Below are 142,685 nucleotides of genomic sequence, written 5' to 3'. Positions count from 1 at the left end.
ACGTTAATGTATGAGAGGTACGTTTCGGTCTAAAAATTACGTCATTTTCGTCGATCGTGCTTTGTTATTGGCATTGACCTATTAAGAAGCTGCTGCCCTTTTTTGCACAAGGATCATTGTGTGCCTTCGTATATAACTATGCATAATGGGCTATAAGTAATTGTTATGTGATACAAACTGTTCCATTTTAGAAAATCATAAGAAGATTTTCATGAGTTAACTTATCTACTTTATCATTATATTTTTTCCTTCAATGTTATAAATTAGGCTTTTATATATGTAGCGTAGAGTATTATTATTTTCAGCGTCTATTGAAAAGAAGACCATTGACGTCAATTCCATGCATTTGATATATAATTTTGATCGTGTTACTAACAATAAGAGGAAGCAAAACGTTAACGCAAGATATATTGACGGTTCACGGTGATGATTTTGCAAATGTGAAACGAAGATAAGATATCTATTTGCGCTTGTGTGGGAAGGTGCTGTTATGTTCCGTGGAATACCGTACGGAAAGGAGGTTACTTCATACGCGAGAACCGTCCCACCCAGACCGCAGTAAAAGGATTCGTCGTTGCCAACCGTAGCATTAGCATTTTCGCACTACTGCTTTAGCGTATACTGTTACGAACTCTTCCGCCACGGGTGTTGCACCGCCTGTGGCAGCTACAGTGGCTCTGGAGTCGTAAATTAGACCGGCCAATACGTGCCGCGCATTTATGCGTCTCCACCGGGGGGTCAATATTAGGAACACCCCCTGCAAGGTACGCCTTTGGGAGCATTACCCGTTTACACGAACGGGATGCACGGGCTTTTCCTGCACCACCTTCGGACATAAGAGAAGGTGTATGTGTTTTCTTGCTCGTCTCGCACGCGCACGTGAGGTCACGAACTGTCTGTTTGAGATGCTTACGTCACTGTTGTTGGACCGGCTGGGCGAAGTCCTCGTTTGTGTTCAGTTTTGATATGACCACGAACGATCGATTTGTATTGCCAAGATTTGTTCTCAATTATGATCATCGCGATCGTTACTGGTTAGAGCATATGGTAGTGTTTCTTTAGCTAGTGAATCCGTTAAATCGCGGTGCAAGAAGCAAGAAAAAAAAATGCAAATAAATGAAAATGTTAGACATGCGGGTTTTCTTCCTGTCGCCACGATGTCTGAGTCAGACCGGCTGGTGTAGAAGACATTCGTAGACGTGAGAAACAAATCATGTGTCCAGTTGGAAATGCAAATCACGTGCAGTCGTTGAGCGGAATCGATTGTGGTTTGGCAGTGGGGGCCAAAATTAAATTATCGGAGCTCTTTTTGGTGTTGCTTTCGAGCCCTGCGCCAAGGGCTTTTGCCGATGGACCGCTATGGCACCGTGGAAGTATGCCATTATAACGAGGAGCGCGCGTGCCCCCACGGTGGAAGGACAGGCTTGTGATGAAGGATATCACGAAGGTGGAGGAACTGAGTGATTGCGAGCGGATGCGGCATTTGGGAAGCAATCGATGTGGTGAGACGCCTTGGCTTCTTGATCGGTATTTTCCGAAGCCTTACAGCTTGGTTGGGTGGAAGACTTGCCGTTCGACTTGGCATCGTAAGGGTATGTTCGTGATGAGCAATCGTGGCTGGTCGTTTGCTTTGTTTTAATTCTGCCACTTTTCGTGTTTGGGTGCGTGTGCACGTAATTGGACGTGCAGGTTGCTTCGCGGATACCGTTGTGGATATTACATCATTTCCACATCCATCACAACACTGTTGTATGCACCAGCTCAAGTCAAGGAAGTTGTGAAATCATGACAATCGCTCGTGGTATGTACCGTTCATGAAAGTTGTATAAAAATGGTAGTTTAATTCACTTTAATTTGTCCTTTCTTACTGGTACTATTGGTATTCGTTTACGAAATGTAAACTCAAAATACACTCAGCTTTATTAGACCAATGCAGATCGGTCCATTACCCGGTGTATGTTGCTCATAAAATTGAGAAAGTTTGCCATCAACGTACCGGTGCCAGATGTATGGAGTTTGCGCACGTGTTTTTTTTTTTCGTTTTACCCAGACTCAACACCGGCACATAGAGATACGTACAATCGAAGACTCCGGCACACGCGTGACACAGAAACCAACGCTGCTGTCAGTTGTTTGGTATTTCGTTTGAAGCTATGTTGCATGTTGTTAATTTTTTCCACGCTTTTTGGGAGTTGAGAGTGGACTAGGCTAACATTGAAAGGAGGAAATGGCCAAGGCGCGTACGATTCGCGAATGGGTCAAATTTCCTCCTCCCAGTCGGCACCGGTGCAGGAGTGCAGTATGGCTTACAGTCGGCTTTCCAATCCCCGCTGGTTTCTCTATGCAGCAGTTTCCTCGAGCTACCGCCCAATGTGCCAGCTTTCTCGCAATGTGTCTTATTGTACCTTCGTGCAATTCCACGCTTACGGAGCTCGTTTCTCGAATGCAGCGTTTCGTCGATTGAGAATAATCAGATGGCGTGTATTAAATGGGTGGCCGAATGGACTATGTTGATGATAATCATGTTCAATTTGATTGGGGAAATTTTTTTGTGAGGAAAAGGAACCAGCGATATTGACATGTTCCATAAACCGAAATTGGAAGTCAGAGGGAGAGCGTTGGATCTGTGAATATGAAAAAAAACTGTTTGAATTCGTTTTTTTATTGAAATTTGAAGCGTTTGCTGTTTGTATTCGATATTTATATTTTGTTTGGTATTTCTTCTTATGAAATTTTGATTTATTTTACTATTTGAACACCGTCGTTACAATTAAATTAACACCGGTGTGAATGATTCCGGGTGGGAATGTGACTAAAATGGTGGCAAATGTCTTTTACACTTTTTTTCATGCTCGACATTTTGGAAATGTTTCAGCTTCTTCTTCAAATGTACGCGGTGGAAAAGTTTTTCACGATATTCCAAGTTCCGCGGTTTTCTCATCACCATTGAGTCGGTCGACCGTTTGTTATTTTGGTTTGGTCGTTCTATTTTTCTTCGCACATAGACTTATCCTATTTGGTGTGCGGAAGATTACTCCAGCTACAAAAGAACTAAATGAAACATTTTACGTCTCGCATTCGTTCCATTCTCGCGAAGTATTCGGATGAGGAAAACACGAGTTAATGCGAACGATGCTGATGTAGTGGTGTGCGTAGGTGCGCAAATTTTCCGTTTTTTTGGCTCGTTTTTCTCTTGAGAGAAGCAATTTTTTGTAGCAAAATGCAAATTTAATTCTTCTATCACTTTGTACATCGGTATTCTTGCGGCTGGCTTACGCTGTCAATGAACTTTAGTAATCAGGTGCGAAGTTTCCCTCTTGTACGTTAATATTTTGTCGCAATGCCGGTGGCAGTTTTCGGAACCGAAATGTTGTGAAAATTGTTTTAAGTTGATTGGGAACAAGACATTGGGCAGGGGTGTTGGGATTAAGAGAAATTTGATATCTGAAATCATGTTTTTCGCTAATAAAAAGCGTCTGAAATCTGTTTTACTATTGTTTGTATAAAAGACTGATCCTAATTTATGTTGCATAATTTTTAAACTTTTTTTATTTGTATAACTTAAATTAAATAAATAATATAAAAAAACTCAGGATACGTTGACATCTTCTACAGTAGAATCAGTGTAGAGCAAACAGATTCTTTTGTATTGTAACACCTGGAAAATTGTAATCATTACACTACAGCTACTAAAGAGCGCTACTAAAGCCACGTATTATGGTCGTTTGAGACCGCGCTGGTAATCCGTTGGATCTGGCCGACGTTGCGAAGCACCAAACTAATAGCGGTGACGTCATTTTTTAGCAAGAAGATAGGCAATGCGTCTGCAACAGTACGTTGCAGTTTGTAGCGATGGCCCCGACTTTATATAATTTCCGCTCTGCCGGTGTGAGTTTGTGAACGGCATTATACACGAACACTCGTGTCCTTGGACATGTGTACCGGCATAACATGATTTCTTCCACATGTGGCGTGCTTCAACGAGGATTATGTTCGCCATAAAAATGCTCCCTAGACCTGAAAGGAAATTAACCCTGCGAATGTTGGTAGCTGAAGCTGTGAATTAGTTATCAGCCCGCAACGATCTGCATCTTATTGGCGGTTGGCTTTGTTTCTGTCGCATGGCATCATCGACTCTTCCATCGCGTCACCACTCTACTGTTTGGTTCGCTTTAGTGTGAGTAAAACGATCTGTTTAAAAATAAAACATTGAACTGGCAGACAGTCAGACAGACGGACTCTGCTGCCGTAAAAGCGATGCGCGAGAGGCCGCCGTACTGCGACGAAACATCGGAGGAAAATCTTCTTGCCCTCCTCCAGAGGAAGGAATGTACGGAAATCGTACCGAACCAGCTTGAGGCATTTCCGTTTTCCAAGCGGTTATTTTTCGATGTAACTTTCACTTCTTAGAGGTGCTGCGCAAGGAGTGTCGTGTGTGAATTTTCCGATCTTTGTTCCGTTAACGGTTGTCACGCGGGTGCAGCTACTGAGAGAAGATCGATGTTGTTGCAGTGTGTAGCTGTTCCACTTTTTCACTCGACCGTTTTATGCTGGGCGTGGAAATATTGGAACCAAGCTTCTGTTCACACGGCGTGGTTTCTTTCTCAGGGTATAATATTATTTTCGTACAGGCGTGTGCTCTTCGCGACTCGACTAATTGTGACAAAGAAAATCTAGAGAGTGGAGCCAGCAGCGTGGAGGTCTATGGTAGTCGATCTAAATATAGCGTTGGTTGTTGGGAACAGTAGTGGATGCAGCGCTGCATGTGCATGCCGGAATGTGCACCATGTGCTGCAGTTGGCAGCCGGGACGTTTGCGTGCATTCCGACAGACCTGCTTCTCTGACGACAACAGATAGCTGTTAGTGTGTTGGTTCGTTGCATTGGTCCAATAAATCGTCACAAACGTGTTCAAGAGCACTACTGCTGGCGTGGCAAACAACCTTATCGGTGCTGCATATGTTTCAAACTAAATTTTTATATGAAATTGTAATTTCTAAGATACCCAGCTATGCATTTAATTCGCACTGCTAGTGAGAAAAGGTTATCAGGGTGCAGCATATCCTGTAATAACAAAATGGTAATCGCATTCGCTTTGAGAATGTAATCCCTTTTCCAATGCCGATAACGAACGTTTGCGGGGACGGCTACGTCGATATACTACTAGATATACTGATTGGCACAAACGCACGTACACGTGACTGTATAAAAAGAGGTTAGCACTCGGGAGGGACCGTGATTTTCCACCGGTATTCGATAATGCTTTCGAGAACGTTCAGAGGCACGTTGCTTACGATTGCACGCTAATCACCCGAGGGCGGTAAACACGAAACGTCCTAGTGTGCTTGTGCCGCTACTGGTGGTATAGAAGCTTGTTTTTTTAATTATATTATAGTATTCTATGATTAATTATTTTCTTATTATTATTTTATTTATTAATTATATTATAGTATTCTATGATTAATTATTTTCCTGTTACAAAACAGCGCGTAATACATTTTCATAAGCAAGCATCATCGGCACGAGAGTGTATTGGCAATGGGAAATGAAATTCTTTCTAACGTAAAAAACAATGAATGTATGCACGCTGCTTCCTCATGTGGCACATGTTGAACGATCGGGATGGCGTTGATTCGGCCGAAGCATGACATCATAATCAGTACAAAAATTGCGCACCACCAGGCCAGCGTAGCGTCACGCGTATCCATCCATGCGCATCGCTCACCTTGTTCGCGTAAAAAAAACACCACGTACACAGACCGGCTTTATGTGTGTCCCGCCGTCGAGAAGCGTGATTGTGTGTGGATACCGATGATCCCATTTAGAGATTAGATGCTGACGTTTCGCTTGTCAGGCGATGCGGTACCATTGGCCATTGGTATCTGTGTGTCAGCTTTAGCCGTCTGCTATAGGCCACTGTGCGCTAAAATGAATGCCACCTTGGACCGTGTCGGGTTGACCGCGTCATGGGTTTTTTTTGCTCGTTCCACAAGAACCTCCTCCATTCCGGGTGACCGTGATGCCGTGCCATGTCAATAGGAAGAGATGAGAAGATCACAATAGCTTGGCTTGGGGTTAAAGCGGCGAAATAAGCACAATTAAACCGTTCCATCATGCGTGGGCAAAACGGTGTCACGTTATGTGTCGTTGTAGTGAGGAATCGCACAATGGGAGGGGACAAGTGTCTGAATTAGCTCATTATCAGACTGAAGCTTAGCGTTTCTCTCAAGCAAGTGTCGCCTTAAAGACAGGTGATACGTCCTGGTGTGTCAGTTGACCAATTGACGATACACGCGCACGAAACAATGAGCTAGCTCACTGTCCTATTCCCGCCGGTGTGCTTGTGTTTTCCTTGCAAAAATAAGACATAAAATGGCGTACGAGCACGAACAGTATGGCGATCAAAAGGATGTGTGGAATAGGAGGAAGGTGACCGAGGTTTTGACCGAGATTTCGATCTGAATGAACAAAGACACGCAGTGGGGCTGGTGCCGCACCCGTGGAAGGGCCGTACGGCAAGGTGTTCCCCCTTGGGCGTGGCGTGGTCATGGCCAACGCTAGCTGACGTTTATTAAGGCAGGCGGACAGCGCACCATGGCGCTTCTAACGTCAACAGCCAGAGTTTAAACCGTTGCCCGGGCACGATTTGGCGGTTCAACGCTTCCTAGTTGTTGGCGTATTTTTTTGGAGGTTGTGGCCTTTCACGTGGGTCTACGTTTGAAAATCATTCTATAGCAGACTGGCTAAATTCTGACGGCCCTCAACGTGTCCATCGTAGACATGAATGACGCGCCTCCTTTTGGCGCCATTGTGTTGGGGCGGATTGAAAATTGGCGCTTTCTGATGTCGTGGTGCAAACGGCCCAATAAAAAGACCACAATTTATTTGCCCTTCCTGAATGAATGATCGACTTGGGCGGCCGATGAGAATAGTGCAAAATAAAATGGAACAAGTAAAGCGGTCGGCCGCATTATCCGCACTGGACGTAACTAGCTATTATTGTAGCTCGCACGGTGTACGAAACTGAACAGCGGCGTCTGTTTACTATTGGACGTTCAGGTCAAGAGAAGAAGGTTTTCCTTCCTCGCAGGAACTGTCTGGATGTAGTCTCTGTAGAAGTGTTAGATGGATGTTGTCAGTACAGCTGATCTATGTCCGTCACTGTCAGGTCCGAGAATGCCGAGACTAACCCACGATTTCCACCAAACTAAGAAAGCTCCAGACGAATGCAAACCCTTTCTTTGCCATTTCATTTGCAGTGTGAATCGATAAATTTTCACTTCTTTCCATTCCCTCTTTTTCCACTGCAAAGGGGTTTGTCGAGTGTAGGGCAAAGCTTTCCTGTATCAGACATAATGCATTGTGAAAACTTAACATCTCCCTTGAACGTTGCGTAAGCTACGCTATACTTTTCGCAGGACTTTTACCAAGTCGGTCCAATCACACCTCTCGAAATAGGTCTGCTGGTGGTGCCACGGTGCATTATAATTTAATAGCTTCTAGCCTCACCCCCAGAGGCTAGAGTAGGGTTATTTATTAATAGCTCCGAACCGGAAGCAGGAAAACATAAAAATAGACTTTCCGCTTTCGTGTCTTCCACGTCAAACGTTGAGGCCGATGTGGAACCGCCAGCCCGTCTTTTAGACCGCGTTGTGGTAATAATTTGCGTATTTTGGGCTCCGGATTTGGGTGATGGGCGAAAGCGCCTGGTGTTGGTGGCCTGAAGTGTTTCAATTTTTTATCCAGCGAGAGGCCGAATCATACGATAGTGCCCTAATCCCAGCCCACCCGATGGGTGAACTTGCAAATTAAGTCGTCCATCTTTCGTGGCGCCTTGCGAGCCGTTTTGAGATAGTGTTCCGGAACGGTTTGTTGGCGTTGATTCAAGACCTTGCCGTGTGGCTGGTTGTTGGCCAAAGACTTACTGTTAAGGTGTGAAAAAGGTTAGCTGAATGGGCTTCTCTTTAACACATTGAGCTAGGATAAACGATGAGACTTTAAGTATATAAATATAATCTACTACAATGTGAAGTTTTTTAAATAAATAAATTTGATTTTTAATTCATCAATTATTTTATACTTATGAAGCTTTTTCTCTTTGTTTCATTTTAGGTAAGTGAATGAAAGATTTTTCTGGAAATAGAAGTATGATCAAACAATCCATAGCTGGTGTCAATGATTCCTTAAATCGACCGACAAGAAGAAAATGCCGTTGCAGATGAACTATGAAATAGCTCTGATACGAATTAGACAAATCAAAAACTAATAGAGAGGTTAACATTTTTAAGCACTCTGTATATTCGGTATATATATATTAAGTAACGCCTCAAGCGAAATCAAGATTATTTTTAATATTTTGATACTTATGTTTATGATAATTGTTACTTCGGTATATAATTAAAGTTAAAGGATGCTGTAAGAGAGCATAAGTTAAACAAGCGTTAAAAACATTTACATATTATATATATATTGGAAAAAAACTAATTTAAATGCACCAAAAGTTATGGGTAGAATGCAAGGAACATCTATAGAAACACAAATAATGTGTATGTGCTTTAAAAAATATCAATTGCTAGTAATGCTTTAAGGCGAATGCATATCCAATAGACCGATTGCTCCATAACGATATAAAATATAGGTTAAATTCTGATCATTGGTATAGTTTTTTTAATATTGTAACTTTAGGTATAATCGAAGAAAATGTAATTATATTAATCTAGAACGATTGGCTAAATATATAAATGTCATTGGCTAAATCTAAAACGATAAATTATGATTCCTCATAGTTTGAGCTCATAACATATCTACATTTCTATTCGTACACGCAGTAGCTTGTAATTGATTTTTGATCTTTTGACTACCAGTAGTATATAAATAATTACGAAAGCTATAATAACATGCATGCTGGTCCAGAAAATTATCATAACATCGCGTTACACCGTTCATGTTCAAGAAAAGCTCTATTTGTAGTTAAAATGACATAATTACGACAGTTCATGTACCTTAACTAATAGACAACTCATGGAAAATAGGATTAAAATGGACACGGTATTACCGTTAGATAGGCAGGGCATAGCAATGTGGAAACAGTTTGGATTTTACTTGCCTTAGGGTTTGAAAATTATCTGTACTTCTATTGATGTGTTTGGTTGATAAGTTCCGCTGATGTTCGCACTTTACGTAAGTTTTCCCCTCTACAAGGCACATTTCCAGGGTCCGATTGTTTCTATTATAGAGAGTGGCATGCGAAACAATTTTCATTTTTTTTTTGTTTCTCATCCACACTTCAGAGTTCAGATTAATTTCTCATACAATAGTTCTGCAAACTTGTAAAAATTTCACACTTGCGAGCAACTATCAGAAACGATTATCGCTCTCCGGTATTTTTCTACTTTATTTCATATCGCGTTGGCTTTCAACTCGCTGTAGGTGTTAATTTCATACAAGAGCGCAAAACTAAATGGCACGATTAAAGTATAATTTTCACAAGCTTCTAAAATACTAATGGACGAAAAATAGACCATAGGATGAAAACGTTTTGTTTGACTTAATACAAGCAGTAGAAATTACGCAGTACTAAGTAGATTCATTTGGAAAATATTGTACAACTTTCCTAATAGTTAGAAGCTATCCGCATTGCAAACAGTCAATTTTACTTCCCATTTTCAACGTGCTTAGTCTCTTCAGTATTTGCTTATGCTAACTTAGGCGAAGCATCTAATAGGATATAATAGCCGCAACGCCTTTGATATGCTGTTTGTAGTTTACCGTGGATTGATTTTCCAGCGTCTTATGAAACGCTGTTACACCATTTACACTTGAATGAAGGCAAATTAGATATGCACCTCAAAGTAGCTGTTTTGCCGCGTTGCTGTCATGATGATGGTGCATTTCTGGTTTGTCACGTGCTTTGGAACAGCTCCTCTAAACCATCCTCTTATTTAATCTTTAACTCGCTTGTTGCCGTGAGAATTGCATCCATACAGGTTGTCGAGCATGATGTGCTTCCTTAGTTAATCGAATACTGTTTGACATGAAGTTTTATATATTCTCTGGCGATACTTTAAAACATCTTGTACACTTTTGCTATCAGAAATGAAGTTGCTTCGACGAAGTAGCTGCACACAGGAAATCATAATCAAAACCATCATCATCATTAATCAAGTTCCTGTAGAGTTTTTAAGAGATTTTAGATTTAAGCATCCAGAAAAAGTATTACTGCTGTTCAAGTTTTATAGTGATATATATATATATATATATATATATATATATATATATATATATATATATATATATATATATATATATATACATATATATATATATATATATATATATATATATATATATATATATATATATATATATATATATATATATATATATTATAAGCATAAGTAGTATCATGGAAATTTTAATTGAGAAAGTGAAGTAACTCATCGCTACTGTAATTATTGTTATTTATACCAGGCTCTGACTGGAGCAATACGTTGATGCAAATTGACACGCTAGAAATGAAAACACTTCGGAGCAGGTTTTTCAACTTTCGATTAATGGAAATTAGTGCAGTATATCTTTGATAATTTTTGTATATTCAATAGCCAAAGGAACGATGATAATAAGCTTTCATAGGTTTTCTTAGTATTAGATCATTCGATTACTCAATTGCATGATCAGCAAAAAAATTAGAATCTGTGAGACTCACTCGTACGATTTATGTTAATAGTGGTATTTCTTTATATTGATATTGATAGTGCAAACGATAAGAAGCAGTTATGTAACTGATAATATCAATCCACAAATTAGCTCGAGCATTGCCAGATTCTCATACGATTAATTTATTTAAAAAAATATGATTAGTTTATCTTTTAGTTTCTTAAGGAGTTGAAGTTTAATGTTTTCATTCTCTTTTTGTTTCAGGCACATTCGAAGGTAAGTCCATCAACTATTAGTTGTTGAAGGTATACGTTTCTTCCATGATTTGAACTGGGGTTTGACAGAAAAAATATATTTTTTTTATCATAAATAGTCTGATATGCTTGCAGAAGTATGAAGTGCTTGATAAGGATGAAAGTAAATCATTAACCAACTGAATATCGTCGTCTAAGCACTCTTTTTCTTGCCTATGGCAGGTAGGGTCTGGGTTTCATATGAAAAATGAACGATTGCGTGTTTGCTATTCGAAGATCTGTCTTGATCAGTAATGTGTTTCCTTTTTATCGTCATCCGCTTGCGTAGTCTCGATCGTTTAATTTAGTAGAAATGAAAACAAAACAGAGAACTCCAGCGTTGATACAACGGTACTGTTGAGACAATCCTTTATTCAAAAGTGTTTGGATTCCTGTTATCTGACAGTCGCCGGATCTTTTGATTTGTAAAAAGCTAAAACTCTTACCGCCGTTTATGTTGCTTATTAAACCCCAAACACTTGTCACAGATTGGTTTCGCTAGTGGCGGCATGCTGGTATGAACGAACAAGCCATGGGATTGATGATGGCAGCGGAAAGTGTCTTAAGAGGAAATCTGAACGTGTTGACGCTTCCGTCTCTTTGCAGTGCGTTACGTGATATCCGCTTTAAGTGAAGATTAACAAGTCTACCATGCGAAAGCTTTTGCCGTGAGCTGGTATTAAGGTACATTTTGCATCTTGCGTCTGGTCGGGGTATGTTCAAAAGCATATGCTTCAGTTTATCATAACCCACTGATCTGAGCTCGCTCTATCGGCGACGTGATAAAACCATTGGTCTGATACCTAATGGATGCGGAATAGTATTTGCGAGCTTTCCTGGGCACGGAGCATCCTCGCATTCACCTCACGTTGCAGTCATAGCCGTTATGCTTCAGGTAGCATGGTTTGTGGTACGACTTATGAAAGCTGAGAGATCTCTCGTCGGTGCAAGTGCCTGTCAATTAAATTGCGTGCAGTTACGACGTTTAACGAGTCACGTTTTTAGTTCAGGAAAAAACTGTTTCTCATAATTTTTACTATTGCACATCATGCAGCATTTACACCGTTCGTAATTTGGTAATGTTGTCCTGGATTTCTTTCATTTCTTGTTGTTTTAATTAGAAAATTAGTTTATGCAAAACGAAACATAAAGCATCCCCTTATGCACTAAGCATAATCAATAGTAGGAAAGCTCGCGGTCAAAACAATTGAAAGTCCTTTATACTACAACTAAATTGTGAATCCACAAGTGATCGATGTTTATTCAGCGCCAACGTCATGGATATGAATCCACAAATGCTAAGCAGTAGTTCTTGTATAGTGCAAAAACTGGAACGCTGGCTGCAGAAATAGAGCGTATGAGCGTAATGACGAAGCGTTGCACGAAAAAAGTTGACAGAAATGACGATGTTCTGCATTTTTTCTCCCGCCTCTAAGACATCTGCAATTAAAAGTGAGTTAATCCACTTATTTTAGCCGCATTATGTTGGATACAGCAAGTGAGGTGCACTCTACCGTCTCGTTTTTGTTTGAGTACACTCAATTCAATCCACTCCGTGTGGTGAGGGCAATGAATTATGCACCCAGCGTCTAATACCATTAGTTTTTGCTCCCATTGCGGTGATTTGCTGTAGTTGGAAGCAGTGAGCCAGCGTGTGCCCTGTACGCATCGTGTTAATAACCGTCATAACGTGCTATGCGGGCTAGTGTTTTGACTCTGATTTTGGGCTTCGATTATAATTAACCAGCATGGGGGAGACCTCTGTTATTAGCGGTTGGATGGCGAACCGTTTTTGCGGAAGATTTACATGGCAGGCGTTTATCGGCGGAGTGCAGCGGTCCGTTTTGTTGGTATTTATGGTATTTGTGCTCGCTGCTTCCGTGAGGTCGTTCACATTAGTTTTTTTTTCATTTATTTAATAGATCTACATAAAACAGCAATTGTCGTGGGGATTTTGTTTTCACTCAAGCCACGACCATTGAGGCACCGATTCAAAGATGGTGATTTTATGTGAGCGCTACTACTTTTCCCAGTGGCTTGTTTCTGATTTCTTCTCCGACATCATTTCAATGTAATACGATTATCGACGGAAGCTCATTATGCAGAATGGTACCAACGAGGATTATGCAACAGTGACCGACAAAAATAAATTGGCACAAGCAAACCTTTTTGCTTGTCTGTTTTCGTCGACTTTTGCTGGTAGTCTGAGTGGTAAATAGGTGTAGCGAATCAACTCCTCGATCATTACCCGCCTCGGCAGGTGTAACGCTCATTTGTTTTAGTACATTTACTCACAATATTTTGGGCTTTGGTTTGGTGTTTCCTATAGCAGGAGCGAACTGTCCGCAGCGCAGTCCCATGACCAAGTTAGGCGACGTTACGCAATCCTGCGTGTTCATGAATTGCGAATTTGGCTATATGCAAAGTAAAGCGGCCGCCATAGAAGAAGATCGTTTGGTTCGTAGGTGAAATGTATGTTAAACATTTTTGGGAATACTTATCCATTGATTGCACACATAGCGCCTGCGAAATCAGGTACTAAAGCGGTGTACAAATCAGGAAGCAATTTCTTTCCCTCAAATCATTGGTGTGTGTTTTCCCATCGTCTGGAGCAAGGGTTGGCAGTGTGATAATTTTCCAAAACGGTCGTCGATGATGCAAGGGGGCAGTTTAGGAAAATTAAGCATAATCACTCAATCTCGTGCCTGAACTATTTGCAGCAGGTCTGCGTCAGCCAGTCACCCATAGATTGGATGAATATTTTTCGCCTATGTTATTTGACCGCGAGGGTGATAATTGTACCGACGTGGTGTGAAACGGATGCGAAGGTGTGGTAAACACGCTTGTTTTTTCGTACATTTTCTCTCGCTGCACAACATTTTAACTGCTAACGTAACAATAATTTAAATGGCTGTCTGTCTGCATGTGCGGAGGAGTTTTTCGCTGCTGATGAACATTTTATAATGTGTCTTTAATTTGTAAAGTAAATTACGGATTAAAACGACGGTTATGTGATGAGAAAGAGCGAATAAATTGAGCTCCCATCGTGGGCTAGATAATTCGTCTGTTCCATTCAGAAAGCGAGAGAGTTATTCTACGATCGCTTGTCGATTGGATTTTCTAAACATTTTTCGTCGGGCTAGTAGTGCCACTAACGTTTTAGTTTTTTTTTGCCCGTTTGCGAGCTGTTCGTTCGTTGTGTGAAATGGACATTTTCTATTCGCAACCGAAACGCACGCGAAACTATGTTTTCGCTTTGCCATCTCATGCTTCTTCCTTTTGTGATGGTGGGTCCTCTTTGCACATTATATGAGCCCCTGGGGCGATTTTCGTTGTTTTGCTAGCTGATGGCGTTGTTATCGCTTGGCCGTCAGACCACTGAAATGCTTTTATAATTTCAATCATCAAACCCAGCGAAATCAAAGCAAGAGAATTGAAAATGTTCAGCGGAGTTCCGATGATCGTGCCAATGATAATCTTCTAGGCTCTGGAGAGATTAATCAGCTGTTTGGGGCGTATGGCCGACGGCTATTGCGAGTCAGTTAACAAACTTTCTTTATTTTCCGCGCGAATGTCCGAACAATTTTTTTTTCTTTGCGAACCGCGTAGCCCTGCGGGCAGGAATGCCGAACTGCTGGTGACTGATAGTAACGGTCAAATCTTGATGTATTATTTATATGCTTATGTCGCGAGCTTTTGCTTAAAATCGTTCCGTCACACGCCATATGCCGGCAGGCCACAGATCAGCTTGACTAACGAAGACAGTTGTGTGTGTTTTTTTGTTTTTGTTTGATTGAAGCATGTTACGTAAGTCTACTGGGGGATGATGTGTATTGAGAATGTGGCCATGCGAATCCGTTAAAATCGTAATTTTCGCGTGCTTTTTACCAATTAGTTCAAGTCGATGCAATCTTGTCGTCGTCCTAGTGTTGATTTTTCTCCATCAGCTGTGTGCTTAACCGTGCACGACAGTTACTTCATATTTCCTTAGCTAAGTGCACCAGAGCGAACGGGTACTAAGTAAATATGCCATTCCGTGGTCGTAGTTAGGGGTGCTTTTCCACCCGCTTTTGCTAATCTGCGGTGTTATTTGTCCGCCGTCCGTAGTTCTCATTTGTGTCATTAATGCGGCAGTTTGTGACGCCCATTCCTTTTCTGCAGTGGCCGTGTTTGTCACAATGTCGGTGTGGCGTAAAGTACTTTACGAAACGGAACCGAGCGTTGAGGAGATGCTTTAAATTCGCGTTTCATCATCACCACCGTCCGATCATTCCGTATTGAAAGCCCTTCCCTGAGTAAATGCTCTTCTCGTACACCACGCAACGAACTGTCTACGTTCGACGGTTGTAGTATTGGTAGTGCATTTTTGTCAATCGTTTGCGCAATATCCGTCGAACAACAACCGATGCCGCATTCGGGTCAGATGCCTTGAGAGGTGCATCATGCATCAGAGGGTAGCTTTTAGGAGCTGGGAGCATGAATTTGTGAGCTGCATCGTGTGCCACCTTGGGCATGTGACGCGGAAGACATAACGAGCGTGAGGTGTGTGCTTGTTTTGTGTGTTTTGCTGCCTCTTAACTGAGCATAGCAGTGGTGGATTTCCGATATTAGAATCCCACTTGTTATTGTCCCGATCGATTGCACAATCGGTCTAAAAGGTTTTGATCAAAGTGCCAAAGTAGTGTAATACTTGGTTTGACATCATAGTAGGCTATAATTGAACAAGATGCTATCAAAAACCAGAAAGCTATCCATGAAAGCTATAAACAATTGTCTAGGATTATTTATTTGATTGTTCGTTTCCTTTATTAGTGCGTTTGGATTAGAGCACTGTGAAATTTTTATCAAAAACATGTTCAATTAATACGATTTCCTGCGCATTAGCTAATTGGCATAGCCTGTAAACTTGAGCTGAGCAAACGGTCGTATCGTATATGATGCTTATCGTGCCGTGGCGGCATATTTCACATAGACCTGACACCATCCTGTCGTTGTAAATGGAAGTTTATGTCTTTTTCAATGCTCGTAGGATGTGCGGTTGAAGTTTCCTTCCAAATCATCAAGGTTGCAGGTCGGAGTTTGGTTTCCATCTTTTTGCAAGGCTGTACCCACAACATTATCGTGAGTCGTCACAAACGTTATGGGGTTTCTGGGCTGGTATAAGGTGGAATTCACGCGTGCTACCGTCTTTGCGACTTTCGGTTTTTGCAACCACACATCGTTTGGTCAATGAAGACGTATACAACATCGATTCGAGCAGTTTTGCTTCTTTCGATTATTTTCGGCACATGGTGTGACCATGAGGATGGGCCAAACTCTGTGTGATTGTGAGTAGTTTGCTTTGAAGTGAGAGGTCGAAGAATCCGCGATCCGTATTCAGTGGCAGAGCGAAAGAAAGCGCGGTCGTCTTTGTGCAGTCAAGTGTGTTAGCACGGTACCCTTGAAATGATCAACATTCGCTGAAATGCCTGCGTATAAAATGCATCTATCTTTTAGATGAACATTGAATACCTTGAGGGTATACATGCTGCTAACAGTGGCTTCAAAGAGATGCTGGGAAATTCGTGATATCCCCGAGGCATCTCGTGTCAATCACGGAAATTTCATCATTTTGCTTTGGTATTTCGTGAGATAATAATAAAGCATGGGTTTCTCGAGGTAGCTAACTAAAATTTGCATAAACGCACGTTAACGATTCAAGGAAGGTCAAGGCTACGGAGATGTACGGAGTCATCAGGTTAGCTTTTGATCTTTTGACTGCTAGTAGAATGCGTCCCCAGTGCACGATACACTGCCAGATTACAATCAAATTTGAATGCGGCCATTTGTGTTTAAAAGATCCACTTTATGTTGAGAGGTCTGAAATCGATTCAGCATTCTAGTCCTTGTTTTGTGCTGCCAGGGTGTTGTTCCAACAAGCAGTAACAAGGATCATAAACCCGTAAATGCTCCATTTCATAACGATTTGGAATCACATTGGCTACATCGTCGCAAGCTTTAAAACTCACCAAGAATAAGGCGCTCGCGTGTGGGAGAAAACGGCGGAGATTGCGGCCGTAATTGTCAGCATAAAATTGGCAATTCAAGGTGTTATTAGCGAGCAGGGCTTAGATAACACTTCTCATTTCTTCTCCGGTCGATCCAAACCCGAAAACAACGCCAACGTGGTCGGTTCGTGGGGGAACCGCGCCGGAGAAGCATAAAAGTTTACTCTTATGCGCGCTCGAGCAACATTATTAGCACATCGTCTGTCGGTTGCACCGCTGGGCCGATCCATCGGGCGTCCGAGAGCAAATTGTCGAGTATAAATAATTCGTCGCAATTATGAATCCATTTTTTTTTCTCTCAACCTTCCAAAGAAAGGCAGTCTGCTTGCTTCCTCATGGCACAGGTCTATTCTCGGTGTACGCGCTTGCAGGGCTATACGTTACGTTTGTGCACGTTTCGATTGAATTTCCGTGCGACGAACGTGGCCCAAGGGAAGGGAACGAGCTAATGCTGTTCGATCTGTGCTGTTGGATGCTGCAAACGGCTCGGGCGTTGCGTGCAGCTCGGTGCAAGGAGCAGCGCATTCCGGCAATGGAAGGATAATATGTGAACCGTTAGCATAATGATCGCAGCATAAAATCACGTTCGTCAGCTTCCATGTGTGCATGGGCGCGTTCGCTGCCATGAGCTCCACCTCGACTTTGTCTCTATCGAGCGAGCAAGGTGTTGTTGGTGCTTTTGTTGCCGGCTCGAACCGATGTTGGCTAATTTGTCATGGCTTGTGTCTCTCGGCGGAGGAACGTCCTCGGTAGTGCATCTTGCCAGCGGTACGTGCGCCCCATCAGGGGCCAATCTTGACAAACAAGCTCAGCGAGGATAAAACGGTTAAATAAGTTCATTATAAGGATTGCACAACGTAAACGTAAGCACGAATGGCATTTCATGGCGGGGTCGATTAAGTTTGCACAATAATATTCCATGCCCATGTCCCGCGAGAAGGTTGATCGAGCAGATGATCTTTGCTGAGCAGAATGTGTATAGAGAAGCTCCAGCGAGACGAAAGCTGTTGTTTTGTGTGGCGATAACAGCGTAACTATTGGACAAAGCTCTATGCTTTTTTTTGCTTTTTCAGTTTCTGACAGATTGCACGCTTCATCAATTTTTGCACCAATTAACTGTCCAAAATCACCAACCAATTTGTATGTTGGTTGTACCGATCAACCTGACTGCACATGACGTGAAACAATTGCAAGTTTATACGAAATCATGTACACATTAACTCGCGCTACATTACTAGCCAGTTCGAGAGAAACCGAGATGAGGCGTTGAATGGTTAATGGTTTTTAAAATCAGCCACGGAAGTTCAGCCAAGTTGCACACGACCACGATAATGCTCAAGCCGTCAACAACGGCGTGCCGCACTGTGGCAATTATTTGGTTACCGTGTCCGCATGGCTTCGTGCTGCTGTGTTGTTGCGTTTATCAATTTTACTATTAAACTGGTAACATTTTTGTTCGAGAAACGACTATCTCTCAACAATAACCAATCTCTTGGTGATGAAACGATGCTAAATGATGTCTTTAAACCATTTCATCGTTACCTTATTTTGCCATAGACAATGTTTATAATAAAATATTCTATAAATATGTTTCCTTTACAGGTAAGGAGCTTTGATCGGAACTTTTGTTGCAATAATTCAGAAGCAAGTAAGTAACGAATACATACATGCAGCAAATTTTGTTTCCTTCCTGTTTTTCAAATAAGATGCATTGTTGGCGAGCACATACCTTGCTTTGTGGCAATGTGGCAGTTCGATGATGATGTCATGTTCATAGCGTTTGAATCATACACCATAAGTCGTTGGTAGCCCTGGTTTCAAGCGGCTACAAAAGATGACATAATGCACCGTATTCAGGGTGTATTATAATATTGCATGTGGAAATTGTACGTTTCAAAGTGCATAAATCGCAATGCTGGTATGGCGCACATTAAGCAACTTCTGGGATAAGAACGTAAGAATAAAATGGAATAAAACTGACTGATTTCATTTGGCAATATAGAGCTTTTGTGTTTGTGTTTCAAAACTTGCAATTCGTCATGGAGGAACTCATACACAATCCCACCTAGAGAGTCGGAAGTCGGAACTCGAGCATAGAAGCTTTCGCGAGCATTGCGAGTCTCCTTTTTCACCGTCATTGAGCGAATGATTCAATTGTTGTTGTTCGAAGCTCAAGCAAGAGCACAAAAGAAAGCACGGTTTTGCGGATGCGCATAACGCGGTACTCTCGCAGCACACGAAAACGTGTAGAAATGTTGCTACTCTGTCGGGGTGACGTGATGTGAGTTCACTCTCTTCGGAAAACTGGTGCGTCTTCAGCGGGATGGCGACTTTCTCCACGTAGCGCACAGCTGACTCTCGATCCAGCTGAAGTTTCTCTCGCGGGTGGAGCTCCATCAAAAGCTCCAGCTATAGCGGGTTGTGGTGATGATGGCGTCCGCGTACGCTCTCGCGGCACTCACGCGCCTATTTGGAGCTTCTTTGTGCGTTCCAACGATGCGTCTCCATCATTACCGTAGCGGCCACCGGCCGAAGCCGATATAGCGTGCGGGAGCGAGACTACGCCGTCATCATCTCCGTCACTCGATCGATGTGCCTCACGGGTGCGCCACCCGATCAACCGCGGCCTCTGTCGATCGATGTGATGCGGCATCTGTCGCCCGGTCGGAGTTTCGCTTTTGCTTCTCGCGTGTGTCTCTGGTGCTGGTTGGGCCCCTTCTCTCATGCGCGACTCGCCAATAGCGACGCGTTCGCGGTTCGTGGAACATTTCGCGGTTAGTTGTCGCTCAGCAGCAGTGATAAGCGTACGCGCGGTGTTTGGCGGCTCGTCTCGTTGTGTTGTGAGTAGCTCATTCGCGTTTGTTCACTCGCGCGGTTGTCTCAGTGCCTGTCAGTTAGTGTTTACCTTCTTTTTTCTAAAAATTTTCACTGGGAAGAGACACCAGCTAGGGAGATGGTGCTTCTTCCACCTGTTGTGTCAGTGCCAGTTATTCCCAACTGCAATCATCCCAGTGCTCTAGAATCGCACAGTCAGATCGCCGGCTTTTGTACAACTACTCTCGCGACCATATATTTTGATCCTCTTGAAGCAGGGAATGGTATGAAAACGAAATGCGAATGCTTGGTTGCGTAAATTAACATTAATTAAGCAGTTTATTTCGTTCGCTCGATGATGCAGTTTGGAATAATAACTCGAGGTTCGCGCTTTGCAGTCGCGTAGTGCATCGTATGATAATTTGCTGTAGGCTCCTTTGTGGAATTTGCATGTATGTGCTGTGTGGGTGTTTGGTTTACGAAAATAAGATAAAAACGGTAACAGGGTGACTCAGTGATTTAAATTATTATCGCATGCCGATGTGGATGCCGCCGCGTATGGGCGTGAATATTGTCGTTATTAGCGAAGCGAGTAGCTGTGTGCAGAAAGCGATTGTATGTGGTGAAGTAACCTGATAGCCCATGTTTCGTGGTTTTGTCAGCGTAGCAACGCTTGTTCAGTTTCTGATAGTCGTGTAGAGTTTTGTGTGAACAGGTGTTATCATATGCGACAAATTTTTGTCGAATCTGCGTTGGTATGACAATCGAGATGCATTCTAGCATCGTTTTGATGCTTAATATTGCTAATGAGATATTGTATTAAAATTGTGAAAATCGAGCCGAGTACTGATGTTTGCATTCCGATGAAACACAAGATCGATTCATGAAGTCAATGTGCGGCACCGTACCAGGCATAGCACAGCTCCTCTTAGTGCGTGTTGCACGTTCGCGATTTCGCGTGATTAAATTTGGTTCAACCACATGGATTCCACACGCCCTACCTACCGCCATTCACGACGCGGCCAGCCATCGATATTAATTTTTCATCGCCGCGTCCATCGAACGTTCGTTATCATGCCGGCAGGGTCGCAGATACGTTACTTGGCAAAGGCAACGTCACCGAGGGAGTGGAAGAAGATGAAAAAAAATGGTGTAAAATATATTGCACTGCTAACACTGCGCCGGCAGGAGGGTAGTGGCATGGATCGGATGTGAGGTGCAAACGCGTGTACGCGAACAGACCGACGTGTTTGCCGAGTGAAAACGGCTACTGTTAGGAAACCGGGCCAGCGAGGGAGTCGAAGGAGTGGGCACAGAAAGCTTTCACGTTGCAAAGAAGCGACAAAGAAGCTCCAGTGCATTGCGCACTTTGGGTGCTCTCTATTGGAGCACATTGTTGCGGTCGCTGGGTGGGTTCGTTAATTGATGTTTTTGGGATCATGCGCCGGTGTCGGTGTCGGAGTGTTGGGATACATTTTCTCCACCATTAAAAACGCCCAACACATGTGTTATAGAGGTCTAGGAGTATCTTCTATTGGTGTGCAAGAAACAGCTTTAAGGATGCAACAGTATGAAGGATGCACCACAGAATCTGATTGTTTACACTATTCATACTAAAATCTTGTGTCCATCTATGTTTAGAGGGCATTTGATTTATCAAGCGGTAATCATACCAATGTTCATCAATCGTGCGAATACACTGATAAGATTTTGATATTATTTCGCAAGTAGGCATATCATTATTTTTTGCTAATTAAATAAACGATAGCGGGAATGATGGGGAAGATGCAGACCAACAGGTTAACGCCAATATAACCTCTTATCTGGAGCACGAAACGTGCAATGTATTGTGTGGGTTTGGTAATCGACAATTCATTTCCTACGGACATAATAATGATTGTACGCGAGCTTTTTCGTTTAATTTTTTAGTCTGCACAGTCCTGCATTTACTGCTTGATATGAAATACGACACCCATGAAACAACAGGATTACGAGATTTGCCAACATTACATCCTCACACCGACATGTAAAACACACACATTATTAGCGATCGCAATAAATCAATCACTACGTAATCTGGTGTTATTGTCTGGATGATGGCAAGACTCTTTGCAATCATGTTTTCAGCATGTAGGGATTCGATTAAACAGACAGGCATTTTTGAGTTTCGTAATTATTTTACTATTCTTTTGCTTCCTACGATGCCAACGAGAGGATTGTTGGATGCGTGAGAGATAAATGTCAAGGTTGTCTCACCTTCGTTGTCTTCACCTCTTGCTGTTTATAGTGCCCCCTTAAGACGCTGACTGAGAACGTTAATAAGAACCTGTGAACCTGCTCCTTCATATAATTTTGGCGCAGAAGTTAAGGCGATTAATCTAAGTGAAAGGAGGCTTTACTTAACGTCCCTAATTCACGGATTTTGTGAAGCTCTATTAGAAGCTGTCCAAAGCGACTTTCTTAATACGTGTGATAGGAAAGCGAGTGTTTGACATGTTTATGCTGAAAAATAGGTCAACACGAATGTGTCATTTGGATCATTTTATTTCAGTTTCCTTTTTTATTATTCTACCCACACTAGAGCGCTCGTTAATATCTGACCCCAGCAAATTTTATTGGCTCTTTTTATGTAAGTAAGGCAGAATGTTCATTTGATGAATTCCGGGATTAACTATTTTGAAAGGTAGCGACAAAACGAACGCTAAGTATTCCTTATTTTATTAACGAGCCAATTTATCTAATGGCACGTACGTATGTCATCAACTCACGCAGGGTGTAGTGTCAATCGGGAATGTCCAAGAGCAGTTGGAAAAGGCATGAGATCTGCTTCCAAAAACATAGTCTGTGGAATATTATTCGGTTACAAAAACGATTTGATTCAGTTGAATTTTTTCTTAAATGCCATTACAAACAGCCAACTACGTGTTGCTAATTAATTACAGTTTTTTAATTATATTTAACCAAAATCAGGTTGCTATGGTCACGTTGAGTCGGTTTTATTACACGCTTCCGCAACTTAGCTACACCATGCAGCTATGATTCGTTTCAGTGGCTTGCTCCCTCCATCACCGAAAGCTTTTGTCAGCGAATTATTCGTCTTCGTCACCTTCAACACGTCCTAAGGGCGTAGTACGCCGGGTGTGAAATTATTCTGAAAATTAATGTGCTGAATGAATAATATACAAAAAACAGAAGAGAATGCGGAATAAAAATTGCGGGAAATATGATTTAACAACCGAACAAGCAAGTGAGTTGTTCGTTCATATATATAAGTGTTTATAAATTCATTGGATTGGAGTTGCCAAACGTATCCTGGAACCAAACGAAAAAGCACAAAGCCTGGCGCCATCTAGCGCTTTTCAGCTCGAAACTAAGAAGACGGAAATGAAAGCGTGGCTTTGTTGAACATCGCTGAAGTGCTGCCTCGATAGGGGCGGGGTGGTTTATAAATCTCCGATAGTAATTTATGCACGAAAAGTAGCAGTTCTTGTGACGGCTCGAAGGAGGAACATGCGCAGTAGTTAATTAAAAATAGGAGCCAGCTAAGCTCAGCCGGTTCCGCACACCCGGAAGAAAAGTCTGATCGGTACCGTCGCATGTGGCCCATGGCGGCGCATTCGGGTGAAACTAGGAACAGACTGTCTGGTAATAACTTAAGAGAATGGAACAAGGAAGACGCACGCATCGCGTTGTTTTCGCACTGCTTGAGTAGTTCTAGCGCAGGTATGGTTTCTCCTCTTACTGAGCTTTTCGGTTGGTTGATTGAGGATCACTATATCGTAGGTTGAATCAGTCCGTCGTAAACATACGGTCTCGTGTGAAGTAAATGTCGCGCGATAATCCATTACGTAGGTGCAAGCCGACTCATCGTACAAAGTTACTGGATGTAGTGGTTACAGGAAGAGTATCATCTGTGTTTTTATTTGAGGGGAAAATAATTTGCAGAGCGAATTAAACGTACTGGCTGGCAGCAGCCATGATGATGGCAGTACATTGTTCTTTTGTCATCGTCTGCTCGAGTCGGAGCGTGTTCCTCCACCCAAGACTGCCCTGCTTTGTGCCATATTCGTCAGTTTCATGTCAAAATCGACTTACCTAGATGGTCGAAAAATACATAACATGGCGCAGAAATTACAGCAGTTCGTCGCGTTGGATGGTGTGCGATCGCTTGATGGTTGACCGAGCGAAACAATAGTCCCAGCTGTGTGGATGTTAATCAACGTCGCTTGGACTTTCGTCCAAACCATCGTCCAGCGTCTGAAATAGAAGGGGAAGAAATGAGCGCTTTGCGTAAATAATTTTCCCGCATTGGTACTCGTTGCTCTTGGCGACAATTCCCAAGCAAAAAGCAGCAAGTGGAACAGGCCTCTCGAAAATTACAAACCGTGCGCTGGTGAGACCCATTGCCAAGTTAGCACTTGTGATATGAAGGTTTTTGGCTCAAAAAATCTCCGAGAGTCGCGCGAACCCGCCCGTCTCGAATCCTAGGGGCGGTGTTTAGTTTAAAATTTTAAATCTGAAATGGGTGGCACAGTTTTTCTGAACTTTTATGCTTCACTACGGTCGATGTGTGTTGTGCTCTGCTCAATAAAAATGAGCCAATTTCTAGATGACCGTGGAGTTTGCGCATTTATTGTCCTGCGGTCATTCATCGGATCATTGAGGTCAATGGTTTTTTTTCTTTTCGCCCTCATTGGGTCATAACCGATCTTTACCATGCTTCTTGAAGCACTGCAAACTCCTCGTGCCCGTTTATTTTCATCATTATTAAACTTCGTAATGATTACAAAAATAAAATCTCTCAAAGACGCTCCCAAGGTGTGATCGAGTTGTGTGTTGTATGGTAGATTTAATTGAACTTTTTACAACCTTGGTGCTTTCCAAAATCTACGAAACTCTCTGACCTTCTTCGGGCGTCGTAAAGCGACCTAACCGAGGAGAACAATTCAATTGTTGATAATCGAGTTCAGCCCATCGGAACACCCACCTCCGCCTGCTCGCTTTTAGAAACTGATGTTTGGTAGGTTTTATTTAACTGGGGGCTGGAATCCAACATCTTAAGATGGGAAAAAATGTGGATTTTGTAATTTGCTTCACCTGTAACTGGGTACTTCAATGAGATGTCTGTGTCAAGGACAGATAGCTTGGATAAAGATTTGATTGCTCTTGGAAACTGAACTTCCATCGACGGCTATTTTTTCTTAAAGCTCCGATGTTATTGTTCTCCAAAATTCCGTTGCTGACAGCTAGAATTTCAATGTCGTTGGTGTCACCGTTTTCACATAATGATTTCCATGATGGACTCCGTACCATATAAGCACGTTTGATGGTGTTAATCAGCTAGTTGTATGTATCATCGTTTCCTTCTTCGATTGCTGTGAGTTTGGCTTTATTTCTCATGGACAAACGCGTTGTGGTTGTAACATTTTGTAACGCAACACGCTGTCTTTCGTTTGTTTCGTCTAGCGAGGACTTGCATCGTTTTGAAGCGAACGTTTATTATTAGTTGCTCAATTACGAAAGTTGGTAGTAATTTTTATTTTTTCGGATGGTATTAACTGCTTTAATCCAATAAAAGTTCCATTCAGTTCCATTTTTGCTTGATTTAAAAATGCGCCAAATTGGGCGATAAATGTTACCGTAGAAAGTTGTCGAAAGTCAGCAAACTCTGGCGACGTCGGCTTTAGCGGATGGTCAATGGCAACCTGATTGTTTATTGTGGTAGGTGACTTTAAGTGAATCGGGAGATTTATTTTAAAAGTGGGTCCCTGGATTTGGAGCCAAAAAGCAAACGCACTCAGGGAGATGACTTGGCCTCATTTAAAGTAAGAAGGAATTCTTAGCCGACTGTAGAGTAAAATTGTCTCTATTTCTAATAGAACCGCAATCGTGGAACATTTTCAATGTGGAGAGGCATTGATATACAATTAATTCCATAAGAAGCCATTGAAATTACTGTGTCTTGAAAGTGGAACATTTATCATTGCATTTTGTTTGAGGTTATAGAAGTCTCTAATTATAGATACTGTCCTGTCTGTTTAGTAAACTTGAAAACAACCATTTTCTACTTTCGAACGATTGCCCAATTTATCCTTTCACACCAGACACCAATGAGCTGGGTCTAATTGCAGGAAGGAAGAGTTAGGTAGCTGCACACGCGTGCATCTAATGACCAAGAAATAATTAGCGTGATTGCGTGTGCAATGGAGCCTGAAGCAGGCCACCCATCGCTTGAAGGGTTTGTATTTTTAGAGCTTTTGCAGAGTATTCATTTTTTTCAATTCCATTCGACTCGTGTCTATATTTGGGTAGATTTTGAGCCATGTTTGACTGTACTTGGGATTATATCAAAACTTGCGACGGTCGCCCACAAAAAATATGAAAGGGCTAACTGGCTGCGAATTATATGTATAGTAAACGATCCAGTCTAACCAAGGCTCAATTTATGGCTATCTAGCATTTTTCTCTATTGACTCCATTTGGGGACATTCTGTTGTAATGTGGTCGGATCGGAAAAAAATCCTCGTTTGTGTTGCTATGTCGTCCGCTCAGTTCAGAACGAAAGTAGAATTTAGTCCAAGGCTTTCCGTGATGCCGTCGATAAAGTCGTGAAAGTATCACACGGCTAGAACAGTAGGAATGTACGTCGATGGTGATGCGTATTTCGTCCTGTTTGATATTAAGCTCTCAAATTAATATTAAGCTTGAGCTTTTTTGTTTTTGTAATAGTGCGCTTTTCCAAAATATTTGTGTACTTTTTGTCAAACTCATATCATGGTATTTTAATACATTTAGTAACAACTGTCGCTGGCTTCCGAATATCCGCTCGACGCTTTGTTTTCATGAAGCTCTCCCTCCTTTCGTTTCTGACCTCATACGGTGGTGGCTAACTTTTTCTTGTTTTTCGGATAAACAAAGTGTATCGCCCTTAGACCTCCTTTCATGCATTAGCATCAGAAGTGACTCTAATGGTGCGTTATAAATGCTCGGAGAGCTGCTTTCTTCGCTGGACCTTACCGAATCGATTACCTATTGTGTGTCTGTGTATGTGACGGTCTGTCTGTGTCTTTTTAGCGGTTCGTTGATAGGGATATTCGGAGGTTTTCCGTGTCGTTTAATGTAAGCTGCAATCGATTACCCACAATAGGGAGGGGGGTTGCGCGCGTGAAGATTGTGTGAACAACCGACTACACAGCGCGTTGCCTGGGCAACTGGAGAAAGGGGTCGACTCTAAACAGCAGACGATGGAACAGTAGGTGATGGTCGCATCACAATTGAACAAATTAAGCCGAATAATCAAATCGGTTACGATCGATTCTTCGACCGCCGAGGGGAGGGAACACAGCCCTACCAACACTCGGGTGGAGACCATTAAAAGTAATGGTTGTCGACGCGTCGCGCCCGGTTGGAATTCCGTCGTTTTACGGTCTGCAACGTCCACGGCACCACCGTCCCGGCATCGGAAACACAGCATTTCCTTCGCGCGTATACTGTGCGCCTGGGCGTCGGCAGCGAGGTCGATAAATCGTGTATCGCTCAACTCGACGTGCGTGTCGCCTGGCAGCTGAGTTGAGCTCCTTTCTTTCGATAGCGACCGCGTGCAGAGAGGCAAAAAAGGTCGCTCGATCGAGGGAGACGCCCCCATGCCGCATGATTTCCCTGGTGGGCCGAAGGAAAGTAGTAGGTCATTCGCATACCGACCTCGAGTGGTCTGGGCGGACGGCGCGACCTCCTATTCGTACATACGCCGGCGTATGCAAATGATTGACCGATAGCCTCTCGCAGGGCGTCGAAAGACGACAGGTTGCTGTGCGCTCGGAAGCACTGCGGTAAGCTTCGCCGTGTTGTTTTTAGTTACCAGAGCTGGGCCAGAAACGAAAAGCTACCGAATGGCTCTTGACGATCTAGATGACCCCAAATTTCTATCGTACTTTTATGAGCTTTGTGGTTTTGGTTTTGTACGTTCTCCGGTAATAGCGTCCGGTGGTTTTATTAAATCTATCCTTTGTGGCTCTATCACCGGGGGCGATTTTTCTTTAAAGATGGAATGCTAGAAGGTATTACAACGGTTTGATTTGAATATATTGTGTATTAAATTTCCTCCATTCACACTGTTGGAATAGATCTCGTAAATTACCGATCAATCATGTGCGAAAATGCGGTATCATTTTTCGTGGAAAGTATTTCCTGCTTTACACCATGTTGAATATGTAAACCGTGTAAAGTATATAAATAACACTTATCGAACACGTTCTCATGAATTAGTCACGCTATTAGCTGCTTTGGACCTATTTCTATTAGTGCTACCACCATCTATCATAATGTGTTGATAATAGGTTTTTTATGTCCTTGGGACGTCCTGCTTTGAGAGCGTTTGATTGTTTGACTAGTTTATGCTTACCGTCGTTATGTCGTTTGAACGAACGTTGCAGAACGTTTCTGGCTTCATTATGATCCGCAAGCACACGAAATTAATTTGTGTTTTGGAAGCGCGCCAGCCAACCCGTTTACATAACGGTTGAGCAGGGATGGCAAACAAACCACAAGTATCGTCCGTTTGAGCGTGAAACTGTGGCATTCAAATATTCCTTGGATTTTTTTTTTGAGATAGCTCGAAACTCGAGTGAGGAACACTTCTTGCGAAAGACTGATAGGGAAAGCAAACTGTCCAGCGTACGCTTCACGTCGGCTCTAACAACGTGCTTTCCATCACTGCCAGTTGGATTGCTTGGGCTGGGGAAGCTTTTTTGTCATTGTCGACCAGATAGCAAATGATATATGTAATTATCTATAATTATCCTTTTCCGGACTAATTCTCGGGCTGGTGAAGGGGTGGGACGAATTTGAAATGGGGACACATTTGTCAAATATGATTGCGTTTATTTCTTTTTTTTCGATATTCTCTCTCTTCCCCGTGCATATTGTATCTTTGGTATTCTCCGTCTATCGCATTTGCCTTCATTGCTGGTAATTTTGTTACTCCAGAAAATGAATTTGTGGAAGATATCGAAAAAAAATCTGGTGAAAAATTGAACATAGATAGGGTATCATTAGACCTCGCAAGTTTTGAATGATAATTGAAATTTGGTTATTCACATGAACATATGTGTTCCAAAGTTGTAAGTTTCAACGTATCTGTTATATATAACCTCAGGTACGAAGGTGCTCTAAAACTAGGTTCTCCATATTGTATCGTATAACGACTTCAAAAGGAGCGCGTTTGCATTGCTCATTGCTATTGGATTTGATAGTTGAATTCAGAAAAATGCAGAAAATTGGATTCATTGATTGAATTCTGATTGGAGCGCTGCTTTTCTGACATTCATTGTTGCGCTGATTGAGAGCAACTTGTTCTCTAACAACAGATGTGATGTCGCCATTCTCTAAGCAAAAAACATGATCGATCTATTCCTGGACTAGCAGTAATTCGCCAGGGTAGGAGTTGCTGGCTTTGGAAGACGTAGTACATACCACCTAGCTGGCGGCAATGTTAGGTAATCGTCCGGTCTGCACTCGGCAGAGCTAAACAGCTCTGTTCATAATGTAGTAGGAGTAGTGCCCCGATGGTGTCACACCGAGTTGCGACAAATGGTTCGTCATCTAATCTTCGACACCTACCTTGGCGCTCGCTAGGACGGTGCTGCTAGGAGCGTTAAACCGCTCCGCTCATTTGCCTCGACACTTGTGACTAAAGAACTATCACCCGAAGGTCGCAAGGTGCTCCGATGTGTTCCAGAACATAAAGCACCCTAAAACATGGCAAGGTGTAGTTCAGCAGGGTCAGCCAGGCACAAAAATGATCCACCTAGTTTATGTAAGGATTATCGGCTTTCGTTGGCAACACCCACCGGTCATTCGCTGAGACCTAGCTTATGGCATTCCGGGTGTCTCCAGAGACTTTGCCAATTCTGGGACGTGTAGTGGTTTTGTTTTGCGTTTGTTTGCTTGTAGTAGCGATAAGGTAATGCGAGTATAAGGTTAAGGTTCTTTTAGGGCTCCTAATTGGATAACGAAAGTCGAACGTGGGAAGAGCGCCCCCAGTCTCTTATGAATAAAATGTAAATGTGTCTTGTGGAAAATAAGCAAATATCGATACCAGAACAATATCCGGAGATACGGGTCGCGTATATTGGAGTGGAAAGAATCGGGTCAGCGCACTGATCGGAGAAATTGAAATCGATCCTAGAGTTTCGAACAACCCCAATAGGATTGCAGTTTGCATGGATTGTTTCAATCGGATTGGAAGTTGATGCCGCTTGATGTGCCTTAATCATGAAGGGACCACTTCTTTTATCGAATGTTCACCCCACCAAAGTCTCGCCTGCTTGGATGCAGGTCACTCTGGTGACGATAGATTTTCCACGGCTGGCTTGATGTTTCTCCTCCAGTTAACCGTTTTTAAACGATCCGTGATCGTCCGGCCGATTCCCGTAAAACGCGAGTGTCGGTGGCCTTTGATTTTATTACACGATCTTAAGTGATTCCATCATATCGCACCCAATATCGCACGCCGCAGCACAGCAAAAAAAAACCTCCCGTTTTTAACGGAGCATTAATTAAATGAACAGTTTGACGCGCTCCGCCTGCAGTGAAACTCTGTACAGATATTTTTTTATCACGAGAGTTTCATGGAAAAACGATCTCGCGCATCTCTGTGCCTCACACGCAGCGAGTTAAATGAACGCCATGCATCGAACCGGCAAAGGCAAACAGACGAGATTCGATCGAGTTGAGCACAACTGAAGGGACTTTACTGTGCTTTCTTTGCGGTTCGACGAAGTAAATGAAAACGGTGTGACGCTAGCTAGGGCGATGGCGACGGTGAAGATGACGACCGCGTCTAATTGTGACTGACTTGCTCTAGTTAAACCGTTTTATATTATCGTACCAGCGTATCGCTTCCCATCGTCGGGTGTCGGACGTTGTTTGTTTATACAAGCGCACGAGCTCCGGCTCCCGACGGGCGGGAACAAAAAGATGGAGCATTTTTGCTAGGCTTAAATCATTCCTGAGTTCCTCTTCGACGCTCGTAAAAACAAAACATCGCTTTATATTGCGCTTTGGATCGGTGTCTGCGCAGACAGACGCTGGCACTGTGTGTTGAATAGTATTATTTTTGGAAACTTGCGGGCGAGATACAGAAAAGCATTTCCCAATAACCGATTGGGGGTGTACCGAGAGAAATGGAATAATTTTTCTACCCCTTGCTCAACTGGTGGAGTATCATCACGTATATGGGGAGACCGTTTATTGGTCTCGTGAAAATGTCAGACGGCGTCACAAAATCAATGAAAACAGAACAGAAAATCCGGAAGACAGAAGAGACAGACGTCAAGATGTTATGTCGGAAGAAAAAGTAAAATGGAATTCAAATTTTTCAATACCGCCTTATTTTCCAATTTAAATTTTAATAGTTTTTGAATAAAAATCTACTTGTAGTGAAAAATTAGTTCCTTTTCTTTAAACAGCTAGCGTGTAGTGTATCAGATCAAAAATAAGAAAAAAAAGCATCGATGCCTCGAAAAGCAATAAATTACCAAATCGTGAGAAATGTATTACTATGGCGGATGCTGCAGCTCCGTGAGCGACATGATTGAGGGCGATCGAGAGTGTAAATTGGCGTTGGTGTAATCGTTTATCAGGCGGCCCAATGCGCACAGGGCTTCCGAAAAGACTTTGCTTCCTATTGTTGGCTCCATCGCACGAATGCAGCAAAATGGCTTCGCATGGGTGCTTGGAGGGAAATCGAAGATTCGAGTAGAAGGCGAAGACGAAGGAGCTGGCAAAGGCTCAGTGGGTGCTAAGTAGTGTAAATAAAGCACAGCTGCTGGGATGGTAGAAAAGGCAAATATAATAATAATTGTACTACGGCCGGGATCATGCAGAAGCCGTCGAAAGGCGTGCTTCGATTGTGCACCACGCACGCTACAGATCCGTGATTGGCTTTGATGCTGCATGGTCGTGTAGTATGGAAAACCAATCCAAAAGGAAAGACTGGTTCAGTAATCGCAATGGGGGTTTGCTGCTAGATTTATGGAGGGCAGTTTCGTTCGCTTCGGTTCCGATTGTCCGCTTTAGCCTCACATACAAGGGGCTTAGAAAAGTGAAAGTACCCCAGACTGCCATGTGGTGCACATCGATATATATCAATCAAAAGTGAAACACAAATGATACGCAAAGCAGCGGCAACCCGCAGTTAGATGATGCAGCCGCGGTCAATTTTGTGGTTATGAGGACGTGATGGAAGTGATTCATGTGGCAGTTGGGACTGACGCGACCTGGAGATGAGGTTATGACGTTGATTTCGATGGCGTCCGTTCATCGTATGCAAGATCCGGCCCATCTTGATTCGTAAAGATTGTGTGTTTGTTGAGGTGTTGATGTAGGCCCTGCTCTGCTCAGTGAAACCAAGTAAATCTAACAGTTGCTTCGGTGCCTCCAGAGCCTCACTGTTTCGATATGCGATGGTTTAACCAACGTACATAGGTCATTGAAAATAGGTCGATTGAGCGCTGCACTGCCTGACGTGAATGCGCCTTAGACGTAGATTTTCCATTCGACAATTGAGCTGTAATGGACCGTAATTATCGGCTTTTAAAACATTGCGCGGAAGCAACCCGATCCGTTATCTGGTCGAAAGAAACGTAAAGCGGCGGCGTTTCGTCCGTTTATCGGGATAGAGTGCACTCCGCCTGGCGAGAGGGAGGACTACTGGGAGATCAAGAGCACTGGCTATAATTCAGTGTGTGCTCGGAGGCAACCAAGCACTTTATTACGAGTTTTAAATCACCTGCAACATCTGTAGTTTTACTTAAGACCAGCGCTTGCCCAACGTTCGTCCAACCCTTGCACAAGCGCTCTCTCGCGTGCCGTTTTGTTGTTTGCTGAGATCCGACGGGTTTTTGTGTCTAGTGTCGTTGGTCAACCAAGCGCAACATCGTCGACGACGACAACAATTGTCGATGTGGCGTTTCTATCGAAACGAATCGATCCCCAGGGCACCGAAGTTTCCAATGCCACCGAAAGCCCATTCTTCTCGAGCTGTCTCCTGGTGCAGTAGCAGCATAAACGCGCCTCGAATCTACGTCTCGAGGAAGCTCGAGGAGCTGTGAGGGTGCAGATTAACACTACGACGTGCGGCTCTTTTATGAGCGATTTTTTTTGTCTTCCTGAACAACAATCGTGCGCCGCAATGTTGTGTGTCGAGTAAAGGCGAAGCCACTGAAGCAATGGGAAAGAATTGAAGAAGTAATCGTTTGCGGCGGTGTCACTAGAGCGCATGAGTTTCAGCAGCAAGTGCACGCAAGTCGTTGTAAATGGACGGAATGTAAAAAAAAATCGTTCGAAAAAGAAGTAACACACACTACCGCCGTGCCATTGTAACCCTCGGTACACCCTTTAGGAGGGAAAACTAATTTTCCACCGTTTCACTGACTGGCTGGCGCACTTTATGGCGTTCGTGACCCGCGACTTGTGACCGGCCCAGTCCCTGCGGTTTTGCCACCATAAAATATCATGCTAAACCTTCTGACCCGCGAAAATGATCGACCGCCACGGGTGTGGTCTTGGGTACCGCTTTCGCGTAGAAAGTGGTGCCTTTTTCCGCTTCTCTGTAGTAGCTCCCGAACATGGAAGTCAAGTGTCGGGTCGGGAAATTGATTACCTTTTTGTGTTGTTGGTTTTTTTCGGTCTCTCTCCCACTTTGTTCCACACCGTGAGGCACCGAAAAGTGAAAGTATACCGACGATGGCAGCCACGCGTTCTAGATGCAGGAAAACCGCGCACCAAAAACACGTAATCGGAAATGGTAGAGAAAAAGGCATTAGTACACTCGATCGGGCTTTCCCGGTGCGAATGGTAACTGTATCGCGAATGTATTGATCGCATTGGGTGGGTTTCTTTTGGGGCGCTTCCCCGAGACACGTGCAGAAGAAGCACCCGAAATTGGAACTAGATCAAGCTGAACCGCCGAAGCTTGTGGCGAAACAGTTTGTGCTACTTTTGAGTCTTCGACAGAGTGCTCAGACAGGTGGGAGCTTCCAGAATGTTCAACGGAAGTCGGACGATTCCCTCATGCGCTTCAGATGTGGATACCGTTTAGCTGTTTTCGCTTACGTATGATGAGGCTGCTCTTGTCGAACAGACAGTTGCCAAAAATCTCCTGCCTTACTGTGCTCCATTCTGGAGTGGTCTGATTTTGAACGGTACATCGATCCGATACTTACAGCTTCCGTTACCTCCAAGGGGCGTTTGGGATGAGCCCAATGTGGATTGATAGCCACCGCTTGGTTTACGCAGTTTTGTTTGCGTGATTTTCGCATTAGACGCAATGAGCTCCGTGATGCGATTTTCCTAATTTTCCCTAATGTGCTGGGACAACCGTACGCCCTCTTTACACCCGGTCTGGGTTGTTGGTCTGCTTTCTTATTGATTTCGACTGAAGCACTCTCACTCTTGCCGATGATCCGAAGTTTCTCGTATCTCGTTATTTATTCCGGCATCTCAATCCGTCGTGTGGCAATCGACGTCGATTGTTCAAAAGATTGGTCATCACCCGAAGCCTCGATCCGATCATCGAACTCGCGAAATGGCGTCGAAATGTTTTGACGTCAAGTAGCAGCAGTGAGAGGAAAAAAACACTCGAGTTGTGAAACTATACCACCTGCCCCTGTCACTTTTCTTACTTCGTTTTGCTTCTTGCTGTCATTTGTTAAAGGTAATCAGGAAGCTGAAATCGATCATAAATTGGCACTCGATTATTTACTGTGTTTATTCGTACGTATCGCTACTGCCACTGGTGAACTACCGGTAGAATGCCACATCTTCTGTGTACTGTTACTTATGTCTTAGCTTACAAAGATTTGGAAAGGAAGTGGGTCCGTCTTCGTTAATGTAAAACAACATTCCTATGTATTATGTTCCTGGTTTGAATCGATGGGAGAAAGATTATTTGATCAGAAAAAGGAAATACCTTGTTTCGAAAAGTAAACTTTTACGACTCATACTTTTACTTTTTCACGCTCCCGATCCGGTTCCCTACATACATGCCCTCTATGGGGCCTCTTCAAGCGCAACTTGTCGCCGGAATAGGGGGAAAAAAGTGAAAATTCGATTGATACCGAGGCAGAAACAAATAATGTTAAAACATACAACAGAAAAAGTAGAGCACGGTGTTGCTTCCACGCGCTACTGCCGGCTGTGATGGTTAAAATATGACATGAAATCGAAGTTACCGGCCACGGCTAGCTAACAAGCTAACAATGTCAGCGGCAGTTTCGGGTTGATTGTCGGGTTTCTTCAGTTTGTTTTAGACTGACGCTTGCTCGCGATCGCTGGAACAAGCTGCCTGGGTGGGGCAGTGGTGAATCTGACTCCGGCTGGGACCACAATTTTATCGCGTTTTGTTTCGGTGAGGACCCTCTGCTGGTTCATTAGCCATAAATTATCCCAAAACTCGGCACGCGGTGCCGTATTTGAGGTCGTACATGATGTGTTTTGACCACCCAAGACAGGTGCCGTGACACGCAACACGCCACGCTTGTACTGTAGTGATGTTGAAAGTCGAAGGGGATCTTTCTTCTATTTCCTTACCACGCCAGAAGCCGAGCACGTCCTATCGTTGCGTGCGTGTTGCCCAGTTCAAAGCTCAATTATTGCTGTCGAATAAAATTTGGAGCATTACACGGACATTCTCGAAGACACACTTTTGGAGGGCTACTGTTTCAATGGAGACAGCTTGAGTTTGTGGTTCGCATAGTAGGTGGAATGTTCGAAAAGGACCGTTTCGTGATGATAAACCTGCCATTGGAACTGCGGTTTTAAGGGAATTCTGCTTTATTATCGTTCATCGTAACCGTGTACTCGTCCTTAACGTCAATAACTAATGCTCTACTTGTTCAACCTGTGCGTAGTTGATGAAAATGATCGATAGCTGAAGAAAAGAAATAAGGAGAGAGTGAATCTGAAGCAGCTTTCCTAGCGATGAACCGCGCACTCCGTCGTGCGCTGCATAGTTTAGTGTCTGTGATAAGGGAAACGTTCGAGATTTCAGTCGGACAACTAGAACTCACTGCGTATGTGTGATGGTGTTATATTAGTACAACGACGTTCTCGTGCGCCGGCCAGATTGCAGCGTTAGTGTACGTCTTCCTCGTCGACGTAACGTCGATGTCTGCTGTACGCCCCTAGCGATAGAGGAGCAAGATCTACCGGGAAGTGAAAGCGTTCGTGCATGTTAGCAGGAGAAGTTAACCCCACGCGAAAGCGTATAGGAGGGTGCACGTTAGTGGCTAGTAGTGTCTGATTGGTCTTCGATAAGATAAAACGAACGAGGCGCCGCCCCCTGGACTGCCAGAGCTATGATATCAGTGAAACGTCCGAGTGTTCCAAGCCACCCTAGTGCTCATCATCACCATCATCACCACCATCACCACCATCATCATCATCAGCATCAGCATCACAAGCAGCATCATCAGCTGCACAGTCTCCAGAACGGAGCAACCAGTGCGAGCTCTGTCAGCCCGACGACAGTTCCGCTGGTATCCTCGACGTCAACCAACAACAATCGGCTCATTCGGAGTCGTAACCAGTTGTCCACAGTTGGGGAACAGCAGAATATCAGGAACCACTCGCAAAATCCCTGGAATCACAGTGGAAACATTGTTTCGAATGGTGTATCAGGAGCAAGTGGACCTCAGATAAACCGACCGACGGGAGCCGCTTCGTGGACTGGAACAGGAAGTGGTTGTTCAATCATCACGAACGGCGGCAGTCTGTACTATAGCAGCAGTAACGGGGGTTACGGTGTTAGCACGGCTAGTGTCAATCCCAAAATTCGGGACATATACGAGTTTGATAGTTTGTTCCTGGTACCAACTTGTGCCTTAACGTCGGACAAGGCACTGAATCTACGCAAGGATCTCGCAGCGTACGACTTCGACATCAAAATCCTGGAGGACAGCCCGCGCGCAAATCATAACGTGTGGCAATGTAAGTTGTTCGATGAGTTGTAGGATCGATCTCAGTGAACTGAGGCAAAATTCGTTTCTTACACTGGATCAGCTGTCGTGTCTTGCTCGTTCCACAAACTATAGCTCTCGTCATATACCAGACGGGAAAGGAAAGCGCGCTGAGGTCGGTCGTAAAATTATCGCGAAAGTCGTAAAGAACCAGATTTCTTCGCCAAGTCGTATCATGAAATCGTGTGCCCTTGTAAGACAATCATGAAGGAGGCTCTCATCAGCAGGCAACAATGGCTAAATCTTCTAGGGATTCTGTTCGGTGACGTGCTTCCATCTTACGAACGATAACAGGTTATAAAACGGTTTATTTAGAGCTGTTGATACCATATCAATTGTGGCCATCGTTTATGATCCCATCATATCGTAAAATCAGGCAGAAAACAGCTTTTTCGAATGCTTTGAATGCGTAAATTATTTGTTGCAATATGGTTAAAATCTTAAGGATTATGTTGCAATATATCTGCTAAAGCAATTTGGTTCGTCAGTTCTCACTTTTCTGCAGCAGTTGTAGTCGCGGAATCTGCTAAAGTTGGAATGGGAGTTTCATTAGCTTCCGGGTTTTGCTGTCGTTACACATGGGAAGTGGCACACGCCTTTAAGTTCCGCAGTTCTGCTGATTGATTTGTACGGAAGAAGAAGATGTTGAAAAGTAGATAAACTTGTTATCAATGAAAGTGGATTTGTACGTGCTTGAAACGGGAACAGGAACAAACGACGGCACGTCGAGCATTGGGTGTGCTTTTCTTTCATCACCAATAGTCGATCGATGGCCGCGCACGTCTCCAAATGTCCACTTTCGGTGCGGGATCTTGGCTGCCGGATACCTATGCGACTCATCTGGGTTCGCTCGGCATGTGCTTTGCACTTTTATGGTGGAAGCAATTCAAAGAGCGATCTGGCGGCAGATTGAAGAGAAACGCCCTTGTGAACTGGTTTTTTGTTTCACAAATAAACGTGTTCTGCCAATTGCTGACCGTGCGCGGTGAAGACGTCGATGTCTTACTCGTCCCGACGTCAATTGACATCACTTTCACGCCTTTCGGGCATGGCCTGATGGTTGCTTTCGCTATTGCCATTTCTGCCGTGCCTTGCAGGCACGAAGCAAACGGCGAATCATCGCCGTATAGAGAGTGTCTCAGAAATGGGATGTACATTCATTTATTTATTTTTTGAATCAGCAAATGTTTCCACTCATTTTTGCTCTGGGATTGAAGTATACTGTTGCTTCTTTACCAACAATGCCTCTCATCTTGATGTGCTGTCAGTTTTGTCTTTGAAACAAAGTGGCAGAGTTCTCGTTCAGATTCTACATAATTATTCATTCCAAGGATGCCTCAATGTTGCAGCTTAGTAATTTGGAGCAATTGGAGCAGTTTAATTGTGGCACTTAACTTTTTGCGAGTTTGTTATTGACGATTTGATATTGAATTTTAACATTAATACGTGGTTTTTGGAGGTTCCTCCAATACTGAGCTTCAGGAAATCAGCACGGTTATTAACGTAATGTATTTTTCTTTTTTTCTTGTTTTAGGTAAGTGATGAAACACGAAGACGGTTGAGAGAGCGTTATTTAATGTATACAAAGTCAAGGTAATGTTTGTCACACAACAAATGTAATACGCGATATCTTTAGTTTAAAAATATATATATATGAAGTTTGCTTCAAAATTTAGCTCTTTGACAAGCCGCTAACATAAAAGAAGTTTGCATAAAAATCGCATTCCATCGCAAACTACAACAGATGATAAATTATATCGATCGCGTCTTAAGATTTTGGGGCGATCATCGGCACACTTCATTAGACTTGTTGTATGATTGATTGAAATTTCCCATCAAAATCATAAAATGGGCACCGGCGCTCGCTGCAAATGGAAATGAAATGAGTTTTTTTTCGCACCATTCGCGCGCTTCACATGATCTGCTGTGGGCTATTTTTCTTTTTTTTGCAATAAAAAAATTAGCTACTCCTCTTGCCGGCAAAAATGGCTCGGAGTGCGGGCAAATGATGTTTTAATTATGACAAACTGCTCATTTTGGGGATGAATCCGTTCGCGAGAATGTTGCTCTAATTTAGCCGCGCGCTACGCTTCCTCTGTAACATGCCCTCATTAAATCATCGCTAAATCGGGCCATGTTACATATGTTATTCGGAACTGCTCTACAATGCATTAACATTCTTCGTTGCGATGTGTGTTTTTGCACGAAATTTTTCACCATATTTTGTCAGAAGGGCAAGACTAAGCAGTAGTATCATCATTTTCGTACCTCAAAAACCAATAACTTAACATTCACAGCTTCGTTTTTTTATAACGGAGAGTACAGCTACTAGTATTCAGTGTAATGCATTATAACCTATCATAATTTTGAAGAATTTGCTACATTAATCGAAAAGGTGAAAGAGATATGATGGAAAAATATAAACATACTACTGAATACTGTTGAACATGGATACTAAGGTTTAGAAAATATAAAGCCATGCTCATTACTTCGCACGTCCATCTGCAATGGAGATAATGGAAGCGAGAAAATATGTTTATAAATAATAAATTCCACATGGATGTTAAGGAATTTCGTTCCCCACGGTACGGTTTCGGTTGAGAGAGGTTGAAAAACGAATGCTCTCAGCCGTCCTATGGCTAGGGTGTGTTTCGGTGGCGTGGTAAAGCCAGGCAATGGAAACTCAAACAAATAAACTAACCAGACTGTGCCGGTACGTTTTGATGAACATGATCGTTCGATCGTAGAAAGGAGGTTACCATATACAGCACGAAGCTCTGGATGCCATAGCACTGGTTCCGAATGATGGTTTCTGAGCGCGGCACTCGAGACGGAAGTGCTGGCAGTGGACTTGATTGTTGGGTGCTATCAAAGTGATACTTATGTTCGCTTTTTTTCTCTCTCTCTCGAAACATACGTATCGCTGTTTGCTGCCACTCGTCGTCTACATCAACCACACATTGTCCCGCGATACGGTCGGCTTGGGAAACATTGGTTACATCGAGCAACAAAAGAACAACAATTAACGTCATTTAAAAGGGTGTTGTTACTTTGTTTTACCTCTCGTGATTCAAACGTTTTGGGAGAACGGTTTATAAGATAGACTTTCTACGGTCTGTCGAACGGCTAAGGAGGAAGGATGCGAATGAGGTGGTTTCGATTTCGGATCGACTTTTGCGACAAAGCACACTTCCTGATCGTCGTTCAGTAGCGGCACTACAATAGAGATTTTCCCCCCTAATGTATGTTTTATATTTTCGTGCACAGATGGTAGCTCTTCAAGAAAGTGTACAAGCATCAAAGCAGTTTCCAGTTACGATTCGAAGGTGATTTACAAAACTAACATGTCCACATCAAGCCTACCCCTGGTTGAGAGCATTTAACCGGCATCTAATGCTTATTGGCGGGTTCTGCGAATCATCGATGTGATCGCAATCGCATGGGAACAGCGAAACGACGAAACCATTGCTCTCTAAGTGAGCATTTCTAATAGCGCTAAATGCGAGCTAAACGAACGATTTCGAACGCGATCACGTGCACGCGGTACTGCGATCTGGGAATTTGCATCCCGCTAGCATGAGCGGGTATTCCGAGCACGGCACGTAGATTCGCACTCATTCTCGGCACCGTACATAAACATAATGAAGATAAAACCCAATCCCATGGGTATTTAATTAAACCCTGGTTCGTTTCATTTACGACCGTGTTGCGGTGGTTGCAAGGATGGGGAGATGTTTTGTCTTACACTTTCCTGCATTTTCTCTCGCACGCGTTGCTTCTTTTTCTTGCACTCAGCTTGATGCAAGGGTTTTTCGCGCAAAGGGTTTTTTTTTACCACACAGGGTAAAGAAATGGTTAAAAAAATAACCTCAATCATGGGAATATCACATGGGCACATCGCTTTAGGTTTATTTCCTTCGATCTCGGCCCACGAACCGTTGTTTGCAAGTTGCGTGTGCTTTTCCTTGCCGCAGTTTGCTTTCGGCGCGTAATGGTTTCGTGCGGAGGTTTGCATTCGAAATGAACCCTAAACCGTTCGTTAGCACTCGTATGAGTGGTTTCGACCGGTAGAGATGTGCTTTTGTTTTTTCTTCAGTTTGATTCCCTAAATGTCTGATGGTTATTTTGATTGCGCAACCGACGATACGCGCAGAATGCGATAGCGGGCTGGATAGCGGAAGCATCATCATCGTGGAATGGAAATCAATTCAATATGGAAGCCAAAACTAAAGGGCCTGATACTGTTCTATTCCACACCTCATTTATTTTTTTGCCCTATCGATGGTGAATCCGTTAACGAAAGCTTGCTTTTTATGACTTTGATGGCTAGTATTGATTCTTGGCAGTTCCAGTGCCTTCGGCAAACAAGCGGAAGAAACTACGTTTGTGAAAAAACCTTGCCCTCATTTTATCCAGAGAAGCATAACTGTTTCTCCTTGTAAGAGTTTTTTGTTGGGTGTTTTTTTTGTTCTTCACTGGTGCCTCGCTGGAACCGTCGAGTCAAGGTTCTTGGCCGTGTTTCAATCGCTAGTTAGGCCAGGTTAGTCGAACGTGTAAAAGATTCATAAACCAAGATTAACAACAACGCAACATTCATTTACTACGAGTAAACTTAAGCTTTATATGAAACGATGCAAATTTTGTAGCCGTTGAATATTTGTTCCCAGAAGAAGGGGAAAGCTTTCGATATTACTAAATGCCGGTCATCGAATGAGGGAGGCGAACAACGCCACCTACTAGTACTAGATGGCATTGTGCAGTCATCCTCCTTCTGTAAAACGGAACACTGATTCATGGGGACGGTTGCAATTGCGGCGGCAAGCTGAATTATACCTCAATTTAGTCACAGATTGATTTCCGCGTAGTTGTAGGTCATGATTCTCTTTTATTATTTACCGTTCGGTTGCGTTGCGGTTTGCTCAGCTTCTAATAATGCTCCCTTTCCTCTTCAGTTGATGTGCATTATTGGAGAACCACAGCGTTGAGATCGAACCCGGGCTAGATGACGCACAAACGCCGTTGATGGTGGTATTTGGCTCGAAGAAAGCTATGAACATTTCTCTGCGAGGCGGTGAAACTAACTCATGACATCCGAATCGTTCTCTGCCACACCATTGAAGATGGTTAGCGGGAGGTAGATAATAAAATTGGCAGACGGTAAAAACGCGGCAGACACACCCTCGTTGACCTAAAATGGGAATATTACTTTAACGGGAACTGAGCGTGGTTTTTTGGCGGAAGAGGAGGAGCAGATCTTGCGAACATACGTGCTGCTTCGTCTATCGTGGGCAGAAGTTGGAAAACGTCGAAGGTGCGTTTTTAAACGATGCCTTCCCCCTGGGCGTCCAATTAGTTGCTGAAACTTTTTATTTCTATACGCGTTGTTTTGTTTTCCTTGCATTGGACGATGAATAGGCACTGAGTGAGGTTTTTTTTGCAAGCTAAATTTCTTTTACTGAGTTGCATGCTGCCGTGGGGTTGTAAAAATACTGCTCTGTGAAATTTCGCACCTGTACAACAAGCTGCTTCTTCGCATCTCTGCATGGTACTCTGAAAAGGGCTAGGATTTTTCATCAGTCATGTTCGATTTTCGAACCGAGCTTTCGTGTAAGCTTTTTTGCTTTTGTACCGTCTGCTTAATTCTGTTGCTTTTGTTTCTCTGGCTGCAAATGGTGAAGTCGTGCCAACTATAGCAGTCTGTTGTGAAGCCTGCGTAGGAGGACCAAAGGAAGACACACTACCATGCCTAGCTGCACTTACTTAACCGCAAGAAGAGATGCGTTTTCGCGCAATCACGTCCCCACGTGCCGGTAGACCGGTAGGGATGGTGCGTAATTGCGCGCAGACTGACTGACTTTCCGGGGCAACTAACGGGACTTCCGGTCAGGTCAGAATGAAAGTGAAGTTTTTTTTCTTGTGGCGAAGCATGAGTGCGTTCAGACGAGCTGCTCCACAACGAGATTTGTTACATGCTTCTTGTTTTTTTTTTGCCTTTTTTCGAATTCGTCGATTTTGTGCTACGCGCTTAGGTGATTCTTAAGAAAAGAGTAACATATGGAACATCCCGAGCGCTCGTAGAGGCCATTAGAGTGTGTGTTTGCGTTGTGTGTGACGTTTAGTGCGAACTGGAGCAGCTAATTTCGGGACCGAAGTGTAGCGTAACATACCATAAATGTTCCTCTTTTCTCCATCTCATGGGAAATAGGGTTTCTCATTTCAACGATTCAATATTGTTCACGGTTTCGTGTGATTCTGCGTAGTGTAAAACCTAACTAATATTTCGTTGATTTGTTGGAAATCCTCCACAATTTTTTAAGATTCGCAGAAATCATCGTCCATGGCTTATTCTAGTTATTAGAATGGTTTTCGTCGCGTATGTTTTACAGTATAACATGAAACCATCATAAACCATACGATGTGACCATACACCACTTACTAATAAACCGAGATGACGATATCTGGTGATATCCCTATCATCCCAAGTGAAATACATTTGCATCCGATTATTGGGAGAGTCTTATGTAAGTTGAAAGTATTCATCTTTGACCCGTGTACACACGTCGACCATGATGGCGCAAAGTTGACAATTTGTTCTGCTTCACGCATAGGACGCTGGTGGTTGTTGATCGTCGACTCCGTCTGGGCGGATGTGCCAGCAACCGAAGAAGGTTGCCCGTTGCAGAAACCCCCCCCATGGCGTCAGCCGTTGAAGATGCCGAAGGTCATTGCGATCGAGCGGAAGATGCCTCGGGATTTCCATTGTTGTCTGGATTTGACTTCTGGGTTCATTAGGTTCCATTTAGTCAGCTGTTTTATTTGCCGTATAAAGTATAATGAACAAGAATTAACAAGGCCCCCAATGTTGGCTCCTTGCCGCGTCCGTTCGTATGAGTATGTGTGATAATTGAATCCTCAGCGAGTGCTTTCACTCGGTGTGTGTTGAGTAGATTTTGGGGCTGCGTTTGCGTACCTCGCACATACGTAGCAACAATGTTTCCCAAAATGTCAACGCTGTTTGAACTTAAGCCGTGGGAACGATCGACCCATCCCGATCAAGCATTCCCACAGATGCAGATACGTACTTCAATTTCACAGAAATGCGCGCAGAATGACACTTTCTCACCCGACGGCTGCTTCCTGAGGAACTACCCAGTCCACCCAGCTTCTCAAGATAGCATTTTCGCAACACCACCCAACATCAGCGTGTGTTTCTCCACTAAACGGTTGTTTGTCACTTTCTTCCAGCCTGACGTTCCGGGGCAGATTTGTCTGTTGTTTGAGCTGCTGATTGATGTGAAGTCATCACATTCAGCCGGGCGAAGAGCCGAACGGATGAAGTCTGTCCGTCGTTTGCGCCGGAAAACGCCAGACGTTGTGGGAGAAAGTGTGTACCGGAGGGGATGTCAAAGGTTGCCCCGGGGTGGAAAAGGAGGATACCTCGAGGAACGGTGATGCATGCCGCACCGGCTGCTGTTAACTACCTCGGGCAGCGTTGCATCGTAGTTACCAAAGTCTCACTCTCGCAGGAAGTCGCACACACGGACGGGAAGGCTTTTTCGCATAAATCACTCGCACGCTGCAGCAACCCACGGTGTCGGGATGGAGTTATGGCTTAATTAATTACCTTTCGTTCACGAACGTGTCGTTGGCTGTTAGACGAAAGGATGGGCACGACCAAACGACGCGGCCGGATCCTCTATTGACAAATTCATTCGAGGAACGGCACGTTACACTACGCCAACGCACAGTAGCATAGTGGAACCGGACGGACACGGGGTCATAGCTTGAAAAGCATGGCTCCAAATGGCAGCCCATTTCGATTTCCATCACGATCACGGCTTGCGTCGTCGTGTGCGCGTAGAAAAGTGCTTTCATGGTGGGAAGGAAAACTGTTCGAAACCGAGGCAAATCTTTCGCAAATCTCTTCGTCGGAGGGCTCGCGATCTTCTTCGTCGCTTCATTAAAAGTTCATTCCGATAAATTTGCAACGCTTTTACGTTTCACTTTCCCCATCCGCTCGGTAGTGATGCGTTGGTGCACCATTTGTGCAATTCCTCGTCAGGGATCTCTCTTTCCCGTTGCATCCGAGCCGTGATAGCAAAAAAGCAGAAGAAACACGACGTGACTTCGAGGTAACCAAGCCTACGGAACTTTATGTTGTGAAGGGGCGTATGCGTTAAATGAAGTATGAATAAAAAATGCATCCGCGATAGCAGGGAAAGAAGTTCCTCGAGTGTCCTCGCACTGCCGTACGAATCATCACCATAACTCATCGTGTGCGGATGTCATTGCGGATCTGCGCCGTTTCGAATTTGATACAGGAGGCGTCTCAGGACTGCAAGGTCTTGCGAGCATGGATGAGCTTTTTTCTTTTTTGGTGGCGAGCCTGCCAGGCGTCTGGCTGAGGGCGAACCATAATTATCCCCCACTGTAGGCACGACGCTGTTCACGTTCTTCGTATCCTTTTTGATAATATCCATACGTCAAGCCGCTGAAGTCGGGTTGAGTGGGTGGTCAGCTCTGCAAATTTTCTCCTACGCGCCAACAAAGCAAGCCATGCTCCGTTAAGCCCGTGTGTGCTAAATGGTGCTAGCGTTGGCTTTTGTGTTTTCGAAATTGTGCCCTCGAGAGGAGGAGCATGGTCGAAGGTGTTTCTCGTCAAAACCCACGCTTCGCCAACACCGAGGCACGAATGGCATCGAAGAAGAGCTGGGCATGACGTGTTTGAGCTTTGCGAAGTGCGTAATGTTTCGTTTCGATTTCGGAGCGGATTCTATACCATGCAAAACTCTGCGGATTGATCAGCGGATTCGATCGGTTGAAAACGGAAAAGCGTGTCGAAAGACAGGGCTAAAAGTGCTGTAAATAACTCGAAAGATCCTTGAAGGGGAAGCAACTCAAATAAGATGGATTTAATGGCGTTAAAAGGCTGCAGCAGCCTACTACCGGTTTAAGTTGACGCATGAAATCGAGCGCGGAATTATGAAGCGCCCCGTATCCGCCTTTTGTCAGTGAACCTTAATGGTGTTGGGTTTTTTTTTCGATCGCGTTGGAGCCACCCAGCCAGCTGTTCGGTTCCGTTTGTCGGAAAAGATTCGAAGCGCTTTCCATTTCGGATGCCGCTTCAATCGAATGACTCAACCTGAGGCGGAAGGTTTATCTAAATACCATCACCACTGACGTCCGGCCGACCGCCCGCCATCCACTGATCTTACCATTGGGCTCATGTTTCCCATGTTTTTAGTCGGCGAGATGTGCGATCATCAGCCATCCGCACCCTGTCCCCTGTGGTGGTGTCTTGGGGTCTCTGCAATCAGCGTATCACAGGCTCTATCATTTGCACCGACGCGTCCTGACGGAGTGCTATTACTCGCGGGTGAATAATATTCGATTCCATTGCTGGTGGTCATCGGAACAAGTGTTGAAATTACAGGCATTTTATCGCCATCTAGTTCAGACTCCGGCTGCACGTTGCAGTTTGATGAACACCGAGGTGCGGGTGGAGTGTGTGGCATCGATGTTTAATAACGTAGTGTGAATAACTGTTCCGTATGTGCAGTAGGCCACTGGTTGGGTCCCTACATAGTCCAAGCTCTTGTCTGATATTGACGCCTTTTTTCGCTACTGAGCTTTAGCGACTGGTTCGTAGGATAAACTGGATTTCAAACAGTCAATCGATAAAAGAACGCTAGATTACTGTGAGTATAGATGCTGCGAGAAGATACATTCATAGCTCAATTACATTTACTTTCAACCGATTCATATTACGCGATATGTCGCCATGGCAGATTGTAAGGATTACTAATAAAATCTTTCTGTAGTGCAACGTTGTATAAAATGATATTTTATCATATATCTTCCTTCCTTTTTCTCATTCGAATGCTCGAAAGTGCGACTTCGTTTGCATCTTAAAAGAAACGATAGTATGTGAAAGTAGCGTTAGTGTTATCGCCTTAAATTACACCATCACTTTCTGGCGCTTATACGCGCGTTTTTAATTTGTAATCATGAGTGAGAGAGAAAGAAAGAGAGAGAAAGAAATTTTCTCCCCTTTCCAGGACTTTGCTGTAAAACCGGGTGGAAACGAGAGTGAAAGATCGAGAAAAAGATGTAATGGGTTGAGCATGTCAGTGGGGAGCAATATTCCAATCGCCCGATTGATCTGGAAAGGGATCATAATTAATTAAGCATCGATTCCTTAATTATTATCCACACGAGCCACCGCAAGGTGCGATTGTCGAATGACGATGGGTGGTGTCTCTGTGGACAGTTAATTATGGGTTCGCGTGGATATATGGCGTGTTTTGCTATGCAAAAAGGATACGCATATGCTTATTATCGTGGCGTGGACGGAGTAAACGAAAGCGACCTTCTGATCAAATCATGGGCGTTAGAGTCTCTGAAATGGTTCAACAACGATTCATGGCTCAGGTGTCGAAAAGGAAAAAGGTTACTTTAGAGATAAATCTTTTGCGCAACTCTCGTTATGAAACACATGCATCGGGGCTTAGGCTGGGTCAGCTCAAAGTGAGATGAGGGAGTAAAATGTATTTCCCGTGGACATGGGGACCACCAAACCCATCATCAACTGGACAACCATTCCATCGTTCCCTTTGAAAACAGGTAGATTGAACGTTCTTTTCTCAGAGGAAACTAACCACCGATGGTGTCAAATGAAAATCCGCAATTCAAAAGAGAAGAAAAAATAGCTAAAGCTTAACTCCTCTGAGGAGGCACCACTTCGTATTTGTAGTTGAGCCGATTGTTGCCAGAGCGTATTTCTGGCGGGTTTCTTGTGGCGCACAGCGGCTTAATGGAACGATTTCTCCCGTCCAGACATATGCAATAAGGCGTGTTATGAAACTCGATATTACAGACGCAAAGAGCGCCGGGGTTGGCTGGGTTAATATGGTAATAATTCAAAACTAAAAATTAAATACACCCCACAGCCAGTGTCGGCACTTCGAGAGCAAGTGAAACTTACTCGCTTTAACTGTTAATTGTTGTCCGTCCGTGAGCATGGGGCAGGATAAATATGAGCTCTGTGAGGGCTGCTCGTCGAAGTGCATTTATAAATTGGAAGAAAGTGAAACCCTTATGTTCGCGGTGCGCTCTCGATGACCACCAGAAGGCCCGCATTATCCATCAACGAAAATAAAAAACGCTCAAAAAATAAACGGAGTAGGTTTTATGTTTCGCCTTGAGCATGAATATTTCATCCTTCTCTTCGTCATTGCGACGAGTACGGGAAGCGAGCTTGCTAATGAATGCCTGCATCTGTTGTGGGGTTTTTCACCGATGTCAATGGAAAGTTTGGTCACTCCTGACCAAATGAAACCACTATGAATGGGACAGACTCAATGCGGCTTTGCCTAGAGATTCCTTTCTATTTGATGCGGTATCGAGTAGGGGTTGCCTTGGTCTACGTTAGGACTACATTAGCCGCTCATATCTGTAATCCCATCGTATGAAAACTGAGAATGCTGAATGCTCTTGAATAACTAAGGTTCAAAGTTGCCGGGTTTAGGTATTCCATCGATACACGAGGATACAGTAATTTATTATGCAATGTCTTTATGATTTGATGATACGATCATTATGACTGCGAAGTGTTACATCCGCCTAGGAGCGATAGTGCTCTTTGGCCATCACAGGGTCATCATAGGTCGCGTGAGGTTTACATTTCACCCGATGGTCTTAAAGATGCAGCACGTCGCAGACGATCGTGGTTCGTGGAAGGCACGCCACAAAACGATCATTCAACAGCTGTATATGCGCTTGCAATAAAACTGCAACTTGCTTTATGAACAACACGTAAAAGTGAAAGTAGTTTTGGGTTGTAAGATGCAAGAAAGGAGCAACATTTAATTTCAACACATTACACAGACCTTTATTTTGATGATACGTAAAAATTAGCTTCATCAAACAAGTTTTCATACATTCAAAATGCTTCATTAGCTTCAAAATTTAGATCACCGGAGAGTGCAAAAACGTCTTTGTATCGCGACGGATGCTACGTTATAAAGTCGGAAAGTCTCGTTTGAAACGTTGACATTTACAGTTGATGACTGGCGTCAGATCACTTTAAATGGCACTTTCATCAACAGTACTTTACACATGATGACCCTAACCTGTGATCGCGATCGTTCGTCGATACTGGCTTAGACGTTAGCGAGCCAATATCGGCAACTGTTCTCGAGTTGAAGTATAAGCTAAAGTTTTAAGTGTCCCGTTACGATGACGCCAAGTGGATGTTAGACTAAGACCATCCCATCATGTCCGGTATCCTTTCCATCAGCAGCCCCACGGGTTAAAGCACAACCAGCCGGTTTGGCATGACATGAGCTTCGTCTGCTGGGACGTTTCATAGACAACGCGGTGCCGATCGTGTTAATCGGCTAAAGTGGGCTGGAATTCCTCCCGGCTATTCATCGTTGCCGTTGTGATGCCGTGGAGTTTGTCATTAGTATGTCACGTCACGAAATAGAGCTGAAGAGATGAGGTACCTGGTTAGCGGAGCGATGCCGATCATCTCCGTTCGGAGTGTACATTTTTAAGGAGGTTCCCAATGCCTGTTTATGGCTACATAGACTAAATTTCGTTTGTTGCTGGTTCCAAAACGAGAGGTTCAGTTTTTGGGAATTTTCTGCCCTCTACCAATAGATACGGGAGATTGATGATGACTTCATCGCATGCCACCAGCCGAGGTAGAGGAAATATGATCGTTAGTAACCGTACCAAAAAGTTTCCTGACCAAGTGTCCGTGATGCACACTCTGCTGCCTCGACCGTGATCATCACGGAGGAGTATCGGGTTGAATGAAGGCATTCAATTTCTACTTCGTTTCTTGCAAAGACAAATGCTTTCGATAGTAGCAAGCTCCTTCTGCAAATCAATGGCTGGATCGTCATCCATCATTCGACACATTTTTTAACGCCCGGATGCGCAACCTACGATGGCAGAGGTTAATTCGTTTTTAGTTGCCATTTTAACGGCTGTCAAACCAGGCGCTTCGTCATTCGATTTGAACTGTGAACCAATGCTGTGTTAAAGGAATATTAAGAAACCGGAATATAATAATCAAGCGTTTGGAGAAAACGTAGGAATCGATCAGCGATATATTTTTCACCGCACGAAGATGATGCGAAGCGCCGACAGCGTGCATGTTTGGCGTAGTCTACTGTTAGGCGTTATGTGAGGTACATGCACGAGAGCGAGCAAGTGCATGGGTTGTTGGATCGGTTGTAGGTTGTAGTCAACTCTGATGGCTCTAAATCTCGTTTAGAAATGTTTTACTATACGTCAAGAATAATTTATTGATTTCAAACATCATATTTACTATTTTTAAATTTAATTTATAGCATTTTGTAGAATGTGGAAAATATGTGCTATTCGACCATGGCATACCATGGCAAATTGGCATCACATCACGGGGTTGATGCGAAAAAGTCTCAATAGGATTGTTCGGTGTATTTTTGTTGAACATAAGCTTGAACGCATACCGATAACCTTATCGGTTTTTCGAATGTTCCGTTGGTAATGCAGCAAAACTTGCATTTCAAATGGGGGTGGGGTGCACCGGCATGCAACATTTGTGCATAAGAGCTCATAAAACAAAATTACTATTGCGTGAGCATGACATGAAAACATACAAATAAACATTTGTATTTTCTTTTCGATGTAGAAAGCATCCATAAATGATATTTGGAGTGTTACTCACTGTAGGCTTAGCCACCTCGCGGCGTGGTCGTTTCACAGTTTCTCTCTATTTCTCGCTGTACGCATTCAAAACAGAGGGTGGTTTGTGTCATCTCAAGTCGTTCATGAGAGCGCCTAAGCGGCGATGGTGGCTCGCAAGGGTCGCAAAGTAGCGCGAGCTGATATTTGTAGTGGTGAACGACGGAATAACGCGGCTCACGTCGCGACTGCACCACGAAATCAGCTCCAGCAGCCGTGGTCGTGGTGATCGTTCGAGCCAACCGCGCGACTCTGGACTGGGCGCCTTCGTTTAGTCACTGCCATTCTCCATCTCTCAGTGCTCGCGGTACGACGACGAAGTCCGAACATAAACGGTGCGTTCCGGTCGGTCCGCCCTTTCGCTGCTACGAAACGCCCTACAACAAAGCGGCCAAAGGTTGATCGCGACGGATCGCACGCGCGCGCGCGTGCTTCGTTCAGACAGTAGAAGGGATCGCGCGATCGAGCAGCTTGAGTAAGAACAACCTCCGAATGGCTGCAGTGCTGGGTGTTTTAAGTGTGGGCTTCAGCCGCAGGATTGGACAGGGGTTAAACTAGCTGTGCACGCGCGTGTATGAGAGAGGGTGTTATGTTTACTTTTTTGTTGTTGCTATTGCTCCGTCAGCACAATCAGCCGCTATCGATTCGGGTGGTATGAGCTCACGGAGCATGGAGAAATATAAAAAAAAACCAGCAACAATCAACGGATCCGAATAGTCGTGATGCGAGTCCGTGCCAGTGGCTGCCATGAAACGGGATGTGATTTGATGTGGCTTCGTGTTTGACAAGTTTACAATTGCCCAGAATACTGCGACTCTGTGAGTGTGTTCTTGCATACTGATCGTGATGACTACGTCGCCGTCGTGATGATGATGGTGATATTAATATTGGCGGCTTCGTACATTGAGCTAGCGGAGCCGAGCCGTAGCCCTGTTCAAACTGCGTACATCGTGGCGGATTCCGTTGGCGCGATAAGATAAAGAAAAGGTGGTTCTTGACCGGTGGGTCCAGATTTTAAGTGCTCGTGTGCTTTTTTTCGAGCAGCTGCCGAAAATGTGAAGTGATTACCGGTTTTCCATATCACCGGTTTCTAGCTACCACGGGGTGAAGAGGCTCAAAATTAATTCATGATATTTCTGAACGTGAAGGTGACTGTGTTCGATTCGCTATTCACGGTGACACGGTGAATATTTACACGGTGACAGTCATTTGTGTGGAATTCCTCGACCAAATCTTAAAAAAGATTCTACAGTTTACTTTATTGGTTGATTGCTCCATGCCGAACATCGTTTGTTTGAAGTTATCGTTTGCTTATCAGATTGTAAAAATGCACACTAAAGCTTCTAATAACCTAGGTCGTTGTTGACAATCCCATAAGAAGAAATATTTGTGGGAACTATGAGCATGCATTTGAAAGAGCACTACGTGACAGTAATAATAAATCTATGAAACTCGTTTACACCCTTGAACATTATTTTCCCATGCTTTGTGCAGTGCCTCGGGGCTCGCATACAATTTTTGTTGTTGAAGGATTTCTATCGATATCTCTCCTTCTCTCGGGCCTGCCTTGGCTGATCTGAGATCGTGTTGTTAAAATACGTTTCCGAACTAACCTTGTTAGCTCCATTCATGGTTTGCTAATACCCCAGAGCGGCAGCACACAGTTTGTTGGTGGTTTGCTCCTTTAATAAAGTAGAAATCACGGCATCGATCACGCCGCGACCTCAATGTAAACTTGTCCGCGAGAAGCGTATGGATAGGCGATCGATGGGAAAGCATCAGAACCGATTACCGATCGCGGACCCACAGTTCTTGACAGCTTCGAATTATCTATCATGCTCAATACTTGGGGTAGAAATGTTTAAACAAGAGGGTACAACTCCCTTTCGTCGTAAAGGGAGGTTAGAACAGCTCGCAGGGTAAAGTAAAACCTTTTATCTTGCAAAGGCCATGGTCGAACAAACAATTGAAGAAGAGATAATATTTACCCATTAGCAATCAAGCCATCAAGCGTTAGGGAGTAGAGGTATGTTTCATTCAAGCATAGTCTTCAAAAACACGATTGAAATTTTGGGAAGACCAACCAACGGACTCCGTTGCAGAAACTTTAGGGGATGGTTTCCAGTTCACTGAACGCTTTCTGGATGTCGCAGGTTGTAGAGTAATTTGAAGTCAACTTCCAAAACAAGGTTTTAAACACCTTCGGTGAATCAATACACTCCTTCTATCGCATTCGATCTCTCTCTATCTCTCTTTGTCGTTCTCTGGAAGATGACGTTACTGTCAGTGGAATGGAACACTTGACCGTCGTATGGTACACCTTCCGATTCCCTCAGGTGGGTGTCAATTGCATCACGTTCACGCACCGTCGATCGTCATCGCGCGCAGATTTCTGGTGGAACTTGGATGAGTTTCTGAATGAAGTGACTGGTCGTTGGGCACGGCTGCGGAATGTTGTTCGCTGACGGTGCTAAGCTCAACTTCTTCGCTCGTTCGACCTTGACGGAGGTGATCAGATTCTTGGTAGGCTAAACGTTGCTGCCATCTAGCGAATCCAACCACGGACGGTGGTGTTTGTTTGTGCGCTGGAGCGTGTTCGTGTGGGTAGACCTGGGAGTAGAAAAGATGCAAATTAAACTCGCCTCCGCGATCGGCTTGGTACATGATAATGGGTGAATGGAAACGCTCGCACAACAGGTCCACGCTGTCGTTCGACAGTAGTGTGACAGTCGATCACCGGAAAGTTCGTTCGAACCTCTGGGCTGCTACACACTATCTTGTCAACCGAATCGCGCTTTCTACTGGCGTGTGCACGCCACAACGATTGAATGACGTCGCACTTCAGCGAGCTTTCCTGCGTACGTGATGGGTTCTCGAAATGCAGCTACTTTTGCATGGGGTGCAATTGCAGTCATGCTATCGTTTTAGGTCGCTTCCGGTAAAAACCCAAGGCAAGCGATTGTGTTGCCGTACAAGGAAAGTGTAAGCCATGATGGCGATAAAGCAAGCATTCTATCGCTTCGTCATCGGCCACAGTTTGCTCGGGTGTACACACTCAAACGTAAGTCTGTTCGGTGCTGGCCGATTCCGGTAGTGGCAGGAAAACTTGCTAATTGCACCATCTAATGCGTTACGCGTCGCACTTTTCGCCCACGTGCGAACCCGCGGAATGCTAAATGGAACGCGGTACGTGTATTGACAACTGGCCCAACAACGTAGCACCTTCTCGATTAGGTGGTGGGGTTGAGTTAACTATGTTGCCAGTTGTTTGCTGAACCTTCTTTGTTTCATTAGTTTGCTCCAGAATTGCTCCAGCCGCTTGCTACCTTTACGTTTGCTACCTCTTCTTCTAATGATGAAGATGATACTGACGCCTGCTGGAGGTGGTCATATTGGTTATTGTTTTTTTCTTCGCAAATAATGTGAACGCCATTCCTTTGCTTTGTTTAAGGTGCTATTAAATATGTGGAAATTGAAAACCGCTTCTCTACTTTCGATTTACACCCACCCCTTTGGCCTTTTTGGAGTGAGGGTGGGATTCAGAGGGGCATCGTAATCATCATTAAAATGTAAAATCCAGCTAGTACCCGACGATATGCTTCCAGAGCTCACACGGTAGTCGTCTGCAGAGATGCTGACCTTTGGCTCAGAAGTCAACGATTACGTCAGTTCTGCTACCGAAGTTGAGGTTAATCATGGCAGCATTAAAATAAACCACAAAGAAATGTTGCAATTGTACCATCATAGTTCGCGATTTATGACGTTACGCGCTCTAGATGTAACTGTTTGCCAGGAGGTGAAGTTTCGGCTTGCATCGGTCGAGTTATTATGTTTCTCTTTGTTTATGAAGTGGCCGTTGCAAGAGGAACAGCACAGTATTCTATGTGTGTTTTTCTTGCTTTTTATTACACGTTTCGGAGTTTGAGTCGATGGATTGTGTCACAAATTTTCGGAGGATAGATGGCAAGCAAGGTTGATAAAATCTGCAAAGCGGGTTGCCTTGAGGTGGGCATAAATAACGTTTATGGCTTATGACCATGAAGTTATTTGTGATTCGTTTTTCTCCAGTTGGAAGTTTCTGGGGTGAACTTAAAGCATGTAAAATAGAGCAACGTAAAGAAATTGTACTAGAATGAGTTCATCGCGATGGAATTATCGGAGTGGATTGTTGAGTTGCAAAAAGCAAAATGTATCCAAAGGGTTATAGTGATAACCAAAGAAACTCGGTATAACATTTAGTTTGTTTAAATGATTGGATAGCAATTGTTCAATGCGATTGAGGGGTTTCACAAAATGTGCAAATGAATAAACAAATGCGTGATGATCCATTACGAATCGTGAGATGTATGTCACAATGTTCATTCATTTGTGATGGTGATTGAGTAAGAGGAATGGACGCCACGTATAGAGCGTTTCCTTGAAAGAAGCTTCGCTTCACTGAAGAATGTAAATGTGTGCAGAGTGAACCAGGGTAAGCGCTTCTATCTTATCGAATTACACCCTTAGCTATGTTTGTTACACGCTATCAAAGCTAAGATCATTCATCCGAGAATAATGATATACGAATTAGATCCTTTTGGATTTCCGCTAGATGATTTGTTTCAAAAAAGGTCTCCGGTGTTGTAAACATCCTTGACGATAAAGGTTTGTCGATCACTTTCCTTGAACTGTTGTTCGACAAATGAGCTTTTCCTCCATGCAACAGTGATCGACCAGATACATAGTTGCTAAGCCGAGACTCAACTCGAAGGGAATGACATTATCAACCACGGCACCAGTGAACTGTTACGATCAACCTCTACCGTGAATGGTCATACACAATCCTCAATGTCAGCGTCTTCCACGATCACTCCTCAATAGGTATTAGTGCCGTCAGCGATTTGAATTAAGCAGCTTGTTTAGCATACACTGCATTCCTTTGATCGCGGATACTATTGTAGTCTTTCGTTCGCTGAGTGAAATCATCTGTGCGAATATTTTATGAAGACGTTCGGTAAGTGTGTTGTGGATTGTTGTCATCCCAAGTGGCTCTTGCCAACTGTCACGGATGTTGATACTTTGCAGAAGGCGCATCGGCGGACAAGTGCATCAGCATTGCTCATCCTACACCGCGTTTGTTTCGTCACGATCCGGGATGTCTGGTGGATTTTTCGTTATACTATTCAAGTGTCATAAATACGGCTCGCTCAACTAGCTATCGAGAGCACACATTTTTGAATAGAATCTTTTGATTGTTCGTATTTAGTTTATAGTCCTTTTGTCTACATACCTAGTAGGTACTTGTGTGTAGATAATTTTTTTTTGACTAAAATTTGGGATAACAAATTGAAAAGAGTGACAGATATGAGGCTATTCGCAGGTTATTTTGGTAAATTTAGTGAGACTATTGCATTTGAAACAAATTAGCGTATTGACTGATAACGATTGTATTCGTAATGTGCCACCTAATAGCGACAATGCTGTTCCCTTGAAGAGTGCGTGATTTAAGTGTTTCTGAGTGATGATGACAGATTGTTCATGAATCAATGTTCTGGAAGCGCCATCATGTTGTCCGACGAAAGTGATCGTATTCCGAGCACGACTCTCGCCGTGCTGCGAGGTATACTAGTTAAATCATTGTCCCGCGAGAATCTTAGCCTCACCGATCAGCAGGAGCTGTTGGGGCCTCGGAAGGCTCGCCATGTCCAATTTAGTTTAGGTAAGAATTTTCATTTCAAAGGCGACGGTATATTGTGCTGGAAAACATTCTAGAAAGCGTGTGCGATGCGAATCCCGATGTGTTTTGGGTAGATATGTACCTCAGTTAAAGGTGATAAAATGTTAAATAAACACATTTGAAACCCAGTCAGGTTTGCAAATGTATATTCTCAACTCAAATCCACGCGAGGACTATGGCTTATAGATTTACCGCATTTAGGTGATTGCGTCAGTGAGTAGCATTTGGTTAATGTATGTCGCATCCTCACCGAACTCGTTTATGCTAGTTTTACCTTTAGTTTTTCTTACCAAAAAAGCGTTTTACATTTTGTATGGACAAACATTATCTTAAACATCTGCTGCCATGGCTTGATTTGCTGCGTAACGTTGTATTGAAAACGAACTTTTACGTAGTATGCTTCAAATTTCCATACTTGAGCCTTTGCAGTCTAACAACGCCAATGTTCTTATTGCAGCTGACGAATAATGATCCGTTGCTACGATTATGACCTTTTCTGTTTCTCTCTTTCTCGTTTTGCTTCGACGCATGGCGTTCACAGCTGGAAACAGAGATGCGTCCGTACAAAAACAGTCAAGGCCGTCCTCAGCCAATAGAGGTAAGTAACCTAATAAGGACACCGCTCCGGTTGGCATTAATTCGTGCAAAAATGTTCGACAATCGTGGCGCCACAAACAGGTGTGGTAAAAAAAAAACATGTTTCATCGTACTTTGAGGAATGTTTTTATATCGACATGTTGGAATGATGAGGTCATCTATACACCGGTACACCTGGTTGATGTGCTCTGTTTTGATGTCAACGTTCGTCTCCGTTTTTTCGATTTCACTGTGTGAATCGTTTCATCGTACTGATTATTACTTGCTAATGCTATTAGAGAATCAATCGGACGTGAGACAATTACGTTCTTTGTGAATTTAGTATCACTTTATAAATGCAGTCTCTCGTATAAATATATTATCTCACTCATTTTTCTATATTTTCGTTTCTCTATCGACACGCATTTATTGCACACGCCCGTGCGGGTCTCGACCGTCTAGATCGTCTGCATGAACATTCTGTTGCCCATACACTGCACTGGTTCGCTTGTGTCGGCGATGATAACGTCGATAGCGGTAGAAATTCGGAAGGTATAATATAATCGAACCGGTCCGCGCATGTCAGTAACAGTGGGTCGCGATTATAACGATCATCGTTACTTTATGTGCCTGCTGCATGCCACCCGTCGTTATGCTGCAGCGGCCGGTCGATTTTTATTTTCATGTGACGTGTGTCTGCCCATTCATGTGTGCATAATAATCATAATCCACTCCAGCTTGCTCTGTCGTTCCGCAGTGGTTCGATTGTTCTTGGAGTACTAGTGCATCTGTTGAAGTGTCAAGAATAACATACCTTTCCCTACTTGATGGTACCTTCAATTAACATTGTTATGTTTCCTACTACACTGAAGCTCATTCTCAACTAGGTCGATATCTTTTTGTTAAAATTAACTAAGAATAACACGCGCAAAAATGTTAACACTAAAGTAGTATTTTGGAGTTTTACCTGCAGTTGTAACGGCATTTAATTACGTTGTTCCAAGAATGGTATCTAGCGTAACAAAGTGAATGATAGTTTCCCAATATTGTGTGACGCGTGGTCATAACCGGTCCGGCCATTTCTTGTTGTGTTGATGATTCAATCAATCTCACCTATTTCCGTTATACGGGTTGAATGATTAGGATCTATCCTCATAAATTTGTCGATCCTGCACGTTAAGCTTGTTCGTAAATCGAAGATGCGTCAGTTTTTACCCCCTCTTGAACAATGCTGCTTTTACTAACATTTGTGTCCCGTTCACTTACCGTTCCCCGCCGCTCGTCAGAACTTCAAAAGGAACGCGAGGAGCGAATAAAACAGATGAAGGAACGGCAAAACGAGGAACGCCAAAAGAAACTCGAGGAGCTGAAGGCACAAGCGCTGGCTGCGCAAAAGTTTCGCGAACTGAAGGAAGAGGAACGACGTCGCCGAATGGATGACCTGCGGAGGCGGGACTGTGACCGACGGTCACAGGTTGAGGAGCGTCGTCGCGCCATCATCGAGGCCGACAATGAACGGCGAGAGTACATTTTGCGCAAGAACCAGGAACGTGACCAACGTATGGAGACGAAACGACGCAACGATCGAGGATCGATCCAGTTCGCCTTCGGTTCATCGACACCACGGATGATCGATACCAGTGACAGTGGCATGTGCAGCTCGTTCTGGTCAAATAGGAGGTAGGTGTCCTGCGCAAGGAACCAGGACGATGGCTTAATGCCCACCTCGCGAGGATTTTATTCTAATAATGTACTTTTGTTTTGTAGAGCCACGTCTATCACGAACGTAGCATACGTGGGAGCGGCTTTGACGAGGCGCAGTTCCGAGCGTGAACTAACCGACAGTGCGTCTAAGAAACGTGCTACCTCTGCCAGTGGTCTCGACCGATCGACCGACGGTACGTATTCTGCAACTGAGACACTCGGCGCCCTCGTTCTGCGCATGTTCTCATGCAATCGATATTCTACCACTGCCGGTGTCTTTCCGGTGGTGGTGAATTAGGCAGAAACATCACATACTTCATACACCGATTTCTCCGACATGCATTCTCATAACGCATTTTCGCAAAGTGGGAGGTGTGGATAGCAACCACCCACTTATCATAGATTCATATTCCTCGATGTAATCGTCAGAGCTATGATCGAGTATTATTGTAGAGCTCGCTTTAGATCCATGTTTTGTCTTAAATATTATGAAACTTGCTGCAACTTGTCGGTTTATGGGTTGAAGCGTTTGGCTTTCGGACTGGACTCTTTTTAGTTGTATCGCGGTGAAATCATTCGATAGTCTTCTTCGCTGCGTTCTTCTGTTATTTTCTCTTCCATGCTTTTTCAACTTACGTTTCGTATATTAGTGGATGTTTTAGTTGATGGCAATACACTGTTTGTTCGAGCGCACGCGAAGAGTGTTGGTCCCCTCTGTGCCTATATCGGTAGGAACGTTTTCCTAAATCTGAAACGTTTTCTTATACGAAGCTTTGCGACATTATTTTTTTTTATCATCAATGAACTGCTGGTCGTGGTTTGCTTGTAGGTTTTACACTCCATACGGTTACATGGTTCGCGTAACATTCTTTCGGGCGATAATTTATACAAGAGATAGTTTTTTTTGCTCATGCAACTCAATTAGATTTGCCAAATAAATGTATGATGTTATTGTTCTTTTTCTGACCTCTGTTGATGGTTTGAATCTTTTGCATTTTTATTTCGTTTTAAATTGCGTTTAGTTTTTAAATTGTTGACTGTACTGTGTAAATCTGACCATTGTGGCTACTTTTCGTACCTGAAAGATGAATTTCCGATTCAGCTCTAATGCTAAATTTTCTTCACTTCTATTTCTTCTCGTATATGGAATTTACATGCTCCTGCTTCAATGCAATACTGCGAACAATTGGCAACATTTCTAAAAATTACACTCTACAATGAACGATTGCTTTAAATTCGGCAAAATCGAAACCAATGCGATGATGTAATGCTTAAATTTGTTCGATAAATTCCCGTGTTTTCGAAAATTTATTCATATTTGGATGGGATTGGACATCCCATGGGCACTAATTGTTGTTCCGTATGTAAACAATGGGAAAAATTCTAATTAATTTTCGTAATTGTTCCATCGCAACTTTCGCCCGACATGCACCATATTACACTGACCATTTACATTGTCCTTCAACGAATATTGTAATTCCTAACACAAATCGTGTTTCTTGGTGGTTACTCATTCAATGGCTCTACGCGTTGCTAAAATGTATACGCATGATGTTCCCGCGACCCATAAATGTTCGTGCTTACCAACAGACCAACGGCGAATGTCCAGCTCGATGTACGAGGTGTTCAACTGGACGAGCACCAGCGAGTGCCCGAGAAAGCTAACCTTCTCGCTCGCTGGGTCCGGCATCAACATCGACGAACCACCGACGGCCGCCGAATACCAACCGGCAGCTTCCCGAAATTATGCTAGTGGAAAGGGTAAAGCAATCCTTTTGCGTGTTCTTCAAGCATTCCGAAGATCGATAAACTCTGTTTCCTTTGCCTTCCTTGCATTTTGGTTTACAAATTGCGATTTGGTGTGCACATTTTGTTTGGTTTCATTTTAATCAGTTTAAGTTTGTCTCTTTGTACATTGTTCTGATTTTAAATCATACGCATTATTTATTCTTGATTCTTTCGTTGTTTCTCCAAATATTCAATTTCGCACTGTTATATACATTCGCATTGTTACATGATGTTACTGCTACTTTTTTTTTCTCTATGCTGTCTTAGTTTCTTCACCCATTAGTTATTTTTGATATTATTTTGATTAAATTTTTCTTTTCTGTTACATTTATTGTTCAATCATCGCCTTCTATATAATCGTTGATCCTCTTGGCTGTTAATAAGTCTTTTCTGTTGAAAATGTTCCCTTTCCGTGTTAAGCATCTTGTCGAATGGCTTTTGTTCTATAGTGTAGCAAATGTAAGATTGGCAAGTGGATTGTTACGAAGCTATAAGTTGAAGATAACTTTTTATGTAAGATACGGTGACTTTGACTGGTGTTTTGGCGTTTGGTTTTCGGATCTCGTTCGGGTGTGGCTGTTTTGTTTACCTTTTTTTGTTCACTTTGTATCACTTTGAATTTATCTTTGATAGCCATATGTTCTGCTGTATTTGCTTTTATTTGTTGTTCATCTTTAAGGCAAATCAACAATCATTACTGCCATGTGGAAAATTGAAGCAAATATAAAGAATAACCTGTATCTAGTAGGTTTTTTCTTCTTTTCTTTTTTGTATGTTTTTTGATCGACAGTTAATAAATAGTTGCATAAATTGTGTATTTTATCTCTTTTTATTTTCCTCTTCTGAGACGAGCAATGAAATTTGTGTACGTCAAATTGTGGTAGTTTCGTGATCTGTTAATTAATGTTTGTGCTAACATTTTAAATTTGTTTCTTCTGCTAGTGATAACTTGCATCCATTGTATAAGTTTGACAAAAGCATGTTCTGTTTGGCTGAAGTAACCACTACGTTGTTACTAAGCATTGCTAGTTACTATCTGCTTTATCTATTTTTGTTAATAACTGCCTAACAAAATTTCCAACTACAATTGACCTTATAAAAACATTAAAATAAATTGTTCTCTGTGACTAACAAAAACAATTCATTATTTAATTGAAATATAATGAAATTCATGTTTTGTCTTTTTCTGTCTTTTTCTTTTCTCTTTTTATGTTTCTTCATGTTACTTCTTTGTTTTACTGTCGTCTTTATATGACTTTCACTTCTCATGTCTGTTATCTCGATTGATTACTTCTTCTATCAACATTACGTTCAAATACAACGCTTGGGCTACACCTTTTTCCGGTGGGTGGTTTTTTATAATTTCGTCTTTTGTTTGGTGTAACTCATGATTTGTTATTTTCTTTCTCTTCTCTATTTTCTTTTACTACTTTCATTTCAACGGGTTACATTTCACTGACGTCTCTACGATCGTTGCCCATCGATGTCTGTTTTTTCATGGTGACATTTGATCTTGTCCTTTGGTTTCTTCCTCCCATTCTCTTTTTTTATTCTCTCTATTTTCTTTTCTGTGTTTTCCCGCCTTTCTATCACTTTCTCTCTGTTTCTCCTGCAGACGATACAGCAGAAATGAACTATCAGCGCACTGTCAATCGTCGAAAGACCGATCTAATGCCTACCATTCCTAGTCCTCGCGATAGCTCTAGATCGTCTCTCGGTACACACACTCCCAGAACACCAGGTAGTATTTTATTGCTTTTGTGTACGCGTCTACTGTTTCGTATCTGTTTAGTTGTTTGAGTTCTGTTTCGTTCTTTGTATGTTTCGTTTTGATCTGTTGTCTGTTATTATATTTAGTTTAACGCTTTGAATGCTATATCGATTTTTATTCTTTGTGCATTATGTTTTTGATGCAAGTATATCTTCAAAAATATAATTTTCACATTCAATGCTAAAGTGCTATAATCGTTTGTATTGGTTTATTGGCAGAATTGATTTATTTTAATTAAACACTATATCGCATGTGTACGCAATCGCTCCATCTACTGGTCTTCGATTGTCCTGTGAGGATTATCATTCCGTTGTCCTGGTCTGCATCACCACGTGAAGAAGAAAGTCATTGCTCTTGCTATTTGACCGCTTACCCATGCTCTTTATGTTGTTTGCTTTTGCTTATCTGTTTGCTGCTCTGTACCCTGCTCTTCTTTTGCTTCTGTGTGGCGGTTATACAGATTATCATAGAGTTGATTCCTCGATTCCGTTCGTTTTGTTCGATTCGCTCGAACGTTTGCATTGTTGTGCATGCTACTGTTGGACGCTAAAAGTGCGCCTTTCTGCATGAACGCATCGATCTCGTGTCGTAGATCTAAATAGCATCAGCTGTAGGCCAGGCAAGTTGTTGCGGATCAAGCTCCACTCTTTCATGTAGTTGCCTAGATGTTACATTCCATGATCATTCGCTCTCATTCCTCATTGCATGCTCATAATCGACAGCACGTCCAGTAGTGCTGCGCGGACAAAATGTTACAGTGAAATGAACGAAATTATCAGAACCGATCGTTACTTTTCGTCCACCAGTGATTTGTTTTATTGATTGGATTTTTTTGCTTTTCTTTTTTACCCCTTCTACTTGACCTGCTACAATATATTTATCACATCTACCCTATACATGTACTCGTCCTCTGCATGATGATGGTTATCATAATACACAATCATTTTGAAAAATAACACCAAACCACACCACTTCCCCACACAAATACACACATGCTCGTCTGCGTTCCTTGTCATCATCGAATGGTCTCCGTCCAACATGGAACATATGCTGGAACTCCGTGCCCTTTCGCAAATGTTACACATTCGGCATCACAATCCTCCAAAAGGCCGAGCGTTCTCAATGACACGCTTGGACACTTTGGCACAACCTCGGCGCCGTAACGGCGAGCACATTAGTGCTATACTGGAACGCGAGCGCCGCCAGGCTCTGGAACTCGAGAACCTGACTCGTCTGTCGCTCTCCTCATCTCGGTCTTCTCCCACCGGAAGTGGTGGCAATAGTAAGCGCATGTCGCGCAGCATGACCCAACTTGCCGGCAGTGGGGCCAAATACCGCAACCAATCGCAGGACTCTAGCACAGGCCGCAGTCCCGGCTTCGGAGGCGGCCGTAAGTCATCCTTCAACACGTCGTCCATTAATAGCGGTAGCACTTCGCCGATGCGGCGCAACGATACCTCCAAAAGCATGTCGCAGCTGAACACGGTTTTGTCCGGTAGCAGCGGTACATCGCGCATCACCAAAACCGAACGCCTACGCCAGCAGTACCACCATCAGCAGCAACAGCAGCACCACAACCAGCTCCTAGTGTCGAACGGTGGGTCTCTAGCCTCGTCTGCTGCGATCGTCTCACCGGTTTCCGATGAGTCGGATCGAATAAGTGTGGGGTCGGGACACAGTTACAGACCTTACGTGCTAGAAACTTTCTAATTAGAGGCTCTCGATATGTTCTTCCTCTATATGCGCTACCTAACTCACGAAACATGTTTCGCTAATCCATTCAAATGGTTTTGGTTGGCAATGGTTGGCACTAACGTGAATTGTGCTGCGAAGTTTTATCAACTGTTCGATTTCAACTATTGATAACGACATTACATTTCGACTGCACCAAGATCAAAACATTCTTCACTGTGAATTATAACTAATCTTTGGTAATGGGTTTAGTTATCTATAAAACAGTACTGTTGAGGATCTTTTACAATGATGGATTGATGGCATCAAACTGTCACTTGAAAGAATCATAGAATACTTAAAACCGGCACATTTCCCATCAGCCTCATTTCAGCGCATTTTTATTACATGGGGAAAAGTTGATTATTCGAATGGTAGAATAATATTGAATGGATGGGATGCTTCAGATATTGGTGTGCTGGTGAAAAATAATGAACAATTTCTACACATACTCAACACTCTCATTTCGTTCATTGATTCGAATGTTTAATAGTGCTTGCAATTATTTTTACTAACACATAGCCATTCAAATTACTAAACATTTTGCATTAGTTCCAATGCATAATAGATCATGTACAGATACATAAAAATAACACTTCATTGTCTCACATGCCTGTCATTTTAACATGAACGCTCATCTCTATTTTATTCTACTGCCATTGTGTCTGCTAAATGTATCTGCCTGAACTATATTTTCCCTCTGTATTACATCGAAACGTATCTCGCTCGTATTGGTTCATAGTGCAACTGTACATACTACATACAACTGCTACCATAAATATTTGCTATGATTCGATTCTTTTACAGTTTTGGTTTTATAATCTCAACATTTTACCCTTATACTACAGTATTATATCCTTCAATCTCATATCTATTGTCTGATTATTCGATGTTCTCTTCTTTTCTTTTCATTTCCCGCTACTCCATACCCTGAAATACCCCCTTTGTTGTATCGATAAATATCTGAATTCCCAACCAAAATCACGTCGTTTGAATATCGCGAAACATTCATCAAATGGTCGAACAAACACTTCAATCTCGCACACAATGCCATCATTGGTGGTTTGTCCCATAATGTTCCTATATCCGCTCGTGTGCCTTATTTTATATGTACCATTGCCGCAAAATGTCTGTATGCTTGTGCGTCTATCAATGGGTGTCGTTCTTCCGGTCATCTACCGGTACTCACGGTTCTATGGACGAACTGACTGCGGCTTGGCTGACGTTTTTGGTGTGATTCGTGGCGTTCCGTAAATATAGGTCTTCGTTCCGGCGAAATGACACCCACCAGTCTAAACACTTCGCGGCCCGGAAGTGCAATGTCCAGCTCGACGACCGCGTCCGGAATCGTGTATCGACGATCCCTCCCAGCACAACGTAAACCACGACCGGCTAGTATCGCCGTAACAGGTGTTACCGCCACCGGGTTAAAGGAAGGTTTGTGTGTTTTTTGTTATGCTTTAACCCTCACTCATCTCGATATAGCTCGATCGTCCTTTAACTTGGGTATCTCCTCGATCGCCTTACAATGTGCAGTATATTCGTGGAGCTAAATATGCAACCGTGGTGTATATATAGGAACAAAATCATTACTGATAGTAGTTGCACTTTAAATGCAAATTGGTCTGCGCATACACCGTGTTGCTTTAGATATTACATTTTGATGCAATTACATTGTTGCATTCATTTGCATATAATTCGTCAACGTATGAATCAAATATTTTCAAAATGTATATGCAACGCGCCGTCGTAACTTAGTTCATCAAATGTTCATTTATCTTGTAAACTCTCGTTTATCATTGTAAAGTGTTAATAAATCAGCAAATGCGAAACAACATCAACAATTTTGCCTGTGAACACCAACACATATCTGATGCTGCAAATATGATTTATTTTGGAAATATCTTTTTTTTTAGTTTTTCGCTTATGACTTTGTTTCCCATTCAATGACAATCTTAAAAGGGATCTAAAGAACAAGAAGGATAGCAAAATAAAGACATAAATTTATTAGATCTTTTGTCTTTTTTTTTCTAAGCTTTTGCATTTGGGCTTTTCTTCTTGTAGTACTAACATATGATAATGGAGCTGATGTTTGATTTGCTATCGAAAGCTAAGTCAAACAGAAACAAATTTAAGTGCAACGTAATAGGAACCCGCAGTACCTATTTTGCTATTTGTGCTTGTTGACTCACTGACGATTTTCACCATTCGCCGTTACAGAAAAACCGCCTCTCCCAAAGACAGGATCCGGTGCTTCTACTGGTAGCAGTGTGAATAGTGCAAGCATCAAACATCGGCTATCCAGCGCTGGCTCCGGTAGCATCAACACGACCCCTGCAAAATCATCATCCAGTACGGAAACACCAACGAAAAAACCACTAACATTACACTCGGCCGAAAAGCGTGCTACAGGCGTAAGAGTCGCTACGCCGAAGGCGTCATCTACTCCGCTACAGTCGCCCGGACCAGAAAAGGCTTCTCGCAACTTACAAGATGCCTTGAAGAAAGCCTCTGAAGTCACTAAAAAACCGCCGGTCAGTGAGAAGACGCAACCTAAGCAGTCGATTCTCAAGAGTGATATAGTGACAGTCGAGGAGAATCAGGAACCCTCGGTTCTCAAAGCAGAAGAGCCTACCGTTGAATCAGAAAAGGTTCAAGATCAAGCGGAGGGTTCATTGCTAGTTTCACTGGTGGAGGTAGAGCCATCATTTGGACAGGATGAACAGCCACAACAACAGCAGGAAGAAGTGGTAGTTCCAGTCCAGCAGGAAGCTCCTTTGTTAGTAGATATACCGATGGAATATACGGAGGTACCAAAGCAAGTTGCATTTGCTGCGGTGGAAGAAGAACAGCCGGAAGAAGTGAAGGAACCTGAGCTAGACCAACAAGACGTCACTGTCTCTGTTCCATCTGAAGTCACTGTTACCGCGGAGGACGAAATGCTTGAGGTTAGCAACGGTAACCTATCCGTAGACGGTGCCGCTGTCATGGGAGATGCTATGACCGCATCTATGATAGCGAAGCGCATCAACACGGAAGAGGAAGCGAAGGCTGCTTTGGCGGAACGGCGACGCCTGGCACGCGAGGAAGCTGAGCGACAGGCGGAACTGGAACGCAAACGTATCGAAGCTGAGGAACAAGCCGAACGACAGCGTGTTCTCGAGGAAGAAGAACGCTTGCGTAAACTCGAAGAGGAAACCATCCGACTGGCCGAGGAGCAGAGACGCATGGAGGATGAACGTCTGCAGCAAGCAATCGAAGAAGCTCGCCGACGTGACGAAGAGGAGCGTAAACGTCGCGAAGAGGAAGCCCGCCAGAAGGCGGAACGCGAGGAGGCTGAGCGTAAGGCTCGCGAAGAAGCGGAGCGTCTACGCGTCGAGATGGCCGAGCGATTGAAGAAGGAAGAAAAGGAACGCGAGGAACGCCGGAAGCGCGTTGAAGCAATCATGTCCCGTACCAGGACCAAGGGAACGGCCAACAACACACCCACGAAGGTAATTGCAAGGAAAATCGTAAGAAAGAAGTTCATCTATAACGGGTGGGCCTTAGTGGATAGTGGATAGTAACAAACCTCATCTCTTTCTGTTGCAGAACAATGACGACGACAGGGAAAATGCCATGTCTAAGAGCCAGATCGTACTTTCGTCCAAACCGGCCGTTCTGCCTACCGGTACTGCCATGTCCGCGTCCACCATATCGATGACCGATTCGTTCATTGCGTCGGAACTTCGACAAGAGCAGCAGCAACACCAGTCGCTAGATCAGGCGATGGAATCACTGTCCTTGAGCAACAACAACAACAGTAGCAGCAACGGTAGCAACAGCAATAGCAGCAGCAGCAGTGAAACATTAGCCAACAGTACCAACATTAATAATAACATCAATAACAACAGCACTAACGGCAGCAGCATGCAGCAGTTTGAGAAGTCCGTGACGGAGAAGGAGAATCTGCTGCTGGTTGATAGCACGACCGGTAGCAGCATGGTGTCCAACAACAATCTCAACAACGGTAGCGCAAGCAATGGGACTGTAGTCGAACTGACCCCGAACGAGCAGGGTACGAACGGAGAATCAATCATACCGACGACGAACGGCAAAACGGAACAACCGTCAGTCATGATGGCGACGAGCAACGGCAGTACCGTAAACACTACAGCCAACAGCACCTCGGACCTGATAATCGAGGACGCGCTGATGGGCCAAACCAACGGACACAAGAACGGCAGCATGGACAATGTGTTGTAAGTAAACTAGCGTGCCGCCGTTAAAAAGGAGTATGATTTAATTTTTTGGAACATTTTGGGATCAGAAGTGTTACGTGCTGTATGCGAAGCTTAGCTTGGAGGAAACCATTTACATCTTGGGTACTGGTGGGGGAAAATAAGGGAAAGTCTCGTTTATTGATTCACAGCTGTTTGTGGATTTTTGTTAGCGTGTACTATTTTGTACAATCGATGGATGCCGGTGCAATTGTCTGAGATATTATATGCATTGTCGAATCGCTTCTTTCCGTCGTATAACAGCCGATGAATTCCAAAAACAGGTTTGGCCGTTCTGGGGATTTGGACTGTATTCTTTTTATTTCTATGAAAAATTGTGTACACATACGCTCTTGCGCCCGCTTGTTAAATAATGAATACCGCTTTCGAAATATGCACTTTTTTTAACAATCTATCACTTTCCTATTTTAGATTTCCGCGAGTTTCCGACATCTGAGTGTAATGTTATGGAAAAAGAAAAACATTTACTTGCGATAAGGGTTACTGCCACAATTTTCCTATTGATCTATCTACTGACATCCTTGTGCATCCTCTGTTTCAATGTAGTATACGTTGCTATCCTGTGCGCGGGGCTGCTCTTTCATACAATTTGAAGTACACATTCACTTCCAACGAATGCAACCGCTTCGAGAGGAGGTACAGTGGTACTATGGCCAGGCTGCCTACGTTTTATTTTCCTTCTGCTAGATGCAACTTGTTGTTTGCTGTGTCAATGTTGAATCACACTATGATCGTTTAGTAAGGAGCGATCTGTCTGTTATACTTGTTCGTCGTTTCATGTTGCTGCTCATGGATGGCATATGTGCAATTTAACTACGAGCGTTTTAAAGAACCATAAATAAATCGTAACAAAATGAGTTGCTACATTTGGAAATTGTCCAAAGTGATTTCATTACAATATATACATCAAAATTAAAAAAACACACAATACAAGTCACCTTTACCGTTAGAAGATTGTTAGTTTTGTGTTTTGTTGATGTTTTTCGTTACAAACCATAGGTTTATATTTAATGTTACAATTGCATGCGAGAGGGTATCTGTTATTTGGACTTCCTAAGATTTCGCATTCTAAAGTGCGTGCAGAGCTTCATATGGACCGTTCAGTTGCTCTTTAGTTCGAGTCCCGTGTAATCTTCCAACACCCGCATACGTAAAAACCCTTCATAGTGATTCTAAATTAACCACCTCGTTTTTGTACACTTTCTCACCCTTCCCTGAAATCGACCATGCGGTGAATCAGAAACGGGAATGACTCGGAACATCCAAAATCTCATAAAGAGTCGACAGAGGCTGCAGTTTTGCTGGAATCAAATGATTTGCTAGTTTCGAATACCGGTGATCATCTCCTGCACGGTGGTGATCCAGAGACCATTCTTTCCTTTGCTGACACAGCCAATACGGCGGGTGATCATCAGCAACATTCGTCGTTCGATTCATCTGCCACCATTTCAACTGTGACGACAGAATCGACCATCGTCACAGGGGACAGTGCAGGCAGTAATGCCTATCAGCTAATAGATTTCGCTAGTTTTTCGACTAGCGACGAACCCGAGAATATACAACTGCGTGAAGGAATCATTAGTGATGCTAACTTCAACCCTCTGACGCCGTTCGGCATGCCTGAGGCTGAATCTGCCGAAACGACGCAACATCTTGCGCTTGATTTGCATAATCTATCCAACAATAATAGTATTAACCCGTTCTTCACGAGTGACGAGCACGCCACCCTTCCTGTATCCCGCTGCGACGGAAGCAATCGAGATCCCAGTGGCAACATCGTGCCGGAAGCTGACCTCTTTGACCTTGGTTTTGATAGTACTAGCACCACTTCCACTAGTAGTACCTTTTTTAACAACAATAACACTACATCGCCCAACAACACCCCGTGGATGGTATCGGCTACATCCGATGGTCAAGATAAACGAGGTAAATAGGAAGGACACGGGCCGTCGTTTGCACGCAGTATCAACACTTCCAGCTCGAGCGTGTGCACTGTCTTGTTGATCCCAGATTTACTATACTTTACTATATGCACTGTATGGCGGCTGGCTGCAAAGTGGCTTTGTGGTGATGGCCGGTTGTGTTTCACACATTTTTGTTTCGTTTTGTGAAATTCGTTTTGATGCAAGCTGTGACCAGAGCGTATCTTTTAATTCGGTATGACCGAATTTTATAGTGCATTGTCTTCGATGTATGTTTTCCTTGTCAATTTTACTTTTCACGTATGATTAGCCAAATGAAAATGTAGTATACACGTAGAACGGTATATTAGTGTTTGTTTTGTATCCGTAATTCTAGAAAGATTAGCGAGTGTGAATGCTCTATCCTTCTTGTGTACATATACATTTGATTTTCTTTTCTTTTCATTTCTACATATCCACAAACCATTCGGCTCTGCTCGATTCGGCCTTAAACAACTCTTAACGGGTTATGCAAAATGAATCACGAACGCCACCACGAACTGTGTGCTTCGTCGTGCTATGGCGTGGTATTGAAGATAGCAGCCAGAGGCTTTTGATTCGAAAGTTTCGTCCTAATTCGTGGCTTCAGTTCTTGGTGGTTGTGGTATTCGTATTCGTCGTCCATTTTGGGTTTATTTATGGTTGGTTTGCGGCGAACGGATAACTTCGGAAGGGGCTTCTGAGATCCTTACGATGATTCGAGATCTGTACCAGCTTGCCCGCGGCGAAATGGGCTGGTCGAAGAAACTGGAACGGGCTAGATTTCGATTACGTTATTTGCACCGCTCATTCTCACATGATGGTCAGTAGACGCAGTGTGAATTTGACCTTGTCTCTAATGGACCCTACCTTATTAATGGAGATATTCGGAGATTCTATTCTCCTGCTGTGCGTAGCAAAAAGACTCCGGAACGCTATACTATCCAAACATCATTTTTCGTACGAAAAATTGCGTTGTTCATCAGTTCCTTTAAAACAATACTTTCAAACTATACCCATTTTGATGACGTGGGTGTATGTGTGCATTTATTTTCTTTGTGGCAAGTGTAGGATCCAGTGAAATCTTGCCCAAAAGTAATGTTCCTACGCGTAGTTTAAGCTATGTAAAATTTCTTCTCTCATACTTTTATGAATGTTTTTACTTACCTATCTTCCCTGTTTTTCGTCAACTGCACGCGTTTGATTAGTTCCTTTCGTACGTGTGTAAATGTGCGCGACCGTGCATGTGGAGGAATATGAAAAATATTAATTCTGTTTTTGTTTCACTCTCCCATTCCCCACCATTTCTCGTCCTGTTGTGTTGTTCTCCTTTTGCAGACTTGTCGCTCTTGTGAACGAGTAAGGTGAAAACGTGCGCCGGTGCAGCCCGAGTGGCTTATCTATTCCGATCGGCCAGCGAAGATCGTAAATCCGTAGCACCAACGGCCAGCAGTGAAGCGGTAATTTTCCACAGTACGACGAACGCTCGGCCAGCAGTGCCGATCATACCGAAGTGTAATACTGCTCCATCCGCTGCACAGCCAACTGTCGGACGGATGTGGGAATAGTGTTTGTTCACCGTTGCAAGGATTATGCGTTTTTACCGATAGTCATACATAGCTAATATATAAAAATAACTCAGCTAACTAGGGAAGGAAAGAGTCGCGCAAAGACCGCCAAGAAAAGGGGAAATGGTTTACCATTAGGTTTTCTGTTTCGCTGTAGGATAGGTAACGAATACAAAAATCAAAAAAAGTGCTGATGGGCGGAGGGAAAGCTCTAATAGGAAAAGTAATGCATGTGCGCATACACCTACCCATCCAATGGACGATGGAAGAATTAATCAAAACCCATTATATATTCCCGTAATAATGTTATGGATTCCAATCGAGGCCACTGCGTAATGATCATGGAAAATGTACTTCAACTCTGAAGAGCACAGCTACTGATAGAGAGGAAAAAACACCGATACACAGTAGAATCACTTTATCTGCTCACTCTGCTGTATGACGAGCATATCGGATCGTTTCGGAAGGCTTTCTTTATGCAACTGCTTCGAGATTGGATTGTACGATGGAAACAAAGAAGGACTATCAATTTGTCCAATTAGTGATGCTGATTCCCTGAACAGAACCATGGTGGAATATGTTTATGTCCCGTATTTATATCAAATCTGTACGTTTGGATTGATATTTAAATGTGAACACTTGTCTCTGTTCTTACTGTCTGAATGAGTGATGGTACACGATTCTTGTACCAAAACTAGTTTAACATGTTTTGTTAGTAGAATGTGTTTTTAAAATGTTCGTATAACATTATGTGTGTCCAGAGCATCGTTTCTTTGGTTAAATGTTCACTGTGTAGCCCAGATAGAAATGGAATCGAATGTTCATTGCGCATATTTTTGTCCAGTTAGTTTGTTTACGGTTGGTGCTGTAACGTTCCACGAGCAGGAAAGGCACATGTTTCATAATCGTGACTCACTTCGAGTGCTAAAACTTACAATTTTCGTTAATGTTAATGTTATGCAGCTCTGCAATAGACAACTTTTCTTAGCAAAGCAAAGCAAAATGATTTCAAATACATACGTGTAATTTGTTTTTACCCAAAACGGTTTGTAGGGTAGAAGCTGAACGAACTTTAGTTTGGTTCAATTTGTGGTACCGATTCCTTCAGCATAGGGTTCAAATTAAGATTTTTTTTGCTTTATTTTGAAACTGATCCATAAGTGAAGCGGGGGCGATACATTGTCGATATTTTATGTAACTATTTCGGCTGCTAGGGCTGCCCCAAAAAATGACACCGCACTATTGTTTTTAATGTGTTGCGATTCGCTGTTTCAGAAAGCCATGCCTCTATCCGGATGCATCCTCGTTCTTGGGCCTGCGATAGGCAATTGTTGTGAGGTGATAAGGAAGTAGTTGAAACTCAAATGTGTGAACCATAGAAATAAATCCAAGATACAAGACTAATTTGAACAAACTGATGAAGTGTTGCAATCAAACTGTGCATCTATTCTTGAAGAATTAAAACATAAAATGCATCAAATGTACTTTCGATCATAGAAAACGCAACTAATCGAGCTAAAACAAATCACTCGGGTGCGCCATCAGCTGACGTTTGCAATCCTCCTATCGGATGCGATAGGACGAGGTTTAGCCTTGCAAACGGAACTCGCAACAGTGTTGAGATTATCAAAAGAAAATCAAAGAAAAATGTAAACACAATGCTTAACCAGCGGCAGAAAATCGATCAAGGGCGTCAATGCGTAGCGTAAGGGAGACACGTAGGGCACGTTCAACTATCTATACCGTTTGATTGACTATTCATTAATAACTGATTACTGATTAAATCTGGCACACCACCCGCGTGCGTCCCAGTTTCCCACCCACTGGTGGCGGAAAACATCGTTCGAATGGCGCATGTGTGGCTCGCGACTGAGATCGGCTGGCGAAGGTAATGTGGTGCAATACAGAACGATGTAAGAATGGTGGACGTATACTGTTACTCGCTGCTTTGTTCTTGCTTAAAACACGACTATCGTGGGTGATATATACAGGTCACAAGGAAGGAAGGAAGTTGATACGTACGCAGTGCAGGCGGCTCTACCACAATGAATATAAATAGAATGAATGCGACTACGGACGAAGGTGGAATGTGCGCGCTAGAGAGAAAGAAAGAGAGAGAGAGAGAGCGAGATAATCCTAGTATTCTAATCTGTTAAATTATGCTGTATAAAACAAAACAATTGTGAAGATAAGTGCTTTGTAAACACACATACACACATACACGCACACACACATACACATGTGTACCCTTGTGTGCATAAACACACGCAAACATTCACGAAAGAACTATGGCTAAACGAACAGTGGAGGCTGGATCGCTTCCGGCGGGAATGGACGGCAACGGAGAAAATGTGCAGTTGCTGTTAAAACTAATCGAACGAATATTAACACACGTACAACTAGCAAACACTATCACATACACATACACACACACACAACCCAAAAAAAGGATACACACATCTAGCTTAAACTAATCCTACGAAGTAAATGTGTTAATTTATGTATCACGAAGAAATTTTTTTTCATTTTCTTGACGTAGTTCGTCTGTTCGTGTGGGAATGAATAGGAGCTCTTCCCATCCACTCGCGGTGGTTGGTTGTTCAGGGAAGAAGTTTGTGGTAAAAAAGTCAGAAAGCTCGATAGCACGTTGGCACACGGTAGCCAAAGTGAGGCGTGAAGAAAAGTTAGCAAAATATAACCTATAGTAGGAAAACCCATGACTGCCCGACGCAGCATGGCGGAAAAAGGGTGAGCTATGGAGAAAGAAAGAAAAGCGAACACGAGTAACATTAAATTATTCAACTGTATGTTTTCCAATTATAATGTTTTTTTTTCTTTATCTTATTCTTTTTTGCAATAAAACCAGAAGAATAGTAACAGAAGATTTTGTTTGTTTTGTTTCGGGTTTTATTCTTGTTTTTTTTTCTTGTAGAGTGCTGGGTAGAGATTTCATTGAACACTATTACTGAAACGCTGGATATGTACAATCAGCCAGGTAGTTACCATAATGCTATTTAAGAAGAAAAGCAAAAGAAATATTTAACAATGCTGCTTGATATCTGCGCATACGGCACACTTATACATCCATCAAGGAGGTCCGGTTTCCGGATTTTCAGCTATCTTGACAGAGACAGGAAGACGTCGCGGAGTGTTCACATCACAATCTAAAACCTGTAATCAAACCAATCAAGTAATTGCACTCCTTTGCGGCTAACGTTGATACCGGGAATGCCCTAAGATAAGATGGCTGATTCGGCTGAAGTGAAACTTACAAAAAGAGTACAGATTACTAGGGATGCTACGAAATTATCCCTCAACGGAGATGGACAATTTTGACTATGTTCGAAGGGAAAAGTAAACAGGCGGCCGGTCAGAAGATATAGGCACCATATAATCGCTTGTAATAAATGCTTTACATCAACATGAGGTATATGAAAGCAACTAATAAATAAAAATCCTATTTATCAAAACGTAGCTGTCCGTTCGAGCTTCTCTTCGTTTCCGATGACTGCATGCTACTTATCAAATTAGAAGATGTTTGGTGTTTTGCCTAAATTTAGGCGCTTGGTGAAAATCCATTCGAACTAGCCTATCCAATCCACACTGGCATCCTTAGGCATGATGTCACCAGTCTGATGACTTTTACAACGCAGAAATAGAACATATTTTACGTCTGTTTAATTCAGTTTTATTAAGCAATAACTTATCCTTTTACAATTACATTAAACAAAACATACACATGTGTATACTGTCAATAATTTACGATTTTCTGTGCTGTGTTTATGTTCTCAGAAACAGAAAAAAAAACACAAAAACGAAATACGTATCAAAACTCACCCAAAGGGTATAGGCGAGCGAAAATAAGCAGCACTTAGTAAAAGCCCTACATGTTCCGAACGATTAGAGCATTTTGTGGTGAATCTTCCTTTCCATTCGTCCAAACGCTTTGCGCGGAGGTACAATGTTCAAAATGGGCACTTTTTTCCTACTACCTATAACGCCATCGGTAAAATGGCGCTATGCATACGGGTGGTTTTAATTTTGACTACGCTAGCAAAATGCACTTGGCCGCCTTAAATTCCAGTGTTCTTTATCATTGGATGCCATCGTCAAGATGGAACAACAACAAGGACAAAGGGCGCACCCTTCGGTCATACCGAATACATAAGCCACCGCACCAAGAGGAGGCGTTATGTCCATAACGTTGAATGGCTCCGCTATCCTGTGGCAACATGATTGTCCTTCCGGTGCATGGGATACTTACTTTTTTTTTTAAATGATTTTCCAGCTCGTCTGACTCAACGTGGAACCTCTTTTCCTACTAGAAAGGCTTATGACTAATTGGCTAATCCTGTACGGGGGTCGGTCAAGTTTAACACGCTACGGAATGTATAACAGTGAACAGTGAACTCGTATCTTACTTTTGAATAGATTTCCCTAACACACCTCCGTCTAAATGCTCGGAATGCTAACGGTGACTACGATCTGATTGGTTGAAAAATACGTATGGTTAAGGTAGAGCTAGGTGCACGGCTGAGTAAATATACTTGCACCTATCTAGTCTGATCTACGGGGAAGAGGAAAAGTCTCTCGTTGCTAAGGCGCTATGGTTCCTCGTTGCTAAGATTTAAAAGGTACGTCACTTCAAAATTGTTCTCTCTTTTCGACATATCTCTTCGCCTACTGCGTCAACAAAATGCACTTTCTGAAAAATCGTTTCGTTTTTGGGGGCTAACCAGATGGGGGGATTGTTGGATGGTCGTTTGGCCGCCGGGCCTGGGAAGATGCCGGTCTAGATTTCGGTTGGAAATTTTGTCTGAGTGTGTACTGCTGTTTGTGTGCATGCTGGCTGCCGAATTCTTACGTTGCTAGGAAACACGCATGGCGTTTACGCGAAGATTCAACATCACTCCGCCAGCGTGTCGAGTGGAAGACCATACACGGCTTACATGTGTCTGGTGTTGCCGAAGTTGATGCCACTCTGGGTAGCACCCTTGTTGGAGCCGTACTGCAGCGAAATTACGGTCTGGCCTGCTCGCAGCTGCTCATCGCTAAACTGACGTTCGTTCTTGTCGGCTTCTTTAGGTCCGATCGAGGGCTTGCCGTACTTGCCCGCCTTACGACCAAGCGACTGGACACAGATGACGACCGAGTTGAGGTTCTGGCGCTCCCACAGGTCCACACTTTGGAAGGTTTCCTGCGGTGGCACACCGAACTTCTTCGCCGCCTCCAGGAAAGCGGAGATGTTCTCCATGCACTTGAACGCCATCTTGCTCGTATTGATCTTCTTCACGGTACCAGCCTCGATCGCGTTCACGAGCGTACACAGCACGGTACCGTCCTTCAGCACCTCGAAGAAGTTGTCCATGTCGCCGGACGTGTTGATCGGCTCACCAGTTACCTCCTTGATCCATTCCAGGCACTCGGCCGCCAGCTCCTCGCTGTATTTCGAGTTAATCTGAAACGAACGAAGCAGAGACACAATCAGTTGTCAGTTATGCTGACCAAATTAGGCGCATCCCAGTACACCTTGACCCTGGAACCCATGATGCTTGATCGCCACACACATTCCGCTGGCTACGCTCAAGGCGTACGCATGTGTACTTGATCGATCTGAGACACACACACACACATGCACATGCATAGGGGCGTACCGTCATCAAGGACGACGGGCAGGAAGGCCATGACTACACGAGATGTAACGACTTTTCCTTCCCTTACCTTTTCCTTCCCTTCGCAGCCGCCCACGGCCACCGGAAGGGCTCTCGAGTTTTCCTTTTTTGTTGCATGCACGAGGCGCTACCTGCAACTGCATCAGACTGATTGACAAGGAGAATCAGGCCATTAAATGGGCGCCACTGGCAGGTAACAGCCATCACCCGACGAGACGAACTATATCTGTATGTCGGATCAGGAACTAACGTTGATCGGTGATCGTGAGTACACCAAGCAATGCGTCCCTAACACAGGCATGTGCATCAACCTCCTGTTGAGGGGTATGGACTAGCGAACCTACTGATGTCATCATTGGCATGCGGATTGTCGGTCGGTCATTCGACACCGGGAAGCAAATTTAATGTGCAAACAAACTTCCAACACAACCACAATCCGCGTGCATCGTCGATGGACGGAGGACAATGCAAACCATTACGCCATTGTCACTAATCACACAAAAGCCCCCCCCGGATAATTCGAGAGCGAAATCCGCAAGGTAGCGAAAGACTAGAGCCGCTCTGCATGCAAATTGGGAGCTTGTCTTTTCAAGCGATGCACGAGTTTGATCGACATCAGCGATCTTCGGACATGCGATCTGTCTGTTGTTTGAGCTCCACCAGCAGGGGTGCAGGTGGCGCGTAATTAATTCCAGCAATTAGCAGTGTCCACAAGCCCTGGAGGCCAGGGGGAAATTTTCCACCTTTTAGCTTTCAATTTCCCTAACGGAGACACCAAATGTGACGCCGTTGATCGGTGATTAATTGTGAGCCATTCGAGTGTTGCGAACCGGGTAATGTAGTATTGCCTTTTAAGCACAAACTTCGGCCGCCGGACGGAGTGCTTTGGGTTTTAGGCGAGCTTTTCCCTTTCTCTGCTGCCGTCTGGATTTTCGCTCGATAGCAACGAGGTGTGCAGTTGTTCGTGCCCTTTTTTGGGCAGCCAGCGTTTGGACTAGAGCTGAGACTCCCTGGGTCTTTTTTTCTCGTGTTGCCATCCCGAAAAAGGCGATGACTCCCAGGCGACAGGGTGTGCTTTTATTGCTCACTTTCCCGGGAGCACAGAGATCACGTTCCAGGCCGTTCGATGGGGAATGCTAATGGTGGTATTAGTGAAGAGTGCGGGCAATTCTTCCGACCAGTTGACGTAAGCGTGCGACGAACGTGCGTGGAATCGCAGCCGAAAGGGAACTTGATCCTACTTGCTATGCTCCTCCTAATCCCCGAAGCTATAGCCCACCAGATAAGCATACCTGAGCTGTGGAGCACTCAAACGCTCTCGTATGCGCCTTATGGTTGTGCCTACGGCAGCAGAAGTACGATCGGACGATCGCAGACGTCACACCCCCGGGGATCTGTAACCTTCGCTCACAGATTCTTCCATATTTGGATTTAAAAAAGCCCCCTGCACATGGTGATGTTGGTGCTGACGATGGAAACAACTTGTTTCAGGCACGAGACTCCACAAGCAACCCGCGTGTCCCTGGTGCCCCAAGCGGTTGCGTGTGTCTGTGTTGACGAACAGCGATCGCACGGTGTGTAGGTTGCACCGCGCCCGGAAAAAAAAACCTGTTCCTCGTAATACCGGCAAAGATGATAAAACCGAAAGTACCCGTACACCCCGCCGGTTTGGCAAGAGCCCGGGAACCGGAATCTTCCCGAAATGCCAGCGAAAGATCTTCGAACTATCAGGCACACCTTACAGCCAAGTAGCCGGAATCGCTAAACTTCGTTAGGCTGAGATAGATCGATGCGTCTAGAAACGCAGACTCGTACGCTTTCCTTGCTCTGCCTAAATATGGCCATACGGATCGAACGGATCTCAGAGCTACAGCCACGTTGGATGGCGAGCAGAGGCGCCATCTCGTTGCCCAAGCAGCTAAGCTCCCCCTACTTGACTCATCGGCCAAGGCCTACTCCACCGATGAAAATGGCGTTTTTGACAGGTTGAAGGACGTGCACTTCGTCATCGAGTCGACCGGTTGCGAGGGCTATTCAAATATTTCGCCAATGACTCTATTTGGGGACGTTGCGAACATCATAGTGGGCCTTGCCGCGATGCCTACACGCGAGTACTTCTTGAGAAACACACATCACGAGGTGATCAAAATCTTGCGGAAGTGATTCATAAAAATAGCCGAAATTCTACTTCTTCCAAGCAGGTCCCTGAGCTACGTTGGCTAATCGGTCTGGAAGAATCAAACCTCTCGGAAGTGAGTGAGGATGAATGGGCCCAAAATCATGACAAATGATGAGTGGCGTAATCGGATAAGGAAACGCACATCGTTTACTCATCGTTTACACTTGCCGTCACGCGAACATGTGGTACGCGAATGGGCTAAGAATTTCCAAACGCACATGCAGCCGATGGAATGTGACCTCCTTTGCGATAAAGAGTAGGAGCTGTGAATCATTTCGGGTCCTGGGTCATTGTGGAGATTTTTTGTTGAGCAATGTTTTCTGGAGTGAGAAATTATTAGCTGCTATCGATAGATATGGTAGCTGACTCGCACCAACGTGCTTCGAAAAGTCCAATGTTGTTGAAAGCATATACAAATCACCCTCACCGAATCCGACGAACGATGGCGTTAATGACAACGACTCTGCTGCTGCAGTACTGCGACCGGATAACAGATGGTGCCCGATCCTCCACAAATGGCCAGCAGCCTCATAAACGGGCCACCATTTTTATGCTCCATTCGCCACCACGAGGGCGCTGAAAACTTTGCATTCAAATATGGCAACCGCCTTGCAAATGTGCGCCGCATCGTCCGTTTCTAGCGCGATCGCGTATCGAGTTTGACCGAGTTTTAGTGCCACGATCCGGGTCAGCTTTGGGTGGTTGTTGGTTTTTGGCATTTGAAGCCGAACACTCGACGTTGTGACGAGTCAGCAGTTGGAGTTACCCTGGTGGTTCTGGGAGAAGGTTATTGTACCACCCGCTCTCTCGTGAATCGCGATTCATCATCATATATGGACATTATGCTTGGTTGGTAATCCGACGACCCAGGTCCGGTGATCGGTGCTATACCGGGACGGGGTTCAGCCGGTTCTACTAACTCGTTCCCCAGCGCTTTGTCAACGCAGTGCACTCAAGTGTATGAAGATTCAAACGAACCAAAGAAAAACCACACCAAAGCATCAACTAAACCAAACTCCAGCGAACATAACACCATCGTTTGATGAAGTACCCGCTTGGCGACGGGTGGATCATCTTTCGTGCCTTAGACTTTATACTCACAGGTTACATTGTTCGTGCGAGAGTACTTCGTGGAGCAAATGGTGTTTCTATCACACTCACGCTAATGGTGGAGTGAAATATTATCTATTAACCAACGAACGCTGATTATGGGCATCCATAAACGATTACGATACTGACGTAATCGTTCAAACAATTGAAAACCGATCCCTCACAATATGAGCGCTATCGGATGGATCTAGCGCAGCTCGAAACCCTTCTTTCGATAGCCGCCATTCGATCATAAATTCGCACCTATTTGCGGAGATAATTACCTAAGCAAGTTGATAACTTGCCAAAGGACCCACTTCAGCGTGCATTTATAACCCAATTTTTAATCCTCATGCGATAGTCGATTTCCTACGCATCCGCAGATCGATCGAAGTGCAGCTCGAAGACGCACCAAAATGCATGGTGACCAACTTCACGAGCTTGATGGAAGAATGCGCTTTTTGTGTCCATTTTGTCTTTCCGATTGCCACCCCAATAACAATCGATTTCAATTTCCATCGATTGTCGTCACACAATTGAACGATAGCGAGAGCCATCGTGCTATCACCCATCCAGTGGAACATGTGAAGCATGCACATGAAGAGTGGTGTGTCGAGCGATGTTTGCATCGATTGGGCAGGAATGATTTATTTGTGAAAATAATCGTAAAAGTAGGCGCTGGACATGCTGCCGCACTCTCTTTGGCCGGTGCTATCAGCAATTGGTGAGATGGTCAAACGTGCATGAAAATACCATGCAGTTGAATGAACTGACCCTCGGAATTGATTCTTGGTCGGAAAGCTCACCTCAGATCTGCTGATCTCTGGCTTAAACGTTGCAGGAGTTAACGCGATTTACGTGCTGTTTTTTCTCAACCCCAATGTGCGCCATCTTCCGAAAGGACACGCCAGGAACGACCCAGTTCCAGCGACTTCCAACCGGTTTACGAGCTGCGAAGGAAATTCCACCCTTAATCTGCGCGGGTTTGGTCGCGCAACAATTGCGAATTGCCTGTCACTCTTTCTCTCCCTTTTTGTGTGCTGCATCCCTTGCTTGCGTTCAGATTCTCGCCGTTTCGGTTTAAATCACGACTTTTTCTGGTCATCTCAGCGTCGATTTGTGTATGGCATGGACGAGACGATCGCCGAAACAGATGAAAAGGGGAGGCAAAATGAACAACGACAGCCGCGGGGCTTGGTTTGGGGAAAAGATCGCCATTGTCGTCTCGATCACAGACGGACGGTCTAGAGGCGGGATCGGTCAGCGAAACTTGAAGCCCTGTTCCGTAGGGACACTCTTGGGGGCTCTTACCGCGAGCAACAGCTCCAAAAATAGGTCAAATAACTTGTTTTACTTTCACGGATTCAGCCACAAGCTATGGACAAATCAATACATACGCTGCTGATGGTGTGAGACCATATTTTGACTTTACATGTGCATTGCTCTTATAAATAATGAAAAAAAAAATGTCTACCAACCTATTATCGGACGATGATGTCCTGTTTACATGAACCGATCTGAAGACAAAATTACATGGTGACAGGCGCTTATCAACAATCACTTTACTGAAAGTATCGTACCAGATAAATGTGCTATCTATGCATCTGTCATAGCAATGTTATCATTAGGTTCAGAAACGATACATTACCGAGGGTCTAGTGGAAAGTGTTTTCACAGCTGCCTGAGAAAAGTGTTGAATTTGCTTACAAACCCTCACTTGGTTCAAAGCCAAACGAATGAAACCGTCAGTGTTGATGATCAGCCCTGGAGTGGGTTGGTGCTTTTTTCTACTACAGCGGTTCAAAACGCGAGTTGTACTGTTGTTATTAGCGCATGAATCGTGTCCAGCGTTAACTCAACACCGATCATTATATCCGTCAATAGATCTGACAGAACTTATCGGAGCTCAACAACAATCAGCGAATAGCTGCGGCATTCGCACGAATTCATAGTGAATTCCAAGCCACGATGATGGATGATGGTGGGGAGAAAATCTTCAGGAAACCGACTGACCAACTGAGCTCCAAAATATTCCTGCTTTTTAGCCATTCGGGCAAGATGGAGCGACACTGCCAAAGTTTCTCCTAGACGTGTTGCGAATCGACTGGGCCACGAAAGAATGCTAAATCATTGCGTTTGATTTGATTTAGGTGATTTTTTACTCGACCTTTGTGTAGCCCTCTCGCTGGGAATTACACACAAAACGCATCCAACGTTGGTCGGGTTGGGAAAAAGGACAGATCAATTAATCTTGGCAACGGCAACAGAGAATGAACTTCTTCTACCTAAGACCTACACGCTGCTGATCATGGTAACATAATTTCCGAGCAATCACGTTCTTTCGGTTGCCTAGCAACACAGACAATGGATGTGCTTGAGCTGATCGGTAAACAGTAATCAGCTGCGATGGCATCACACCACAAAGAATCCATCGACGATGACGGTGGTCATGATTCACACCCTACTATAGAACGGACACGTAGCGTAGTGGTCACGTGCATCCCACCATCAGCAGACAAGGAACCGTCAACAACGTGTCGCAATGTAATATACCTTTCATGCGGCCACTTGATGGAGTAGGGAGTATTCACCGTCAAATGGCTAGATTTTCGAGCTAGGATGCCAGATGATGATCATCGGTTTGACTAGCTTTTGACTGGAAATTAGTTTTGAAACCAGCAATCAAGTGTTTTCCTATCCTAACACCCGAGAATAGATGACTGATAGAAGATAATTCATAGGTCAACTACATAAAAATCTACTTCGGGCACACTCGCACAGATAGTATAGATTCTGAAAAGGTTTCAAATGGATGGATTTTAAAATGCTTTCACTGCCTTACACATGTACCACTCGTACCTCGTGGAGATGACATCCTGGGTCACCCTCCGTTCTCTCAATTAGAGTCGGTTAGAGCTATCTCCTGTTATGAGTGCAAACAAGCCGTTTCCCATACTGGTTGCCATTCAAAGCTAGCCCCACAGCTGATAGCCGCCAGATGACTTCATCACTCGAAAAAGTACACATTACGCTCGGAGTACTTGGCGCAAAGGAGAAGTTTGTTATTGAAAGCAACTAAACCACTCAGTCGATACCCAGCAGAACGATTGTGAGGCACGTACGCTTGGGCACCGGCTAGTTAAAACAATTTAATAGTAATGTCCCCAGCTTATCTGCTGAAACGGGACACCACACAAGTGCTACTACTGCGCTGGCCCTGGACTCTCGTGCGCTTATCTACGATTTATACTCTCCCTTCGTTCTTCGACGGTCCATTTAGCGGCCTAATGAAATCCATAACCCTCTCCTCTATCGCCGACTAAAGAAGGGCAGCGATGCCTCCCCGTGTGCATATTGACACAAGCATCTACGGTCGGAACTAGACGCCAGACGTAGGGAAACCTGCCAACGTATTAGCACAATTTACAGACACTCATGTACACCGGGTTTGACCGAGTGACAAGGATGACAGACGCTCAGGACCGTGGGTTAGGCGAATGAGCTCACAAATTAACGATCCTAACCTTAACACCCCAGGGAGAAAGACATTCACCAACAACAAGGCCATTGCATTCGACACCGACCGCCATTTTTGTGTGTGTCTCCGGTCTTCGGACTTCGGTCCAAAACATGTCGATCGAAAATAATCAAACTGATTGATCGTCTCTCCGTCGTCCCACGAACGATCGCAGCACATTACATTGAGATCGATGATGTTCGTCGAAGCTGTCAGAATAGTCGAATTTTGCGGTACGATCACACAGAGAGCATCGCACCGAGCACTAGAACTGCTGTTGCAGAGAAGTCAACACCTAACCTATCGTCGATGGCGGAGCGCAATGACACGATGTAATCTAACAAACCTCACCCCGAACGAGTCGCGGAAGGAAGTCACTGCTTAACGAACCCGCTGCTGATTGATGTGACATCGAAATGGGTGCGTTTCTCCGTTCCACGCTGCGGCACAGGAAATACGTCATCACCGACCGAAGTTCTTTGTGCACCCTCTCTCTTTACGCCACCGAGTTTGGCACGGGGAACATTTTTCACCACACCAGTATTATCCAAGTTCAGACTTCGGAACGTGGCACGCACCAGTCTGGTCAATCGATAAATGATAACGCTATCACCGTGCCGTTCCAAATTCCCTTGCGGTGGGTAGATTTAGGGTGTAGGCTTTGGGAAAGAAAGCACCCAGGTGGAAAAGACGATCGGTTTAAGGGTATCGAACCCATTTGAAGTTTTTCTTCTGTTTCGCGATTTGATTGCGCTGCCCAATGTATCTCCAATCTTGCTCCCAAACGGTGCCGTCGAATGTAACAAAACCACCGTACAGCTCGTCAGTGCGAGCAATTAATCATATCCTCCCCAACGGTACTCGACGGAGTTTCAGCGTGTTTTTCCAGCGGCCAATTTAAGGGGAAGGCTAGCAAAAACCCACTGATTGCCGAGTCCGTCTGGTCCACCTTCGATGGAGGTTCGTCAGGGCGTCGAATGTTTGGTGTTTTACATTCGCAGCAATTAAACACACGCCGAGTGGGATAATTAATACCAGGGTGCCACCGGGAGCCCTGTTCCGAAAATTAGCAGGCGTAACCACTGGGCGCGATTCCAGATACCGTAGACCGAATAAGAGGTCGACTTTTGCACGGATGACCCACTTTTCTGGGAGCAGCATTCGCTTAATCAACCGAGGCGAACCGGGTGCTCGCGATCTCTGGGATTAAGCTTGATTTGCCTCGTTTGACTTCCCGAAAAGAGCCCGCCTCGAGGTGCATATTATAATTACCATATAAAGGCAGGAAAGGCCAACTTGCCTCGCCGCAAGCTATAGGGACTTAGAGTCTTAGAAAATAGAGCATCGGCTCTTTCTTGTGTGTAACTTCTTGTTTACTTTGCCTGCGACTATGCATGGATGCATGTGAGGAGGAAGTCACCGTACCAGCTCAGAATGTCTGATAACATCGTATCGTCACATTACACCTTTCGCCACTCGAACAACGGACGGGTTTATCCGACAATCTTGAAACTCCCACACCGGGCCGGTAACGGGAACGTCGAAAGTTCCGAATAGGACGGATGTTGCACGTGCTCATCGTGCTCAGCCCTCCGCGCCAATAAAACTATCAACCCATAAACTGTTCGAGAGACGGTTACGGCGGTCTCCACTGAAGAACTTCCTCCAAACAAAGTGAGCTCACATTCCGGACCAATTCTTTGTGGCTTAACGGCACCGACGCGTCGTCACGCATGACTTCATTGTTTTCGGCTGTTTGGGGGTGATGGTTGGCTGAAACAACCCTGAATCAACGTCGTCGACTTTGTCCCGTTGGATACCCTTTGCGTCTGGAGTTAAATTCAATGCACACATGCCAAGACTTGCCTGCCGATGTTTGGTCGTTTCCGGTGCATTATACGACCAGGCTGGACAAGGCAGCCGTAATGAGCACTTCATGTTGCTGAAAAGTAAAGTTTGAGAGACAAATTCCTCGGAAAGTCTGCGAAAAGTACATTAGCACAAATCAGTCGTTTCCGGAACCATTACGAAAGACACCCACTCCTTAAGCATGGGCAGAGTTGGGCGACGTCACGAAATGGTTCGGATGCTCGCTCAAGGTGTACACTGAAAGCGATTGTTCTCACTATCTCGAAAGTTTATCAAACTATAACGCTTGTGTACTATCTGCGCCTCTTTCACATTCTGCGTGACCGTATAATCGTGCAACGGCGGAGAAGCTTTCACGGCGAATGGAAGGTTTGTTCCACAATAAACCTTCCCTTTTTATCGCGTGCCACCTGTTTGGCAGCTCAATGGGCCCATCCGCTTTGGCTTGCCTTGCAAAATAAACATTCTTTTCTTCGAGTGAGCCCTTCGCTCCAGAATGTGCCTCTATCACGCGTTGTGTGAGTGAGGAGGTACTCTTGTTATTTTTTTTTTGCAATTTGCTGATAGCAACATGTCCCTGTCGAAAAGCAAAGAGCACTACACCTTACCCCATCAGTAAGGCACAACACTTTGCACCGTAGCCAGAACCCATTGGCGGCCATCTTGACCACGTGCATTCTGCATAAGGCGCTGTGTTCTGTGAGGTTTAAGTCAAAGGAAAGCTATGTCAAGGCAACTGGCGACACTAAATGAAGTCAAGGCACCTCTTTTAGAGTGGAAAGCATTGTAGGCAGTTTTTTCATTCTTTTCTCTCTTTCTCTCTCTCTTTCTCTTGTTAGCTGAGAGTCATCAGAAATTCTATCTAGCAGCGTGTTACTTTCTTCCATTCATTCGCTTGCCCATTACGAGTCCACTGCTTACTGCCCTTGAATGGCAACGCTTGAGATATTATCCCACGCTTCTCGGAATAATCTCAGCTTGCCGTCTAGGATTGTTGCAGAGTGAACGAGGTTTTTTTTCTTTTGCCTACGCTTAATCCACCTCACCATCCATCAGAGGAAGTGGCCAAGCATTCATCACGCTATGACGTTATGCCAAAACTCGAATGGCAGCTGAAGTGCAGCTTGGAAACGGTGCCGGGCTCCAAAAATCGAAAGATTATGCAAACTATAAGGAATGTCGTCCTCTTATTGCTCAAACGAGTGCGTGTGCGTTCGTGACTCATTTACGCGCGAGAATAAAAACGCCACCACGACGGTTGACGGATTGGTGGATTTGAATTTGAATTCAAATTTCAAACACCCGGCTAGAACGGCATCGCACGTGGGTTTGCCGCGCGTAATCTCCATGGCAACGCGCATCGCAACACGAGCACACACTCAAACCAATACTGTTGGAGCAAAGTCCGGCTCCTCGCGAGCCACAGGGTCTTTATATTGTCGATTTATATTTTCGCAATAAAAAAGGACCATTATGAATATTTCATCTGCCTCACGGAGCCAAATTTATATGTAGGACACGAAGCCGGCAGTAGGCGCGTCACCTGGCGGGGTAAAGGGATGAGCAGTCCGGTTTTTTCTCGCTTTTTTCTACGTGATTCTCGGCAGGCTTTTGTGTTCTTTTCCAGAACGTTCCTGTCCGGGTCGAGCGGAAAGGAACAAGGACGTTAAACATCCGTGTGTTTGCCGACTCGCAGCAAAGTAACCCCTTTAGCCTACGAAACCCAACACACGGAAACGGACATGACGTGGTAGGTTTTGGCGAGTCGCGAAAAAAAAGCCTGCGGGAACCCGCGAGACGCGATAGCTGGGACGCTCAAGTGCGCGAATGACATCATTCTGTGGGGTTGTTTGCTTCGAACGAAAAAAATATGATTCCTTCTTTTCGCTTCTCTCGTCTTTTTTCCCGATTCCTTCTTTGCTCTACCAAGGCGCGGCAAATACGATAATGTGAATCTGCGGCGCGCCCCAACCGATTTCTGATTTGTATCCGCCGTTCCGCGAGGGGTCAGGTCAAATTCACTGCTAACAGCAGCTTTTAGCATTCGTTCTGTGCCTTCGCCACAGAAACTCTCTCGTCCACACAAGAAATCCCATCGTTGGCGCGAACGCAATCGGAAGCAGTGTGCGTGTGCTGCGCGAAACAAGGAAAGCAAGTGTGCATCGTTTCGACAACGGCTGCGGAAAGACACATTAATTCGATGCAGTTGAGGAGGAAATCGAAATGTAAGGAAAAAAAAAGAAAAACCCACAACTGCAAGGAGCCGGCGGCGAATCAATTGGTGCTAGTGGGCTTCCCTAGCAACCAAAACGATTTGCGGGACAGAAGTCACAAAGTAGGCTGTGATGTCGGAGGGGTTTTGGCGAGTCCCGCGCCCAAGGCGTTTAGCCCTCTGGCGGCAGATGGTTTTGGTTCGCTAATTGAGAATTAATTGCATTTGCAACGCGAAATACGGGCGGGCACGATTGGGCGGCCACGTTTAACACGCGTCTAATCAACATAATGAAAAACACATTAGTTGCCGCTACGGTCACTGGAAGGGGACACACATTTATATCTGACTCAAACAACGCATCACCATGTGCTATCCAAATAAAGAATTATGCTCCTTTGCGCGATGGTCAAGCACATGGCGCGTAACATAAAACTGGATAACATCTCGCGTTCATTTCGTGCACATTTGCTCACGTGTGTCAAAGAGCATAATCGAGTTTATGGTTCAGGTTGTTTATTGGAGCGGTCCAGCAAACCAGCCGATCCTGTTTATTTCCCGCTTTTACGACCAAGGAGTGGCAGGTTCTGAAGTCTCCAGAGTTTCTTTGATTGATTGCTTCGCATGAGCAAGCACTTTTTTGAGTCATCGCCAAACCCCCAAGTCCCCCATAACCGCCCGTTTCTGTGGGCGATGCTTATTGCTAACGTTTTGCCGTGATTTTTCACATGAAAATATCGTTTTGAAAGTTATAGAAATCATCCATAGATACACGTGGATCAGGAAAACAGGTGTATTATGAGAAGTACGATAATTAATATGCCTGATGTGGTACCACGACCCGCAGAAGCACCTCGTGACATCGGCTGCTTTGGGAGGAAAGCCTTGGCCTGGCGTTCCAAACCTATGAGGGCAGCCGACCAAAGTGCACGCAGCGAGGCACGTTTTCTCCAGCAAAAAGCGGGTCAAGTAAGGCAGCAAAAAGAACAACCGCACCGTAAAAAAAGCCCCTTGGGGCTCCAGTCAAACGGGTTGAAAGAGCACACCTGGGTGGACGGTGCGGTGCCAAAGGAACCGGTGCCCACAGGAAGGCATTCCATTCCCGGTTGTCTTGGGATTTTGTTGGTCTCTTTCGTGTCCACCCGGACACCAATGGGGACGGAGACCAATATAAAATGAGACGGGTGTATCGCGCGTGTGGGGAACCCAAAACTGTTCGTTTGAGTGGGTCGCAAGCTGGCCCGGAGAAATGCAGATGGACCAAACCAAATTCCTGCGGGTCGTTCGTCTCGCTCGAGAGAAAGCACGGATGCAACGGCTCCCACGCATTCTTGGCCAGGGCGAATGATAGGCAACGACAAGACGAGACAACTGAAACTCACCTTTCGCTGGGCTTCGGCGGCGAATCCGGATTTCGGTGCACGATGGGTCGACATGTTGCTTACTGTACTGCTATTTCGGCTCACAGATGGATGTTTTTAAACCAGCTGTTTTGGCGTTCAGTACAATCGTACGTAGATAGTGGCGCGAATTGCGATGAAAAAAGGTCAAGTAAGCAGTAGCAACGGAACACACGCGAAAATGCTTGGGTTGGAAAGGCAACGAAAGTGAATGGGCAGACCTAGCGGCGGACGTCTTGACGCGATCACGGTACTCGAAAAATTGACACGGAACGCAAAACACAAACATTGGCCAACCCACCGCTGGAAAGCAGCATGGTTCTGGAGCGACGAGGCGGTCCGGCGGAAAGGAACCGGTTTGTAACGGCGGGTATGGCTGGAATCCAGCCCCGTTTATAGCCGCTCGTCGAGTGTTCAAGTGTGCTTTGAAACGACCCCGTACAAATGTCAACAGATGAACCACATGGAGTTCACCAACCAGCTGAGCCGTTACTGATTCTATTAAGAGCTATGCCACGAAAACACTTTTTTTGAAATCCAGCTCATCTAATTGATTATGCAAGTTAGCCAGGAGTGAGTTGGAAAAAGCACCTATTAACTATGCAACCGGCATATATTTCCTGAAGTTTAAGCTCCATGCAATTACAAATCACCTTCTCTACTGCTGAGTACAGGTGCATTCACAGCTCACCTCTAAAAAATGGTATATATGGTTTGAAACACAGATGAAAACGTGTTTACACATTCGCTCGTGTGACAATCAGATCAAAAATAAAAGTAAACCAAATCCAAAACTATTCGAAACCACTGATTTTAATGGTTAATAACAATAATCGTATCACCGTACTTTAACGTTTATTTCATGTTCGATTGCACCTTAACAGCATGACCAGGTGATCAGGTGTTATATATCGTCCTGTAATTTTTTGTTGTATGAGATAATGTTATCTAATAGTCTTTCGCGAATATCGCCACAATGAGTGCATACACGTTTCTGGTAAAAATATGGTGCAAACCACAAAAGCTTCTAACATTCAGGAAACCCAATGATCGCGGTTGATCGTGGGCAGTGCAGAGACAGGTGGTGCTGTGCTACTCGTAAAGCGCACGGATAAAGTACATGGGTGCATTGGGTACTACATACATATGCGCACTAGCGGCGTAGAAATTAGCGAAAGAAGTTGAACCAAAGCAAGTATGCCATACCCGGACACAAAATTTTTCGAAAAAGGAAACACATCACACTCGGTTGCTGTGGTTTGGATATAAATAAATTATTAATGCTTCCAACTTTTGTTTCAGACGCGATCGTATCTATGCGCTGTACCGTCACTGAATTGGCTAGTATTTTGCCTCCCTTTGATGGTGGTAACGTTTCCAATCGTGGTAAAACCCGATTCGCCAAATGACATGCGGATATGAGCCGCGTTTTTTCCCACAACTATGAGACATCGATGGAAGTGTTTGTTGAGTGCAATATGCAAAACAATGGCATTTTTTAAAGGATTGGCTTCGTTAAACAACTATCTATTTATCCCGAGCGCTCGCGTTTTTTTTACTGTTTTGTTCATGGCGCAGTACTTCAATGCCTGTGAGATGTGCTTGGGTTTTGGCGCCGGGTCTGTTTGGGGGAATCAGTTAAACCAATTCCAATCTCTTCATTTCTTTGAACAGTTCCTTGCCCATTTGAGCTGGGCTTCTCGTGACAATCACACCGGCCTTTTCGAGAGCGTTGATTTTGTCCTGAGCACCACCCTTTCCACCAGAGATAATGGCACCAGCGTGACCCATGCGACGACCAGGCGGAGCTGACAGTCCAGCAATGAACGACACCACTGGTTTTGCTTTGATGCCCTGAAAATAGATTGCGCTACTATTAGGCAAAAAATCTTCTACAGACGATTCTAAAAGAGAGCTTACCTGGTTGTACTGCATGAGATAATCGGCCGCATTCTCCTCGGCGACACCACCGATCTCACCAATCAGAATGATGCCCTTCGTATCGGGATCCTTCAAGAATACCTCCAAGCAATCGATGAAGTCGGTTCCGTTGAACGGATCACCGCCAATTCCGACGCACAGCGTCTGGCCCAGTCCAACTTCGGTGGTCTGATGGACAGCTTCATAAGTCAGCGTTCCGGAACGCGATACGACGCCGATCTTGCCACGTTTGTGGATATGTCCCGGCATAATACCGATTTTGCACTGCAAAAAAGCGAAAACGATCGAAAGTTCATTAGTGTTATACGTAATCGACCGTCACAGCAGCGTCTGTTGCCGCATCAGTTCGTGCCAACGCGTTTAGCATTATTCTATTTTTAAACGCGACAGTTTAGACAATTTGTACACCGGGTTCCATATGGCATTCAAATAGTACCGAAGCATCTACGCGATGTAAAAATCGTTAAAAACAAGGAAATGCGTTTCATCGGGAATCGACGGGTTTATCAACCGGATTGTATTTACATGCACTAATTCGAAGCCCACGTCCAGTTTCGAACGGCTTCTTATCGCCGTTCGACAAGAGGTCAACTCTTTGATGTGTATTGAACTTTGGCTCGTGAAGATAATGCGTCCGTGGGTTGGAAAACGAATCACTCACATAAACATCGCAACGCACACACAGTACGTGCTCCAATTTTGATCGTTTCCGTCACAATATACTTACTTGCTCGGGGGCAATGATTCCGGGACAGTTGGGCCCGACGAGTCGCGACTTATCCTGAGCCAGCAGGGCATGCTTCACCTTCACCATGTCGTGCTGCGGAACACCTTCGGTAATGCAGACGATCAGCGGCATCTCCGCTTCGATCGCCTCCATGATGGCTTTTGCTGCGCCCGGAGGTGGCACGTAGATAACGGTGGCTTCCGCTCCGGTTGCTTTCTTCGCTTCGGCTACGGTGTTGAACACGGGCTGGTCCAAGTGCGTGCGGCCACCCTTGCCGGGAGACACTCCTCCCACCAGCTTGGTGCCATATTCGATGGCCTGCTGCGAGTGGAAGGTGCCCTGCTTGCCGGTGAAACCTTGGCAGATAACTTTCGAGTTTGAATTAAGTTTCAGGTTCTTCCGTGTCGATTCGTAGCTCGCAAATCGGACGCTTGTCGTGAACCCATCTAAAACAACAACAAAAACAAAAAGATTAAAGTGTACCACTGCGTGATCATTGACGATACGTCATCGTGCTAAAGGTCGCGCCAGTCTTTCATTCCAGATCACCGAGCCAAGCAAACTGTTTAGATCGAACGGCTCAGGCATAGCCAAACAACAAAACACCTTTCAATCACTGGACCTTATCGTGTTGCAAACGGTGCACGTTGTATCTATAACCGGTCAACGATGGTAATGGATGCAGGAAACCTGCTTGTAAACCACACAGCGGTGTAGTGCTTCGATATTCAAGCAGAGCCTTCTATTATTTAGGATTATGTAATTTTGCCAATTGTTTTCCTTATTGTGCCATTCCGTGTGGCCTTGAAATGGATTGAGAATTTCTTAACCTTACCTTTAACTCGCGATAGAAGTCGTGCACTTGCGGCAGCCATTCCTCGATCCAGAAATTGCGGCTAGAAAATCGAGAATTCGAGGAGCAAATCGTGTTTTAATCGGAACCGTCGGAATTATTCGATCAGCGAAGGGCGACAGGAACGAAAGAGACAATCTATCTTCGCGGAACGCAATTTGACAACTCGCTGACAGCCATAAGTGTTGCCAGTATATTTCTCCAAAATTTACTCATGTAATTAACTATATTGTTAAATAAATATAAACAGAATACGTTTTTTTATATTTGCTACATTATGATTTTATTATACATGCTATATTCATGGACGACCTACTTTTCACCACTACCTGTGAAAATAGAAAATAACAAGGTCTTGTATGAAAACACGCTTTTGCTGGACTAATTATTCACAATCGCTTACCATCACCAGGAACTTGCTGACTTATTTTAGCAAGCGCTTCGAATGTTCTGGGCTCCCAAATCGCCAAATCCGCAAGAACTTTCCTGTTTAGTAAGATATCATTGCTATAAAGCCCATGTTGAAACTCAGCGAACTGCATCCCATGCTGTTCACAGCCGGCATTTACTCGCTGAGTCCAAAGTTCACGCATATCTTGTTTTTTAAGCTCACGTCCTTTGGTGGCATAGACCAGAGCCCTGTTCACGTTGCGGATTGCAATAGAGTAACAGTTTCGACGGCGTCCAATATAGTGCTGCAATCAGATGTAAGTTCATCAAAACCATTACACTTAGCTTATAGCCGAGCGAAATTTTACTTACAGCAGCTAGTTTAAAAATCCTTCGTTTACGCCAGAACTCATCTGGTCCTCGAGCGCGCACAAAGTTGATCACCGACGTAAATACCATATTTATGTCTGGTCAGAAGAATTAGGATCGTACCCGAGTGCAAGTTTTACGGCAGTCTCACAGCAAACCTAAACAAAACAAACATGTGCAATTTTACGTAATGTCAACACCGGTCCATATACGTGCTGTCAGACACATTTGTCTAGATATCGACGGAAAATTTGTTTTTCTCCACCTAGTCTGTCAAAAACAGCCGGAAAACAAAAATACGGTCGGAAAAGCTGGTGCTCTCAAAAGGCACAAAAAGTAATTTACCGCTTTACGCATTTTTGCAAAGTTTACCCCAAATATAGCACAACATGTACCTCTAAAGTAGCATTTGATTGGAAATCGGCCACTAGTCGAAAGTTGTTAAACAACGAAAGTGAGCTATTTTGTGGTACTGCAGGGATCTCGAGTATTAGCTACACTATGGCCACAATGTTGTGTTACGAAGGGAAATTAAGCCTTTACTGCTTTTTGGGTGGAATGGTGAGTCTGCTGGTTTTTTATGGAGTAGAATCCTTTTGGTACGAAGAAAGCATGTGGACCAAAATAGCTTTTGCAGTTGGCTACTATGTTGCGCTGAACATTCTTATCCGGCTAAGGTACAACCCCCGGGATTATCAGGTGAATTCACTATATTTAATCTAAAAAAACACGTGAGCAAGGTAAACAATTATATGTGTGTTTGTTGTCTATCCGTAGATTGCTGTAAGGGCCGCTTTTCTGGGCGCTGTTTTATCCGCTGGTATCATTGTTTTGCTTGTCGCCAATGAGCGTTACAAAGCATTTGGCATTTACGCCACACTTATGGCGATGTTTCACTATTCCGAGTACCTTGGAATAGCAATTTGCAATCCTAAAACCCTTTCGACGGATTCTTTCATACTGAACCATTCAGTACACTATGCCCTAGCAGCCGCAGCCAGCTGGGTGGAGTTTTTCGTTGAAGTGCACTACTTTCCTGGTAAGTGAATGGTATCACGGACCACGTTACAGAGAATTATTTAAACATTATTCTTTTGTCTTTAGAAATAAAATCCTACAAAACAATTTGGATGGCTGGTGTGTTGTTATGTCTCGCAGGAGAATCGCTTCGGAAAGTGGCGATGATAACGGCCAGCAAAAACTTCACTCACATTGTAAGAGGTTTCGAATATTTTTAGAAAGTCGCACAAAACTTAATACACTATCTATTCAAAGGTTCAATTCGAACGGCACAACGAGCATGAACTCGTGACGCACGGAGTATACAGTTGGATGAGACATCCATCGTATGTCGGATGGTTCTATTGGTCTGTAGGAACACAGGTACAGAAATGTTTCAAAAATGTCATACTTGTATTTTTTCACAAATACCATAATGCTTCTTATATACCTAACTAGATAACGCTTGCCAATCCGTTGTGCTTTGTGATCTATGCCATCGCAAGCTGGAAGTTTTTCCACGATCGTATCCTGATGGAGGAAATAACGTTGCTGAACTTTTTTGGCGAAGAATACATACAGTACCAGGAACGTGTTCCATCGGGTCTGCCGTATATAAGAGGATTCCGGGTAGAACCATGATATTTCGAGTCCGATCCTGACCTAGAGGATCAAAACAGCTTCCACACGGACAAATGTAATGAGACTGATATACGCGAGAGTGGTGGTGCAGTACGGCGATCCTTCGAGGATCACAACGAACGAGTTGTGTTGGAGATTCCGAAGGGTGATGTGGAGCGCCGGCGGAGTGTCGGAGGAGGGTCGGAGCATAGTCGAAACCGACGGTACTCGGGGACTTACGACAATTGTGATGATCAGGATGCATCATCATTGGTATAGAACCGCATCGACATTTTGTTGCGGTCATTAGTGACAGTAAATCATCAGATGTTCAAACGCCCACTTTATTTTTTTGTGTTACTTTTTGATACGATCGTACATGTTTTTGATTAATTAGTTAGTGAAACAGTGGCGAAGCAGTTGTAATTACTGGACAAGAGCACAGAACTCGAACTCGAGCTTCTCGAGTCAGCCGGCCCGATTTTCGGCTAGTGAACCTACAAAAGCACAGTAGTCAACACAGATGATAGCAATAGGAAATCGATGTATATATTTATATTTTCCTAAAAACCTAGCTTTAGTATGATTGTACTAATTTAATGTGTATGGGGGCATTTATTTTCTTACAAACTAACCCCTAACAAAACCCAGTGCCACAAAATGGTTATAAAACAAACAGCAGAACAAAACATGCAAATACATACAAAAACTGTTGATAAAACACCTTAGTTCCGTTCTATGCGCACCTTTGCCGATTCTTTCACGTTAAAATTTGGAACGCGATCCTTCTTGCCAAGGATTTTAGTTGTCGGCTCTATGTACGTAACGTTGCTGATGATGCCCAAAACCCGACGTTCGATGATTCCGAGGAACAGTTTGGCATTGTTGAGCGTAACCCTGCGTTCGTTGTTTAGCAGATTCAATATTGGCGCCTCGTCGCACATCAAAAGTCTAAAAATACGACTCATTGAACTGAGTACGCCTTTGGAGGATGGAATGAGCAGCAAAGTTGTGATACATACTTGTATATCCTTTCCGCCATTCGCAGCAGCTCGTCTAGCTTCACGTCTAACTTTAGCTTGACTTCCTGGGCAGTCTCTGCCGCCTCTCGGCATTCCTCCTGAGCTAATCGCAGGGCGTCAATGTTATCATCCTGAGAGTGCTCCTTCGACTCGTTGATCGCGATTTGTTCGGCTGTAAAAAGTTTGTACCAGTGATTACAAACGTGGCAGCTGGAAATTACGGGACTCAACCTACCGATGTTGTCTTGCAGTAGCTGCACACTCTCGGTAAGCGTTTCCACCTCGTGGCTTAGCTCGTTGACGTAGTTGAAGAGCGCAAAGTTTTCCTCTTCTTTTTTGATGAACTTCGCCACCAACCGATCGATGTCATCCTCACCAGAGAAATTCATGATGCGAGTCATGATCTGTTCGTACTCCTGGTACTGTTTCTCCAAATGTTCAAGCATCTTTTTGCGCTTTTGTGCTTCTCGCTCCTCTAGCTCTGCGTTCGCCCTACGCTGTCCCTTGATGCCGAGGAACTCCTGCAGCTTCGCATCATGATCGAGTTTACGCTGCAGCTCGCGCATCTCCTGGATGTGTGCCAGCTTGTCGCTCTGGCCCTTATCCTTAAGGATCTGCAGCTTGGTGCAGAGCTCCTCGCGTGTATCGTACGCCGAAGTGGCCTGCTCGATCAGATCGATCATGTAGCGCTTACCCTCGTTCAGCTTGTTCACCAGCTTCTCCCACATGATGTTGAACGTCGCCCTCTCAGTCAGCATGTGATCGATGGTCTGCCGCAGCTGGGCATTCTCGGCCATCACCGCACCAGCCCGTTTGTTGACCACATCAAGCCGATTCTCCAGCTTCTTCACCGATTGTTGCGCCTTGGCAATGGTTTCGTTGTACAGATTGTCCGTCACTTCGTTGTTCCGGATTTCGGCGATCTCTCGGTGGATCTTCTTGATGTGACCCTCCAACTCCCAGAGACTGTCCTTTTTCGCTTTCAATGCTTGCTGCGCCTTATCCTGCCGATCGTAAGCAAGCTCGAGAACCGATTCCAGTTCCTGTTCACGCTTCGAATGTGTCCCGTTCTCTTCGCAGTTGAGTTGCAGTTGCAGCTGCTGCTTCTCCTTCTCCAACACGCGAATGTTTTGTTCGAACTTTCGAAGCGCCTTCGACTTGCCATCCATAAACGTGGCCCGCTCGTTCAGCAACGTGCGGAGTAGCTTCTGCAGGCGCGATATCTCAGCCTCGGCCAGCTGATCCATCTCGTACTGCTCAGCGGCCCCGATTTCCGAGGCCATCTTCGGTTGGCTGGACATGGCGGTGGATTTGCAAGCGTCTCGTTAGTCGACGGTTAACTGCTGCTGTTGTTGCGCTATCTCTCTAAGTCTCACCACACCCTGATGGAGAGGCAAAGATGCATCTACTAATGAGCAGAATAAACAGCTGTACTTCGTGCCAGGCGACTCCACCTCCACAACACCGGAACTCCGGGTGGAATAAAGCGGTAACCATTTGCATAAATAAATCATTCGATTGCGGATGAATTTGCACACTAAATCGTGCGGCTATGAATAGGAAGCGCCATCGGATCGGTTGTTTTGGGAAAGTTGGGAAACACAAAGCGGAGCTTGCGGAAGGAAACCGAGCGAAATGCAGACCAAGGCGGGAAGACAAACCGAACGTGAAAACGCGAGGAAAAACTCATCTGCTCGTTTGGCACGCTTTACCAGCCTACTGGAAGGTGCCACCAGACGTGTTCGCGAGTGCGAAACAATGGTGCGAACTTCGACTTCACCCAAACAAACCTGGGCAACGCGAGAGAAAAAAAGACTTTTCCCCAGTCGGTTGGAGACACAAAAAGAAAGGAAATGGGACACTTCCAAGAGAGATCCACTGATGCACTGTTGCAGTGGGTGAGCTGATTCTGCTTATCAGTGTGTCAGCCGCGAGGTGAACAATTGATTTCTATTTTAAATTACCTTTGTTTCACAGTTTCACTTTCATTGAATGGGGTGGATGGATTTTTTTGCGTTGCTGTTAATTGTGTGAAAATTCCTGACCACTTCTAAAAAACTGGATCAGCAAACTGGCCACCGAACGCGATCCTTCCTGGTAAGAATGTCGACGTGCGACTGACGGACAGCATTGCTCCACTGCTGGAATTAAGGAAATGCCTCGGGAATGCCTTCCAGACTTGGGGTTTGATCGATACACGATGCGCGTTGTCATGGTCGGCCCATCAACCGGATGAATGGAGTCCGTTGTTTTTGGTTCGCCTTCGCATCGGTATCGGCATTTACCGCTCGGTGTGGCGGATTAATCGTGGAAGAGTAATGGCGTACCACTCATCTAATTAATCGAGAAGAATCAATAGTGAAAGGCGCACAGTGACGCCTTCCATCGGAGGTCATCAGAGCACACTTCCAGCAGTTTCCTGGAGCAAACCGATGACCGGAACCGTCCCGGAAGAAACTGCTTCTCTTGCCCTGGCGTAAAGCATCGGATGGGCGGTTTGTTTTTTCGTTCAATCAAGACATACCGTTGGATCGAAAAACCCAAAAGTAGGGCTTAAAAATGTGGACTATTTTGTGTACCGTTTGCGGCGACTTCCGACTGCTGAGAAACACCGACACCATGCGACCCTAACAACGCTGACGACCTCTTTTTGTGTGGTCACCTTCGGCATGCAGTTGGGTCGGGTGCATTCAAGTGGTGTCTTTTCCGTTCCGGTATTACGCAATTTCGAGAGAGTTTCTTTCTTATAATTGTGCTTTCGAGCTGCTTTCATTAGTGGTGTGAATTGAGGCTAAGGGCTATTGTTGGAAATGTCTTTTTTATGAGCCCTTAAAATTATGTTCGGTAGCGATAAAGCAACTACGGCTCCATTAATCAGAGCTACTAGGAGCGTTCTAAAAGAAACCATCGCGTAAATGCACCAAACGTAACATGTGTTGTGGCGTCAACCCTCGTTTCAGTCATATCTCCGAGCTGATCTGAAATGCACGCTCAAACACATCCTGATTGTGCGCCTCGTGACTCGACGCCCTGAGGCCTCGTGGCCTTCTTAGTGGCTCCGTTGAACGCGGCCACAATGCGTCACCATGACGCAATGCTGTCACAATGTTCCACAAGCACACATCGGTCGGTGGCTTATAATAGCGTCATCTTCTCGAGTCTGCACCACGAGGCCCCACCGAGAAGGCCATTTCCATTCGAATGCATCCAAACAGTCGGGCGGCTGCTAGCCGTGTTGCGAAAATTGTACGTTGTTGCAGTTGCAACCGTGCGTTTAGCAGCGAGGAGCCCAATTATTTACAACTCCGTGCGCTGGCTCAAAAGAGGGCCACCGTTCAAGGAGCTCTGCCGACGCAAGGAGTCAAGATGGCGATGTGGTAGTGGTGTAGCTGAGCCACCCGGAGGGGTTACGACGTTCTATGCACGTCGCTGAGAAACAATGGAGTAGAATAAAACATGGTGGCGATCATTGTTCATAACGACACGTTCGAAAGCAGCATCGGGTGCGTTATGTTGCGTCTGGCCTGAAATGTTGTGTGTTTATTTATTTACATAAGATAACACAAAGCGCTGAAGATGCTAGCGCTGTTGGTTTAGCGAATCGAATTTATATCGCAATCGAGCGAGCTGACCATAACTGACCATGATCGTTGTAACAAAATGGTTACCAACGAGAAGAGATCGAGCAGTCTTTTGTTTGATCGGCTTTTTTTTTGTAACGCCGGATACTGTTTTGATCAATTTAACATATAAGCTTAGTAAACGGGTGTGACCTCCGAAAAAGGTGTTGCTTTACTTCCTCGTTAGCGTTACCCACCGTACTCAAAGTGCTTTGGAAACACATCGTCGTTGCTCGAAGGCACTTACGGTATGGGGAGCGAGAATTTTACGCTTCATTTGACGGGCATTTGTGAGTGATTTTTTTTTCTGCACCCCAACAACCGATCGGAAGGAGGCCACCGAGCGGAAATACAGCAGCCCAACACGCGCATTAGACCTTTCGGGGGACCTCGAAAAAAAGGTTATCGGCTAACGGTTTCCGACCCATCCTCGATGGTATCGGATTAATTGAGTTCGTTAAAGTTTAACAAACGGAACAAACGCTTAAACGAAGCGGTGGGACCGTTTTCCGGTGCGGTTTTTCCTCGCTCGCGTCTATGCAGATGATCGTTCGAGCGATATCACTCGTTGGGAGCGGATGTTTAAGCAAATGCTTCCGCAACTGCCGAGACGCCGTCGGCCGAACGGCCGAAGAGAAAGTGATAAGCTGAGAACAAGCCCGGGCTGGGCGGGCGTGTTTAGTCGAGGTGGAAAACGCGCCACCGTCGATGGGAAATTTTCTTTACGATCGTGTTTTTCTCGGCACCCACACCACCGTCTGCTATCAGTCTTAAGTGGGTGCGTAAGAGCTCGAGATTTCTCCCACCGTCTAGCGAAGGGCCACGGAAGGAGTGAGTTTTTCCACCCACCAACCCTACCGAGCGAGGGTACGGAAGTGAAAAGCGCTAATATCTGTCGATTTCGGACCGTTCCACGGAACAATTGAATAGAGAAAAGAAGATCTTAATTGCTCTGCGTGTTGGAAATGGTTAAGCTCGTGGCCACACACCACGAGCTTTTTACAGCCTTGGGAACTCGAACGCCCCTGCCCTTCCCTTTGGGGTCGCACCCGAAAGCCCCTGGGTCGTAGGTTTTCCCTTTGCGTTCGATCCGTGGTGGCACCTGGGACAAAGTAGCACGGTGGCAAAAGTGCATCAGAAAATGCACCGCCGAGAGATCATCCAGGAAGCGACCCGGGGGGGATTTCCCAGGGGACGCATTATTTTGGGGGTCGTTACTTTTTCATACCATAAAGCGGCCAGGTTTTTGAATAACGAACCTGACCAAGTTCACGAACAAACGGACAATAACCTCGCCCAGGGCGTGATGGTGTTTATGATGGAAAACGCCAGATAACGCCAGCTCAGTATCAGCTCGGAATGGTTTGTGTAAAATATTTACACCCAGCGGGCTTTCAAGCCTCTGGGAACACGCGTAGTGACACCGTTTGGGCGCACGGGAAACGCTGGGAAAACAGCCACGAAGTCACGCCACCCAGTCGTTGCCCAAACGGTGGAAACTCGGACGGAAGGCGGCATCCAGCATGACCCAGTAAATCACATGCTTAAGCCGACAATGGCAACCGTGCCTAATAATAGTCACATGAGCGCCGTCACACGCTTTTTCGAAAAACGGCACACTGAAGCCGCGTTTACTGCCGCTAGCTGTCATGTGTCGGTAGTAAATAGTGCTGCAGCTACTGCCATTATGGTTATTACCGTTTCGGTAGGCGCCTCAGAAGTTTCTTGCTGTTCCTACGCTCCACAGCGCTCCTTCTGGGGGTTGAAAGAGCCGCGAGCTTTTCGTCACCGCCTGAGACGGGTGACTTATCAATCCACTTCTCACGCATCAAAGCATGCCAGGTGGAACCGCGCGCTCCCGAAACGCATCGAAACACTCCGCGCACACGTGCATGTTTATGTTTTTCTTTCATTTTCTTCGTGCTGCGCCGGGGTACACAGAGTGTGTTTTCTATTTGTACTGTTTGTACGGCCAAAGGATGGGGGAATGGTTTAATCCACACACACGCATGGTCGCGTGCACACACGTGCGCACCCACAGACAGGAAGAAGATTGCAAGAAAATTGTTTCATGGCCAATGAATTTGAAAGGCGCAATGGGGAAATGACGAACCTGCTGCATTCGAACCGGGCGGTGCGTCGTAAAATTATGGTACCGTTTCGGTGTCTTCGCGATCGACATCCCTCCGGCAAATTGTTGTGCCAACCGGGGTCTTCCTTTCCCTTCGGTCACTCGGTCAACGGACTTTCGCGAGTGGGTGTAATGGCGTTTTTTTTTTGAAAATGGCGCGCGAAAAGCGATTATGATTCAGCTCAACGGTGTCATTACCATGCCGGTACAGCAAAAGTGCTCCATTCTGTGGCCTGTGGCGTTTGCATTGATTTCCATTTCCTATGCGTAAGCTTCAATTACGGCGTGGCTGAAAGGGCGAATGAATAAAACATCGTATGAGAGCGGCGTGCAGGAAAATGCATTTCTCTGGCAGCTTTACAACCACCGGCACCGGAGCAGTTAGCTGATTGTGAAAGCACTGGAGGCTGACTCCATTTGCATAGTGCCTTTTGGAGTTTGAATCGACTCGAGCCACCGGAATAACGCTTATGTCGAATGGCAGTGCATGACGATTCCATTGCATCATTTTCCTGCTCGCGTCGTAAACGTGTCGAGCACGTGAGAGAGTCCATTCGTAGTGATAGTTGCAGCTGTCGACGGAAATCGGTATCTTGAACGTGATAATGTTGGTTGAAGACGTGACACGGTTCTTTATCTGCAGTTTCCGCTCGAGCGTGATGCAATCTGTCAAAGCGATCCTCTAGCTGCTACACCTGCCAGGGATGCATCTAATTACGGCTCACGATGCACGCCGTGGACACAGTAACGGCTCTAGGCGGGCACGTTTATTGGCCTCATCAGCTTGGCCTTTTATTAATATATGTTTGCACTGCCAGCTCCCGGCAGATGGTGACGGGACGTTGGACGCTTTTCCCACCGATTTTGGACGCTTTTCCCATCGCTGAATCCTCTCCGACCAACGACCTAGCGAGGCGTATTTTATACCGCACCACATTGGCAACCAAACGTCGCTGGGGCAACACGGCCTCTTCTGGTGGTGTTATTTACAAATGCCACACATCACAACCCGGCTTCCATCGCTCGTCAGCCCAATCGCATTGCAGGGCGAACGCGTGAGGCGTGAAAGTCTTTTGCCAATCAATAAACAAATTATTCGTTCACGAGCGGCCCCCAACGCAGCCGCAAAAGAGTGGCCCATCGAAAGAGTGGCATCATCGGCGTTTCATAATGACTTGATGGACGCTAATTGGCGATCAGATCGTTGCTTTTTAAACACATTTGGTGCTTGTTTGTGGCCACCGTGCCGCGGTACGGTGAGAAAAACTGCAACATACGTTAGAGTAGAACGATGGCGGAAGCGACAAACCCTCTTTCGAATGGGTAAGCTAATGGGAAAATTCGATCTATCAGTGCGCTCCAGACGTGCGTTTGTTTCCTGGTGAGCAATTAAAGCAAACTACCCAAAAGTACGCCAAATCATGCTTATATCACGAGAGTACGCAAGTGAAAGAGCAGACCGAGCATACCCTTGTGCCTTCGACTTTGGTCGTGTTGGGGTCGGCAGATGAAAATTGCACGCAGGCTGTAAAATCGGCCCAGATGATTGTGAAAAATTGAGAACAATTTCATGTCAATTTGTTCACAAATTAGTTTACCACAAAGTAAAGCCCCCACCAGATGGCCGTGTGCTATCCTTCGAAAGGCTACACGCCACGGCGACCCATAAGCTGAGGGCGAGGACGCCCACCAGGGCCGGGATTCGGCATGGTACGCATTTTCCGGCAGCGGCAAATTCACGATCGACACGCCGGTTTCACGCCTCGCTTTGGAGGTGAAATTTTGATCGTCCGAAGTCCGTCCACCCTGAATGGATGCTGCTATCGGACTTTGCCTATGGGTGAAGCCTTGCTGACGGAAAGGAAGGTTACGGTTGATGGAGCTGTTTGTTATTATTATGCTTGATTGCGGGCACTGGCCACTCGGGGCTTGGCCACTTAACTGCAACCGATGGCTTCGCCAGCAAGCGCTAATGCTGATGGATGCTGATGCTGTGGCGCCCGGTAATGTGCCAATGCGTTGTGAACATGCATACATTTCCAATTCCGACACGATGACCTCCGGTTTGGTGGCGTCGGTGCATCCGTTTTCTCGCGAGGCTGCTGAAAACACGCTGGAGGTGTTGCTGTAAAACACTAATTTATGCTTCGTTTGTGGGCGCTTTCCAGCGGCTCATCACATCGGAGGCCGCGCTGGTGCCAATTGCATGCAAATGAGCGATGCGCTGAGTCCGATGCTAATTTGGCAGCGCAATTGCATAATGCGATCGACGCGAGATGGATCACTGTGCAGGCGTGTAAATCTTCGCGAACGGACCACCCGGGGGATGAAACGATCTGCTGATGGTCCGAACGTACCTTGATGTGAGATGCATACTGGGCCGTTGTTGCAGCATTACACAAACGCAGAGCACGTGGACCCCGGCCGTTACTCATTGATTCAATTAGTCGTAAATGATCGATTGGCCAAACCGTGCCATTTGGGAGGTGTGCAATATTTTTGCCTTTTTGTTTTCTCTCACTCGCCGACAAATCGCGCGAACGCTCTTTCCGCTTGTGCAATCAACAACACTCTGCATGATGGGGGTTGGTTTCCTGTGCGTAACGGAAGCGTGATTATGGATTTCCCCCAAAAGAGTGAAAAAAAATGCTGCGTGTATGGCAAAAACGACGACATTACCATGTGTCGGGTCGGGCAGAGTGCGTGTAATAACCGAGAACGAATCGTGTGACGATTGAAACTACTGCTTTGGGATGAAACGCTCGTGGTGAACAATTAGAAACGCATTAAGCAGAGCAGCACACTGATAGATGTTTCAGCCATTTAGCCATTTTTTCGCGCTCGCATAGGTTGATGGCCGCTACAATTGCCATCCCTAGTCCGTGGATGTGAGATCGTGGCATTTGTTTTCCTACTAGAAATGCCAAAAAAAGCATTACTGCTTTGTAAAACATGCAAAAAAGAGTCTCGACATTTGAAAGCCACTTCTCCCATGCGGTTCGCATTTAAATGTGAAAAATAAATCAAACCAAATCCACACATCCATTGTCCCCATGTTGGAGGTTTTCCACCGCTTACTGGCAACGACGACATTTCCCTGTCGCTGGGAAAAATTAGATTATTTTCATTCCGCAAACAAAAACAAGCAACTAATCCTTGTTTTGTAGCTGCCCCTCCCCCTATTAGTGGCTCGTACACCACCAGTGATCGCCCGGATGACGTTCGTTAGGGCGTTAGGCACTGAGGGGCATCTTTCGAAACGGCCGCACACTCCGTACGCAAATGGCGGCCAAACAATTCTGAACCAGCACAATGGTGCGATGGCATCTAACCCCGGTGGCGGTGAAATCATTGTGATCAACGTTGTTGCGTGAGGAGTGAATTAAGGCAGATGGCTTAGGCGCGTTACGCAGCATCGACCATGAGTCGGCCCAAAGGGAATCATGTTTTCCAAACGAGGAATTGGCATGAAATGTTGGCCGCAATTTGGCCACAAGAAGCCACCCTAAAACCCCGAGCGCTTGATTATTATGATCGCAAGATTGGGCCAGGCCCGATCGAGCGATCTTCGCAACCGCGCGCACATGGGCTCTTGCGCGCCACGCCATCTAACGGAACGCCCGTTTGAATTAAACGTGTGCCCGGCGTGATCGTGAAATAAAATGCTCACGCAAAGCGACCACACGAAAATGTGCCTGTCAATGGACGGACGTTACCTCTCAAGGTGAAAAAGCCCCCCAGTCTGGGTATGGTTGAGCTTTTTTTAATTATTTTCGGTTTTCTGCTGACAGGGGCGCTGTGGAGTTTCATGTTTTTTCTATCTCTCTCTCTCTCTCTCTCTCTCTCTCTTCGCCCCCATGGCGTGGCTGGGTATGAGCATTGTCCTCCCATTTCCGTGCCGTTGGGAGCTCGCTCCGGAGCTCGAGTAGAACGAGTCGATGGTTCGCAAAACGGGTTTTATTTTTTCATCGGTCATTATGGGCACGTTCTTTGGCGCACGGTGGGGAGGCTGTAGCTGAACTTCTGGTCTCCACCAAAACGGCCTGCTCTCGCCATGCTCAGTCACGTAGAACCGATTCTATGAAGCCAGCACAAATGCCACCCCGGGGGGAATGCGAATGATGAAATTTTCACTCGGACCATGACTTTAGCATTGGTCTGGCCCAACGGTACGGTGTTGTTTGGTCCGTGGAGAACGATTAAACAACTGCCAGATGTGACAAAGACATGTCCTCCATCGCTTCCACAACTGGAGCTCAGTATCGCACGCATCTTGCATGATAGATCATCGCCTGCTTTTGCTGTCAACTCCCATAGCTCCAATGAACCGTGTCAACCGCTTGGTCTTATAGTGCATGTGCAACGGTATCGTCACCATGACGACGATTTAGGCAGCACAACACACCGAGCCGATTCTTCCGTTCCCATTTCGCGGCATTTAGGGACACATCCGTGGGATGTAGGAGGACCAGGTCCGCTTCACTAATTGGATTCTCGCCAAATACACCCTCAGGTGAGCCGCGACTAGGGGAATGGCCTCAGAGCGAGTCGTACGAGAGAGATCGAGACTTGAAACAAAGAGTCGTTTTTCTTGGGTTGTTCTGGAATGGGCCAGCAATACGTCATCCGATCTGGATGTTTGAACGTGTTTGAAGTCTGCCTTGGAGCACATGACCGGTAGGGGAATGCTAAATGCAAAAATGTTCCCAAAAAAAGAGTCACAGACCGGTTGGAGATGCGGAACAACTTTGTCGCAATTTCACGAGCCACGGTGGAGCTACCCGTGGGGTAGTTTTCTCGCGATGGAGCTGGCTTCTCTCGGTTTAGGGGTGGTTTTTCTCCCATTGGGGCACCCGTACAACAGCTGATACGCGTGTCGAGTTGGCCATCGTCTCTCGATTCGTGGTTCACTCCTTCTCTTGCTCTCTCGATATCGACTCACCTGAACCACCGCGGTGAACTGGTTGGCGCTCACCGAGGCGTACGCTCGCTTTTCAGTACCGAGTCGACTTCGTTGGGGTGCGCTTGTCCGCGTCAGTTCGTTGTAGCGATTTGTGTTGTTGCTGCCGTTGCGTGGTTAGTCATCGGTGGTTTTTACACCACATCGAACCTTGCGCAGCAACCCGTGCGTGTGTTGTGGCGTGTTGTTTCGTGCGTTGCCAAGGCGCGTATCCCGCCATCGTCGAGGTCATAGCACGAAAGGACATCTGCGGTAGCCTTCGGTGTCTCGAAAAGGCTCGAAGTAAGGCGACCACATCTCGCACGAGTCAAGCGAAAGCAAACGGAACTTTTAAGGTGACTTGAGGGCGCTTTACATGTAACGCATCCAACAAAAAACCCACTGTAGAAAGAAGCGCCATCGTCTGCATGTCATAACGATTCTAACGCCTAGCTCCCATCCCATAACGTCCAACTATCATATACCATGCCATCAGTGTCGTTGATCGCGTCTTTTGTGTGCCTGTGTGTCCCTGTGTGTCTGTGTGTTTGTGCCGAGGCTGTGTGCTAAAGAGAGTGTATATATGCGCGCCCGAACTTGTGATCGAGCTTTCCGACTGCGTGACCTACTTCTGCGTGATAAACCGCAGAAAAATCGTTCCAAGCACGACGATCCGATCGGTGTTGGGTGTTAATATTGTTGCAGAGACGCTGGCCAGCCAGCCAGCCAGCCAGCTAGTCACGTCGTCTTCTTCTGTAGTTGCTGGATTGCATGCGCCTTTTCGCTTTCTTTCGCTCGCCGTTCGTCGGTGGTTTATCGTTGGAGGTTTTTCGTTAGCTCACGCACGAGTTTTCGCCATCAGCCGCCCGAGGTGGCGGCCCGAGCTTTTCTCAACCATTCCGTGGGGGCCGTCCAATTAAGTAGATTAGCAACAATAACAGCAAAAGGAAGTGCCCGTCGTCCGGTTCGTTTCGCGTGCCACTGGGTGGGTGGGCAGGGAAATACAGTGAACCCGAAAATCGATTGTGAAAAGCGTGCACACGTGTGTGGGTCGGCAAACGCAGCAAAAAGGAAACTTGCGTTCGACGTGTGCTGCAGAACGGCAGAAATGCAAGCGGCGATAGTAACGGCGATGTCGAAATGCAACGTCCAAACAGCAGACAAAAAAAAAGAAGGAGAAATTAAATGCCTGACCAGGCGCAGCAACACGCACACAGTGAAGGAACGAAATGCACACGTCCTTTTCGGTGGCCGTCAGGAAAGTGTTCGTTGGGGAGTCCCACCGTGGAAAACGTGGTGGAAACATTTGATCGATAAATTAATACGCCCCACGGCACGAAGGCAACGCAAACGAAAAACACAGAGTCGCGCCACAAGAGCATGCAAAAGCGCCATTACTGCCCGCGTATCCAGGTGGGCTTAGCAAGGGAATTTCCTACACCGCAGAGGGAAAAACTGAAGGGAGGAAAAAGGAAAAAGGCGAAATTCCGCAAGGAGCTGGTTCGCGTGGTTGGCGCCCAAACAAACTGGTTTTGTGGGCTCGAAAGGAAGGCAAACAAAACAAAAGCAAAAAAAACTGAAATGGTCACGAATGGGCTACCGGGGAATCGAAGCAACCATCGATCGAACGCGTCCTAAGCCCTGATGTACTTGATGTAGCGAAGCCTTCTAGATCTTGCTTTCCTCATTCTGAGCCGCGGCGTGACTTTTCGAACGCAAGCGCATCCGTCTTGCGTGAATTCGAATGTTTTGGGGCACGATCGCGTCGCGTCGAGGTTTGCATTTTGTAAACATCGCCACTATTGCAGGCTTGAGGTGGAGCTCTCGAACAAACGAACGAACGTGATTGAATGTGTGGCAAGACATTTCTCTGCGTACCACGGGCGTTTGTGTGTGCAAAATGTGCGTCTGTTCAGCCGAGGAAAATGGCAAAGCCAATTTCAGCGATGATACCGCGATGCAGCGAGAGTCCATTTTATTTTTCGCTTTTCGCTTGTTTTTTGTTTTTCGTTGTTGTTGGCCGAGACGTTCCATCGGCCGTTTGGCAATTATAAATTGCTTTTGGAAAATGAAAAGAAAACCCCTTTTGCTGATGAAATTAAGCGGGGGTGGTTGGAAAAATTCGCAGGGATAGAACGATTTGTACATTTCACGCGCCACCCGGTGTTGAGGGTGGTAGGCTGGTGTGGGTGCATCAACCAGCGAAAGCTTTCCATCTCCGTCCTTTGGCGATAGGAAAATTTTCCGCCCCCTGGGGCGGAGTTAACCTCGTGCCACCCACCCTGGGTGTGTTCGGCCGTTACGTGGATAACGATGAAAATTTCTTGACCTACTGCGTGAGTGTGTGTGTGTGTGTGTGAGTGGCCACGACTCCATCGGTGTTTCGTAGATCTCGAAGGTCCTCCTTGTGTCGTGTGGTACACCTTCAAGCCACCGAAAAGAGGACGTGAGCCACTTCGATCGTCCTCAACGGCAGTGTCCTTGGCCTCAGCTGAGCTGACTGTGGGAGGGCAAAAAACGAAAGTCCAAGCAAGGGGGTTGTGTGGTCAAGTTTTCCCAAACAAACTTTTTTTGTTGCTCAACACCCCTCCTCCTCCCTCACAGCGGTGATGTTTTATGCCGCCCGCAAATCCCCTTTCTTCGATCTGCCGTTTCGATAAAAGATAGCCACTCTGTGACAGCTGGAACGATCGGTTTCGAGGATAAATTATTTATCGGCCACTTTCCACAGCCGGGTTGACTTGTGAAGGCGGTGGAAAACAGGCTTCATTCAGTTAGGTTCCCTCGCAAACTCGCCCGAGAGTCAGGTGAATCAAAATGAACGCACTTTCGGTGACTCATCCTATGCTACCGAAGTGAGTAAAAGCTGCCACAAATTGAAGCGTCTGCTCGCTTGGGACTAACAAATTCGCGAAAGGAAACGCTGACTCGGCACACAATTGAAAGTAAAATCGATCTCACTGTCGCAGCCGGCTCTGCCGTCAATTGAGCTCGATTGTTTAGCTGTAAAACCGAATGGAGCTGATCGTTAAGCGGGCTTCAGCGTGTCACCTGTTGTGAGGTTGTGCGCAACCAAAAGCGTGCCCATTTGAACCTTCCCGGCCGAGGTCTTGCCCGCCTCTAGATGGATATTTGGTGGGCCCGCAACCAATCGCCATCCGTAGTACTCGCATGACCGCAAAGCGCCACAAGGCAATCGAATTTTTCGAAGGTCTCCCACAAGGGAAATTGACTGTGGACCTCAGTGCCGGCGATTCTGCCGTTGTTTTTTTGTCAATTCAACCAACGTCACGCTCCGGTTTTAGGCTTCAGCGGACGCGAACCTTCCAATAGCTCAGTTCGATCATCGCCATTATCATTTCCCTCTCGGGGCGGATTTTTATGGGTTTGTGGTTTGAAGTTTCGATTTCAAACCAGCGGTTACTGGGCCGGATACCGAGTTTTTGGACGGTTTTCCATCATTTGCTGATGGAGTGCTTTTCGACGATGCCATGCAAAAACTGGGTCACCCTTTCCTCCCGGTGCTGAGTCCGATCGATTTTCGAAGGCCGGGGTCGTACAGCAGGTGCGAAAAAAGCACATCCAGCTCCTGCTAGTCGTGGGAGCGCCTGGTCGATTTCGACTTCGAATGCTCCGCATTAGCACCGGAAGCGACCGTTCATCGAAAACACAGTGGGTGCTTTAAAAAACGACTCATCTGCCCCTCCGTCCTGGCAATGGGAATGGGTCATCGAGGGTGCACAAACTCAACGCATTTTGTGCCGGATGGGGCGTTCGTTTTGGCTTCAAAAATTTATTAAACCATTAGATATGCATCTTCCTTCTGCCTGCGGCTTATAATCAGACTGTTGGGATCGTTTCGCTTTCGTGGTCAACTCGTACGTCCGGGAAATCCGGCTGCCTGGGGCGGGCTCAAACTGACCCACACACAGACGGTGGAACGAACGATGGAAGCCGATGGCCTCCCGGAGCTTCCATTATTTAATAATCGTTGGGGCATCCACTTGGGGCTGGTTGTGACTCGTTGGCATTGAAAAGGCGCGTCGCATTTGATCGATTATTGGCGGTGGCTTGAGGGCAAAAGTTGTGCTCCTTTCGGGATGTGGCTCCGGGATATTTATTGCATGCACTATAGAAGTGGCCTGTCGTATCTCAAACCACACACGACGATAAGATAGCGGCTAGTGGGCGCTGGGCTTTTGCCCTTTTACTACTACACTTTACTTGGGCCGGGTTGTTTGGTGTCGTTTGTCGCCTGTTACACCGCGTTATGATAAAAGCAAGATTAAACGGGTTGTCGCCTGAGTCAGCGTGGCAGAAAGTGACTCCCGTAGGTTGGGCTCGTTTGTTCTGTGCTGTCATCAAACACCCAACCATTTCCCCGTGACGATGGTTGCCTTTTCCGCAACGGATCCGATCGATCCAACACCCTTGTGGCTTGGGCCTGGGGGTGGTTTATGAAGCTCACTTCTCGCCCCGTTCCGAACCACCCTAGGAACGGGGGGAAAGTTGGCTACACCAAAGCGGAACTGCTCCGATTGGTCTACCTATTAATAAAAGGCAACCAGTTGAGTCATCCGAAGAAGACGAGTCGGGGTTGCCTTCCTACAACACGCCAGTTCCAGTGTGCGCGGGTGAAATCTGAGGATACAAAAAAAAAACACAAACAGCACACACACACACACGTAGATGTGTGGACGCGAAAGCTCCTCTCAGCCACCCACCGTGAAGTTAGGCGCGTTGATGAGTATCACCTTCTCTTCACAAACCCAACAATCGCGCACGAGAGTCTTATCGCGTTATTTTTGTTATTTTATTTTGGGTATTTTTTTAACGCCCAAAATATGTCTGCTGTCTCACCCACCCTCCTCACCACCCACTGGGTCGGTCTTGGGCGCCCGTTTTATGAGCCACGCTTGACGATTTTCCAGCAAGCAGTAACACGCTGCGGTCGGAATTGCAGACATTTCGACACTCCGACACCCTTTTTTTTCGGAGGTGGTGGAAAAATGGCTACACATATGTGATGTGGTTTTGATCGCGATCATACTGGGTGAAAGAAAAATGAAGGAAAACCTCGGCCCTTCCTTACGTCGCCGTTTTGGGAAAGATTTAATTTACATTTGTTAATGCGTTGCTAAATGAACCATCATTACATTACATAAAGCCGACCATTCCGTAACGTCATTTAGGCGTTTGTTTTTCGCTTCTGCTAAAATATGCATCGCAATGTTGCTATTCTGCTTGCGTTGCCATTTTCTGCTGCTGTGCAAATCCCTCTGCGATAAGCGATAAGCGATCGTCACGGTTCTTCGGTTCGCACGGCTTCTGTGATTCGATTCGATTGAAGTTTTCGCGCCTTTCCATACGGCACCGGCTTTTGGGACGGAATGATTCGAATTTCAGTTCAGTAATTGCCTGGCCGCGTTTGAATTGAATCGACCACTCAAGCCGGTAGTTAGACAGCCGTGGTCACTGGTTTATCTGCGATTCGGTGGCTTGTACGGGAAATTTTGAAATGCTCGAAAATGCTACTCCTTACTCCAAAGGCCACAGTTTGATTGCAATTAGCTCAATTAGCGATTCTACGGATTCGGAAGGGGGTGGGCACAAACATTGCGCAACATCGTGCTGGTGGTGGGGCGTTTTTTTTCATTTTGTGTAATGTACCACCCTATTTCACCTGTGAGTGAGCCGTTCACAGTGGGGTAAAATGGGAAACTGGAGCACGGAGGTTGGTGCGGGTGATCTACTGCGTCGGAAAGTGGAAATGCCAGCTTGGTTGATCTCGCGACGCAACGGCGCGATTTGATAAAGACCATAACCGCGGTTCGCTTGATTTACCGAACCGTTAGTTAGGTAAGCAGTTCAATTGAATTACCACTCGGTCCGTTTGCTGCGGTCTCGAAACTGAGACCGAGAAGGGCTTAAGCCCTCTTGAGCCTTTTCTCGAGCTTCTTTAATGGCCGTTAGACACGCCAAGCCGTCCCTTGTGCTGAGTCACCGACAACGACAATGTACGGTACTCTGTCAGGAGATCCGCCACGATCACGATCGCGTGCTCGATCGATCGTCACAGCGTGTCGCAGCATCTGATTCGACGTTCAAAAGAGCCTCTGGCATGAAGCACGAAGGAAGGAAGCACTTTTACTCATTTGCCGGTTTGCCTTCCGCCGGTCGGATCGGTGTCGTAAAAATTCAAAATCGAAGCGCACATCCGCACGAGCGTCGGCCATTCTTCCTAAACGAACTTCCGATTGCTCGCGGGGGTGCAAATAAGAGGAATGGTATGGATGGTCTTGGGGTGGTGAGACAAAATTGCGGTTTAATGAACAACGCGAGAGAAACAGAGGAAAAACAACGGCACAACGTGGAGCTTTCAATTTTTGCCACCCCGAGCCGAATGGAAACCTCATCCGGCGGTGCGGTTTGGGTGTTTTGTGAGGAAAGCGGGGGAAGCGAAGGAAACGAGGGAAGCGAGGGAATCGAGCAACAAAAAAAATGGATGGCGTTCCACACGAAGAAGAGGGCAAAATGCCACCCTACCGAAGCTCAAGCTCATCTGGCACGAACGCCAATTTACGGTGCATTCTGTGTAAATGTGGGTGTGATTTTTCTTTTCGGAAAGTGTTTTTCCCGCCTCCGTTGGAATAGTTTTGAATAGCTACCGGTGCGGTTGCGCTTCACCGATGTTTTATGGAGCTTTTGCGTTCCCGTGCGCTTTTTTTGTTTTTTGCAGATGACACGACCGCTACCGGTAGTTTTCTCTCGGGTGAAGGTTAAGTTCACGGAAGCGGCACTGACTGTGGCCCATTACGGCGGCAAACTTTCCTCGTTCTTGCGGGTAAAAAGAGGTTGAAATGAAATTAAACATTAACCGATTTCGTCGGGAAATTTGGGAAGGAAAAAACGATCAATTTGGCCGGCGAGATGAGTCACGATTTACGCCGCGAATTGGTAGTACCAATTCATAAATCATGAAGTACCGCTAGCGAGGCGATGGTTAGCGAATTTATATGCCACGAATGCGCGATAAATTATTCATTGCTACAAAACCGAGCAAAAAAACTCGGCCTTAATTTCCACTCCCAGTTCGTACGTCCACCAGCGTGAGTGTAAATACTCCGTTTGTACATATTTTGTGTGTGTGTTTTTTTTTGTATTTTGCTCTCTCTTTCTCTCTCTCTCTCTTTTTCTTTCTCTCGCTATCTCTGTTTATTTTCATCATGACGAGAATTAACCTTTACTGCTTCAAGTACACAGGGCTTATCGGAATAATGGAAATTCCGAATTTCGTCGGTCGGGATTAGGTTTTATCTGTTGTAATTTTTTTTGCGTCTTCTTCTTCTTCATACACCATCGATAACATTTTCCACGGCTCATTTTTATGCCCTTTCATCCTTCCTTCGAACCAAACAGCACAAGTGAGTAGGTCGTGTGGCCTCATCGCGGGCGGACTGTTTGACACCGAAAGGGCCATCGAATTTCATGCGAGTGCACCGGTATGACGAATGGATTTGATGACGCGGAAAGTGCAACCGAGTGCAGTGCGGTGCCCGGTGGCAGCGCGGTTCCAGATGTAACGTGATCGTGATCGCTAGACCTCACTGCCGTTTTCTGCGGACGTAACCGAGACCGAGTGTAACCGAGTGTTAACTTAGCTAAGTGTGTCCATCACGAGGACGAACTGTGACAAACTGCGAACGCCAGGACATCCAGTGGTCCAGTGCCCGTCACGTGTGTGCGTGTGCGTGTGCGTATGTGTGCTAGAAGATGCGCAGTGCCATCGACGACACTAATCTACGCGATCCTCGCCCAGCCAAGGCCAAGGATAACAGTCGCACCATCATCGTGCACAGCTAACCCAGTCGGTGTTCGTTCGCTAAACTTACGTACCTTACGTCTTCATCGCCTAAATCTCCCGCCGCTATACTACCAAATTCCTTCTCTCTAACACCCTTACACCTCAACACCCTTCTATCGCTTTGTACGTTGCTGAAACTCCGCGTTGTGCGAGGGAACCGTGTCCGCTGAGGTCTCGGCATCACGCGCTAAGACAAACTAAGGCTCTAATCGCAAAACCCGCTCGTCAATTTCATATCCGCACGCATGGATGCGCACAGCAAATTGAAGCCCACCCTCGAGGACTACATCCTAGAGATGGAGACCCGGCCACCCGATAGTGGTCAGGTCACCGAAAAGGACGTGTGGGCCCAACTGCACCAGAAGGAAGCCGATCTACTGCTGGCCGCCGAGCTCGGTAAAGCGCTGCTGGAGAAGAACGAGGAGCTCAAGAAAAACCAGGACAAACTGATCGATGACTACTCGACGAAGGTTGAGGTGAGTGTCGGTTACATTCGTAAGGGTTACGATTCATTTATCTTTTTTTTCCGGATGACCGATGACAACGACTCGTGGTGTCGAAGCATCTTCTGGAAGAATCTTCTGTCTCGAACTCAAACTCGAACGTCTCGAACGTCTCAAAGCCTCACAGAGCCCGTTCGTTTTAATGCGAATCGTGAAATGTCGCTTCTTCGGTAATGGGTTTCATCAATGTGGTCCATTTTGCTTAAATTATGATTTCCTCCTCCGCTTGGTGGAGCATTAGCTGATTTCAACACGCGCGTGCTGCGCTATGTAGATCAACTCTCGGCTCTGCGTCTCCAACTCGATGTCCTTGGTCGAACCGAGGTTAGAAGGCCGCACGGTAGAAGTGTGTCTTATGCTGGAAATGCCAAACACCTGGGAGAATGTCTCGAGAGATACGAACTCAGCCAGTCGTTTGAATAACGTGAAATATAAAGAACGCCACGCCATTCTGTGGTTCGTTCTTTTTGTCACTTAACAATCTCTGGGCGGTTCGAGGGCTGTTCGAGTGAAAGGAGATCGTTCGAACTGCTGCTGCGGCGTGGTCAACCGATCCCGAGCGCCCGTATTGGGTTGCTTTATCGCATTCGAGGAAGCAAAGTTTGCCTTCTCCCGCGAGCTTGCGGTTATTTCTCGCCCGAGAACTGGTTTTTCTGCGGCTCAACGGTTGTCTGGAGCTGCGGATAGATCGCGGTCTGGGCACATGTGACTTTACCAGGTTTCTGGCGAGTGACCTTTTGCAAAGTCGGACTGGTCGGAAAATGGGTCGACACGTCACGTTGCAAGACACTGGTCTCACGTTAGTTCTTCTAGTCGCCCCATCCGCAAAGGATCAGGACTATGTTTGGATGCGTCGCTAATAATGGATAATTTAATTTAGCTCCTCGAAACGGACTAGTCCCTCGTGGGCTTCCACCAGCCCGTTCGACTGCGGGTTGGTGGATTGATTACGTTCGATTGAGTCCGTTCCACCGTTCCACGGGAGGATAGCGAATGGAATCGATATTTTATCCGCGCTTCCACCCTCAAGCCAGGCCGCAGTTCGTTTGCTTTGCATTCGAAGCTCGTGGTGCGGGCAAATCCGACAAGGTTAGCAGCGCTTATGTGCCGTTCGCGAGCTTGATCACTTCAAGGGGAAGCCCGAGAGAAGCCTGCGTGAAGTGAACGAGCGCACTCGAGCCGTTTAGGAAGGGGATTAAAGGTAATCCGCGAATTACGCCAACGGTCGCGTTCGATCGGACTGTCCCCTCCATCGGGCGAGGCCACAGCGAATGGAGTAAATCGATAAATTACACCTTCGAGGCGCGAAACAAAGCAACAGAGGAGTAAAGCAAAAAAAAACCCAGCGTATTATGCCCAACCGGGCGTACTGTCGTTCCTAATTCTTGCGAGGCTTAACTATTATTTTAGTGGCCCTCGGAGGGAGACGTCGAGAAGGGCACACCACGAAGGTGCCAGTTATGAGGGCGTTCGCTTTGGTCCGCTTTGGTCCGAGAGAGGGCGACAGACGATTGTGAGGAATTCGCCACCGTCAGGATGACGTTATGCGCCATTGAGTCATTAGCTAAATAATTTAAGCTTACGCGGCGTGTGGATCAATTCTTATTCCAACACATAAAATGTGGAAGTGGCGAAGCGTAATTAGAGTGGCGGCGTTGACGAAAGCGCCATTACGAACTGCACCTAGGCTGGGTGCACTTTTGAGCTTGCCTTCCGACGGCCATTACTGAGGACCGAAACACCGATGACAACAGAGTCTGCACATGACTTCATCATTGCGGCATTGTGTTTCGCGTATTTGTGGAGATTTTTATGCAAATCTTGCCCGGGAGACGATCACGAGTGAGCGATTATTTGTTCACACGCACCCTCAAGCCCAGGGAAATTGGTGTGTCGAAAGGAGATTGGCAATGATCACGAGTTGCCTGGGGAGGGTGCGCTAAAAAGTTAAACTTCCATTTGTGAGGATCGCTCAATGCCGTCGAGCTGAAGCTGGGTCAGGATCCTGTTCGACGGTTGACCTCATCGCATGCGCGAAACTTGCGCACGATGAGTCACGGATCGAACGATCGCGACGCACGGTAAAGCGACGAACCTTTACTTGTACGGGAGAGGGCAACTGTCTAATCGAGGATTTTTATAAATTTTCCTTCTGTCAATCCAATGGTGTCGGGAAATGGTGGAAATGGTTGAGTGAATGTTTGCGACGACATTGCATTTGTAATTTGCCAGACGTCGGGAAGACCTGCGATGAAGGATGCCCTCAGTGAAGGCATTTCATACACGCGTTGGCCTTGTAATTGAGAGTGACTCATTCTCGCGCCATAAGCCGATCGGCGATTCCCAGCACAAACCCGTGGAACGAGGAACGCTCGTTCTTCGGTTGGGTTCACGGTTGGTTCTCCAATTTGGCTCCAAGGTTTTTAAGGGGGCTGCGAAAAGAACCACCACCGGAACGGCGTGTGTTCGACCGTTCGGGTGAAGGGCGTTCCTTCGCATTCGTGTCGCATTCTCATAACCACAAGGCAGCTCTCGTAAGGGCACTCGTGGCTCCGGAGGTGAAACCTTTTATCTTTGCGTTGGCCCCACCCCAAAGGGCATGTCATCGAAATGGATTTTCGAGTCGCTCGTTCGTTTATCAAAATCCATTTAATGCGCGTTAAAGCGCCGCTAGATTAATGCACCTGCAAGCGAGATAAGACCGATTTGTTTCTCCGATCGTGCTGTGGGGGTGAGTTTTTCGCGCTTAAGGCCAAACCTAGGCCAAATTAGGGGCGCACTTCTGGGAAAACCACCTTACGAGGTTGTGCGGTCTGAAAGCTTTTTTTCCCTAGCCTGAACAACGCTATGGGTGATTGTTTTTCGATTCTCATCCTATCTCGTGATCTAATGCGCACGGGAGAACACGCCTCAACGCGTAGAAGGTGTACCATAAAGATAGCTTTTCAAACTGGCACATCGTGTCCATGAGCGGTCGCTGGTCACGCTGTGAATCGGGGGATTTCCATGTTTGTCTAGGCGCGAGATGAGCGACAATTAACGCTTAGCACTTTCAAACCCATTTTGGGGGTGGATTAAATGACGGACTTTACTGCTTTGTGACGATGGAGTCCGGCACAGAAGTTTTGACATTTTGTCGAATTTATTAACGATATTCTCTTCGAGAACGCCCGCAACATGACGCCATCCCAATAGCTTTTCGGGAAACGCTTTGTTCCTGGGCTGGAAGAAAAGCAGGGTTTGTTACGCAGGCGTTCCTAGCAGCAGTCGAACAAAGCCATGCGTTACGTTGGAATTTGCGTACGAAGGGGGCTCGATGAATCGATCGTTTGAAAGCCTCCCGAATGTGGCGATGCGTGGGTGACATAAATGACCTTTTTACCGCAAGGAAAGTGCGTCGTCATTCGTTATCCCACGGCTCGAAGGTCCTTCGTGCCTGGTGGCCCGTTTCCAGTCTGATTCCCGTGGCCGTGGAACCATAACGGGAGCAATTTACTATCACTCTCGTAATGCCACGGCAACGCGCCGGTTTGTTTTCCGCACCAGAGTTGCCATTTTTATTTACCGCACAAACAAAGCGATCGTCGTCATCATCATCATCATCATCATCAACATCGTCGTCATAACGGCAGCATTCGTCGGTGGCATTAAACAACCTGCAAACCGCTTGGTTGCGTTCGTTCGCCAACGGGGATAGACGATTAAACCGTCCCCATTTGCCGTTAAACTACGTCTCGGTTGCGTTGTTCGGGCAACGGTGATGGTGTTACATTTCGGTGACATTTTCCGCAGAGCCCGGAAATGCGAAAACCGTTCGCCTTGACCGCACCTACCGAGGAGGGAACTCGAGCAGCAGTTAGAGCCGCGTTTCAGGGCTGCTGAACGAGTGAAACCGAAAGTGATGATATCCCGGTGGGAAAAACAGAACATGTTCACGGCTAACGGCATCGGTGAAAAGCGTTACAAAACACCTCGTGAGCTAGGGGGAGGGAGGGGGGGGTTTGAGAGCGATCATTTTGGATCGAGCAGACACCGATCAGTTATCAGTGCTCGATCGTGGACGATAAACACCTCTCAATCGAACGCCTCGAAACCTCATTTATCGCGCACGACCGATTGCATTGCCAACGAGCCAAAAAATCCTCCTCAGCTATCGCAACCTGTGCCCCTGCGTTCGAACGAGGTCGTGTTGGAGTGGAGCCCCCTCCGCAATTCCTCCAACCTGATCGTACGGTCGTTGAGGCCTAGCAGATTGCGTAACATCGAAAAGGAGGCTCGCGCACGCAGGCTCGTAATCCGCACAAAACTACCGCACAATGCGATTGAGCGAAATTGAACAATTAAAAAAAAACGTACACACACCCCCGCCCTCCGCATATACATAAACCTCCTCCTCTCTTCCCCCAATGGCCGGTGAAATTCTACCCTACACGATCGTGCCCGATCGCGATTAGTACCGCGCACGGGGAGGTTGGTTTTATCATGTGCAACGACGGAATCGTTATGTGTGGCTGGAGCTTACGTGATCACGCCTGTTCTTGACGCAAAAACGGCGCAGCGAGGCCGTTATCGATGGTACAAAAACCTTCCGTACATGCTCCGTAAGCGCGTAAATATTTTAACAGCTGTTCGGTATCGGCACACGGACGCTGACGATGGAAGCTAGTAACGCATGTATAATTGCCCATTGGAAAAAGTGTTGTTTTCCAACCGTCCAGTCCGTGGGTTACCCGTGGGATGCAACATGAGCACAACTTTCACGTCCACGTGGTGGTGGTGGTGGGGCTTTTTTATTGAATTAAAAATAATAACCATTTGACGCCAAACAAGGCGTTACGCGCGTGACGTAACGCTGTGGGTTGGGGATAATTTATCCACCCGCGAAACCGAAAAACAAAGTCATTAAAATGCGGCACAAAAAGACAAAAAAAACGCTTCCCAATTCTAGGCTGTTCTAGAAACCGGACAACCGAAACGAACCCCCGTACCACACAAATTTCGAGCGCCACACGCAAATCACTCGCAAATGGCGGTCCACAATGGCGGCCACTCTGACAGATCGAACAGGAAGGTCCGGCCCGCGAACGTACCCCCACGCGAACGTGCTAATTTTAACAAACTTGCCAGCAGCAGTATGACGTTACCTTGACGGTGATGACTCAAACGCGAACCTTTCCGGGCAGGGCACCCGGCCTCGGTGGTCATTGCGGTTTCGTTGGACGTCGAAAAACAGGTTCAACGATTTCTTCACCGTTTGAGCTGACCGTGCAGAGGCGTGGCACATCTGTTGATTGATACACGATATGTTTGAGTGGAGTGCGCGTCCGATGGTGCATTAAATTTCCATTTACATTTCCAATTCGGCCAACGCCAGGCAATAAGCGCCACATGCGTGGAACGGATGGGATTTTCTGATCATCTCAACGATCGAAATGTGTGGCGATTTGGTACGGAAAATCAATCCCCCACCTTGAGATTTCGTCAGCCATTGGACCATTGTGTGATGCCAAAATGTGACCGTTGTGCACTGTGGCCCTTCGTGCGTCCCTTCAACCATGTTACGCAAACGGACCTTCGGACCATGTTCGATTTTTAAACGAACTCGCGTGCCAAGTTTTTCCGTCTCCGGCGTGACGTCGGTTGGTTCTAATTGGGCTTAATTAAGGTTTTCCCCTTGAAAACGGGCGACTCTTTTGGTCGGTATCGATCGAAATCGATACCAGCCCAGAGTAGGCGCTGATCGAGTGATTTTCTCACAGCCAGCAATGCCGGGCAATGGAGCTAATTTGCAGCTATGCCCTCGAATGGTCAATCATCTCCCCCTGAAACGGAGATTCGACCCGTTCAACTGGCCGCGGTCGGGTAATTCGATCGTCTGGAGTGAGCTGGGATGGTCCGTTTCTAGGTTTGTGGGTGAAATTAGACAAATTGCTAGCGTGGTTGGTTCATTTATTTGCAAACACGTTTACGCCACCGGCTGGAGGAGTTCGGCATCCAACGCCCAGCCGTTGGAAGCCCATTTTGGGGTGATGCAGACCGTTAATCAACCGTCTGCTAGATTCTGCAGAGCCTCATTGTTCCGCAGCTGCGTTGGCACTGGGCAATGATTTATTTTTCCTCTCATAAATCGGCCACACAATTTATGTCGTTCTAATTGCGTTCGTCCACGATTGGCCATTGTGTTTGCTGACCTCTGGTAACGTTTTGGCATTCAGCTAGTTAAGAACAATTTATTGTGCTTTTCGTGCCGATGATAAACGAACGCACCACCGTTCCGTTCCGTCGATAGAGCACCTGCTAATGGACGTACGGACCGGACGTTTCACGATTCTTACGAGCATTCCACGCCATTATGGCCGCCGGGCGCCATTTTTCCGGAGGTTAGCTCAATCACGCCACAACGCTGTAGGGCCGCTCGTAGGTGTTGTTAGACATCTGGACGGCTTAGGCCGAGAACGAGAAATTTGTGGTCGATTCCGTTACCTTCCGTTTACCTAATTGGGCCTTGGCACTTGGCCGGCGAGTTGGTCTACTTTTGGGTAAACCGTACCGTACCATTTCTATACCACCTTGTGGTGTGTGACCTCGTGGTGACCTGAGTGAGTAATTATCTCGTATCGATTTGTTTTTCCTTCCTCTCGGAACCACACAGAACTTGGAGCAAGAAAAGTACATCCTGAAGCGGCAGTTGGAGATCAGTTCGAGCGAAAATGAAGCGATCATACTGGAGCTGCAGGGCGATATCAAGCAGTTCAAGCAGAAGCTGGAAGCACAGGAACAAATCATGCGTCAGATGGAGCGTGAAAAGAACATGCTGATCGAGGAGTTGACGGCGCAAAATACGCGACTTTCGAATGAACTGCAGAAGTCGAACATTGCCGAGCTGCAGTTGACGGCACAGCTGCAGGAGATCAAGGAGCAGTGCAATCGGCGTACGCTCAGCATCCAGGATCACGTCAGTAGCCTCGAGAGTCTTAAGAACGAGCTGCGGATGATTCTCGACAAGAAGAACGAGCTCGAGAATCGGCTGCACATGACGGTGAACGAACGCGAGAACCTCTCGATCGCACTGAATGAAGCATCCGAAAGGATACACATCCTTGAGCGGAGCACTAAAGAGCAGGACACGAAGTACCAGATGACGGTGCAGACGCTTGATCGATTGGAGCGAGAAAATGGCACGCTCAGTGAGCGATTGGAATCATTTGATTCCCAGCGATCACTGCACGGTGAGCTGCATCATCATTCCTCGCTACTACAGGAGATGAACGGTGAAGATGAGAGCACTGTACCGAAGGACGAAGCCAGCCAGCTCATCCTTAAGGAGGCCCATTCGGTGTACAAGCAGTTGAAGACACTCTGCCAGAATCTACGCAGCACGCATCACGATGATGATTCAGGTGAGATCGATGAAAGCGCAGGTTGGAAAGACCGTTCTGACGTGCTCGTGTATTTGCAGGTCTTCACTCGGACATGTCCTTCTCTTCGCTGGATAACACGATGGCTTCAGTGTCGATGGCAGTGCCACATTCGGTGACGGAAGCAACCAGCGCCAGTATGACGGTGAATGATAAATTCATCCGAGGCATGTTGTCAGCAACGGCGGACGAACTTGTGCACATCATCATGAACCTGGACGCGTTGCAGTTCAAGACGATGTTCGAGCAGACACGATCGATGTTGATCGAGCAGGAAGAGGAGATGAAGAAGAAAAACGACGTCATCATGCAGCTGGAGAGTAAAGTAAGTATTGAGCTGTTTTCCTGTGTTGCTTAACGTGACTAATTCGCACCTTTTATCGTCCGATAGCTGTCGGTGCGTGAGGTTGAACTGCAGAGTACGATCGAGGAGCGTAATCAGGCTCGTGAGGATGCATCCCATTCGAGCCTGGCGCAGGATGAAACGGTGGTGCAAGCTCGCAAAGATCGCGATGCGGCAATCGAGCGACGTACAAAGGCCGAGATTGAGCTAGCCAAAAATCGGGTGGAGCTGATGCAAGCCAACAGTCAGCTACTGGAAGCGATCCAGCAGAAGGTCGAACTGCTGCAGCAACTCGAACAGTGGCAGATCGACATGCACGAGCTGATCGAGGAGCAGATGAAGAACAAGCTGATCGAGTCTAGTACAAAGCCACAACACCAGCAGCAACAGCAACAGTCCCAACAGCAGTCCGGTGCGTCTAACCGTAAGAGTCGGCTGCTTGATCTGTTTTACCACCGATGAAAGCTATGTCGACGATGTCGACGATGTCGACGCTATCGACCGTTTCCGATCGCTCCGGTCGGTGAAGCATCCAACCGAATGTTAAAGTTCACTGATGCATTTAACCTATGAAGCATGCGCGCGATCCATCGGAAGCATAATTGAGGAAATGTGCCTCGTGTTCGAAACAACCACCTGTTGTTCGGGTTCTTCGGAGGATCGTAACAATCGTAGTTGTCGACCATAACTGCCTCGCCTTTGCATGTTCTTCGAAGGTCGACTTCGATTAGATCCCGAATCCGATCCTGAAGTTCTGCTGTTGCTTTGTGGACTTAAACTCTCACAAAGTAACAGAGCTCGCGTGTGTGGTTCGGTACTTGTTTCCTTTTTCTTCCCTGGACACTTCGGCAGTTGGGCAGTACGATGGGCTAGAGTTAGTTTACTTAATTTTATTCCTTCTGCATAGAACCCGATATTCTTAATTTGAATCCTTAATTAATCCATATGCGTCGCTAACCAAATCTTATCGTTAACGTTTCGTGAGGCCCGTGAGAAGCTCTAGCGCTCGGTATTTGTGCGTGCAGGTTTTAATTTTCATTGCAAGTTGTTAGCAAACACAGCTGCGCAAATGTGATAGAAAATGAGAAACGAAACTGTGCACGTGTCGAACAGAGGAAGGTGAACAGAGAAAAGCGGTCAGCTGACTAACGTGGAGAGAAAACAAAAAAAACGGTGGCCTTTTCGTTCAAACGCAAGTGATATACACTGAGCTGCTTTATTACGGGATAACAGTGAGAGTTACTAAAGAATACATGAACGTAAGCTGAGTAGAATAAACAACCCTAGAACGTGAAAGCTGTTCCCTATCCAATCGGGAATGGGATGAAACGAGTAGGGTAAAGCTATTTTTTGTACGAATGGAGAGCTGCCTTTATCGACGGGCAAACGATGAGGCAACCGAGCGAAGCAAGACAATGATTAATATTTTGTATATACTCGTAATACAGCTAAATGTGAAGAATAATTTAACAATTTTTAAAAATGACTCGCTGTGTGTTTGTTTAGACTTTGTTTTATCCGAACTTTAGACGCGGGTACCAGAGATAAGCATAATCCAAATTCCCAAGACTTTCAGAGCGTCATCTATTAGTCAAAATAACAAACAATCGAAGCGTTTTAAACGCTTCACTTAATTGAAATGTTTCTACCATTTGAAATGTTTCAAACGCTCAAGTTGTTTGAAATGTGTGAAACGTTTCAATTGTTTCAGCCTCTGAGCTGGTATGCTCTCCTGTTACTTTTGCGAGAAATTGTCTCTTCTCTGCTCGTGCAATCTGCATGGGATTTTTATGCTTCTTATTTCTTTCGCATTAACCGAGTCAGCCCGGGATAAGGCTATCTGCGGCTGTTGGGAGGAAATGCCTTTCAGTTCACAAAAAATTATTCAAATCTAAATATGGCCAGGCCGTTGTTAAATAAATAACAATAACAATATTTCTTTCGTTTATTTTTTTATTTTTTTCGCTTTGTACGATGTTTCGAATTTGATTCTAATGATCATGTTCTTTGCAATTTGAGATGTTCGCCGTACCACGTGTTCATCTAGTATTTGAATATTTGTCCATAACACTTTCATTCATACGCTTTATTCTTATCTCGTTTGACCGTCAAATTTTCAGATTAAGAGTAGTATTTCATAAGCTTTTCTATGATTTACATAATGACCACAATTTGTTTAGCGACGATAAGCAGCATCCGATGGGTTTGAACAGCTGGCTGCGTACTTGCATACCTTGCGTTTGACACGTATGCAGCCTCCACGTTTGATTGTCAAACAAAGCTTGCTGTCAATCGTTTATTTACATCGTCATTGCTAGAAAAACGGAACGAAATTGCATCAATTTTACACAACAAAGCGTGATTGTAACCTTTGTACTGAATATTTTCCCTAAGTTAAATTAGATTCTATTTTGGTGCTGGCTGTTGAACTTCTACACATCAAACAAAATGGTAAGACTATCCTAGAACCCTTTGCCCAGTGATTTTGCACGTACTCTACACACTATGTTGTGGATAGTTTCAGTTCAACGGGTTCAACATGATGTTTCCGGACCACTCGCGTCCATTCAACACCACATACAAATGCTACTCCGTGTCTATGCTGCCAGGAAACGAGCGTCAAAATGTGGAGAACGGAGGAAAAATCATAATGCCACCGTCTGCCCTGGATCAGCTGACACGGCTGAACGTTGTGTACCCGATGTTGTTCAAGCTCACCAATGGCACGATAAATCGCAGCACACACGCGGGCGTGCTAGAGTTTGTTGCAGACGAGGGCAAAATCTACATTCCCTACTGGATGATGCACAATCTGTTGCTAGACGAGGGTGATATTGTCGAAATCGAAAGCGTCTCTATCCCGGTTGCAACGTATTCCAAGTTCCAGCCGCAGAGCGTCGAGTTCCTTGACATCACAAACCCGAAAGCGGTGCTGGAGAATTGCTTACGAAATTTCGCCTGCCTCACGACTGGCGACTTGATCGCGATTAAGTATAACAACACCACGTACGAGCTGTCCGTGCTGGAGACGAAGCCCGGTCCGGCCGTAACGATCATCGAATGTGATATGAACGTAGAGTTCGCTCCGCCCGTTGGATACACCGAGCCGGAACGCAAGGAGAAAGAAGAAGAACCGATGACGATCGATCCCACGGAACTGATGCCAGAACCTACCGGATACGTGGCATTCAAAGGCGAAGGCACCAGGTTGGATGGGAAAAAGAAGAAAGATAACGGCAGTAATGATGCACCCATTGTCCAGCGGCAAACCTACGTGCGCGGTATCCCCGACTACGATCATCCGTACGGGTTGCTACGATTCGATCGAAGTGTGAGGAAAACGGAGCAGAACGAGCCAAAACCGGAAGACAGCAAGCCTCAAGTTAGCAAATTCCAAGGCGCAGGATGCAATCTGAAGAAAAATCCCAAATAGAAACGAGAACAACTGATCCTCCCAAAGCCGCTGGTGTGCATAAGTTTTTGTGTTATAAACCTTATATTTCCGTCTCTTCACAACTGTGTTTTATCGAATGAATTTCTGTGGTAGATAAAATCATGAACCCAATGACTGACGCGTCTGTCTCGATGGATGTTTCCGACTCGCGGGGATCTCCTTGTAATACAGCTCGATACGATCCGAATGGACTAATACACGTTTTCGCTTATACTACGTTTCGCTATCGCTTCTTCTAAATACGTTTGGCTAGTCTGCGGCGAAACTAAAAATGCTACGAAAAGGTAACGATAACGTTGGTCTCTATTAGTAACAGCGACACTTTTCCGGCGTATTGCAAGCTTAGTTACCTCTGGAACATTAGAACAACTTGGAAAAAGGGGACAAGAGAGATAAAGGGAGGATTGCACAGCGAGCAGGAATGTAGCCGCCAGAGGCTAAGGACGATTAGAATCGCTTCAGGAACTCTTCGGAGCAGATTCGCGCACGGGCATTGACGGCTAGCTTCATCTCACTGATCTCCTTATCGATCTCCTCCATGAAGTGGATGACAAAGTCCACCAGTTTGTGCTTGTACATCTGTTCGGTGTGGAAGTTGGTGATGAGAAAACTGATGTCGTATCCGTCGATCGGCTTCCGTCGCAGGATGATGAAGCTTTCCGCGCGCATCATCATGAATCGGGTGAACTTGTGGCAAAGGATTTTCTCGATCTCATCCGCCTGCTTGACGGCGATGCTGATGCGCACCGAATTGACACTCGTTTCTATCAGGACGCGCTCCTTCTCGTTTCGCGATATCACGACCGGTGTTAGCAGGAGCTCCTTGCTGCTGCGTACCTCCACTTCCGGTTTGTTGTGCCGTTCGACGACTTGGGAGGAAAAATTGCTCAAACACATCGCCGCAGTTAGGGTGTGACGGACCGCCGTCAGATAAGGCTTTAGTGTTGCGGACATGGTGCTGCTCCGGTTCCTTCCGCCACGGCAATAGTTGGCCGATGCAGGATTGCAATTACGGAAGAAAACAAAAATAGTAAACACAATTATTAACCCACAAAGTTGTTGATGAGTCAGGAGGAGGGTGTTTTTATAGGAATATTTTTTTCTTACTTGCCGTACGATAGTTCCACCCGCCCTGATAAAAAAACAACCAGTTGTGACAGCTCACACACAATTGACAGTACTCGATCGACCAAGGTTTATGAAGCCCGCTGGCCTTTGGTGACAGTTGGCGTACAGGCTCGTAAAGGATGTGATTTCAAATTGATTCGATACCTTAAATGCTTATTTAGTCTACTTTAGATTAACATTGTAACAATTTGAACAGTATTGAACGAAGTAAAAAGTGGTACAACTTGTTTTTGATTTGTATGAGCACGTGGGGCACGTGGCGGAAACAAGGCACGTGGCGAGGAAGAATTATCCACGAGCACGAAGCGCATTTTGCTGGACGAATTATCAATGGCAGGAAAACCCCGAAAGGATTCGATAGTTGGAATACGTAAGGATCATGCCGACCTGATATCCGAAGAACAAAGTAGTCGTGATCAAGTGGAACAGGTCCGTCAAGAGATTTAGGACTTCAGCTACGCACGTTGGGGTTTAGAATTCGATTGGCAGTTTGACCATATACATTATCGTGCTCATTTGAACGATGTTCGACAAGTTGCAAGTGGGTTGGATAATGTCCTTCAGATTAATCTTCACATGTTATACCTTTTTACAGTTCCAGTAGAACTGCAACAACCTCAACAACTAATGAATGAAGAACAGATGAACGGGCTAGTCATAGTTTGTTCCCATTTTCATGTTATTTGTTTTGCTTCAGCTATTTGAAACCTTCACATGTTTTCCTTCTTTAGAGTTACTCTATCCCTTTTTCCTACGAACTATAAAAATGTATGAAACACTAACTCCCAAGGGTAATATTGGAAGGATCCAAAATTTGACCAGTAAATAGAATTGCCAAAAGTAGAAAAAAACTGGCTTTCTTCGCAGAGGAGTAAGTTCGGTACCAAGAATATCCCCACCAATCACCGGCCGTTTTCAGTAAATTCCACCACGACCCTAGACCGGCCAGGGTCCGGTTAGCTCTCTTTATGGTCGTACGGTCGTTGTGGTCTTTCTCCGCAGGACTTTCCGATGGAAGTAGTTTCCCACCGACTGCACCTCTTTTTTTTCCACAACACGCATGCCAACCCGTGCCTCTTGGGGGACAAAACCAGGCGCAATCTTTGCACCTTTCGCGTGTGATTCGGCTGTGCACGCGCGGCGAGAGCAGAAGCGTGCGTGAAAAAGAGCAGTCGAGAAAGTGCGCGCTATCGAGGGGGGATTTTTTTTCTTATCAAACTTTTGTCCGCTATCCCAATCGGGCAGGCTCGCTGGAGGCTGTGGGAAAGCGAAACTTTTTACTTCACTCTTCCAGTGTTCGCGGTTGGCGCTGCTAGGCAATCAAATTACATTTTCCTTGGCATTTCCGACGGGAAAGGCTGACGCTAGACCACCCATCCAACTGTCCCCCACCAACGCACAACTCCATCCGCAGCTCAGACAGAGCAACAAAAAAAAGTCCCGAAACTAGCACCCTTGCCTGTGGCGACCCGTGGTGATGGCACGGCGATGGCAAAGCGGTGGTGGGCACAACTTTTTCCCAGTACTGGTCAGGGTATCTGGCGGAGGATCAGGTTGGTGAGGAACGGGCCAAGAAGTAGGGCTTCGTGGGGCCGCGTAGGGCTACGGGCAGTAAAGCTGTAGTAGCGTAGTCCAACCATAAATTCCTCTGTTTACGAGCCGGAGGGATGTGAAATGAAAAGAGAAAGTGCCTTTCCGCGTAGTTTTCCGCGCGTGAAAGGCGTCGTGGCGTGGGGCAGCCGGATCTTGCGAACCGACCCCGGCCACAGGACGCGGTTTAAAAACTGCACGAGCAGGTGCCCTCGCGACGCGGTGCGCTTTTCTCGCTGCTACGCGCTGGATTGGTTTGCCCATTAGCCCGTGTGGGGCGGTAGTTTGTGGAAAACGAGTGCAAACTGAGCGCCTCGGAGGACTGACGGTGGTTGGATGCCTCGAGCGACTCGAAAACAAGGCACTTTAAATACTTCGGGAAGGGATTGCGGGTCGCCTCGACCGCCTCGACTCGGTCAACAAACGCCTCGAAGCGAAAGGGAGAACCCTCGGAGGCTCTTATCCGGATTTTGACACGCCATTTCATTTAAATATTTTCCGGACGCACCTCAGCTGGTGGACCGGTGTGCCGGTGTGTAACCCCGGCGTCCGACGGACGAGAGAAAAAGCTCTAAATTTATGATTATTATTCCATCTTTTCCGCTCTCTTGAACCCGCGGCCGACCAGGTCGGCCAACACAATCGTCCGTGGGAGAATGCTTAATTTGAATATTAATAGCCCGAGTTCCGGCCAGGGATGGCATTAGCTTTCGCACCGCCCAGCTTGCCGGTCGGCCTACACCAGGAAGCTGCAGGACCTGTCCGAGGCGTGAGTGAGCGCGTGAGAAGGCGGCACAAATGCTCCTGATTACGTCCATCCAATGGGTATGCGTTGTCCTTCGCGAGTCCTCGTGGGGCATTTTTTTTTCGTCTGATTAACTTGAAACACCGCGGAACCATGCTGACGGCAATGGACCTCGCCGAGGGAGTTCGTGTAATGGTGATTTTAGGCGGCGTAACAAAAATCCAACCTCCTTTTGCTCGTGGTTCCTTTTTTTTCTACTGCCCTCAACTGTGCCACTGAAGCGCCGGAACTTCCGGTCCAATTGTTCGAGCCACGGTTTCTTGTTGGCTGCTTTATTTTTTAGCCCCACGCTCATTACGAATCCATTCCACTTGTGTGTCTGTGAGCGTGTGTGTGGATGCGTGTGCATGCACACGAGTGCGATTGCAAGGATGAGCGTTCCTTTGAGCGTTCGGCCAAGGACTCCTTCACCGCGGCCCGTGACGTTGTACCGGACTTCCGTTCGATGGAGCCGGGCGCGATTTCAAATGGATTATAGGAGATGAAGCTTTTTTTTATTTGCACTTTTTTCCAGTTCCATTCTGTTGCGAGCTGCCACGGAACTGGACACGGCTCAGATTCTCGTCTTGAGCAGTTTTTGGCGGCTCATGTTTCCTTCTTCCGCCTCGGTTCCCACAGTCTGAGAGGACCCTTCGTAAGGAGACCGGCGTCGCTTATCTTTCCCTGTCATTTGCATAGCTAATGAAACAATGCGATAAGCGTCAGGCTTTGGTAATGTCCGCGTGGGGATTGCTTCAACCTGTTGGGGATCTCCCACCATTGCCGTGGGTGTATCCAATGTCAAGCATTTGCCATTTGTATCGCTTTGGTGGAGTGCGGGATTTGAGAGAAGCGAAGTCGACACCTTCGGTCCATCGCGCGATAATGAGCTTGTACTTGTCTGATTTTCCTTCACCTCAGGGATGAACGAAGGAAAACGTTTATTCATTGCCTACCGCTAGGTGTTCTAAAGCCCTTCGGTGAAAATCGCAGCATCCGTTAGTACACGCGGTCACATTAAATCATGGCGTGATGTGTGTGAGTGTGTGTTTGTTTTTACCGAAGCAGAACAAAATATGTGGCCACAACTCTTTTGTCGAAAAGTTCGCCCAACCTTCCTACCCCGTCGCGTGGCATGACTTCTGTAATTTGGCGTCTATTATTCATCCACTCGCTAATCTAGCCAGCAGAGAAACTTACCTAATTGCTTCTATTATTTACGGTAAATTGTGGGCGATGAATTATTGAGCTGGCGGGAGAACGCCTCCTGCCGAATCTTTCGCCCGTAAGCACGGGCATAAAGCGAGCATAACGCGATGGTTTCGTAGACCATATCCTTCCGAGGAGCTCCGTTTGTAGAAACTTTCCCTCTAAGCTGCTGTCCCGGTGATTCCGGCCCCATCGCAGACCGGTCGGGGAACCGCTTGTGGTCCTGCTGACAGAATATTAAATATAGCCGGCCGAGTGTGGGTGGGTGTATTGTGTTGGAGGTGCAATAAAACACTGCAGCCGGTGCCCAAGCAGCCAAAGGATCTGACTGGTAAGGATGAATTTTTCATGCCCACCGGCATTTCCGGCAGACCGACTGAAGCGAGACACGATTCGAAGACGATCGAAACCATCGCAAGACATCCTTTAGGGATCTCTTTCGCCCGAGTCAGACGGTCGAGGAAGGAGGGTGACAAACGAACCTTGCAAGGATATGTAGATTCTCACCCCATCGGGAGAGGAAATCTCGCCCAGTTGACACGAGACGAAGCCAAAGTGCTAATGAATAACCGCCGAACGGTGGCTTCCTTCTCGAGGCCGTGTTTCACCCCACTGAAAGGCAATTGATTCAATGAAGTCGTCAACCGTTGACGGGCCGTTCTTTTTGTGCTTCGTTATTGTTGTGTATTATATGGGTGCTCTCCTTGCGGATAGGCTGGGGTTTTTCCAGCGGGTTTCCACCTTCACAGCAGCTCGGGAAAAGCCCGCAGGGATGGAGACGCGGTCACGACAGCGCAATAAAGCGATTGATTGAAAATGCTTTTTATCCCGCTGCGAGCGACGAAAGCAAACAAGCACGCTCGAGGCTCGGTGACGCGCGTCCTTGACGTCCTGTGCGCGGACGACAAGTTTACCAGTTCACCGTGATCCTGTAGGCGATCGTTCGCTGGCGCAGGAATTTCGTGCTCACCACTAGAGGGCGCTAATATCGTGGGGGTGATGCATGAAAATAAACATTCCACCTTCATCCATCGCGCGGGTGCGTAGAAGGCGGTAGTCAATTTGCGAAATGAAATGAATCAATCGAAAAGTTTGGAATTCCGGCCCCCCCACGAAAAACAGCAAATTGCCCACGAGAACGAGAACCGCCTGCTTTGATTAATGCTCGTCGTAAGTTGTCAGCTGAGGCTATGCCTGCTGCGGTGCGAACAGTTGCGAACATCCTAAGTTGAGATATTATTTTAACTCACCGATAAATCAAGCGAACTGGGCTGCTTCTTTGCTTTCGCGAGCCTAGTGCTAGCCATCAAGGGATGAGCCGATTATGTGGAACAAACGTAGGGCCACTAATTACAGTAGGATTGGGGGCCGCGTTTAAGGGACGCGTCCTTTCGCTCACAGAACCGGCCCGGGTTCAATCGAACGATCGTTGTTTCGCTGGCCAAACAACACGATGTCGAACTGACGGCGTTGTTATCGTGTCGTACAGACGCCAATCGACCACTCGAGGAACGTGATTTATTGCTCACCAACCGCGGCTTATCTGCCCGCCTGCAGTGGAGAGGTCCTTCTGGAGAGCCTTGGTCCTTGAGAGATGAGGCCCCGGGTTGCGAGGCGAAACTTTATTCATATTTAATTTAGAAAAAGTTTCACCCAATTTCCAGCACCACTTTTCAATAGCAATGTATATCCGAACTGTGCGCGTGTTAACCCGTCCGAGAGGAGAAAAATTTCCCGGGCACGAAACGGTGGCTTCTCGTTCGTGGCTCGTGCGGTCCAGCGTTGGGGCGGATGAATTTCATGTGCAGCTCATGTTCTATTAGGCGAATGTGGGTTTTTATTATTAATGCCATCCTGGTTGCAAGCGGGTTTTGACCACTGGCGCACCACCACTTCCGTTCCCTGGGGCACGTACTGACCTTCAGCACAAGGGGCCCTTTTTCCGTCGGGTTGCGTCGAGTTTTATCGGGCATTTCCTTTTTTTATTTTTGCCCCACTACCACCATCTCTTCTTCTCAGCCCACAGCACTCCCCCGTCAAGTGGGTGGCCAAGGCATTGGGCACCGCGTCGTGTTCGTGGGAAAAATCGGGAAAACAAAACTTTTCATTTAGCAAAATAAAAAACAAAACTGCAACGAGCGCAAGAGGTGGAAGAAAACCACGCGCCCGGTTCGAAACGGGCAACATTTTTCAGCTGCCACAATGGAGAGGCCACTGGAGAACCCTGGAAGCGAAGGGTAAGCAGAGCATTTCATCCCATTTAAAGCGCACTTTCCGAGAGCCCGAAAATCGGCACACAAAGTTGGCCAAGTACTGGGTGTGAAGAGAATTTTCGGAGCCAGCGCTCCTTCTGGGCTGGTGGTGCAAGGATTAAATACAAAAATAACATCGTTATCCTGGCTGAACTGCATCGCTGCGCCGGCACCGGAAACGAGGCTGCAAGCGAACTTTTCCCAACCACCGTCACCGTTGTTCTTGACCGCTGGACCCTGCTGATGACGACTGCGATGCCCGATGGCCAGCGAAGGGACGGGATACAATTATTACTCGCCGCGAGTATGTATGTGTGTGTGTGTGTTTGTTTGTTTGCTTGGAGTTGCATTAGGATGGCTAGCGAATGAGGGCCTTTTCCCCGCTTAAGGTCCAACGGAAAGCACACCCACGATTCGAGCCACATGCGCCGGAGTTTCGAGGGGTGCTTTTAGCATTCATTTTTGCGTGAAATAATGTGCAGCAACTTGAGCCACCCAGTGTGTGGGTGTTGTGAGGACACGCTGTGGTATCAATGTTCGCATGTTCACGAGCATCGAGCGTTGCGAGTGTGGCGCTGGAGCACGAAGCAAAGAAAAAGACCCATCGGAGCAAAGCAGAGTAAAGAGGTGATTCATGGGGAAAATTATTCGCTCGACGAACGAGCGCTTGGAATTTTCATTCCCCAACGGTCGGGTGGAGCGTTTCGCCGGAGCCAACCGTAATGCATGATCAAAAGAATGCTCCGGTTGCGCTTCGACTGCTCGGGAAACAAGCCATGCTGCCGCTGATTAGCCTCGTTTCCCGGCGCGATAGATGCGTTTTCCACCGCCTCGAATGCAGGGCGGTGAGGGAGACTTGAAAGAATCCTCAAACTCAAACGGCCAGCCGGCGGGATGCGAAAATGATTAAGCTCGACCAAATCCGACCCAACCCGAAACGACGCATTCGACTTTACATGCCGCGCTCGTTTGGCTCATTATCATTTGCAACCATCGCTCACTCCGCGGCCATTTTCCCGCCCCAAGCCGGATGCCGGCTGCAAATGCCACATCGCCACATTGGCAAACATTTAATACCCTTCTGAAGCCACCATCGCAAGGTTGGTCCTTTTCTGTCGCCCTGGCGGAGTGCGCGTGATGAGAAATGAATATGACATGACAATGGTGACGGGGACGTGGTCGCAGGATGCGCCACACGGAATCGCTGCAAGGAATATAAAAGTGTCGTTTCGCTGCCAACGGGGTGGATGGTGAAGTAGAAGCCCGAGGATGGTGGGAACGAAATTTGAGCCATCTTTTCCCCGTCCGTTTCCGACCGGGACGGTTGCGGCAGGAGCTAGTAGTAGTTTTTCCACCGCCAGGCGCATTTTGCAGTCGCATTTTCCCAACGCAGTAAACTGACATTGAGAGCGTGTTGCCATGGACACGGAGCGATTCGCTGGGCTTCTGGTGTTGCTGGTACGTCCAGAGACAAAGCAGGCGGTGTGTTTGCTGCACGGCAGCAACTCGTCGTAACTATGTTCAACCGGACCGAATCCGTTCGTTTTCCCGGCAACGGGAAAATAAACCCGAATAAAGTCTTCGATGAATAGACTTCATGTTGCGCTGGTTTAATACTCGCGCACGTGCGAGTTTCTAAAAGGCTTTAACGTGTGAATTGCACCCATCCGAATTCCCCCAACAGGCGTTGCACATTTTTACAGCCGTGTGAACTGGAAAATAAAAACGGAAATGCACCGTACCGTGTTGCAAGCTAGGCAACACTCACTCCCCCTCGATGGAAAGAGAAACAGTAGCGCACGGGGCGAAATAAAGGCTCTAATTTCATAAACAAACAGAGTGTAAGTGATACATCTTCTTCCCGTTCTTTCGTGCCGTGCAACAATGGCGAAGTGCCTTCCGGGTACCCCTGGTGGATGAGTGGAGTGGATGGTTGGGAGGTGATGAAGCGAACGGAAATATAGCCGAGTGAAAAATCTCATTGGAATTCCATGCTCATCTATTTAAAATGATACAGGGAGCATCGTTAGACCGAACCACCATTGCGCCCATCCCACGAACCCATCCTATTCTAGTCGTCCTTTTTCCCGGGAGCTTTCCACCCCCCTCCCTCTCCCTCCCTCTCCACCCACGCTTTGCACACGCTTTTTTCCCCTCCCTGTTCTTCTCATTTCCTTAAGCGGCCCCCTGCTCGCGGCGCGTTCGTTTGTTTCGTTCGTTTCGTTTGAAAATGAATGAGCCCCGGTCGCATGCGGTTGGGAAAGCGATTCTTCTTTCGCCTCGAAGTGGTTTTATGGTTTGAAGTCGTCGTCCCACCGTGCCATCACCGGCCAGCCCACAAGCTTCCGGTTGACATTTTCCCGCAAGGAAACGGGTGTCACGGAATGAAGGGAGCCACTCAACCGTCCTCACCAGCTCACTGTAGAGAATCCACCGAGCTCTGTTACTGCGACTATTTGTTCTACGCCGCATGATTGACGGCGTAAGGGCTGGGAAACCAGCTGTGCTAAAGGTCCTGGAAGCTGGGCGCTTTGCGAGAGTTAAATTTCCATTCCCTGGCCGGGCGTCGGAAGCGAGAAGTCGAAGTTTGACGATTCGAATTTCCTTCGCGTTTCCTCACGAATCGTCCTATTGAATTAACTCATTCCGAGCAGCTCTTCCACGGCACACCGTTTTGCGACCATCATCACAATGGGTTGTCGTTTGATGTTGTTTCATCATAATGCCGTGTCATTTCGGAATGTTCCGCCTGTTGCTTGTGGGGTGTGGTCGGAGTGCTTGAAGTGTGCTGTCTGAGACAGGAGCGAGCCCGTGATGTCCTTTCGTAACCACACCACCGAATTATTGCAATTGCAATTGTCTGCATCCATTTTTAAAAACCACCCTAGACTCGCATTCCCCAAAGCGAATAATTTAGCCGCCCGAAACATACCGGCTGCGGTCCCATTGGACCGTGCCGTGGCCAATTATTAGTGAGCCCCATTTCGATGATGAGATTTCCATCCGACGATCCTTCTCGCAGCCCTTCGCAGTTCATCTTTGCCGTTTTCTCTGGCCGCATTGTTCACTCCTCGCACCGCAGGGACTCGTCACTCGCTCCACGGCTCATATTCAAATGGGCTAATATGATAAATAGATGAAACCAGCAGGGCACCTGGGAGCAGAGGGAGTCACATTACTGGGGAAAAAAGGACCCCCAAACCGGTGTGGGGATGTCGGAAGCGACTCAAGAAAAAAGTGAAATTCACCACACACAATTACCGAAGCGAGTGAACCGAACGAGATCCGACTCGGGAGTCCAAAAGCCGTATAAAATATTTAAAACGAATCCCTCCCCGGGCTGGGCGGTGAACCTTGGCCTCCTCTTGGTTTCCCCTTGGCGCTCTCTTCTCTCCGCCGGGTGTCAGCTCGAGAAATCCGGCACACATACGCCTTCTGGCACACGTACACCCAGCCTCCTAGCACCCCAAAATGAGAAGCTCCACGAGGTGTTAGACACGTGGGGCGAAGAATGGTACCGAAAAAAAAGAGCCATCACAGTAGGCCATGGCGATGTTTTGCCTCACCGAGGCAATAAGAGAACGAACGAAGGAACGAACGAACGAAAAGGGTGACGCGAGGGATAATATATTTAAAAAGAACACCGGGCTAAACCGGGCAAGATCCGTCGCTCGAAAACGGGTTGAAAGTGAGCGCGTGGCTGGTAGGGCTTTTTCTTGCATTGGAGCTTGTGGCCGAGGCTGAACCCGAGGCGGTGTTGAATAAAATATACGAACGACGGGTCCATGGCGTTGGGCACGAAAGGAGGCACGAAAAGTCCCCCGAAAATCGTCTGGAAATCGCTCTGTTAAGGATATCGTACTCGCACAGTTCGCTGTTGGATTGGTGAAGCAGAAGGACTGCGAATGTGTGGCGTAGAAGAAGGCAAAAGCGATAGGGTAAAGGTAAAAAAGGAAAGAAAACCGCCCAAACTCACCGAGAAAGGAACAAAGATGCTCCGGGTCGGACCCATTACCTAGCGGCACTGGATCTAAGTGGCAAGGATTTCGGAACGTGCTGCCACGTGGGCCACAGTGGCGTAAAAGGGGTTACGTCGCGTCGAGCCCACGCGTCAGAAGAGAGGCGTCCCGTTTTTGGTCCGACCCGGGAGCCGCCTTCCAGATGAATCCAGATACGTGTCCCGTGTCCTTGTCGAGCGTTGGGGAAGGAATTGAATCAAAGCGAAGGAGTGTGGCAACGGCCGGTGGGGCTGGAAAAGCAGATAATCGAATGCGCATATGATCAATGATTGAGGACTGGCCTCTGGTAGCGATATCCTTGGACCCTGGAGCGGTGGCTTGGCTCGCTAAATAAAGGATCCAAAGCCAGCCGGCGATAACCATAACGAAAACCCAGTGTGTGAGGAAGAGAGAAAGAGAGAGAGAAAAAGAGAGTGCGAGCGAGAAAAAGGATCAGCGTATCCTTTCACTGGAAATGGGAAAACGTTTGAAAAAGCACCTAAATAAAAAAAAACCGGCTCTGGTAGGAAAAATATCATCCCCCAAACCGGCGCATTGGGAAGACGATGGTGTACTGGGAAAGGGAGAACAGGGTCGTACACCGAGACCACACTGGGGCCAAATGGATTCAATCGCTAGAAAAACGGGGCACATGGCGGGGAAAAACCGGAAGGATACGAAGAAAAAAAAAAGCCTTAACCCATCCCCGGCGCCCGGTGGGCGGAGAGAAGAGGACAAAAGAGACATCCAGGGGGGATGAGAGAAAGTTTTCCAAATAATGGGCACACCGGAAGGACGGTGAGTCGAAACAACGGCACAAAATACACGATACACTAAAACCGAGCGCAGAACAATGGAAGTGAAATGGAAAAGCGCTGGAAAAGGGAAAATCTTCCGCCAGGATCTGGGTAATGGATGGAATTGGTATCCCGTGTGAGTTCCGTTGGTGGGCGCCGTGATTGTAGTCACCGTCCGTCGAATCCTTGCGACAAGGTTGGCAATTTAATTGTTTCGGAATAAGCATTTACACGCATCTAACAAATTGCCCCTGAAAACTTCGCGTTTTGCGACCTCGAAGGATACTTGAGAGATTATTCCGAGCAGTACTGGATTCGGACTCACATTCACTTAGTTCACGGTTTTTACGTCGCTTTCTTCGAATGTGCAATTGCATTTGGGGGTCGCTCATTGTTCGCAAATTGAACGCAACATTTCATCCCACCATTGTTAAGTATCGCCGGGGCATCTCGGAATTTCGTGGGACCGAGCACATAAATAATTGAAACTATTCCTCCCGGCGTTCGTCCGAAAGGGTCCTCTTGCCGGCAAAGGTGTCCATGTACGTGTGTAGTTCTCCATTGAGGGTGGTCATGAAGTGGCCGTGGCTCGGTTAGATTGCAATAAAAATTGCACGAATCACGAGATTACAATTCACGTGCCGACAAGAAAGGCTTCCCGGTGCGGGCTGAGAGGAAACTCGGAAAACTCACCGAGGAGCAACGGGTAGAATCGATAGGAATTTTATTGTTCACAGGCAACAATAACCTTCCGAGGGCGAGAAAAACAAAAGGTGACCCGAACCGAAGTCGTTCCACAAACTTGGGTTTGGGGGAGCGCGATAAAATCACAAACGCTGCGGCCGGGCATCACGAGGGAATTTGGGGACGAATTCCGACAAACGCCGGAAGGACACGCAGAGATTGAACGTATCCGATGCGGGAGAACAGGACCGGGTAATCGAAAGGGTCCCCGTTTTACTGGAGCCGGCGTGTGATCGGATTTTTGTGTGTTGTTGTTGGCGAATTTCACAGCGCCCCCTGGTGGGGCAACAATGAAGCGAGCGATTAGACATTAGTGACTCTTTCAGCGGCGGAACCGATGACGAGCCTCGGATTTCACGCAGGTAGCACGCAGGATGCGGATAAAAAAGCGTCTGAGCCTGAGAAAATAATCCCTGCAGTGTGCGAGTGTTAACGGTGGCCACTTGACAGCCTGAACGGGTCTGGTCCGTCCGGGCAATCCATTTCGGGAATTCGACCGATGTTCCCAAACGGATGCCTAACTGATCCGGTACTGCTTCACCGAAGCCACCGGTATGCGACCGACGCACTCGCACGTCCGTCGACGCTCGGAAAGGACGCAATTTTCGCCATTGTTTTCGCCCTTCTCACAACCCACAGACCACAGCCAGCAGCGGAGCCATGCTTGTTTGGCATCAGCAATTTGTATCCAATCGTCAGCGGTTGTCGTCGTCGTCGTTGCCGAAAGGATTCACTCCGATTACGTCGTCTCCGATTAGTGCAAGCTAGCGTTGCAGCTGGGATGTGGTCCTTTTTCTCCAGTCGCGCTTCTCGTCTGGCCGTGACAGGCGAAACGGACAACGGCAAGCAAGTGCAAGTGCACCCTTGTGTTGCTGAGCCGGCACGGCTGGAGTGCACTTGATAGAATGTAAACCACGAGTCGTTGCAACCGTTCCTCGGCGTCACCAGCGCCACCGTTGGCCAGGATCATTCCGGCGAACCCGACGAACCCGGCGAACCCGGCGGTTCCCGGTTCTCGACGACCGGACGCTTCCGTTCGTTGCCATTTCGCTGGGGCGGTTGTTTTGCTTCTGCGGGGAAAATATATTGTTTTCGAGTGTTTTCGAAGCCATTTCGCAGCGATGCAGCTTCGCTTGCTGGTTGGTGGGGCAATCGCCACTCACCGGCAGCGACCGCGTTGGGTGAAAAAAAAAACGAAACAAAAATGGCGACGCGCTTAATTCATCTGCGAACATGAAGCTTTTATTCGGCACTGCACTCCCAGTCCCGAGAGGCATAAGATGGTACAAATGGGACCGTTATTTAAGGACGATGGCTTGGAAAAGGGATCTGCCGAAATTGCTTGCGGTTGAGCGGAGGGCACACCACGGCAAGTGGCTACACTTGCGGAGGTAATTTGTTGGTTATCCTGAAAGCGACCGTTAGCCGCACCAGCAGCGCCCTCTGGTTGGCAACATAGCAACCAAACACACACACACACGATCCCACACATCGAATCCTTGCTATTAAACACATCTTAGCGGGACGTGATAACGACTGCTAATTTACCGAAAGTGCAACCGCCGAGAGCGGGGACGAACGCTTGGGTTTTGTGGTCTGTTGGGCTTAAATTTATACACCACTACCTCCCGGAAGCGGCCATTTTGCTGAAACCGATCAATGATCTATCTCCCGCATTAACTCTCTCTCTTTCTCTCCCTCGGGTGAAGTGTTTGTAAACACCACAAACCACTTGAAAATTGCGTTTGTTTGCTTCTAACGAACCCGTTTGTGCCGCTGGGTTCGTGAATTATGGCAGGCACGAGGCTTTACGAGCCTCTTCAACTATGTTGCCCTCTAAAAAGCCCCAAAATGGACCATGATTTGAGCCAGGTTTGAGCAGTATTTTACCAACCAACAACACGTGCGACACTTCAGCTCGAGAGCGTTGGTCAGCGAGTATTTTCTGTTAAGTGACTCATTTTTAGGACGCTTGCCGTGACAGATATGTAGAGTGGCTTGAACGAAACCATCTATCGCGTTTAATGCTCCGTTCAAAGTACTGTAAAGCGTGAATAACAGTCATTCAATCGAATAAATGCAGACTCACTATCAGCCATTCCGTCCGTCTATCCAATCCGGCGCAATCACTTTGATGCAGTACTACGAAAAATCGTGCAGTTCCATTTATCCTTCGTTTCCACTGTAACGGAACACGTTCGAAAACCCTTCCATCGTTGGCGTGGCCATCTCACATTCGTGAGCCTTCAAATCGACCCTGCCTCGTCAGAAAGAGGTTTTTCGCACAGACAGCTTCTCTTATGTTTCCTTTTGCTGAGCCAAATAGATTGTTGCTTGAATGCACCCATAAGAAACGTCGCGGTCTTTGAGCGGTTTTGGTTTGATTTAAGATGAAGGAGGCTCTTCACAGACAGGGGCAGCTTTCTTCCGGTGCAAAAGCAACGCAATGGAGCAGTAGTTTTACCACGGGAAACCTGAGTTACCTTGTTCGCCCATTCCGATCGATCAATATCAAAAGTTGCCGGCTAGAAATCGAGAAACCGTCGAGGAATGTCACCTCGGAAGTGCAACCGATACCGATCATTACTTCGCCGTTCAGTGCAAAACGGGAGAATCGAACGGAACGAATCCGGCTTCGTATTTACAATTCAATTTGTTCGATCCGCTTTCCATCGGGTTCGCGAAGGGAATCGAGTGGACTCCATGGGATCCAAATGGCGACGGGGCTGTTCCTCTTGCGGGAACTTGCAGCAAGTTTCCTCTTTCCGGGCTCGTCCTTGCTTAACCATTTCCGCCGAGAACCACCGCGACGCAGGCCTTTGCTCGCTCGTGTACTTCATTAGAGAGATGGATGTGCTCTTATTGAATGAGTGCGTTACCGTGCGGCTGATGAAAGCGGGCAATCTCTCAGGAATAAGCGTCCTTCGTTTGCGGTGTTCCGTGAAACAGAGCGGACGAGAAGGAAAAAAAGACGGCAAAATTCAATTCAAAAGCCCCTGTGCTTCGATGAATGGTATGAATAAGTACCGATAAGTCATACCGACCAACGGGGAAAAGGGACCAAGTGACTCATTAGAAAATTAATAAACTCGCTTAAACCATTTTCTCTGCTCCCACCGGATTTAGGTACGCCATGCTGATTGCATACTTTCATGTAGATAGTTCAGTTTTGCACACTCGCACTCGCATGAGGGAATTTTAAACCTTGAAGGTGCAATAGATAATTTCAGCAAATTAAAGCCAGACCCATACAGAACAAAAAAACAACGATCCGGTAATGATTTCTATTCGAAAACTATCTCCATGAGGTTTAGCTATGGCTTTGAAGGACGATTCCCTTTAGAATGATCCTTCGTTTGTGGCTCGGCCATCTACTGACACCTGGTCCGGTGGCGCATATAAATCGGTCATCT

The 142,685-nt window shown here is 46.0% G+C and overlaps 9 protein-coding genes across 10 annotated transcripts; 4 read left to right on the top strand and 5 right to left on the bottom strand.

The window, feature by feature from the left end:
• The first annotated feature begins 36,167 nt into the window (after nt 1-36,167).
• On the top strand, nt 36,168-70,064 carry LOC128721298 (protein split ends). The gene is made up of 12 exons (XM_053815037.1): nt 36,168-36,798; nt 56,822-56,878; nt 57,319-57,408; nt 58,143-58,536; nt 58,624-58,754; nt 60,151-60,321; nt 61,964-62,089; nt 63,228-63,716; nt 65,111-65,287; nt 66,071-67,344; nt 67,442-68,091; nt 69,371-70,064. The coding sequence occupies exons 1-12, from the start codon at nt 36,168-36,170 to the stop codon at nt 70,062-70,064; spliced, it is 4,884 nt and encodes a 1,627-aa protein (XP_053671012.1).
• Nucleotides 70,065-75,310: 5,246 nt separating this feature from the next.
• LOC128721824 (myophilin) lies at nt 75,311-89,821 on the bottom strand. The gene is made up of 2 exons (XM_053815619.1): nt 89,559-89,821; nt 75,311-77,096 (listed from the first exon to the last, which is right to left on the bottom strand). The coding sequence occupies exons 1-2, from the start codon at nt 89,610-89,612 to the stop codon at nt 76,584-76,586; spliced, it is 567 nt and encodes a 188-aa protein (XP_053671594.1). The 5' UTR covers nt 89,613-89,821; the 3' UTR covers nt 75,311-76,583.
• A 547-nt stretch (nt 89,822-90,368) lies between these two features.
• LOC128721907 (succinate--CoA ligase [ADP/GDP-forming] subunit alpha, mitochondrial) lies at nt 90,369-93,201 on the bottom strand. Its single transcript, XM_053815709.1, has 4 exons — nt 93,080-93,201; nt 92,245-92,690; nt 91,497-91,781; nt 90,369-91,430 (listed from the first exon to the last, which is right to left on the bottom strand). The coding sequence occupies exons 1-4, from the start codon at nt 93,117-93,119 to the stop codon at nt 91,215-91,217; spliced, it is 987 nt and encodes a 328-aa protein (XP_053671684.1). The 5' UTR covers nt 93,120-93,201; the 3' UTR covers nt 90,369-91,214.
• Nucleotides 93,202-93,378: 177 nt separating this feature from the next.
• Nucleotides 93,379-94,006, bottom strand: LOC128731726 (39S ribosomal protein L20, mitochondrial). The gene is made up of 3 exons (XM_053824859.1): nt 93,860-94,006; nt 93,501-93,792; nt 93,379-93,426 (listed from the first exon to the last, which is right to left on the bottom strand). The coding sequence occupies exons 1-3, from the start codon at nt 93,944-93,946 to the stop codon at nt 93,410-93,412; spliced, it is 396 nt and encodes a 131-aa protein (XP_053680834.1). The 5' UTR covers nt 93,947-94,006; the 3' UTR covers nt 93,379-93,409.
• Nucleotides 94,007-94,357: 351 nt separating this feature from the next.
• Nucleotides 94,358-95,497, top strand: LOC128731941 (protein-S-isoprenylcysteine O-methyltransferase). Its single transcript, XM_053825099.1, has 5 exons — nt 94,358-94,555; nt 94,634-94,895; nt 94,961-95,070; nt 95,132-95,239; nt 95,315-95,497. Exons 1-5 carry the CDS (start codon nt 94,358-94,360, stop codon nt 95,495-95,497), a joined length of 861 nt encoding a protein of 286 aa, XP_053681074.1.
• Nucleotides 95,498-96,201: 704 nt separating this feature from the next.
• LOC128720850 (coiled-coil domain-containing protein 63) lies at nt 96,202-97,799 on the bottom strand. Its single transcript, XM_053814550.1, has 3 exons — nt 96,734-97,799; nt 96,499-96,670; nt 96,202-96,427 (listed from the first exon to the last, which is right to left on the bottom strand). Exons 1-3 carry the CDS (start codon nt 97,797-97,799, stop codon nt 96,202-96,204), a joined length of 1,464 nt encoding a protein of 487 aa, XP_053670525.1.
• A 9,623-nt stretch (nt 97,800-107,422) lies between these two features.
• Nucleotides 107,423-124,767, top strand: LOC128722171 (bicaudal D-related protein homolog). Of its 2 annotated transcripts, XM_053816011.1 has the most exons (5): nt 107,423-107,544; nt 115,312-115,528; nt 122,208-122,955; nt 123,015-123,298; nt 123,365-124,767. In XM_053816011.1, the coding sequence occupies exons 2-5, from the start codon at nt 115,349-115,351 to the stop codon at nt 123,776-123,778; spliced, it is 1,626 nt and encodes a 541-aa protein (XP_053671986.1). In that variant the 5' UTR covers nt 107,423-107,544; nt 115,312-115,348; the 3' UTR covers nt 123,779-124,767. The 2 variants fall into 2 exon arrangements, with proteins under 2 accessions (XP_053671986.1, XP_053671985.1); XM_053816010.1 differs by lacking the exon at nt 107,423-107,544 and having other exon boundaries at nt 115,298-115,528.
• On the top strand, nt 124,570-126,864 carry LOC128721296 (ubiquitin fusion degradation protein 1 homolog). The gene is made up of 2 exons (XM_053815035.1): nt 124,570-124,575; nt 125,835-126,864. Exons 1-2 carry the CDS (start codon nt 124,570-124,572, stop codon nt 126,747-126,749), a joined length of 921 nt encoding a protein of 306 aa, XP_053671010.1. The 3' UTR covers nt 126,750-126,864.
• On the bottom strand, nt 126,646-127,887 carry LOC128721514 (actin-related protein 2/3 complex subunit 4). Its single transcript, XM_053815272.1, has 3 exons — nt 127,878-127,887; nt 127,121-127,740; nt 126,646-127,044 (listed from the first exon to the last, which is right to left on the bottom strand). The coding sequence occupies exon 2, from the start codon at nt 127,722-127,724 to the stop codon at nt 127,218-127,220; it is 507 nt and encodes a 168-aa protein (XP_053671247.1). The 5' UTR covers nt 127,725-127,740; nt 127,878-127,887; the 3' UTR covers nt 126,646-127,044; nt 127,121-127,217.
• Nucleotides 127,888-142,685: the final 14,798 nt, after the last annotated feature.

The sequence above is a fragment of the Anopheles nili genome, chromosome 2, assembly GCF_943737925.1.
Source record: "Anopheles nili chromosome 2, idAnoNiliSN_F5_01, whole genome shotgun sequence".
Taxonomy (NCBI): Eukaryota; Metazoa; Arthropoda; class Insecta; order Diptera; family Culicidae; genus Anopheles; species Anopheles nili.
The sequence above is the reverse complement of the archived record's forward strand: the minus strand, read 5'-3'. Positions and strand labels throughout refer to the sequence as shown.

Bases quoted from the DNA above. Each gene is read 5' to 3' on its own strand.
- LOC128722171 (XM_053816010.1), top strand. From the start codon at position 115,298: ATGGATGCGCACAGCAAATTGAAGCCCACCCTCGAGGACTACATCCTA. The intron at 122,956-123,014 runs GTGAGATCGATG...GTGTATTTGCAG, and splicing joins GCATCACGATGATGATTCAG to GTCTTCACTCGGACATGTCC. The intron at 123,299-123,364 runs GTAAGTATTGAG...ATCGTCCGATAG, and splicing joins TCATGCAGCTGGAGAGTAAA to CTGTCGGTGCGTGAGGTTGA.
- LOC128721907 (XM_053815709.1), bottom strand. From the start codon at position 93,119: ATGGCTGCCGCAAGTGCACGACTTCTATCGCGAGTTAAAG. The intron at 91,782-92,244 runs GTAAGTATATTG...GCTTTTTTGCAG, and splicing joins GAATCATTGCCCCCGAGCAA to TGCAAAATCGGTATTATGCC. The intron at 91,431-91,496 runs GTAAGCTCTCTT...ATCTATTTTCAG, and splicing joins ATCTCATGCAGTACAACCAG to GGCATCAAAGCAAAACCAGT.
- LOC128721298 (XM_053815037.1), top strand. From the start codon at position 36,168: ATGATATCAGTGAAACGTCCGAGTGTTCCAAGCCACCCTAGTGCTCAT. The intron at 58,755-60,150 runs GTACGTATTCTG...GCTTACCAACAG, and splicing joins TCTCGACCGATCGACCGACG to ACCAACGGCGAATGTCCAGC. The intron at 68,092-69,370 runs GTAAGTAAACTA...GCGGTGAATCAG, and splicing joins GGCAGCATGGACAATGTGTT to AAACGGGAATGACTCGGAAC.
- LOC128720850 (XM_053814550.1), bottom strand. From the start codon at position 97,799: ATGTCCAGCCAACCGAAGATGGCCTCGGAAATCGGGGCCGCTGAGCAG. The intron at 96,671-96,733 runs GTAGGTTGAGTC...AACTTTTTACAG, and splicing joins GCTACTGCAAGACAACATCG to CCGAACAAATCGCGATCAAC. The intron at 96,428-96,498 runs GTATGTATCACA...TCGTATTTTTAG, and splicing joins ATGGCGGAAAGGATATACAA to ACTTTTGATGTGCGACGAGG.
- LOC128721514 (XM_053815272.1), bottom strand. From the start codon at position 127,724: ATGTCCGCAACACTAAAGCCTTATCTGACGGCGGTCCGTCACACCCTA.
- LOC128731726 (XM_053824859.1), bottom strand. From the start codon at position 93,946: ATGGTATTTACGTCGGTGATCAACTTTGTGCGCGCTCGAGGACCAGAT. The intron at 93,793-93,859 runs GTAAGTAAAATT...ATCTGATTGCAG, and splicing joins GGATTTTTAAACTAGCTGCT to CACTATATTGGACGCCGTCG.
- LOC128731941 (XM_053825099.1), top strand. From the start codon at position 94,358: ATGGCCACAATGTTGTGTTACGAAGGGAAATTAAGCCTTTACTGCTTT. The intron at 94,556-94,633 runs GTGAATTCACTA...GTCTATCCGTAG, and splicing joins ACAACCCCCGGGATTATCAG to ATTGCTGTAAGGGCCGCTTT. The intron at 94,896-94,960 runs GTAAGTGAATGG...TTTTGTCTTTAG, and splicing joins TGAAGTGCACTACTTTCCTG to AAATAAAATCCTACAAAACA.
- LOC128721824 (XM_053815619.1), bottom strand. From the start codon at position 89,612: ATGTCGACCCATCGTGCACCGAAATCCGGATTCGCCGCCGAAGCCCAG. The intron at 77,097-89,558 runs GTGAGTTTCAGT...CGTTCGTTTCAG, and splicing joins CCGCCGAAGCCCAGCGAAAG to ATTAACTCGAAATACAGCGA.